Here is a 111,237-nt window from a genome sequence, read left to right as displayed (position 1 = left end):
AAAGGAATTTTGTGCGGATCATATAATTCTGGCCGGAATTATGAATTATCAGAGCCGGTTCAAGTCGATTCGGTTTGACTCGTTCCGGTTCGTGAAACCGAAACCGAACCGATAGAGTCGTCCCATCCCTAAATGCAGTGCAGTAAAGCTAACACTCCGGACAATCATGTCAGTGCATAATTTATTTTTATTTTAATAAATAAATATAAAGCGGAAGGTCGAATAACACGTGATCTGTAATTCCGGCCAGAACTTTCGTAATGTCGGCCTGTATCACATGCGGAGTTGGTTAAACCCGCACTATGCTTTGACTCGAGTCCTGACTCGAGTCCTGGCTCGGGTTACTCTGAGTTCTCGAATTTACTCGTTCTGATTCGAGACCAACCGGCCAAGTTCTACAAAAAACGACGCTTGTAAAAACAATTAATTATCCTTTAATATCCTCACAAGTAATTACAGTATGTACTTGTTCGTAGAATCATTTAAGAAATTATTATGTTAACACAGAGAATTAATTTGTCCAGTTTATTCTTAATGTCTACAACGAGACTCCATGGGAATTTGAAAATTCCGTGATTTACTCTGCTTCTCGTGTTTAATAATGTGCGTCATCGGAAATACTCGATTTGTTTAGTACAATATCGAAAAGTTTCGTTTCTATGTAGTAAAATTTGAAAAGTAATTTTATTATGTATAAAAATAAATAAATATTCTATATTGAATTTCTTACCAATAATATCGTTTTAAAAATAACTTTGGAAGAAACTTTTAAATTAATTAATTACGTAATTTAAATCTACTCGATTGGATTAATATGACTTTAAAGATTTTCCTTTTTTGATATTAGGCGAAATAAATAAGTATTGATAAACAAAGAATTTTTAGTGCCAAGAAATCGAATAAAGAAATCTTGTTGCCACATTTATTTTGATTTACCAAATTCGGTTCATTTACATTATGATCAACGAGTTTATAAATAGGTTAATTAATTTTTATTTGTTTATTTAAAATACGGGTATGGCGCCAAAAGTGTGAAAAATGTGAAAAAATAATAATGCGTTTTTAATTTCAGTCAGACAATTTTTTTTTCTTATAAATTTCTTTTTTGAAAAAAAAATTTTTTTAGATTAAGTTTTGTCTGAATTTAATGATTCTTTTTTTTTTTAAATAAAGCAAAACTTTCTTTTTTTTTAAAAAAAAAACTAAAGTATTTTGATAATATTTTTTTTTTTTTTTTTACGACTTTATACAAAAACATATAAAAAAAAGAGAACGCAACGAACATAATTTTATTATGAACGACACAATTACTTTACGTCGTTGGAGAATATTCCAACTTATATTGTCAACCATCATGTTATCCCTTGGTATATATATTTATATATATATTTATAGATATAATAATATTTTTACCTCAAACTTAAAAAATGAAAATTAATTAAAATTATTAATTATTAGAAATATCGAACATCATATTATACGATTCTTTTAATCCTACTACTGATATTAAATTGAATAATGAATTTCAATTACTTCGAGATAAGTAAGTATTGGATGAAATTTTTCCAATTTTTTTATTATGTTAAATATTTAAAACATTAACCAAAAATTATTTATTATTTATTATTTGAATAATTTCAGAAATAGATTTATCATCTCAATCGTATGCCTGCCGACGATATTAATATCAATTGCCCTATTAGGTATAATATACATTATTTAAAAAAGAATTCAAAATACGCAGATTGTTTCGTAACGATTTATACAAATTTCTCTAATATATTTTTTTTTTAATAGTATATGTTACTATTAAAGGTGAAAAGATTGTTAAAAGAGTTAAACTTATACAGAAAGCTGATAAGCTCAAGAATATCGAAATAGAAGTAAAGCAATCTAACGGATTATTGTATAAAATAATTAGCCGAAATATTAACTCGTATGTAAAAAATTTATTTAAGAATACATAATATATTTATTATAAATATTTAACTCTGAATTTTTTATTTTTCTTCTTTATTTAGGATATTATTGTTTACGTGGTCTTTAACAGGTGATTTTTATGATTTTTATTTTTTTTTAAAAGTCGGATTTTTTTTTTGCGTTAAAATATTAATAAAAAATCTTTTTTATTAATCGAATTATTTATTTATTTTTTAGTTATCTTAAACACGATATTATTCCATAAAAATAGGGATTTGTTGTGCAATAGGTTGGAAGAGAAAGAACGTAATTCAATTCTCTGCAATGATTTTATAGCTAGTCTTGTGTTAAGCATTCTAATGTTTTTGTCATGTATTTATATAACATTTATGAAACTTTATTATTCATCTCATGATAACAAACCAGGTGAAATAAATTTAAAGGAATAAGATTTACGAATAGAATTAATAGAATTGACGCAACAACTTCTGAGATGAATAGAGAAAAATTAAGGATATATTCAGTACATGTTACGTGATTTAAACAATTATGTACTTTTATACTGTATAACAAATCAAAATATCATTTATATCAATAAAAATATCTATATTATCTTCGATGATGTAAAATATCTGATCAAGATAACTAGGATAACGCCCGCTTTGGGTAATGGAGAAAAGCAAAAGTCCCATGATCGTTGATTAACATTGGTATGGTTTTTGTGATGAATTATTTCATATGTTCTTTTTTTTTTAACAAAGTCGTTATTGAATAATAATAAGACACGAAAGAATATCAACTAGTGTTCGTTTGATTTTTTAAATTTTTTACAATCGTTATTTAAGAATTTAGTGCAGGGATCCTTTTGGTAATTAATGTGATCATTTGTAATCACGTTTATTTCTTAAAATACACATGGCGTGGACTTTATGTGCGGCCTTAAAGAATTTTTCGTATTTTTTTCTTAGTCAACAAGTTTTACTTAAGAGTGAAAAGAAGGTTTGAAAGTTCATTTGATTTTTATTTGATAGAAACCCATTTATTTTCGCTTTATTTAATAATTTGAAAACCATTGTGTTTATATATATACATTCAGATAATTGCACTGTACCGATGAATTTTCATGACCCATTCACAATTAATAAAAAACCTCATTGTACCGATATTATATAATCTCGCGATGTAGTATGTACCCGATATTTTAAGTTACACTAGCATTATTTGTTAACGATTTGGCTGAAATTAACTGAAATTACAAAATTAATTTTTTTTTTTTTTTGGAATTTTGAACCATCTTAATTCCGGTCAGAATTAGACTAGCACAAATTATAATCTACCGATAATTTATATTTTTCCCTAAAGCAACAGTATCGGTGCATCAAAGTTTGAATTATGTTAAATCTTGTTATTGTAAAATTGATTGATTTCTTTTAATTATTAGCAGAATTATTTTCTGAAATTATCGTGCTAGGTTTATAAATTTTTTATTTGGCGCCAGTAGCTCCATATTTTAATACATACTAGGAAAATGGAAACCGTTCAAGTCCTTCGCGTTGCATTGTGGCATATTTCAGGGGTCAAATAGGTAATGTTACATAAATCGTGATACATATTCAAAAAAAAAGGAAATAAAATTGTCGATTGTGACAGGGACAAAAACAGGGGTTAAATATGTTAAATAGTTCTTCGCTACGCTTCGGACAATTAATAATACAAATTGACAAATATACGCTATTGGGCATAATTGCTGATTGATAAAACGATACATAACACACGAGAATTGCGGATTGACTAATTCAGATAAAAAGGATCAATTTCTTGATTATCTCTTTGTAAGTAAAATATCATGGCAAAACATAAATGATCTTCGCCGAACGAAAAAATTCTGAGTACAAAAATTAAGAAAACAAAATAAATATATTTTTATTATCATTATAAATATATTATGAATAATAAATTTCACTTATAAAATGTAATAATAATTATAAGATTTAGGTTAGTTCATAATCTATTAATAAGAAAAATGTATCTTTTCAAAAAAAATAAAAATTAAATTAATTTACTAATTCACCTACTATTGCTTCATTAGTAGGGTTTGATATTTTATATACAAATATATCTTTGATTGCCTTTTCTATTCCTAATAGAATAGGACTAAATAAATAATACATTAAATCTTATAAATTCCATGAGTCCCTTTTCCAAATTCTGGTCAGAGTCCATACGGTATAGTATGTTTAACGCAATCTCGCTCATGATTTTACAATATTAGAAGAAGACAGTGTTAGAACATGGGCGGGTCATTTTAAATTCTTTAAAATGACGCCGGTGATTATGAATATGTTCTATGATTCTTTGGTCGTTACGAAGGAGTCCGAGGAGAATGCGTGTATGGTTTCTCAAGATTTTAAAGAAATTATGACTTAGAGTAATACCATCCGGCACTTGAGATACTAATAATATGATCAGCGAAATCAAAAAAGTAAAAGCAATTTCTTGCAATAAAATTAGGTACCTGCTTGTCCAGATGATCCAAAATTCTGAATTATATGAATAAAATTAAAATTCTGTAAGATATTTCTACTAAAAATCATCACGAGACCGAATCTTAATCATGTAAATCATATACTGTAATTTAGCGATATTAATATAAAATATTAATAATATTTAAAAGAATAAAATTTATGATTAAAAGACTTCACCTTCAAGGCTACAGATATCATGGGATTGAAAGGGATGTTTTTTCATCCAACTGGTTAGCTTAGAAGTTTTACCTTTTAAGGTCTCAATCAAATAAGGGAGGAAGGAGAGCTAGGGAGCAGGTTACTCTGGATTATAAAATCTTTTTTAGTTTTTAAAATTCAACCTTGTTTTAGAAAAATTTAATTAAATAAAAAGTATTTTCAGCGTTAATTAACATTAAAAAATACTTCATTCAAAAATACCTTACAAAGCAATATTAGATTTCAACATGATTATATTATCCTTATTTATCCCTTATTGCAGATACATTTTTCACCGATCTTAATTTTTGTAAAAAAATACTCATTTTAAGAAAATCATTTTATAAGCTCATGATTTTTACCGGTTAATCCTTTCTGTTTTTCAAAAATTCTTAAAGTTGACTAAATTCAGATATTATTATGTCATTATCACCCCATTATAATTTTATTACTAAAAAAAGATTCTCGGCTAAATCATTAACGGCATCTTACAATATATTGAATCGGTTGTTCTAAAGGAATATTTTAACCAAAAATAGATTAGCAGGAAGTAGATCATACAAAGTATTCTAAATTGGTTTTCCTTAGTAATTTTTTATTCACGTGTCTCATAAAAAGATAATTATTCTATAATAACCATTTGTCGTAAATATTATGTAATAAACACGATATTTGCCAATCTGTGAGATCAATGACTTTATGAATATGGTTTTTGTAATGTATTTGTTGCCAGAGTACAACATACCGATAAAATTTGCGACCAAAAAATGCTGTTATAACATTTGTTTATCGTTCTTTTATTCAAAGACTAGATGGATTTTTTAAAAAAAGTGCGAAAAATCATTATGGCTAATATTTATTGTTGTTGAGATTGAACTCCTACTCGTAAATCAAGACTCGGATCACGTGATTAATATTGCAAACTAATACGAGTTCAGAATGTCATTTGATAGTCGCGCAGGTGGCTTTATATTAATGGATAATTCTAGCTAGTTTATTTTCATTTTATGCAATTAAATATACGTAATACGCACAATTGTATGAGTATTAGACGAAAATCGATAATCGATATGCAACACGATTATAGATCTTAGAACAATTCTTGCGTATAAGAGGTTCATAATTCGAAAAAAATGATGGTAATGTCGAATGATCAAGACATAACAATATAACATAAAAAAAAAATTACATTATCACTGAAAGTTCTTCCTTAAAAATTATTCCACATCCTTTATAAAAATTCGCGTATATAGTCGTAAATAATCCAAATTCATTGAAATTGGGTACGACAGCATTCAGTTTGCTGGAAAAGTTCAAAGTTAATATGATTCGAAAAATTGTTTCAAGACTTATTAGTGAAATGATATTATTGTCCATACACAAATTATCATTAAACGTTATCATAGTGAAAGCATCATTTATAGCGATACTGCGGGCTGCGGTTGGTCTTTTTTTATGAGATCGTCAGTTAAAAAAACCGAATTGGTAACCGGTCAATCTACCGAATTACTAATTAGATATTAACACAAAATTACTGTACGTTTTTGCTTTGAAATCCAAATTTAAGCTTTGTACACTTGTACCGGCTAATTTTAAACCCATCAATTTTTTTTTTAAAAAAAAATTTGCACTTATGCATATATATACTGTAGTTTACTCATTATAAAAAATTTTCATATGTGCGATTTTCTTTTTAATATTTGGAATTTTTTATATTAAACAAAACGAATTTCTATATATATAAAGATATACTTAGAAAAAACATGAAAAACAGAAATATTACGCCATCGCGTCATCAAATTTAATTGAAACAATATCAACAATATCAACCAAACGTTATTGAAGATCATTATTACAAACGGCAAGATCATCGATATACAACTGAATTGTTTGTCGTACAAGTACAGTGTGTCCTAAAGTATAAAAATAACTCATTAATTTTCGAAAAAAAAATTTTTCCCTCCCTTACATTTGTTTTTTTTTTAATAAAAAAGAAAGAAAGAAAAAAAATAAAAAAAATCAAATGTCGAAACTCAATAATGACGTACTTTTCTTGATATTAGAAGAATTAAATGATGATGTAAAAGCTCTTTACTCATGTCTATTAGTTAACAAAACTTGGTGTCAAAATACGGTTCCAATTTTATGGAAAAATGCTTTGAAATATTTTAAAACAGAATCAATAAATTTAATTATTATGCATTTATCAAATGAAACGAAAGAATATTTAAAATGTCAACGCATTTTATCGCCAGTTGAATTTCAGGAAAAACCTTTATTTAATTATATTGGATATATTAGATATTTAAATTTAACACGCTTAGAACAGTTACTTTTTAGGATAAGAAATGTTGAAGAATATAAAATCTCTAATATTATAGATGAAATATTAGAATTATTTATTAATAGAAATACAAAAGTTACTCATCTTTATATACCATCAGATTTTAATCATCAAATTCACCTTATTCCAGGAGCAGAACATTGCTTCTCAGGACTTAAGTTTCTTTATTGTAGTACTGATGATACAAATCAAAATCTTTTAGAAGGATTGTCTAAAATAAGTAGATTAATTAGAAAAATGGAGTTATTTGTTTTAACAAGTAATTTTTCTGGAATTATTAAATTAATTGAATCTCAAAAACATTTAAATGAAGTTTGGTTTTACTGTCAAAATAAATCAATTCGTGAATCTCTTGAAGAATCATTAAATTGTCGTACAGAAATTGTTAAACATGTAAAATTATTTTTTAATTAGTTTTATTTAATAATTTAGAAAACATTTTACATCACATATAAAATTTATTTTTTTTATGGAGGACAATATTATTAGGTTTTTTTTTTATTTAGGTTAGTTTAAATCATAAAACGTTTGGTTTTTCTATTAAATTTTGAATTTCGAACCTTTTTTTTAAAAAATTATTTGTAGTTTTAAACAAATTCTCACATAAATTAAAATACCTATTATTATTGTAATCTTCTTTTCTATTTATTTTAAATAAACAATTTTATTATAAAATATTTCTTCTAAAACAAAAAAAAAGTAAAAAGTAAAATAACCGGAAATTATCCGAAATCCTCCCTTGTATTTTCGGAATATGTTTTTGAAAACGTGAAAGATCTTGTTTCGGAGGAATGACTATTTCGGTCTTTAACCGATATTAGCCCCTTTATCTATGTCGATCATAATAAAATCTAATTATATATATTCATGTACTTTATTTCTTAAAAGAATTGTTGGGTAAAAGTGGTATTACTGGTATAGCGGTTTTTAATTTATAAATTTATAGTAAAATTTAATAAAAATTGAATACATCGTTCATTCTCAAAGAAAATAAAATAAAATAAATAAATAAATAAAATTCATATTTAAATTTATTAAACATTCTATACTATAATAATTAATTATTATTTTATTCTATCCCTGATTCGTATTTGATAAAAAAAAATCGATAAAAATCCAGAACCTTAAAAAGTTTTCATATTTTTTTCAAAAATCGGAATTTTCACGAGCCAATCATCAATCATGTATAATGACGTAAATCAATCGGGTTTTTTCAGTTAGTCCAAAACAGTTTTTATTTAATGAATCACAATTTAATATCCAGTAAAATTTCTCAGATCAATTTATCCATCCCAATAACGGTAATGTGAATTTACGATATTCGAATTAGTTTGAAATAGTTGTATTCTTTAATGTAAATGAGTCGACAAAGTGAATTAATTTTGAAAAAAAGAACGATAAAAATATTATTTATCATAAAATATTTATAAAAAAAAAAAGAAGAAATGAGAATAAAAAAAGTAATTTGATTTTGTACAACTTTTGGAAGAAAAAAGTATTTTCCAATAAAACGAATGCATCTAATCAAAGACTATTGTTTTTTACTTATGGCTTAGCTTGATTTATTGCGCCTCTCCAATAATTCCTTTACGTGCATATTTCTCGTTTTCATACTAGTATTTATTAAAAAAAATGTTGAGCGAGATATGAGCCATTCCCAATATCAACTTGATGAGGCTATAAAATGACTAATGAAATTACGAAATTTAATATTTCTATAAATTACTTTTTAACGTCGTTATACATTATTGTGATCTTAAAATTCCCAAAACCATGTCAATCTCATGGCCAATAAAAATTTTTTAGAAACACAAAAACGTAATTCTAATTTATTTTGTATAAGACCTTTTTAAACATAGCATTTAACAATTTCTTTTTTTATCCATCGGACTTATGTCCGATGTACTATTACGTTAACCTAAAATTTCATGGTCGATCATATCGTCACAATACCTATTACTGCATCAAGTAAACATTCAACCCAAATATTTGTTATAAATATTTCCAAGTGGTACCACTATTATTTAAACACACAAACGCCATTCTTCAACTAATATTTTTAAGACAATATTTATTATAATCTTTTATAAAATTATGTATTAGCTGTTGGTTCATCATTATCTATCTATCATCTTAAAATTTTTTTTTTTCAAAGAAATTTAAATTATTGAAATGTATAATTAATATTTTTTTTTTTAATGAAAGATGATATTGTTTAGGTTGAATATAACTCAATATAACTCAATCTGGGTCACAATATTGTGGGATGAACCAAAAGGCGTTTTTCAGATTTCCAAATAGAACTCTCACTTTGTGGTAGGTGCCTCAAGGAATATCAATATATGTAATTTAATGCTGCTTATGGAAAAATTTATTTTTAACCATATTTAGGATGGGATTCTATTACGTGAATTATTCTAGAAGTAATCCATGACTTCTCGTGGAATATTAATTGTATTAGAATATTCATCCTTCAACAGAGTTTTTTTTTACTACTTGTATTTATCCATAAGACCGTAACGGCAGTTATGGCAGTAATGGCACTATTATACGATTATATTCTGATATAACTCTTAAATCTTTCAATCGTAAGTCATCTTATATATTTTATCATTTTTTGTGGTGATTTGTAATTAATTCTAAGCCATTTACCGATTCAGTAGTATTAGGAAAATTTCCTGAGTTTGAAATCAGTTACTACAGGATACGTTCAAAGGACAACGTAAATTGATAAAATTAACTACAAAGAGTGGAATCAAAGAAGCAAGAAATAAGTTAATCAGGTATTTATTAAGAATTAATTATATGTTATAATATTTAGAATAATGAATTTAACGTTAAACTATCTGTATTACAATTACAATATTTCTAATATAATAAACCATTTTATTTTTATAAGCCATAACAAAATAAATCATAATAAAAGCGTAAACAATATGGGTATGAGCGTGTGATGTCACAATGATGTAATCATATATTTCAAATATTAATTGGTTAAAATCAATTACACGTTCGCCTTTAACACCTTTAACACTCTCAATGTGAGAAAAAAAAATTAAATTTTTATTACGACGACGACAGGACTTGAACCTGTGCGGGCAGAGCCCATGTGATTTCTAGTCACACTCCTTAACCACTCGGACACGTCGTCAATACATACATAAAGTAGACCTATTGACACGAATTTTGTCTAATTAATAGATTGATAGTATAATCAGATGCTTGCACTTTTTTTCGTAAGTATCTAAAAAGAAGTGCAGGGTTTGGATCGTTATGGTTAGAATTAGGGTTGATTAGGATCAGGTAAAGAAGGTTGAATGGCGAATGAGGTGTTAAAGGAGATTACAATAGTGAGATTTTCTTGAATACTATTTAACATAATCAACCACTCTAAATATAATGATAAAAATTGAGAAAAAAAAAATTAGGTCAGGAGAACGAGCGAGGGGCACAATCCCAAAGAAATAATAAATGTTCGATATTTTTCTTTACGATTGAATAAATAACCAAATAAAAGACTAGACTTGCAAATTTATCGTTAGGCCGTTTCAACTTGATTGTTTGTTTAACGTCCAGATTTTCTGAAAAGTTTGAGGGGAGGAAGGTTACCGTTACTAAATGAAATACATAATAAAACTTGGAAATTCCGGGAAATTTCAGAAAAATTCAGAAACCCATATTTTAAATTTAAAGAGGACATATGTTGTTATATGTGTATCAAAATTTAGATTTTTTAAAAAAATAGGGTGGGTACGTTAAACAAACAATCATGTTGGAACTCTATAATTTACGAATTTGGGAACGACTAATACGCTTTATAATTCACATTATAAAATTTAACACTCCTTTACAAAATTATCCAGATCGTAAAAATAAGACGCCGTTATTTTCTTAGTATTTGTCGTTATCAACTTTTTATATTGATACTACGAATTCAGGAACGATTAATACGCTTTATATATACTGTTTCTCAACTAATTCATCGTAAAAATAAGACGCCGTTATTTTTTTAATATTTATCATTATCAACTTTTTACGAATCATAAGAATTTTAGAAGATAGAAAATATATACTTACTGTATACTACGACTTTATCGTTATCAATAACCATAATTAAAATATACATTGATAAAATAAAACTAACCAAACATATCTAAAATCCACATATATATATATATATTTACTTAAAAAAGATTAACAATATAGTACAATATATCATATTATTGAAAAATTATATAATGATAATAATAATAATAAAATAACTTTTTCTTTCATTTAATCAAGCCATTCAAAATTTTCAAAAGTACTCTCAGATAAATTATGATAATATTTCTTAATTATTCCTTCTGCTTTATATTTTTCAGTAAGATTAAAATATTTCAAAGTACTATAACTTGTTTGTAATAACATAGGATTTCTATTTTTACCTTTCCAATTTTCAAAGAATAATTCTAAAGATTCTACTTTAGGTCCTTTATAACAAGTAAAAAAGATTTTAAATTTATATAAATTAATTGGTGATGAATCAGTTAATATTTTAAATAAATTATTCCAATCAAGTTCATTTCCTAATATAATAATTAATCCACTTAAATCTTGACAATTAATTAATAAATTTTTCAATTCTAAAATATTATAATTATTAAATATTAATTTAAGATATTTAAGTTTTGGACAATTTTCATATATCGCTTGTATAAGATCTTTATTATTATCACCTTCACGATCTATACAAATTTCCGTAAGTAATCCTCTCGTATTTTCAATTAAATTTACTAAAATTTTAGAAGAGATTCTTTTGACTTTTAAAAATTTTAAGGAAGGTAAAGATAAATTTTCTAAATAACTACAATTTGTCCAATTTGAATAATAAAATGAATCTATTTCTAAACTTTTTAAATTTACAAGATATAAAATACTTCTCGTGACAGGCATCCAATTTATTTTTAAATATTTAATAGTATCTACATGTTTAATTAATAATTCTTCAAATACTTTACAAAATGATTCATCATTTGTCATTAAACGATTAAAAATAACATCACATAAATTTCTTTGCGTATCAATTAATTTAATCGCTCCAGAATTATTATTACTAAATTCCAATATTAATTTTTTAATGGATTTACTTATTCTAGCCAATCCTTTTAAAGTATCTTTTTTAATATTACCATAACAATGAAGAAATTTAAGTTCAGAAAAACAATATTTAGCATCTGGAATCAAATGTATTGGTAAATTACATTGTTGTGATATAAATAAATAAGTATACATAGTATTTCTATTAATAAATAATTTTAATATTTCATTCTTTATAATAGAAATTTTTGTTTCTTCAATATTATTTATTTTAGAAAATATATTTTCTAAACGAAATAAATCAAAATATTTACAAAAACTAATATAATCAAATAAAGGTATTTGTCTTAATATTATTGAATTTAAATTAATACCTTGATCTTTTAAATTTTCTTTAACTTCATTTGATAAATGTGAAAGGATAATATTTATTGATTTTTCTTCCTCTTTTAAATTTTTTAAGAAATTTTTCCATAATATTGGAACGATAATTTTACACCAAGTTTTATTAACTAATAAACATGAGTAAAGAGATTTTATATCATCTTCCAACTCTTCTAATATCAAAATGAGTACATCTTTATTGAGCTTTGACATTTTGTTTATTTTATTTTAAAAAAGAAAAAATCGGAGAATGAAAGGAATGAAAGGAGTAAGTGCGGAGAAATTTGTCATTGATATCACTTTATAGCGTAAATGTACGACATGGAAGATAATTTTCCGGTTGATTGCTGCGTCAATTTGAGCGCTGCGCTATCGTATCTGCGCCATGAAATTGGTCCATTATATGAGTATTATATGCAATTGGTCAAAAATAAAACGTTTTACCATTCATCCCAATTAACATTCTTTCGTTTTATAGCGTAAATGTACGACATGAAAGATAATTTTCCAGTTGATTGCTGCGTCAATTTAATGAGCGCTGCGCTATCGTATCTGCGCCATGAAATTGGTCCATTATATGAGTATTATATACAATTGGTCAAAAATAAAACGTTTTGCAATTAACATTATAGCGAAAGTGTACGACACTACGACATGGAAGATAATTTTCCGGTTGATTGTTGCGTCAATTTTAATGAGCGTTGCGCTTTTATGTCTGCGCCATGGGCGATTAATTTAAATTGGACCATTATATGAGTATTATATACAATTGGTCAAAAATAAATCGTTTTACTATTCATTCCAACTAACATTCTTTCGCTTTATAGCGTAAGTGTACGACATGGAAGATAATTTTCCGGTTGATTGTTGCGTCAATTTTAATGAGCGCTGCACTGTCGTGTCTGCGCCACGGGTGAGCGGTTAATTAAAATTGGTACCAATATATGAGTATTATATGCAATTGGTCAAAAATAAAACGTTTTACCATTCATCCCACTCAATTAACATTCTTTCGCTTTATAGCATAAGTGTACGACATGGAAGATAATTTTCCGGTTGATTGCTGCGTCAATTTTAATGAGCGCTGCGCTATCGTATCTGCGCCATGAAATTGGACCATTATATGAGTATTATATGCAATTGATAAAAAATAAAACGTTTTACCATCATCCCAATTAACATTCTTTCGTTTTATAGCGTAAATTTGCGACATGGAAGATAATTTTCTGGTTGATTGTTGCGTCAATTTTAATGAACGCTGCGATATCAGCGCTATTAAATTTCTGCGTGTCCTGCGCCATGAGTGCCATTATATGTAATTGATCAAAAAATCAAACGTTTCGCCATTCATCCCAATAAACATTCTTTCGCTTTATAGCGTAAGTGAACAACATGGAAGATAATTGATTGCTGCGTCAATTTTAATGAACGTTGCACCATCAAATTTCTGCGTGTCTGTGCCATGGACGCGCGATTCTCACCATTATATACAATTGATCAAAAAGTAAAACGTTTTGGCAAAACGTTCATTCATCCCAATCCCAATTAACATTCTACTACAATAAAACATGTCGTATATTACAGCTCAATGAGGTTAAAAATTCAAGTTTATTTAAAAATAATATATTATATAAAGTCCCACCACACTCCCACTTTAGATTTTTACTAATTCGACACCATAATGTTTAGTTAAATTAATATAATCTTGATCAAAACCATTAGAATCATTAAATTCTAAATATTTTAAATTACAACCACTATTTAATATTGATTCAAATAAAAAATAATTTAAAGAATTAATAGATATAATAGAACAATTAGTTTCCCTAAATCTAATTCTTTTTAAAGTTTTAGGTAAAAAATTAGCCAAATTTTTTAAATTTTCTTCAAATAAATCATCATTTGATAATATTATACTAAGAAAATTAAGTTTAATACAAGATTTAAGTATAAAAATCAATTCATTTAAAAAAATTTTTGGTAATTCTAAATATTTTAAAGAAATTAAAAAAGTAGGAAAATTTTGAAATAATCTAATACCTTGTTTTTCAACTCTTTCATAATTTATAACTAATTTAATTAAAGTATTTGAAGAAGAATGAATTAATTGAATTAAAAAATCTTCAGAAATATTTGTATAATACCTTTCAACAAGTTCAAAAATTTCAAGTTTTGATAAATTTTTTGCCCAAGAATGTAAATTATCATTTATCTTTCTACATTTATATAATTTTAAAATTCTTATATTTTTAAGTAAACTTAAAGATTTTATAACATTTGTATTAATATCACCAAAATATAAATTCTTAAATTCTAATATTTGTAAACTTTCACTTTGAGTTGATAAAGAACTTAAAACTATATTATATTTATTATCAGAATTACTATAAAATAATCTATCCAAACTATAAAATAATAAATCATAACGATTTTCTGATAATATAATATGTTTTAAATTTTTTTGTATAGAAATGAATTGAGATAAATAATTTGCTTCTTCAATAGTTTTAATCCTTTTGTTATAAAGTAAATTTAAATTACAAATTGTATTTGTAAGTGTAAAATAAAGACTTTTTGGTAATAATATTTCATTATTCAAATTATTATTATTATTATTATTATTATTATTATTATTATTAATATTATTATTACTATCTCTACTTATATAACTATTAATATAATATAATTCTTTTAAATCACTTAATTTACTTTTTCCATTACAATCTTTAATTGTTAATAATTCAATTATATCATTATTTTTCATAGTAAAAGGAAATTCTAATATTGTTAAATTATTCAAATTTTTACATAAAAATTTTACGAAATAATTCATAATTTTAATTATTAAATCCGTTGACATCATTCTTGGATTATATGATGATAACCATATTTCTTTATATATAATTAAATACTGTGATTTAAACATTAATTCATCAACTATTAATCCACGTATTAAAGAAATATAATTAAAAACTGTATTATTAGATTTAATTTTATAAAATTGATTATTATTATTATTGTTGTTGTTGTTGTTGTTGTTGTTGTTGTTGTTGTTGTTGTTGTTATTTTTTAATAGTTGTATTATTTCGGTTTGTGGAACACAACATAATAATGTACGAATCAATTTATAAAATGAATTATAAGAAGTTTTATGACGAAAATGATGAAATGGATAAGAATATAAAAGTGGTGTTGATATTCTACACCAATGTCTTGATACTAAAGTACATGAAAATAATTCTTTTGATGGTATATTTGAACCGATATCATTAAAAGAATGTTCTTTAATAAAATTTAAAAAAATCTTTTCTAAACATTCTGAAAGTAAAAATGATGCCATCATATATTTTTTTGAGGGAAACAAGGAAAAAAAATTTTTTTTTTTTTTTAGGGAAAAATTACAAATATTAATAATGCGCAAATTTCGGATGTAGCCAAATTTGGTAAAATTAGATAGCTTTTAAGTTAATAGTTAAGTGGGATGTAGATCTCAATTATGTGAACTTGACGATTTTTTTTTTTTTAAACTGAAAAATAAATAATTAATAATAAATCACATGATCTCACACGTATTCTTATTTATATTTGGAATGGTTCCTTTATTTATTATTATTTTTTTTTTAAAAGTTCTTTTTTTTAGACGAGGTATCATACAAACGGTTTAATTGAAAAAATTATATTAATTGTAACATTAATAAATTCGATAAAATGACCGTTGAGATTTAAACATTAATTAAAATAACTGAAGATAATGTCGAGTTTATATAATATAGTACGATTCAATTATATAGTACGATTCAATATAATAGTATTGTTCAAAGATTTTCATATTTATATTATGTCAGCCAGTCATTATCGACCATGCGGAATATCTGATATTTTTTTGATATTTTGAAATATCTTTAATAATATGATAATATGATAATCATACCCAAATTGTTAAAAATAATCTTAGGATCATTAAAAATATGCAACTTAAAAATAATCGTCTGTCGATTATCTGGGGGAAATTTGTTTCCGAATATATTATGATATTTTATGATGTCCAAATTTGGAAATGTCTCCGAATGTGAGTGATCTTTAATTTACGTTTATTCCATTTAAAATAATTATAATTACCAAAAAAAGGTTCTTTTTTTATTAATAAAAATTATAAGGAAATTTTATAAAATATTATTATTGTTTTAATAAGGACCAAAGAATATCAATCCTATCATATCGAGTATTTAGATTAATATAAAATTACATAACACAAATTTTTCATAACTTTGATACAGATTGACAGTATATTATTCAGAAGTAACTAGTGAGGTAATTATCGTACCGTCCCCTTGCAATTTCTAGTATCGGAGTACCCGGTGGCCGGTGCTAATTTTGGAAAAAGGTAATTTCAAGTTGCACATACTATACCCGGGCCGGGGTACTACTTGGAGTCTTGGATTTGCATTAAAAAGTTTTCATCGAAATTAACGACGCTTAATAAAAATGTAAAGTATTTGCCGAAGTTATATTGAAGTGATAAAATTTTTTTCGTTTTTTTTTTAAGTATTGTACTTGATACATTAAATATTGAAGATATGAGAAATCATTCAATTATATATATAAATCTTGACAATTACCATTTTATATGTTTATATTCAAAGTTTTATTGAAAATCTTAAAAAAAAAAAATTTAATAAATTAATTTATATTAAAAAAATCCATATTTTAAGAACAAATATACAGGAGGCATGTGGAAATAAACGAATAAAAAATAATTTAAATAAAAAAAAAAAATTGCCACTTTAGTTTATGAATTAAAAATCGTTAGACTTTTTTTTAAAAAATGTCTCTAATGTCTCTTTATTGAAAATAAATAATTGTTCCGTTTATATATCCTAAATATTTTATATGTATATGTATATGTGTTTGTCTATTTATAATGATTTTTTTATACATGTGTATATGATTTAAATTAATTTTTAAAAATTAAGCTATCCGCAAAATTATAAAAGTTTATCATTACGTTCATAACCTTCAAAATACTATCTCTAATAAAAACTCCAAAAGGCCCAATTGGCGTGGAACTTTTAAACGTGACAGTTCTAGATTTTAATACATCAGCGGATGTTCGTTTTAACATTTCTTTTTCATATTCTTTAATAAAAGAAATATTATTGTCCGTATATTTAAGTAATGCTTGAGAAAGTTTATCGGCATCTTGAATTGCATTATTTGCTCCTAATCCTAATACAGGACTCATAGCATGAGCTGCATCCCCTAATAATACAACTCGACTACTTGTCCATGATTTGATAGACATTGGATCAATATCTTGCATCATTCTTCGTTGTACAGGATTATAAGTTTTAAATGGAAACTTTATTGGACCATTTGGAATTGTTTTAGGTGCCAAGTCCCATAATTCCAACAATAAATCAGTTAATTCACAATCTGGTCTTAATGTTCGAATTAATCGCTTAACATGTTCAATAACTGATGCGGGATCATTATCATCAACTTTAACTTTATCAGATTCAACATCAACGTTATTCAATTCGGAGGGATACGAATATACTAATGTAACTCTATAATGAGGTTCATCCTTCTTGTCATTTTGTTCTTGTTCGATTGGTATAAAGCGTGAAATCATAAATGATGAATCTCCTTTTGTTCCAAGAGTTTTACAGGCTAAAATATTTCCATTGATTTTATTTATCTTGTTTATAAGATGTTTAGGTACGGAAATATCTGCACAAACATGGGTTATTCCATAATTAAAGATTTGTAATTCAGGTAATTTCTGTTTTCGTACTAATAAATAAAAAAAAATGTTAGTTATTTAATATTAAATGATTTATATTAATTATTAAATAATTAGTCAACTTACTTGGAGAATTGATTCCATCCGCACCAACTAAAATATTACAAAATTCTTGTGAACCATCTTCAAAAGATACCCAAACTCCTTCTTGAGTTTCTACGTATTTAACACATTTTTTATTCCATTGAACTGGTACACCTTCTAATAAAACATCTCGAAGTCTATCACGATAAGTGACAATGGTTGATAGACCACGAGAAATTTTTGCGAGTTCATAGACATCTTTATATGGTTTAATTGGAGGGGCCAATAGAACATTTCCTACTTGATCAGTGATATTTATTCCATGAGTTTCTACACCAGGAATTGGACTTGGCATTGCTTTTGGAAGGTTTGAAGCGATTGAGGACGGAATACAATTTAAAAGAGATTGAGTTCCATAATTGGTCAAACCGATATGATATCCTTGCCATCGATCTAATATGTAAAAGTACGAGTTAGTTATAACGTCGTTAACGTTAATATTCAATTAAAAATTCGAAATTTTTTATACCTGTAGGACTAGATTCACGTTCAAAGATTTTTACGTTGAATTCTTTTTTATCCTTGTTCTTGATCAAAGCATGATAAAGAGAAAGTCCTCCTAATCCTGCACCGACAATAAATATCGTTGGAATTTTTTCTTGTTGCATTCTTAATGAAATTATGATTTACAGTATATAAAAGTTTCAAAAAAAAAAGAAGCAGGTAAAAAAGTGTTATAATGTTTAAATTGTTTAAATGATTTTCTAATTGAATATATTTTAATGAATTTCTTGAAAACATTTTTCTAACGGATTTATTTATAAAAAAAAAAAGACTGTGCCAAGTAACAAGATTTTATTACTGCGCAATACTATATACTTTTTTAGGATGTACATGTCGAATTTTGTCAAACAAGCAAAATGCCGATATTCAACCGACATTTTAATCGATATTTAACCTATATTAGTATATTTAACCGATATTTAACCGATATTTATCCGATATTAACTGATTATTTCTATTATTTCTGTTTCACGAACGGAATCTCGAATACCGTGAAATTACTATATATACGTCACAAGCCACAATTAAAAAAAGGTTATTCATTTTTTCAATGAGTTCCGTCAATAATATCAATAAATAGTAATATAAGAAAGATTTAAATTATTTTTCTAAAAATATGATATATTTTAATAATGATAATAATAAGAAAATGCGATGAATTATGCTGAACAACATTCTGAACATTTTTCTATTCGAAATTTAACCGAATTTTTACCGAAATTTAATTTTCCGGAAAATTATTTACCGAAAATTTTTTTTTTTTTTTTTTTTTTTTTAACCAAGAATTATTTATTTTTATTTTTTTTTCCCAAGAAATTTCTCTGTGGCGTAATGTGACTCAACGTGATAAATCATGAACTTTCAAATGATTCTTCTTATTATTTATTTAATTGGTTATTTACGAAAAAAATGTGACTAATTTATTAATGTTTTTATTGTTTTTTGCTTGTGTAATACTTGTGAGAAAATCATTAAAACTTTTTTCCGAATTTACCCATTATAATGATATTTTTGAACTAACCCGTCCCGTTTACCGGTTTTTTTTGCTATACAGTATCTATTATATTTTACTGTACATATAATATAATATTTTTTTTTTATATTTATGATTTCATGACCCACATTCTAAAAATTTCTAAACTAGTTTTTACTTCTTCAAATTCTTTTTGTACTTCCTTCCAATCTCGTTTTAATTCATCCATAGTAATATTATTTAATTCAGCTATCGCTTCACCAATTATGTCCACGAAAAACATTGTAGTATGATCTTCTAATAATACTCCTGATTCACCACCATTTTTACCAATATAAATTTCTTTTTGGTCAGAATAAAAATAAGAATTGGTTGATAAAATTGATTTTATGTGATGACGTGAACCCATTCCTACACCATTAGCTGAAAATAACATGGCGACTTTTTTATAATTAAAAAAAAAATGGAGAAAAAGATTATTAAATTATTAAATTATTAAATGATTAAATTATTAAAATTATTAAATGATTAAATTATTAAAATTATTTAATATTACGAATTAATTAATTAATTTTAATTTTTTTACGAATTTTGTAACTTACATCTTTGTATGAATTTTAAAAATTTTGGACCAATTGTTCCTGCAAAAGAATCAAACCCCTGAATCTTTATATAAAATAAAAAATTAACAATTTTAACCATCAACCATAATATTTCAGTAAAAGTATTATACTTACTTCTATATAACCACCTGGTTTCGTTACCCTTATTAATTCACTCATAATAAAAGCCCATTGATCTTTAGTATGACGTGGTTCAACTATGTTTAAATAAACAAAATCAAAATGATTTTGTTGAAAAGGTAAACCTTCCAATATATTAGCATGGATAAAATTTAAATTACTAGGTTTAATTAATGAGGGAAATAATTTTGTCTTTTCAATTCCAGTAAATTCTGAAAGTGAATATTCATTTGATAATTCTAAGAGAAATGTTCCGGCTCCACATCTTACATCTAAAACTTTAGCCCCATCATTTAAAGTATCTTCAATTGGAGAAGAAAAATTTGTGGACCAAATTGATTTAACGAGGAAATGATGTTGATGTAAATAATCTATATGTTCATTCACACTTGGAAACTTTGGAATTGATGATACCGGTTCTTGTTTCAATGAATTTTGAACTGTAATGTTTTCATTGCTTGATTGTTTTTTTCTTCTAAATGAATGATATCGTTTAGGAAATTTTGATTGTCCCGCTCCCATTTTATTATAAAGAAAGAAATAAATAAATTAAACATTTAAGGAATACGCCTCGAATTTATTCAAAAAAAAAAACAAAAAATAATCTTAAAAAAGTTACATTTTATGATTGGTTCATAATTGATAAAGATAAACTGATATAAACTGGTTACATATATTTATTATTATTGTGTTTCGTTTCTTTATTTATATTAATAATTACTGTTAAACGTCCAATTTCTATTTCTGGAAAATCAAAAACAATTCATTGAATTCGTACATACTACATAACTGCATGCGCGTCCCGACGTCCCGTGTGTGCCACAATCCCAGGGTTTTTGAATTACTTTATGACATAATTCAATAATTAACGTATAAAATTACCGTATTTTTTAATTTTTTTTATCCAAAGATGCAGGTAAGAATTTGAATGCTTCTAATGATTTTCGCGTTACAGTTACTCTACTTTTTTTGTTTTTTATTTTTATTTTCTTCATTTAAAGAAAAAAAAAATATTTATTTATTTAATATGCAATCATCAAAAATGAACCTGATTGGAATATACAATAATCTAGCTTCGAAAATAATAATAATTGGAGTAAACAATTCTTATCATTAATTATATGAATTAAAGTTTTGCGTACCATACACAAATAATAAGTAAATTGAAAATCGTATCTAATATATCTTAAACATTATTTTTATTTTTTAAAAAAAGTAAATAAAATGATTTAAAGTTTCGCAGTATTTTTTTTTTTTTTTTTTCGGCATCATAATAAAAATGACCAATTATAAACAACAGAAAGATTCTTATTTTTAGTATATAGTCTTAAATCGACGACTTTCGATCGATTCAGAGACTTCATTATGTTTTACTGCATTCAGAAATATTGGTAACTCCGACAAAAATAAATTCTACCATTAAAAGTTGGTGTATAATTTATTTATTTGAAATGTATTATGACATTTCACATCAACTGTTTTTTATTGTTTTTATTAAAATTTAAAAGTCTTACTTTATTAATTTATTTAAACGTTAGTACTTTTTTTTTGTACGATTACTTGTTTTAGTCATAAAATGATTTTGTTTCTTTGTATATACTGTATATGGTATATATTATTTATTTATTTATTATACTGCATTATTGAAAAAATTATTTCTATTCTATTTTGAGTCATTCAAATAGCAATAAATTTTATACTGCATAATAACTAATGCTTCTAGAAGCATTCGATAATATGATAATATATAAATAATTACTACAGTATGTAAATTCAACAGATTTTCAGAATACATATTATCAGCGTAATGTAATGTTATGATGAATTTGTTTAAAGGAGTGTTTATAAATACAGTATAATATTATTATATATATTAGTACATACAGTACGATACAATTACGGTACATAATGTGGTGCAACCTAGGGGGTTTTTCACCATTTTAAACGCCTTTTCATTATTGTTCTTTCCTTCTTAGTAATTTAAATAAGTAAATATTAGAAAATCTTTTTCTTTTGGAATGTTCTCTTTTTTTTTGTACGTAATCAAGAAAAATACGAATCGAAATAAAATACTGTATATAATACATTCCATGATTCTAGACCCTTTTTTTTTAATGGAAAATTGTGTGATTGAAAGTGTAAAAATATAAACTCCCGTCGATTTTTTAAATAACGACACGGAATCATACGAAGTTCTTTAAAAATAAATAAATAAATAAATAAAAATAACAATATTAAAAAAAAAGTTTAAAATAATATTTACAGAATTAAAACAAATATACAAAAAAAATAAAAATAAAAATAAAAATAGAAAATTTTTTTACGTCAAAAAAAAAAAAAGTACAAAGTACTGTAAAATTATTTATTGGCTATTTTAAATTAATAATTTTATTAAAATGAAACGTTTTTTATGATAAGGTTTTTTAAACCAATAAACAAATTCTTTGACTTTTAAAACATCAAAGACCGGACATCGGGACATTTCGTGTTACCTTTGTGTAGAAATATATAATATAGTCTTTCGTTACACTTCATATATATATAAATAGGATGGGAGGATACTGAGAATTAATCTGAAGTCCCCCCAGATCAGTAACGCTTGATCTTCGCCGGTAAACAATTGGAAGATGGCCGTACTTTATTAAACTCTTAGTAAATAAAGAAGTAAATCATGGTTTGTACATTGCACCGTTCATAATAACTACATTTTATTATATAACGCCCATTATACTATTCTGAAGAAAGAAAAAAACGAAAATGTCAAATTGGCCGACATACAACGTTAAGGATCATTTGCTCTACAAAAGCATAAATACTGTATGTTGTTATGACCGATCGTATAATTATATAAATTGATTTCAAAAATTACGTGTTTGCTTGAAAAAGATTTACATAAAAGATTTACACACATGTACCCGCCATTATTAAATTTATTAAAAAATGCTTTTGATTATAAAAATTGAGTGACCAGAGTTAATAACGATCTTACTTCCGTGCCTTCGATAAATCCAAAGGATTTTATCTATACTTTTAATATAACACGAATTTTAACGACATTTATTAATTGTATTAAAAATTCTCAGATGATTAAAAAAAAATTGTTAATTTAAATTAAATCCTTTTGAAAACCCTTTTGAAAATTTGAACAACTTTCTCTATAAGGACTAACATCGTTTAATCGTTTATGTATATTTGTGGATATTTCAGATTATAAAATACGCTGAAATATCATCGAAATATATTTTATAATATACGTAAAATGTCCTGAAATCGATCATGTTTCGGGATATTTTGAGTAAATTCATGATATTTTAATAATATTTTCAGAGGAATTTTCCGAAATTCTTTTTTTATGAGTTATAAAACTTAAATTAGATCACATAAAATTGAAAATAATTTTTGGCTACTCGTGATCCATATTAAATAGTTATTGGATTGGAAAGACCGATATCCCTCATCAAATAACTGTCAGTCACTAGGAATGCTGCGGTGACCAATAGGAATTAATGTTACTAATAACGTTTTCAATATTGGATGTCTCATAAAAATATCGGTCATTAAAATCTTGCATATTCTTAATCAACTAAACAATAACTGATAACTTATATTAGTAAATTTATCGATAAAATAAAATTTCCCTTAATTTTTTTTTTACGTTTAATATAACAGAATCTATAGAAAAAATACTTTGATAATATGTAACCTTACATGAGAAAGGTTCCGTCTCAACATTCGTGACGTTTGATAACGTCCCGAATTCATGCATATTATGCACTTCTTTTTAAGTTCCGAAATACGACTATGGTTTATATACATACAACAAATCGGGATTGTTGATCTGGGATTTTGTGTAAGAATGAATGAATGAAAAGATCGGCTGACATCGGACATTAACGGACATTTAATAATAGTTTGTGGTGCAACTAGTTACGTAATTTTCCATATATCCGTATGGACAGTTTTTCATTTTTGTGTCACTTCTATTAAAGAAATTTCGAAAAGAAAAAAAAAATAAAATCAATGATAGATAAAAGGACTTGTTTCATCTGTATCTTATTGTATTGTCACGGGATATATTTTTTTTATTTTTATTTTTTATTTTTATTATTTTTATTTTTATTTTATTCTATTTTTATCTTTTTGCTATTTTTAGTTATTTTTAGTAATACTAGTGTTCACCTGTTGTCTACGACAACAGTTAATATGTAATTCCGGCCAGAATTAAAAGATCTGCAAAGAATTTCCTTTTTTGGAAATTTGAGCAACACAATTTTTTTAATTTCTCTGAAAAGTAACAGAAGACAAAATTTCCTTTTTTGGAAATTTGCGTAACCGACAATTTCCTTTTATGGAATCCCGTGTAACCCAAAATTTCAGTTTTTCGCCAGAAATAAAATTTCCTTTTTGGTCTTGTGTAACATTGGCGACGAATAGGAGTAGGGTTACACAATTCAAATGACTTATTTATATGGTTAATCTAAACATAACGCCCACGTGATTGCAGTGTTTTTAAATATATAGATTACTTGTAGTCGTTTATGGATTAGATAAAAAGCGGAAGCTTAGCGATGTAAGGTGGCTGAATATAAGTGGCTGTATAGACAAATGTGCCCAGATCACCACAATTGGCCGGGAGACGATATTGGCCGGGAGACAATTATGTCCGAAGGACAGAATCGTCCTAAAAATTTAATGTTATATAAAGGACGGTGTTGAAGGATAGAAGTGATAGTTCAGTTTAGAATTCGTTTAGTTTTATTGTTATAAGATAGATATCGGGATATTACAGAGCGCCGATTGAGGCAGTAATATCGTATTCTTTTTATTAACGAATAAACCTGTTGATTTGCTTCCGAATTATTTATACACGTTTTATCACGTATTGTTATTGTTTATCATTGTTTAATATCGTTCACTATTATTATCATTTATTAATATTTGTTGATTTTTACTATACATCATTGATTTTCATATACATCGCATAAAATTGTTTTTATATACACATCACCTGATCTACCTTTAATTTATCCCATCACTTATTATCGCCTATAATCTGTAATCGTTCATTATCGACTATTAATATATTTCATTATCGACTATTAATATACAGTCAAACTTTGATGTACTGATACTGTCAGGACAGGAAAAAAATATCGGTAGATCGGAATATCGGTATATTATAAAGAATTTTATGTAACGATATTATTATAGTATGTTGATCTATATCGTTATAAAAAAAAATTTTTCCAATTATTTTAAAATAAAATATTATTTATTATTAATAAATTGTATTTGAGATTAGTATTTTATTAATGCATGATATATAACGTTATATTACAAGATTTGAACAAAATTATCTAATGTAATTTGTTTTGAATTATTGACATATGATTTTAATACTTGACGCCTTAATTTTTGCAACATAATTAATTCATTAGAATCAATAGGAACATCAGATGAATGCTCAAAAAACACAATAAGTTCATCCAAATATTCTAAAGCTCCTTTTTTTGAAATTATTTCTAAAGGTTCCTCATTTAGATTTTCTTTTGATTCATCATTATTTGATTTTACCATAGAGATAATTTCATCATCAGTCAACCCTTCGTCACCTTTTAAACAATCATCTATATGAAGAAATTCATTTACGTCCACATATGGGCTGATTGGAAAAGTCCCCAATTTTTTTGGGGGTCACTTTTAATTCATATTCCGATCAACAATTTTATATACGATCATATTAGTAATATGATCGTTATTGTTAACTTCATCATAAAAAAATCAAAATCTTGTTAAGGAGATATTAATAAAAAATGGAATTTAATGAAACTCCTTTACCATCTCAACAAGTTATAAAAAAGAATTTTGTTGAAATCCATAATTATCCTGAGAAACCTATTATTGAGTATTCTGAAACTGGACGAAGTTACACCTATAACATTATTGAAGAAGGAAATTATCCGCCCGTTGCTTATCTTAAATACACAAAACGTCAGAATGGATTTCGAATTCCTGACAACTATGAAGTTGAAATGAGCTGGGGAAAGCCTAAAAAAAGGCATTTGGTCAGGTGTATAATTAAATATGTAGATAATAATTATAAATTATAGTGCTTGTAGCGATTAATATTACAATTATTAACCAATGCTAGCAGATGATTGGTAAGGATTTGGCCACGTAGTGGCCAAATCTGTCCAATCAGAATGCAGCATTGGTTAATAATTGTATATTTATCAACGCAAGCACAATAATGATATTATCGTGTGACATTATGATGTTTTATTTAAACTTTTATTAAACTCGAATTAAACTCATAAATTAAGCTTTTATCATTTTTTTTCTTTATCCAATTTCATTTCTCTCCATTTCTGACTCTCTTTTTTACACAAAACCTTTCTATTAATATTTTAAAGATGCAAGATAACAAAGATAAACGACCTTGTAAGAAATTAAAGGTGAACTTTACTTATAAAAAGCCTACTGATGATGAGCTTCGCAATCTTATTGATAGTAGCCGATGTAAAAATACTGATTATTCAACTTCAAATTGGATACGAGCTTTGGAAAAATTTAGAACAGATGTTAATTATCAAGGATTGATTGAGGAAGTTGATACAAAAGAAGAATTAGAGGATCAGCTTTGTAGATTTGTTCATGCAATGAGAAAAAAAGATGGTTCTGAATATCATGTTTCTTCAGTTAATAGTTGCATGTTTGCAATAAATAGACATTTGAATAATAAGTCTGTCCTTTCAAAACCTATCAACATTATGGATAAAGATCAATATTACAAATTATGGCAGATTTTGAATGGTAAAGTTAAGAGTCTTGTGAGTCAAGGTCGTGGGGAGCGTAACGGTGCTGATGGATTTACTGAAGATGATCTTCTTCAGATTCTTGATCATCCAGCAATGTCTGGCAATGATCCTGCCAGTTTATTATATAGGATCTTTTTTTTTTAATGCTATTTTTTTAGGGTTAAGGGGAGGAGAACATTTCAATTTGCAGCTTCAAAATTTTATACGAAGAAAAGACAAATATGGTGGATTTGATGTTATCATTTACAAATCAAAAACTAATCAACGCGGTGCCAATAATATTGAATCTCAAGGTGATAAGTTATACATTCCCGAAATACCTAGTATCATTGAAATGTATGAAAATTATTTTACCAAACGTCCAACCCAAGCTGATCCACATTTTTATTTAAAGCCATGCAATATTAGTGAAGGTAAATATTAAAATTTTTTTTTTTTTTTGACAAATCTAATGTCAAAATTTTTATTATTTTTTATTTCATATTATACAGTTGAATTTAATGGACAATGGTTTCATAAGCAACATGTGTCTGAAAAAGAAATTAAATCCTTTATGAAAAAAATTGTTACCTTAACCGGAATTAACGTGGATGATCGCAAAATTAGTAACCATTCAGGTCGGAAAACGCTAGTACAAATATTAAAGCGACGAGGATTTTCAAATTCTGAATGTATGGCAAGTACACGACATAAGTCTGAGCAAGGGCTTGCTAGATATGAGCGTCCAGAAACTGAAATTCAACGAAATAATGCTTTTAACCTTGTTGAAGCATTTGGTTTTAATAAAAATAATATTCGATCAGGTAAAAATTTGAAATTTTTAATCATTAATAAATGACCTGCATTCTAATTTTCTTCTATAGAAGAATCAATGGAACAATCAACTTTATCAACAGACAATTTCGTTGTTGCAAAATCATTGCTTAATGGTAATATTCTAAAATTTTATTCTATTTTTTGATAATCAATTTAACAAAATTGAACTTTTTCTAGATAATCGTGAAGTTATTAATTCGGCAAACAGTAATATTAAAGTTACAAGAAGGCCATTAAAAGATTTAAATGAAATTCAAGAAAATAAAAGTCAAAATTTGGAAGAATTAGTTTCGAAATTAACAGCTGATAAAGTTTTTATCAATTCTGTTATTATTTTCAATAATAATCCTAATAGCCATAATTAATAATTATAACATATGTATTGTTTATAGCTTAAATATAGTTTATTGTAATTATTAAACTTACGCATAAAAAATAATTAAATTACAAATCATCAACATCATACAGCGGAGCACGATAATCCAATTTATTGGGTGTGTTATGGAAATAATTATCAACACCAAATAAAATCAGAAAAGTCCTGTTCCGATGCAGCAAGTTTATATGCCAAAGTATGAGTATTATTTTATTATATTAACTAGAGGCAATAGTTTATATTTTAAAATTATTAATATAAAAATTTATTTTTATTTGTAATAGGCTTTAGATCCAGAAACTAAGACACGCCACTCAGGACCATATGTATTTGGTCTTCAATTAGAAATCCTTCAGCAGGCAAGAAATGCCAAGAGGCATGCAGCAACCTTAAAACCATTTGACAATTTAACTTTAACTGGACAAAATAACCGCGCCAAAAAAATTGCAAAATCTGTTCATGCAATATTTGACCAAACAGCAATCAAAAGTTGTCATTTGGAAGATAAACCTATTTTAAAATCAATTGAATTTGATATTAAAGACCAACCTTTTCATATTAATATGGGGGAGGAAAATGTTGAAGACATGAAACATAAAGTAAGAGCTACTGTTCAAGCGTGTGATAGAGGGCAAATAGCACGTGATGGATATCGAACGTTAGCATTGGTTAATCATAATTTGCCACGTGAATGGAGAGTGTCATCAGAAAGAAAAGAAATTACATGTGAAATAAATAAACTTATACCAATTTCACTTGTTAATTTAACATCACTATTGTCTAATAATGATTATATAAATTCAGAAGTACATATTGATGATGCTGAAATTATTGATAACATGCAACAATCAATTGGAAAAAGTGGAAGGCAAAGTATTATTGATATTTTAAAATATCTCATACCAAATCTTGTTAAAAGAGAAGTGTTATGTATGACTCATCCAGAAATTTATTTACAAATTTCTGGTGATGGAAGGAATGTTGGGAAAAATGTTAAGCATGTAATGATTACTTTCTCAATTCTTAATGATAAAAATAAACTACATCAAACAGAAAATCATTATACTACAACCTTATATCCTGGTATTGAAAAATATGAAATATTGAATATTGTATTGGAACATTTAATTGTAGAATTGAGAAAGTTAAAAGAAGAAGGATTGGAAGATAATAATGGTGTGAAATGGAAAATTAATCTTTATTTTTCATCTGATTGGAAATTTCTCGTGATCTGTTTGGGAATGAATGCTGCAAACAGTAAATATTTTTGCCCATGGTGTGAAGTATCCAAAGAACAACAGGGAGATTTTTCATATAATTGGACAATAAGTAAAACTATAGATCAATTTGCGAAAATTATAAAATTTATAAAGGTCATATTCAACCACTGCTTTTTGATATGATTCCATTGCAAAGTTGGGTTCCAGACGAACTCCATATGATGTTACGCATTACAGATGTTCTTTGGCGATTGGTACTTGATGAAATCAGATCTAGAAATACTTGGGGAGATAAAGCAAGAAATGTAATAATTGAAGAAATGGAACGTATTGGTGTTAAGTTTTACTTTAGGCTTGAAGTAGGATCAACTAATTGGCAATTTACTTCTTTGATGGGACAGGATAAATTAACTGTACTTCAACATTTTGATCTTAATAAACTTTTTCCACGTTCCCGAGCAGCTCAAATTCGAAATTTATGGAATAATTTTTATTTACTTCACAAAGCAGTGAAAGATTCCAAAACTGATGTGGTACAATTCTCCAATGATGCACGTGAATGGCTACACCAATTTTTAGATTCTAGCTTTTATCAAGCAAGTGATATCACGCCATACATGCATGTACTAATGTATCATATTCCAGAAATGATGCATATTCATCGTCAATTTGGTTTGGCTGCATTTTCTTGTTCAGCTGTAGAAAAAAAGAATCACCAACAAGTTTCTCATTTCTTTAGAAAAACAACAAAAGATGGTGGTGGGAGAAAAGGAAGAAAGTCTGCAATTATAGATATTCTTGAATATGAAAATAGAACTTTATATTTTAATAACTGCGATGAAATTGATTTAGTTCCAAAACCAAAACGTCTTTGTATATAAAGGCACGAAAAAAATCATCAATTTAAAACTTAATGTTTATTTAAATAATTATGTAAAATTAAAATTTGTAGAAAAAGTATTTATATGAAAAATAATTTTTTAAAAAGCAAAGCCGTAAAAACTTAATTTTTAATATAATTTTATTTATATATGTACAATAATATTATGTTTACAAAATAAATTTAATTTTTTTTCTATTTATTTTATCTTATAAATTTTTATTATCATCACCCTTTCCCATGTTCATCTAACAATTCTCATACGTGAAACTGTAAAATTTATGAAAATAAATCCTGATGAATAATTAATATTATGCACGTCTGATTTTATTTTTTTTCTCCATCCAATAATAATTTGTACAGGTTTTGGTTTGTGAATCCGTCTTTTTTTAGTTTGATCTTAAAGAGGATCGAGTTCTTGAAGAGGATCTGGCTCTTGAAGAGGATCGAATTCTTGAAGAGGATCTGGTTCTCGAAGAGGATCAGGATCATTTGGATTTGATGGTAGTTGGTATGATAAAACAAATGTTTTCTGATGCTGTGAAAAATATTTAGCACCCCAATTGTCATCTCTCAATATAAGTGATAAAGTAGAGTAAGTATCAACGCCTTTAAATATACATTTATAATTTCCCGTTCTTGGATAATAATTATGTATATACCCCTTGAAAACACCAAAAAACTGACTCTCCGTGCAATTAACCATAATGTGAACATTTCCAGCATGTCTTGAATGCTGTTTCAGTCTTTCTTTTATATGATAAACTATCATTTTTCGCGTCTCTTCAATTGCTCCTTCAGGCAAATCATATATTGTTGGCTTTATAGTATTAGCATCTTTAATGAATTTTTCATGTTTAGCTAAGCTTGAATGTCATTTATAAATCTGTTCACACATTTTACATTCCAACATGTTGCAAGGCGTATTATTTAGAGTCAACATTGTTAACATATTTTTATTTTTTTTTAAAAAAAGAAATAATTAACCCAAAAAAATTAGTTAACGTAGTTTATAATAAAAAAAAGGTCTTTTTTAGGCTAAAGTAACATGATATTAAACTCAGTTGCTTACTATAAAATTTACTGATGGGTTCCTTATATAGTTGATGGGTTGCTTAGTATCGTTAATATTCAAAATCGTTTTTAAAGTCCCGAAAACACCCTATTTTGTGATTTACAATAATTCGCTAAGCCACCAGATCCTATGATCTATGTTACACACAAAAGAATATGGTGACATAAAATTAGGCCCAATTTTTCTCATCCGCCCATATGATAAGATCATTAAACGGGAGCTCATAAATTAGATCTTGCAATGCCAATTTATCACGAATTACTTGTTCATCATAACCACCAATTTCGTTATCTGTTTCATCCAAATCACCCAGTGGAAGAATTTTTGTATGCTGCCAACAGTGAAAAATTGTCTGTTGACTTACAGCATTCCATGCATCTTTACTAAAATTAATAGCATCATAGATGTTTAAAAGAATGACTGCCTTATTTAATTCTTGTGAAATTTCATATGCTTCAACTCTGTTTCTAACAAGTAATTTTCGATACTGCGTCTAAATTATTAAAAAATTGATAAAATTAGAATTTACTTTGCAAAATATATTTTATTTGCAAATTAATAAGAAGTATTATTTACCTTAAATGAATTAATTATTCCTGCATCGCAAGGCTGTAAATGAGCTGTAGTATTTGGTGGCAAATAATGCACAGCCACATTTGTTAAATTTGTATTTTCATTTATTATATGTACTGGAGCATTGTCAACAAGTAAAAGAATGTTGCGATGCTGCAACCGCATTTGTGTATCCAACTTCATAAGATAATCATTCCATATTGAAACTTGCATCCAGGCGGTTGAGTTCCAATAATAATTAACTGGTAATTCCTCCTTTTTTTTCCATTTAATATTCGTGGATTTTGATATGCATGTATAAAGAGTGGCTTTAATTTTTCAGTTCCAGTTGCATTGCATGTAAGGAGGAGAGTTACCCGCTTTTTGGATTTTTTTTTTCCAGAAAGTGGACCTTTTGCTAACGTTTTTGAAGGTTCAAGGTCCCAGTATAATCCTATAATAAATAAAATAAAATATTAGATATTATTTTGTTATTTTTTGGCGAAATTTATAATGATTACCTGTTTCATCACAATTAAAAACATCATTCAAATCATAATTTTTAATAATTTCGCGTAATTTTCTTCTTTCTTCTTCTAACGTTTCTAGCGGTGCACTTTTTGCTTCACCCCATTTAACATATTCCTTTAAATGGTGACGCTGTTTAAATTTATCTATCCATCCAGTAGAAGCCACAAAATTATCAATTTCAAACCCCCTTGCAAAAATTTTTGCTTTTTCACGTAAAATATCACCATTAATTACAATCTCTGCAGAAAGTGCATTAGTTACCCATAACGCAAGAGCCTCTTCTACTTGAGGAAAGCAAGGTGGTCTTTCTCTCTGTTTGTTTGCTTCTTCTGAATCAGGATCTACAAGCAACCACTTGTCTTTTTTTTTTAAAATATCTGAGACGGTGTTTTGCTTAATTTTATATATAACAGCAAGTTCTTCTTGAGTAGGTCGTGGTGTTTGTTCATAGTCCAAACAGAGTTGATGTTTCTGTGCATGTGTTAACACAACTCTTTTCTTTGTCTGAGAAAAATCTTGAACATCTTTTCTTCTTTTTTGTTGAGGCATGATTTGTGTAAAACGCGAAAAGTATCTTTTTGATTAATCAATTCTTTAATTAAATACATCTTTTAAAAATGGCACATGCTTCAAAAAAGTGTTTAAAAAGCAAAAAAGTTTAGTCACATGCTGGTGTAACTTAGATTATCGGTACATATTATTATACAATTACTATAAAGGGACAAAGAAAAAGTATCGTTACATGTTACATCGTGAAACTCTATATAATATCGGTATAACAAGATTTTTTTATTAATTATGAAACGGGATAATTGAAATTTATCGGTACAGACCATTTATCGGTATATAGAATATCGGTACATCGAAGTTTGACTGTATACACTTTTACCGTTATATATCGTTATATTACTTCATCACTAATCAACCGATCCTCATTTTTCTTTCTGTTACTACCTAGATCCATGCAGATCATAACTGGTTGGTAATTAAAAATCATCCTTTTTTAAGGTGGTATAGCTGCATGTAATAATTGTTATTGTTAACGTTAATGACATCGAATATTCCGTCTTTACCTTTAATATATAGAAAATAAATTATGAGAAAAAGAATGAAACGGGATAGTGTAATTACATAATTACATAATTACATTTTAGTCATTGCATAAAAAAAATCACGAATATTTAGATTAAATCGCGAAATGATCGTCTCAAACAACGACACTTGTTTGTTTCTATAAGTTTCGTCATAATTTGTGCTTATTGCCTCATCCTAATAACATCCAAATACTATTCCTTTTAATATATATATGTATGGTATAAGTACGATATAATTCATAATAAATAATAAATTTTAAACGAAAAATAATTCTCAATCAAGATTGTCTTACTTTAACAATTGAAAAATTATATGAGAATAAACATAATTCTTTATTCTCATGTTTATTAGTTAATAGAATATGGTGTAGAATAGTAATACCAATAATTTGGAAAGATCCTTGGTTTATATTATCAAAAATAAATAATGAAGAAATTTTTTTTAAAAATTCAAAATTACTTTTAAATATTATTTTATTACATTTATCAAAAGAATCAAGAAATTATTATTATCGCTGTTTTCAATTTAGTGCGACACCCCTAATTTTCATCATGTTATCATAGGAAATCGGGTTTTCAGATTTTTCACGTGATGATCAACATTAAAAGCAAATAAAATTATTGTTACGACGCGTGAGAAATTATTGATGGCCAATAAAATTAACTGTATCACGTGATTAATTTCGAACGAAAAAAAAAAAGAAAAAAAGTACAATTTTAAAAATTAATAACTATGTTTCCTGTGATTTAATTTAAATAATTTTTAATATTCTGAAAGAACAAACAAAGCTTGTCCTAATACTTTAAAATTATCTTAATCTGACATGACTATACATGGTTATAACCATTTAAATATACATAATACTAATTAAAGCATAAATTATGTGAAATATATAGTTTGTTCAATAAAACTTAAACCTATTAAAATATAAATGAAAAAAACACTTAATTAGCATTTGTTTAGCTTTATATAATTAAATAAAAGTAATATTTTTGTTCGAAAGTATAACTTTTAAGACAACTTTTTGCATAAAAAGAAAATCGATGGAAATCTGTAAAACTTCATAACTTGAAAACCAACTCTTACCTGGTAAATATAATACTTATAACTTTGCAAGTGTATAGTTTGTCATAAAAAGTTTATGAAATCATGGGAAATTTACAATGAAATAAATTTAACAAAAAACTTTTATTAGAAGCAATTGAAAAAAAATAGAGGAAATCGGGGAAATCAAATTAGATTTACATCTGGTTATACAATTAGGGGCAATAAACATAGAATTTATTTTAAAAATGGAAGTAATATTTATGATGAAATTTTTCATTTTTATAATGATTTTCATTATTAAATGTTCAAATATTAAATTTTTGGATATTATTGGAATTTTACAACCATTTTATAAATATCCAGAAGCAGAAATCAGGATTTCAAGAATTACAATGTAAAAGTAATGATAATCCATTACTTTTTAATAAATTGGCTCAGATATGTAAATTTATTCAAAAATTTATCATCATATATACAAATTCAAATATTGAACTCTCAAAATTAATTGTCACAATTAAAAGTGAAATATATAAAAATTTTTTATATGATAGAAGATGATGATATATTAATTTATCAAGCAATTATGAAACATTCAACAACTATTAATTATTTAGATTTAACAATTGAAAATAATATAAATTTGATAAATATTTTATTACCAAAATTAATTATTAAAATTATTCAAAATACTGAAGGAAATTTACAAATAATTTGGTTGGGTGAAATCTTGCGCATGATGTTGTATGATGATTCGGTATGATTTCAGTACATTTGTGATAATCATGTATTCTTCCGAAGAAATTTTCCTAATTCTTCGGAATTCTACACAATCCGAAGAAAAAATATTTTACCCCTGAGAATCACCATTTTTGGATTGAACCCGTGACTTAATAACTAATAAACACTATCATTTTTCAAAATTGAATAAATTTTTCGCATTAAACCTTTTGTTAGTTATTAAATTTATTATTTTATATCCTGCATAAAAAGGAACTACAAGAAAAAACTGTGAAATTCGGAACTAGAATTTCCAAAATTCGAAACTCTTTCAGTTCGCCCCACACGATACAAATTTGTTAACATGTTATAGAATATTGTCATTTCGTTATTATGACGGAATTGTGAGAATTTTTGTAAGAAACGGGTTGAAAATTTGTCATTTTAACGTGTTATAAATGCTAAAAAAGGGACATTTTTCGGTTATTAGCTATTAGGAATTTTGTAAAATAGAACTTTAAAAGAAAATCAGATAAATCTTTAATGTTAGATTTATCGTTGTTTTATTTTTTATACTATATACTGAAATCTGATAGATTTATTATAATGCAGGTACTTAGTTTTCTACATATGCATCACGAACTTAATCCAAAAATGGTGATTCTCAGGGGTAAAAATTTTTTCTTCGGATTGTGTAGAATTCCGAAGAATTAGGAAAATTTCTTTGGAAGAATACATGATTATACATTTGTTTGCCGATGTTGCGTGCCGATTTATGCCGATATACAACCACTGATTTGTGTACATCAGTTTAACTTAATAGAAGATATTGATTATATTTACATATGAAGTATTATTATATCTATTTATTTTATTATTGTTTATATTTTTATATATTATTTATTTTCTTTATTTGTATTGTTTATATGTATACGATTTTTATTAAGAGTTATTGTGGGGAAATTGATTCAATAGTATTAATCATTCAAATTCATAAATTGTGTTCTATTAAAAAGTGGCTTACAATAAAAATTATCACTATTGAAATTATATTAAAATATTACGATGAAATATTAACAATCAGATATCAATAGGATATCAATAGATTAGATTCCGCCCTTGATGTCAGAAAAAGGAGATGGCAGTAAGATAAAAATTAGATATACAGTAAATACACCTTCTGCCAACTCGCCGATAGAAGTAGTTACCTTGTAGTTATCTTTGAGATATTTTTCCCTATCACCTCTTAGGTTAACCTTACACGTTATTTCTGCATACTCATATAAGATTTGTCTTATATAAATTTCCAAAAATATTAATAATAAAGTTTTTTTTGTTTAACCAGTAAAAAAAAAAAAAAAATTGCTATAGCTATTACAATATTGCTTCTTTGATATCATTAGAATAAAATTACAAAATATTCATTTTTGTGCCACTTTTACTACATATTAACTTGCGGCATCAAACAATAAGTTTTATATTTGTATTTAATTTTGTTGATCATTATTGATTTTCAAAGAAATAAATAAAGTTTCAAATATATTTCTTTTTCGTTAAAAAAATTAAAAACGTGTAGATGATCATGCAGATCTTGTGATAATCAATTAAAAAAGTGTTAGACGAAATTTTTTTTCAAAAATTTAAAATTTTTTCTTTTTTTATAAAACATCATAAATTTTTTTTACAATTTTTTCTATTTGTAAGATTAAATATTTGGATATTACATAATTACAAATTAAATTTATAAGTGTATTTCTTTTAGAAAATAATGTGATATTTCATAAAAAATATTTTTTCTTACTATTTTTATTTTTAAACTACTTGACTTATAATTAATGAAGGAATTAATTTACAATTCATGTTATTTCAAATTTTTGTCAACTCAGTTCTTAATTTTTATATTACATTTTTTTTATATAAAACTTTTTAAATTAAACTTCTTTTCCAAATACACTATAATCTCCACTTTGGACAAATGAAATCAACTTTATTTATTAATTGAAAGTTGTTTAGGCGGGTTGATTCTACTTGAATATTAATTTTCATGAATGTAGGTGTAGTGCTTGGAGAAGATTGCATTTTTCTTGATGATATTAACTCTCTTTCTATTTTTTTAATTTAGAGCGTAATATCTCCACTTTGGACAAATGAAATCAACTTTATTTATCAATTGAAAGTTGTTCAGGCAGGTTAAAAGCACTTGAATATTAATTTTCATGAATGTAGGTGTAGTGCTTAAAGAAAATTGCATTTTTCTTGATGATATTAACTCTCTTTTCTGTTTTTTTTAATTTAGAGCGTAATATCTTCACTTTGGACAAATGAAATCAACTTCATTTATTAATTGAAAATTGTTCAGGTGAGTTGAAACCACTTGAATATTAATTTTCATGAATGTAGGTGTAGTGCTTAAAGAAAATTGCATTTTTCTTGATTATATTAACTCTCTTTTATGTTTTTATAATTTAGAGTGTAATATCTCCACTTTGGACAAATGAAATCAACTTCATTTATTAATTGAAAGTTGTTCAGGCGGGTTGAAACTACTTGAATATTAATTTTCATAAGATTTCATTTTTTTGTAGCTGTATTAACTTTAAAACACTTATTACAACTTATGTCACTATTTTAAATCATAAGAATTAATTTATATCATTGGCTAATTATAATCACATGATACTAGGGATTTTTTTTTATTTTTATATTTGATTTAATAATTTAATAAAATATTATTAAAATCAAATTCATATAATGCAACTAATATTAATAATTGTAATTTAAGCAGTAAATTCATTAACCAAATCGTGTAAATTCTATGCTTAAATTACATAATTTCTGTGATCAAATCAATATAAATTTAGCATAAATTATGGTCAAATCATGCAAATGATGCATTTTTGTGATATGGAATTGTGCATTTTTTCGTATCCCTATATAGATTAGAAACATTATTTTTAAAAAAAAATTGGATAAAACATTATTAAAAACATGATTTTTTATAGGGTCTAATTATAATAAAATTTTATTATTCAGTAATATTTTACACACAATTCAATTTATTTATATCAAAGAATTTTTTTAATTATAAATGCTATATTTGGGGGATGAAGTCCCCCGGCAAATCACATATTCTAGTTTTAATATAAAAATTAAAAATCAGAACAAAATTCTTGTGACAAAAATGCAAATAACTTAACGTATATATAAGCTAGACGAATGGATTTATATCTATTTGAAAGAGGATGTCAAGATCTATCTAATGAACCCAAAATCGTAAAATTCGAATCACTAGTTGCCGAATAAATACATCCAATACACTTATTTCCAATTTTTGAATTTAATTGTTAATATTTCCATATGTAATGATCCAATCTGAATAATCTTTGATTATAAGATAAAGCAAGTTCCGACCTTTTAAATAAATATAAAATCATTCGTTTAGCATGCATGTATACTGAGTAATTAACGATTAAGTCACTGGCATAAAATTCGTCATAAAAATTTTCAAAAATTGTATTTCTTACCAAATAATGTTTTATAAAAGAGTCTTGAATTCCTTTCACTTTATTTAAAAGATTTTACTTGCTATTTAAGACATCAATGGAATAAAACTAATAAAAAAATCTTAAAAAAGATGAAAGATAAGTAGTATAAAATTAGCTTATTTAAAAAAAGAAAAACTCTTCAAAAATCCTATATCTAAACTTACACTTATATTTATACATATTTCTACAAAGAAAAAAAAAGAACTAAAGTTAAAAATAAAAAAAAAATAATTTATTCCTATGAATAGAAAGTATTAATTTTTTTCTTTTATTGCTGGTTAAGAAATAACCACTGTATATGCTTACAAACTTTTTTAGTTTATTTAACGAAAAAGTGATTGAAAAGTAATTGAAAAGTAATTGAGAAAAGAAGTAGTTATTATTGTTGGTTTTGAATATAGTTTAAAATTTTTTTTTTATTTTCTGATAAAACTGGATCATATGAACATGTTTGTGAAACATAATTCCTGTCAAATAGCTAAATTTTTATGAAAATTTTAAATTTGGCCAATTTCATGAATTGGCGCATATGTTCTGTTTCCTAGTTGGTTTTACTAATATACATATGTAAATATTCACATACTATACAAGAAATTTAATTGTTTAAATATTATTGTTTAGTATAAAAAAAACTATTATTTATTGCATTTGTAATGTAAACAACAAACAAAACAAATAAAAAATGATAATCACATGAAATTGGCAATAGTTACTGTTGATAAAGTTATTTTTCATCTGCAAATTAATTAGTTTTGCCAATATTATTGGTCATATGTATGTGAATATTCACATATACAAGGAATTTGATTGTTTTGATCATTATTGTTTAGAATGATAAAAAAATATTAGCATTAGTAATCAATTATCAGGGATTCACAGCCTCTAGCATTATTTCTTATCCCACAATTTTCACCCAAAAAAAAATATAAATATAAGTACCAGTTGATCGTATGGGGTATGACCCCAGCATTACCCAAAAATTTTCACCTATATGACTTAATTTTAGCCTGAATTGTCAAGCATTTATTAATTAAAATTTTGAAAAATATAACAATTCATAATTTTAACGTAAAATGATAAGTGTAATGTAGGACAAAATTTGAAAATTGCAAAAATTTAGCCATTAGGAAACACGATTTTATATTTGTAAAAAGGAGGTGGCTGAAATTCAAATATAACACCATAACCACGCACTTTAACTGGAGTGCTTTTTTTTTATAACTTTATATTTTATTTCAAAAATTTTATAGTGGGAAACATCAGATTGTTGTTTTATTACATAGATGCATCTTAAGGTTAACAAATCATAAATTAAATTTTTTATTTTAATATCTAACATTATAAACTATTTATAATTTATTTTTTTTTGTTTTGGTGCTATAATAAAATAATACAATAAAAATAAAAATAAAAATAAGCAAACTATATAAAAATGAATGATAATCATTTCATTGGTGCTTAATAGCTACCTAAGATGAAATGATTAACCAGTTACATTTGTTTGTCATATACGCAATGATGCAATGCTTGTACTTGTGATCACCGTTTTTGCACATAATGTATTTTGCATAAATATTGTTACCATATTTATTTATACTAATAAAGGCGCTCAATAATAAAAAAAAAGAAAAAAAAATATTTACTTTATCTTTTCCAATTAGATATAATTTTGATATAGTAATGGACCAACAAATGGACCAAAATATTGAAGGTATATCAAACAAGCTGAAATATTAAGTTTTTATTTATAAACAATTCATATTTAATATTTTATATAATTCAACTAATTATATTCTTAATTTAAATAACTAGATTGTAAGTAATATATATATAATTTACAATAATTACTTTTATATTATCTTTATATTTAACTAATTAATAATTAATAATACTACAGGGTGTAAGTTATATGATATCTATATTTATATTATTTGTACAGTTCAATCCAACTAATTTCTTTATTTGTTTGAAAAATTATTTCATAGATGGTAAGTTATTTATTTAATTCTATTATTACTTATTGTTATAATATTTACATATAATTTAAACTATCTAATTTCTTTAATAGATCGTAAGTTATAAGTTATTTATTTAATTCTATTATTTCTTATTGTTATAATATTTACATATAATTTAACCATCTAATTTCTTTATTTATTTAATAGTTTGTAAGTTATTTATTTAATTCTATTATTACTTATTGTTATAATATTTACATATAATTTAACCATCTAATTTCTTTATTTATTTAATAGTTTGTAAGTTATTTATTTAATTCTATTATTACTTATTGTTATAATATTTACATATAATTTAAACTATCTAATTTCTTTATTTAAAAAATTATTTCATAGATGGTAAGTTATTTATTTAATTCTATTATTACTTATTGTTATAATATTTACATATAATTTAAACTATCTAATTTCTTTATTTATTTAATAGATTGTAGGTTATTTATTTAATTCTATTATTACTTATTGTTATAATATTTACATATAATTTAAACTATCTAATTTCTTTATTTATTTAATAGATCGTAAGTTATAAGTTATTTATTTAATTCTATTATTACTTATTGTTATAATATTTACATATAATTTAAACTATCTAATTTCTTTATTTATTCAATAGTTGGTAAGTTATTTATTTAATTCTATTATTACTTATTGTTATAATATTTACATATAATTTAAACTATCTAATTTCTTAATTTATTTAATAGTTGGTAAGTTATTTATTTAATTCTATTATTACTTATTGTTATAATATTTACATATAATTTAAACTATCTAATTTCTTTATTTAGGGAGTAAGTTATTTATTTAATTCTATTATTACTTATTGTTATAATATTTACATATAATTTAAACTATCTAATTTCTTTATTTAGGGCGTAAGTTATTTATTTAATTCTATTATTACTTATTGTTGTAATATTTACATATAATTTAAACTATCTAATTTCTTTATTTAGGGCGTAAGTTATTTATTTAATTCTATTATTACTTATTGTTATAATATTTACATATAATTTAAACTATCTAATTTCTTTATTTAGGGCGTAAGTTATTTATTTAATTCTATTATTACTTATTGTTATAATATTTACATATAATTTAAACTATCTAATTTCTTTATTTATTTAATAGATCGTAAGTTATAAGTTATTTATTTAATTCTATTATTACTTATTGTTATAATATTTACATATAATTTAAACTATCTAATTTCTTTATTTATTCAATAGTTGGTAAGTTATTTATTTAATTCTATTATTACTTATTGTTATAATATTTACATATAATTTAAACTATCTAATTTCTTTATTTAGGGCGTAAGTTATTTATTTAATTCTATTATTACTTATTGTTATAATATTTACATATAATTTAAACTATCTAATTTCTTTATTTATTTAATAGATCGTAAGTTATAAGTTATTTATTTAATTCTATTATTACTTATTGTTATAATATTTACATATAATTTAAACTATCTAATTTCTTTATTTATTCAATAGTTGGTAAGTTATTTATTTAATTCTATTATTACTTATTGTTATAATATTTACATATAATTTAAACTATCTAATTTCTTTATTTAGGGCGTAAGTTATTTATTTAATTCTATTATTACTTATTGTTATAATATTTACATATAATTTAAACTATCTAATTTCTTTATTTAGGGCGTAAGTTATTTATTTAATTCTATTATTACTTATTGTTATAATATTTACATATAATTTAAACTATCTAATTTCTTTATTTAAAAAATTATTTCATAGATGGTAAGTTATTTATTTAATTCTATTATTACTTATGGTTATAATATTTACATATAATTTAAACTATCTAATTTCTTAATTTATTTAATAGTTGGTAAGTTATTTATTTAATTCTATTATTACTTATTGTTATAATATTTACATATAATTTAAACTATCTAATTTCTTTATTTAAAAAATTATTAAATAATATAGCGAGTAAGTTATTTATTTAATTCTATTATTACTTATTGTTATAATATTTACATATAATTTAAACTATCTAATTTCTTTATTTAGGGCGTAAGTTATTTATTTAATTCTATTATTACTTATTGTTATAATATTTACATATAATTTAAACTATCTAATTTCTTTATTTAGGGCGTAAGTTATTTATTTAATTCTATTATTACTTATTGTTATAATATTTACATATAATTTAAACTATCTAATTTCTTTATTTAGGGCGTAAGTTATTTATTTAATTCTATTATTACTTATTGTTATAATATTTACATATAATTTAAACTATCTAATTTCTTTATTTAGGGCGTAAGTTATTTATTTAATTCTATTATTTCTTATTGTTATAATATTTACATATAATTTAAACTATCTAATTTCTTAATTTATTTCATAGATGGTAAGTTATTTATTTAATTCTATTATTACTTATTGTTATAATATTTACATATAATTTAAACTATCTAATTTCTTTATTTAAAAAATTATTTATGATCTAGCTTGTAAGTATCTCTATTGTTATATATTTTATATAATATTTATTTTTTAATTTAATTCTTTCATTTAAAATATCTGTTACTTTAGTTGGTAAGTTGTAAATTATAGATTATTATATATTTTTATCCAAAAACTAAGAATTATATTACATTAAATTCTTATTTGAATTTTAGAGTAAGTAATAATTATTTTAGTGTAAATTATAATACAAGTTATAATATAATTTTAACTGTTAAATTTTTAGATTTGGAAAAAGTGAAAATGCAATTATAGATGATTTTATTCTTAAAAATGTATTAAAATGGATTCCTTATAACAAATTTAAAAATGTTGAATATCTTAATGAAGGAGGATTTGGTACTATATACAGAGCTATTTGGTTAAAGAATAATGGAGATAAAGAAGATGAAGAGGTTGAAGAAAATGAAGAGGATGAAGATGATGAGGATGATGAAGAAGGTGAAGTAGTAATTCTTAAATGTCCCAAGAATTTAAATGAAAATTTAAATGAATTTTTAGAAGAAGTATGATAGTATATTATTTTCTATTTTAATTTAAATTAAAATTTATTTATATTAATAATAATTATTATTTTTATAGTGGGAATATCATGCAAGTGTTTTAGCTTCAAGTGATATTATAGAATTTTATGGATTCACAAAAGATCCAAATACTTCGAAATATATGGTAGTAATAAAGTATGCAAATAAAGGTAATTTAAGAGAAAATTTAGCAAGAATAGTCAAAAATAATTGGAATCAAAAATTATATATGTTGTACGAAATTATTTCTGGACTTAGTAATATACATGGAAAAAATCTTATTCATTGTGATTTTCATGATGGTAATATTTTAAATCGTAATAAGTATGGTAAAGATAAAATTTATATTAGTGATTTAGGATTATGTCAACCTGTAAAATCGTTTTTGAAAAAGTATGATATTTATGGTGTTATGCCATTTATGGCTCCTGAAGTTTTAAGAGGCAAATCTTATACTCCAGCTAGTGATATATATAGTTTTTCTATGATTATGTGGGAACTTACATCCGGAGCACCACCATTTAATGATAGAGCACATGATATTCAACTTAGTTTAGGTATTTGTAAAGGTGAACGACCTGAAATTATTGAAAATACTCCACAATGTTATGTAGATTTAATGAAAAAATGTTGGAATGAAGATCCATTAAACAGGCCATCTGCATCAGAAGTGAAAGTTGTTATTGAGAATTGGATTTACTATCCTGGTAGTAATAAATTCAGTGATGAATTAAAAAGCAACATTATGGAATTTATAAATGCACCAATTGGGCATAACAATCTTGCTACTAAATCTCACCCTAAAGCATGTTATACAAGTCGCTTACTTGATTTTACTAGTAAAAAATTGAATGAAATTCTTGAAAGTGAAAATTCACAAGCATATCGTGCAAGTCATTCAGATTTGAATTATTGTGTGATTAATGATTTGAGGTCATTAGGTATATACTATAATATATAAAAATTAATCTTGCAAATTATTTATATGAAATTAATTAATTCATTTAATTATTAAAACAGATGAGAATACTAGTAAAAAATTGAATGAAATTCTTGAAAGTGATTCACAAGCTAGTGTAAATGCAAATGAAATGCTAGTAAGTGAAGATTTGAATGATTATATAATTAAGGATTTGGGGTCATTAGGTATGTATTATAATATATAAAAAATTAATCTTGCAAATTATTTATATGAAATTAATTAATTTATTTAATTATTAAAACAGATGAGAATACTAGTAAAAAGTTGAATGAAATTCTTGAAAGTGAAGATTCACAAGCTACTAGTGTAAAAGCAAATGAAATGCTTTTAAGTGAAGATTTGAGTGATTATATAATTAAGGATTTGAGGTCATTAGGTATGTACAGTACTATGATATATAAAAGAGTTAATCTTGCAAATTATTTATGTAAAATTAATTTTATTTAATATTTAATTATTTAGATATTAAAACAGATGAAAATTAACTAATTATTGTTTGTTCTTAAAAAAAAATTATAGTTTTTTTTAAGTGATATGTGATATTACGATTTCTGATTTCAACAGAAATTGTTCTTTATTTTATTCTTTTTAGATTTATTTAAACACTAAGGCTAGAGTAGTAAATTGTTTTACAAGTTTCTTAGTTTGTAATTTAAATAATTCCATTTTTTTTTTTATCTTTTCACTTTTTTTATTAGAATTATTTAAACACTAAGACTAGAGTAGTAAATATTTTACAAGTTTCTTAGTTTGTAATTTAAATAAATCTTTTTATAACTTTTCCAATTATGAGATATAAATTATCAAAATAATAAGTATAAGGCTATTATTATTTGGCGACCCTGACCCACCTCATATCATGTGATTTTTAATTTTTCCGATACTTTATTTTTTCAATATTTATTTTTTTAATTAGTATTCTTAATACTATTTTTTTTACGTGTAAAAAATTAAAAAAATTTTAATAATAAACAAAACAAATTAATGAATAAATAAATAAATAAATAAATGAGCAAACAATAAACAAATGAATAAATAAATGAATAAAAGCATGAATAAAACAAACAAAACTATTAAAATATAAGAAATGATCATGATGTCTATATACAATTTGTATACATCTTACTGAAAATTAACGTGTATATGTTATAATTGATGTCATATATTGTATGAAGTAACATATGGGCTTATCGGACTCATTTCACTAAGTAATGATTAGGTGATTTATTTATTTATTTATTTATTTTATGTGAAGCCAGACAGCCAAATAAGCAGGATAAACTCCCATTGGAGACGATCCTAATTCTTGTCATCATCCCGCCAGGAACCAATAAAAGCTCAAGGAAGGACCCTAACTTCTAATTATATAAAAGGGCCATAGCTTATCCTACCGCTACGACCAACGTAAGGATAAAGGACATCCAGAATAGTAAAACAAAACTATAACAATCTATATAAAAAAAGATCTGTATTTTTCTTTTAGCCAAAAGGCCACCAACCGTAAATACTGTCATGGTTGGAATGATTCACACTATTCTATATTGTTTTTCAAAAAGAAAAGAAAAAACTAAAAGCATGATAGCTATACATAAACTAAAGAAAAGAAACTATATGTAATAATGAAAATAATTGACTCTAAACTAATATAAAATTAAATGTTAGTATGGGAACCTGAAGGACCTGCTTCTGAAGAGTCATCAGCGATAGCAGGGGTATGTCGCCTTCATTTCAATCGATCATCAGACGTAATAGTCGAAGTGGTAGTAAGATGTTTATGCGGACGTCTTTCGATTTCCTTGGTATCATCGGAGGTAATGGCCCTGGAATCCTCATACGAAGGATTCTCGATAAATTCATTTCCATATTTATATGGAACGTACTTTTCCTCGTTTGTCGTACGGGTAGCGATACGTATCTTCTTGCCAAGTATAAAGGCATCACTAAAATCAGTCATCTCTTTGTGAAGTCGCAGTTGAAAGGCAATGTCATTTTGTGACACAATCTTATCTTTTGTCTTGTCAAAATATTGTTCGAACTTTGACATATTTTGGTGATAATAATCATTTCTTAATGTGTGCCATTTTTTGGCTCGATCACGGCGATAGAGATGCTTGACAGTCGTGCCATGTAAAAGAGATTCCGCTTTTCTTTTTTCCGTTATTTGGTTCGCAATACGTGCCTCTTCTTGAAGAAGTAATTGTCGATGGTCTTCAAGGGTTAATTTTGGAGGTTGTGCAGCCTTTCGTGCAAGATCCAACTGGTACATTCGCGTAAACCATTGATGAGATCCAGGAATTATAAAGTCACCTGCGCTCGTATATAGAGGCTCCTTAGGAATAATGTCCTTATATTTCAAGGGGAAAAATCCAGCAGGAACGGGGTTATATTGTTCAACTGTGTGAACCACAATATCCTTCTGGGAGGTTATATCCTGATTAATTGGAATCTTAAAGCCATAGTCGGGGTAATCAAGACCATGGGTGTAATGTAGATGTTTAATCGGCTTGTAGATATATTGCGAAGGTAAAAATAAAAACCAGTAGCGTTGAGCGGGTCGTCGGTCTGGATGTGTGTCTCGCTACCGCTCCACCCACCTCGGCCAGGGCCTCGCAGTACCTATATCTCGCTATCGCTCCACCTATATCGCCCCTACGGGGGATCAGGAATCCCCCATATATACTACTATCATGGCCACAGTGGCCATGGCTGGTCACACTACTTTCCAACTCCTTTTTTTTTATCCATTTTTTCTTATATATAAAACTACTATGACCACTATGACCACTATGACCAGACTACTAAAAAGTGGATAAAAACACGAATAAAGCCGAAATCAGACAGAATATCCGGTCATAGTACTGGCCACAGTTCGAAAAACTTATGATAATACTATGGCCACCTTAGTTAGCCCCTCAGGCTCCAAAACCCGATTTAAGCTATGACCACCCTTTATCTACTTACCTGAGACACCGAACTATGCCACCGAACTATGACCGCCGAACTATGACCACCGAACTATGACCACCGAACTATGACCACCGAACTATGACCGCCGAACTATAACCACTTTCCCCGTCAGAAAAAATAAGTAATTGAACAATGGGTATACCATAAGTAATATACAATGATGAACTTACACGCAGCCACTTCTCTTGCCGAAGACCTCGGACTTGATCTTGTAGACATCTATGGAATCCGTAAATGGATCCAAATGCGGGCATCGCCCCTCAACGACCCGGATATAGTAGCAAAAATAGTCAGAAACCTTCCGGCCAAAGAATTCGGAAAGCATCTCAAGATAAACAGACTCTGGTATAACTGTTGTAAAGCCGAGTTGTGGAAGCGATATGAGAAAGCCGAGGAGGCATACGACAGGGCAGTAGAAAAGAAGGAAAAAGCGGGGGATGCTCTTGGTCAATCATTTGAGGAGGAGGGTATTGGAAATCGTGAACTTCATGAGCTTAATTGGAAGGAGTATCAAAAGGCTTGTAAAGAGTTAACGGACGCTAGAAAAGAGCAAATGATGGTAAGGTGGGCTCTTGAGCGGTGTGGATTTCACTAGATATACGTGGATTGAAAAGGGGGAAGGAAAGATTTAGAGCAGTCGTAAAGGTTTGTGGTTTATAGTTTTTTTTTTTACCCCTAGAAGATAACCAGATATAACCGGAGGACCGCAGAACCGCAGGACCACAGGACTACAGGAGGGTAACCAGGTAGGAGTGCAGATCTTTGGAAAAAATATATTCGGCAATTGAAGATTAGGTAACTATAAATTAGTACTCGATTTGATAGAACAAAAAATGGCCGCTCAAGTTCCAGCAATCTTTAACCCCAACAACCGTTTCTTCTACGATGACCTTCTTAAAAAATGTGTAGGTACACACACGAAAGAAAGCGTCAATTCAGCAATCTTGGCTTCTGTGGCTTTCATCACCACAAAATCTGGCATGTGGATTAGAAAAAAGAAGGCTTACAATGGAAGCATATACTTCGAGTTTGCCGCAGATCTCAAGGGGATTTCTACTAAGCACAAGGTAATTATTCGGTCAAATACCGGAGAAGACAGTGACGCGACTACATCCACCAAATTAAAGGATCTTCTTCTCCAAGCCTCAATTGCAAAGATCTGTTATACAGATGTAAACTTCATGCCTTATCCCCCAAATGCGCCAAAGTATAATCCTGAATTCTTCAATCTCTTCCTAGGTTTCAGGGCCCAACCCGCTGAGCGCATTAAACCAAACCTAGTTAATCCAATCATCCGACACGTTCATGAGGTATGGTGTGCAGAGGACAAGCAATTAACCATATACATCCTCAACTGGCTCGCATTTCTAATTCAAAATCCAGACAAAAAACCCGGTACAGCAATTATTATGCGCAGTCCCCCCAGATGTGGTAAGAATATCTTAACCGATTTTATCGGAGAACGTATTCTCGGCCGTGAAAATTTCCTCTCCACTACCCGTCTTGAAGATGTAATGGGAAGGTTCAATGCGGCTGTTCGTGCCAAAAAACTTATCATCCTCAATGAATGCGATATGTCAGGCAAGGAATGGCACGGGGCAAACAACCGACTCAAGAGTTTAATCACCGAGCCTTACATCTCTATTGAGGAAAAGGGGATAGATGTGAAGGTTATTGATGACTTTGCTGGCTACATGATCCTCAGTAATCATGCTATGCCAATCCGCATAGAAATGGGAGATGAAAGATTTGTAGCTCTCAACGTCTCAGCCAAATATAAAGGCAATAGAGAATACTTCGGTTCTCTCGTAAAAGTATTAGAAAATCCGGATACGGCCAGTTCCTTCATGTCCTACCTACTTAGCCGAGACTTAACTAGCTTCAATCCCCGATCTATTCCTGATACTCAAATGAAACGGGAGTTAATTGAAGCAAGTATCCCGAATCCCCAGCGTTTTATACAATATTACCTTGAAATGATGTGGCCCGACAATTGCGACACACTTGAAATCCCGTGTACAAATTTTTATAGCACTTACCAGAATTGGTGCAGTGAGAAGGGCGAAAACAAAACACTTAGTGATAATAAGTTTGGCATGGAGATTAAACAATTCATTCCTAAAACCCGCCCAAGACGTTCAGGTGCCCGAATAAACTATTACATACTAGATAAAGCAAAAATCGTGGAGAATTTTAGTAAAGTAATCCAAGATGTACAAGACATACAGGAAACACCAGTAGAGGAAGTGGAGCCAGTTGTTGAGAAACCCGCTGAGGAAGAGAAACCAGTTTCCAAAAAGACTCCACCACCAGTACCACTTAAGCCCGATTGCTTGAAGGTAAAACCCGCACCTGTCATCAATGAGGATCCTATTTCTGAGGAATCTCCAGCTCCTATAGAATCAGATACTGATGAACCTATAGATAGCTTCTCGGACTGTTATCTATCTGATGAGGAACCTGATCAAGAAAATGAGCCGCCTGCTAAAGAACCTGCATTTAAAGCTGATGATGACTACGACGTTTTAGATGACTTGCTATCTGACTCAGATTTTACAACTGTGAACCCAGCTCCTGAACAACAACCCGAATCTCCCGCAGAATTTTCTGCATCCGTCACTAAGCCTGACCCAGAACCGGCTCCTGAACAACAACCCGAGTCTCCCGCAGAATTTTCTGCATCCGTCACTAAGCCTGACCCAGAACCGGCTCCTGAACAACAACCCGAGTCTCCCGCAGAATTTTCTGCATCCGTCACTAAGCCTGACCCAGAACCGGCTCCTGAAGAGCAACCTATCCCAGAACCTGACACAGAACTAGAAGTTGACTGGGACCCTGAACCAAAGGAAGGTACTCGAGCACACTGGGCTTGGCATGAAAGGCACCGATGGGATCGTAAGCCATGGGTCAAGAATTCAAAGGACCAGGTCTTCAATGATCTCTACAATACAGGTAAGGATTTATGGGCTAAGTACCAAGACGTGTCAGACGACTATGACTGGGAAATACTCGCATTTGAAGTAGAGGAATGTCCCACAACACGTATTGAGGACGAGTATCAGTACTACCTTAGGGAGGTAGTAGACCGCTTCAAGGACTGGATAGAATATAATGGGTACTTACCTAAAACACCTAGCCGTAAAGAACTCGCAGATCTAATAAGAGCATATAAGGAGGATCATGATGCCGAGATTATCCCTACCACCTCCGGTTATGAAACTATGAAGATGAATAAGGGTAAAGCACGAGAGATCCCCGAGGAATGTCCAAAAACTGATATGGAACGTGAATGGGAAGCCGCCAATGGAATTGTTGACGACTGGGATGAAGAGGATCTTGATCGTGTATGCAGCAAGATTGACTCCTTTTAATAAGATAAGCACTTCTTAGTTATCTTATATTTTTTGTATAAAAAACCTATATTACAACTGAACACAATTCATAAATACATTAAATGGTTTATTCAGAGATTGTCCGTGCTTTACCTACAAGACCGGATATCAAAGAATTACAGTATTCAGGCGCAAGATTTTCCAGAGGAGCAATAGCAAGACTTGGACAGCGACTCCAATCCCGGTATCCGACACATAAATTTCAGATTCTGCTCCCCTATGAAAACTGGAAACCCGGTGGATGGACATCAGGAAACCAACCAGCCAGCCTCTTCTCACTCTTGGACCACTACGACGAAGCACAACTACCGGATGACGCAGACCCTGATTATTTTGAACGATTCATAATTTATGTGAGAGATGCCCCACCGGTTGCAGGGGGTTGCAACGGGGAGCTAAATGATTGCCTGTATAAATGCCTGAAATATATCTACGGCACATTCTCTAAAATGCCAAAGTCAATCGAAAAGCCTGAGTATATCAAAAAGGCATTAGGTCTCAATCGTGATGCTCCAGTTCCAGTCTCATATATGGATAAGGTTGAACAACTTGCAGGAAGCCTTGCACTTAATATTGTAGGGGATTCCACTCGAATTTCTAAGAGCAAATCTGACAGACGTGCAACACTTATTTTGTCTGAAGGCCACTACTCTCTTGCACTGAATCCCGGAAGACTCCACCCTAGCAAATTAGATAGAAAACAAAAGTCTCCCTTTGTTTATCGTGAAGATGGGGTTAATAATGTAGTAAAAATATACAATGGTAAGACAGTTAAGTCTCTTACAGTTGGACAGTTTCAGAAAGGTAAGAACTCTGATAGTTACTCCTTCATCCCTATCGAGAAGAATTGTAAAACTGGAATATATGAAACACTTGAGGAAACATACCAGAGGATCCATGAAGAGCGGGATTCCTTCCTACAGGCTACAAAGAAGTTCGGTCTAGGAATCGACTTATCTTACCACAACTGGTCGTACAAGAGAACTGCACTCTGGCTTTTTGAACGGTTTAGTGTAGGGGTTCCAGCCAATGATCCTCTTGACCCAGTCGAAGCAGAGTGGATAAGTGATGCAATGATGGGAGGTCTTATCTGGGCAGACAATGAATGGAAGGGTTATGGAAGGCAATACGACGTGACAAGTTTATATCCAAGTATTCAGCAATCAAATGCAAACTTTCCAATCCGACAAGGTAAGTTTCAAATACTCAAAGACTTTGTAGACCATAGAGGTTATGCCTTGTATGGATTATTTCGTGCTAGCTCCCAGGGAGCGCCCAAGGGCAAGGTAAGTGGTAATGACATTCTCTTCCGACAGAATAAGAGGGGAGTCTATACATTTATTGACTTACAACGAGCAAAGAAACTTGGACTCGATATACAGTTAATCCAGGATGGAAAGCCAAATGCCTTGATATATGACAGAGAAGCAAGAATTCCTGGGACTGTAATATTTGGTGAGTATGTCCACTTTCTCTTCAATATAAAGAACCAGGGTGGCGTAGCCGGTCGTGTTGCAAAGAGAGTTCTCAATACACTATGGGGAGCACTCTGCCAGAGGAAACGCAATTACAAGACACTCACCACAGATCAAACAGATCCATTCAAGTTTCCAGAAGGCCACACACTTGACTCCATCGTACCAGTAGGATCTGACCAGTGGCGATTCCAGTTCACAAACCCAGGTAGTCCCTTCAAGGGTGAGTATCCTAGGATCGCTCCATTCTTATTAGCACATGGACGGAAGACGACTTCAGAGTTATTAGAACCATATAAGGATAAAGTACGACGCATCCATACAGATGGATTTATTCTAGAGGAACAGCCGAGTAGTCCTACACTTATCACTTGTCCAAAAAATGCATCCAAAGCATTGAAAGCTCTCAAGTTTGAAACTGCAGGATACTGCCATGTGAAAAATGCAAACAAGGTTATCTGGACATGATTGCCAAGAATGTGGTTGGGTTTACAGTAGGTATATATATTTTTTCTTGCTTGAATGTAAAGTCAATTTGAAGATTCCTATTTATTACAAAGTACAAAAAAGTATAAGGAATCATGTCAACATATACCGAATTAGCAAGCATTATTAACAGCACTGACAGCATTAGTGATAAAGTTATTTATGATGCATCACACAATCAGTTCACCATTGTCTCTGATGAAACTGTCCTCAAGATTATCCGTGCATTAAAAGACACTATAGTAGTCGCATTAGTATCTGGGTTTAGCAAAACCAGCTACCTTGTCCAGGACCACGTGAAGTATATCAAGCGAATCCAGACGGCAAATTCTCCTGTATCATATGTGAAGTTCGTGGCCAGAAAACTCTTCCCAGATAATGCGGCATATACTGCTAAGATAGCAAAAATTCGCGAATCATACAAGAATAAACAAGCTCTCCTAGATAAGCTTGAGGCCCTCTTTGAATTGTATTATAATGCGACTAAGGACTTATCAACCGGTCCCCCAAAGCGAGCTATTACTAAAAACGAGGCTGAGAAAACCTTAGCAGAACTTCTTGCATAAGCGGCTCCTGTACGAATTTAGTTTATATTTTTTATCCATTTGTAATGGGCATACAGTAATTGAAGATGGCTATAGTATAAGTAACATAACATCATGTTGGACCGATTACCAGTAGAAATAGTCGAACGCATTGTTGCAAAGATCCCAGATACTGACCTTATTGCAGCGAGTAAAGTAGATAGTGTGTGGTGGCAGGAGGTTCGTCAAGAAGCATATAAGAGATGGAAAAATTACGCTACTACAATTGGGCATGTCCAAGCTCTTGGAAAGCCGTTTGAAAAAGGGAATATTGACTGGATATCATTTGAAGATGTAAACGACTTCTATAAAAGATGGATAGACCGCCTCACCGAGGATCAGCTTTATATTATGGAGAAAATGCTTAGGAATGGGATGGTCGTGGACCCCCAAGAGAGGGAAACCATAGAGCATGCATTAAGTGAACAAAGATGGGGAGGCGACCCTTGGGGACTGAACTGGGAGTGGAATGAATGGACTCAACAGGAGTAGCTTATTTATCGGGTATCCTCATATTTCTTGACAAGGACTGATGACCATGTAACCTTATCATCAGGTATCCTTGCATTTTTTCGACAAGGATTGATGACCATGTAACCTTATCATCAGGTATCCTTGCATTTTTTAATAAGGATTGATGACCATGTAACCTTGTCATCAGGTATTCTTGTATTTTTTGATAAGGACTGATGACCGTGTCACTTGGTTATTGTAAATTGAAGAAAACTATTAGGTATGTAGACACGTACAGAAAAAAGACATGTCTTACCCTTATATAGCTAACCCTATAACTGGACGTCCAATTATTATCGGTGGAGATACCTTTAATCGAATAGTTATGGAATCCCATGATTATATTGATGGAAGGCTTGTCCGTAGACAAACTGCACCTCCACCTGAAGAGCAACCTGTATATTTAAATACAGATACAGGACGTTATGTTCGACGTGGTACTAGAACATATTATAGACTGATTGAGAGTGACTATGAGGTAGTTGAGGATTACTACCTTGTCCATTATGAAGAAGAGGCGCTCATAGAGGAAATCATTAATGAAACACGCTATAATGAGGAAAATCTTGATGGGCAGCGGTTAACTTTCAATGATATACAACAAATCAGGACTGCTATTCAGGCTGACCAAGATGAATATGATGATTTTATCTTACAGCAAGATACGACTAACGGAACACCTTCCTCCGGTCCTTCCAGTCGTCCACGAACTTTGGAGGACCATACCCCGAGACTTGCAGAGCTTAATATTGAGTTGTGTAGGGAATGTCTCATGCCTGTAAGCCCAAGTGACTTAACGGACAAGTTGTGCAAGGACTGCTCCGAATAGTTACTTAATTTTGAATAATTCTTTTTTACATAAAGAAAGATAGCCATGTCAACATCAATCGTAATAAACCAGTGCCAAAACTGTGGAGTAGTCACTCCAAAAACAGCACATAGAGGATTATCCAGCGTGTTATACAGACAGATTATAAAGAAGATTAGTGATGAGAATGAACCTTTACAAGCCTTGGGACTTGCCAGGGATAAGTTGGTCCAGATTATCCGTCGGGCAAGTAATGTGGACTTTACACAATTGTTTACACAAAGACTGGATATGAAAATTATGGATGGAGAGCCATATGAAGATATTAGGAAGTGGCTTCTCGAACAGCTTATAGCCATAGGTTGTGACAGTGGAGAAATTGCTTTATATCAATTTCTAAGAGATACATATCCAGATGGTATTGACGAGCCTTTCACTACATTCTATGAGAACTATGTAAATCATATAAGTAATCCAATGACTAAGAACTTTGCTTCTCGTGCTTTAGGAGCAATAGGGTTGAAGGCTAAGATGTTAAGAATTGACTTTGAAGGCCGTAAAAAAAGTGCTATGATTCTTAGAGCTTCTGCAGACAAATTACTTGATATTCTCACAATATACTATTAATCCCTACTTGTAATGCTCGACGGTCCATGTGGTTCTTAGAAAAGATCTGTAGAAGGACTTCAATACCTTCTATTATTTGTTTATTATCCAGAGGGCGACTAGACTTCAGGGCTTCATATCGGGAGAATAACTCCTTCACATTCTCAGTTTTCAGAGTTTCAGTCTTTGCAGTCCTACCCTGTACTTTTGCTAAGAAATCCTGAAAGTCAGCTCCTAGGGTCTTACCAGAGAGTCCATAAGCTTCCCGAAAGACATATTTAATCCAGGTATCTGCATTCTTGGCTAAGACACCAGGTACAAGTAAATGTTGACGTTCTTTAGGGGATGGAAATACCCGAGCAAATTCAATCAAGTGTCCACCTTTTTTTGCTTCAAATACAGCTTTCTGACCATAGGGACTAAACTTGGATCGAACTGTGATTGAACTGGGTTCAGACTGAGATCGAACTGGGTTCAAACTTGGATCAAACTGAGATTGAACTGAGATCGAACTAGGATTGAACTGAGATTGCTCTGTGATCGAACTGAGACTAGTATCCCATCTTACTCGAATGGACAGTGGATCACTTTTGGACCGTCTAAGATCAAACACTACAAATTCACGTTGCAGAGTAAGATCATCAATTACTGGTGCTAATGACTCTGATTCTTCTGTATATAGGCGGATGATTCTCTTGGTATCTGTAAGGCTCCCATGACCTCCATGCAGTGAGATGTAGTTAACATTTTCTCGAATAGCCTTAGGAATGGCAAAGAATCTTTGGGCTACATAAATACATGAAATATTTTTGTGTCGTCCATGTGTAAAGTAACCAGTGATGAGATCCTGGATTTTTTTAGGTGCATCCATCAGATCCTCGAAGATTACCACAGTAGCTTGAGTAGGGTCGAAAGAGTCAATCTCTGGAATTTCACTATGAGTTACTGCAGTGAATGGGATCTTCTCCTCTTCGAAAAAATCATGTACAACTGCCCACTTCGGCTCGTCAAGATATCTGCCAACTAAAAGTACTGCATCACATAGTACATACCGATTACCATCCTCCTTTGCTTTCTTGTTACCCATTAACAAATTAATGATCATAGTTGTCTTACCTGAGTCTGAGCTACCTGCTACGGCTAATCGAAAGGGCCATGATGGAGCAAACTCATTGCCTTGTCTTGAGTCGGTCGTGTACTCGTCCAAATTGTATACATAAAGATCCATTTGAATTTTATTCTAACTTAGTTTAAATACTATGTCGACATCAACACCAATTCCAGTTTATACTCCTTCAGAACCTACTGGACCGCCTCCTGCACACTTGGTCAATGAAAAAGACGATGATGAATTAGTTAGAATACTAAAGGCTCATGCAAATTTATTGACTACCAGGGGTCGTTTAACTGTTGATTCAGAGATACAGGAGGCAAATAATCAAATCAAACATATTATTAATATATTAATGTATCGCTGTAAAGCAAAACATGAAGAACTTGGTATTACAAAAGATTTGTTAGTTTTTGCACAAGGTAAGATAAATGCATTTGATGAAACGTTTACTAATTTAGAACGTCAATTAGTTATTATACGTGCTGCCAATGATAATTTCATAGAAGAAAACCATAACCTGCAAAGAGATTATGATACTATGGTAGAGCTTCGTCGATGGGCTATAGGTGAACGTAATCAGGCACGACATGAACGTAATGTATTACAAGCAGATTATACTCAAGCAGTAAGGGATCGTAATGAGGCTCAAAATGCTGTGAATCGTGGTAATATCCTTTTAAATCATTGGCGGCTGAGGGCTACTCGGACTGGAGGACAACTTGTATTGGTTAATGCGCAACTTGGACAGGTTAATGCACAGCTAGCACATGCTAATAATAGGGTGCGTTTTGGGATTCAGACATTAGGGAGACTTAGAAATAGACTTTTCCAACAGATAGCTGCTCTTAGAATTCAGGTACAATGGTTTCGAATTAGACAATTGAACCCTCCTCCACCTATATTAAACAATCCACTAGAGACGATATGGCTACCACTGCGATAGGATTGCCGATTTTTGAGGGTAAAGCTACTGATGATATTGATACATTTGTTAGGCTTTATATGGGTTATCTTGATACTATTAATCTTAACCCATATGCTGCTGGAGGGCCACCAGAGTCTTGGAAAAGAGCTATGGGTATACTTAGAAGCTGCATGGCCGGTGAAGCAGCTGAATGGTTTGATCGAGAAATTACAGGAAAAAATTGGGAACTTTCTGGTATCACTTCAGCTGGTGGAGCTAATTTAGCTGCTTTTGTAGCATTAGTGATACCAGAAGGTGCAGGAGGACCGAATGTAGGTACCTATGTAAATGGGTCTGAAGCACATGTTTATGCTACAGATGGAGCTAATGCATTAGTAACTATTAGAGCAGCATTTATTCCTACCCATGATTTAATAGGTGGAGATAAAGCTTGGGGAAGAGCTGGTGCTCGTCCGACAGATAGAGTTGCTCCAGCTACTGCAGATGCTGGTGTTGCTGCTAATAATAATCGTTCTATAGTTTTTCCAGGTATTAAACCTAATCAGGCACTTTATTGGCTTAGAACACAATTCCCAACTATTTTAGATGAAAAGAAACGTATCCGTTTTAACAGTCTTTATCAGGAAAATGAGCCAGTCGATGCATTTTATAGAACTGTAAAGAGGGCTGGAAAATTACTAAAACTAACTGATGATCTTATTATTGACCAGTTCTTTAGAGGTCTTTCGGCTGATAATATTTTTGAAGCAGAAAGGTTTAGTAATCTTAATCCTGATGACTTGGTTAAACATCTGAGAAATTTAGAACGGAGAAGGGCTGAAATGCGCTTGGGGTTACAAGATAGAAATCGACGACTTCAAGCAGATTACAGTGATGTAACTCAACCTCCGTTAGGAAAACAGGAACCTGTCGTACTGACATCAAAGTCATCTGGGGTTACTCAAGAACAATTACAAGAGTTACTTAAGGCTCAAGCTGAGGAACTTACCAAGAATTTTCAGGTGCAATTTAAACAATTACAAGCTCGGCCAGTTCGTAATCCACCAGTCTATAGACAGCAGATTAAACCTGTTCGACCAAAACCACAGAGACGTGTTGTTCAGGATCCTCAGGATCCTGATTGGGATGATGGTTATGTAGATCATGATGTTGGTGATGACCCTGATGCTCCTGAGTGGACTTTGGATGATCATCAAAATGCTATTGATCTTATTATGGGATATAAACGTGGGACGTCTAAAATACTTACAAAACAACTTCAGAAGGCTAAAGATAAACGTGATGATCTGGATTTGGCCCGAGCAATGAGAAACCTCGATCTTAATGATGATACTATGGACATTGATACTGCGAGTTTTGGTGAAAAGGTAGAATTGAGAGAAAAAGATGGTGATGTCTATATGGTTCGTGTTGGGTCAAAAAAAAAGTAGGTTCGAGTATCTCAAAACTTCTTAAGTCGTCCCCAAATAAGACAGCAGTTAGCTCTTCTAGTGTGCCATTGAAAGGCAAAGCAACCCCTGTTAAGATTCCTGTGAAAGTTACTGGTAGTAAGTTTACACCTGCAAAAGCTGTTACTAAGAATGACTTATTAAGCCTGTTAAGGTCTGCAGACTTTAGGAAATTACTCCGTGAGATTCTTCAGGAGGAGTTATTGTCTGCTAGAAAAGTCACAGAGATTCCGGAGGACCTAGTTGAGGAGGAACAAGAAGAGGATATCAGGGTAGATGATCCTATGGATATTGACATAGCTCGTTTAGAGAATACTAAAGATCTTTTAGCACTGGATGGGGAGGTTAATGGAATAGCAATTCAGTGTTTAGCAGACACTTGTGCTAATGCGTCTTTTATTCAGAGAGAAGCTGCTGAGGAATTAGGGTTGGATATTGACAAGAGTATTACATATAACATATCTGGTGCTTCAGGAACAGGTAGGACATTCGGCATGGTAAAGGGAGTGACAATCAAACTTACCCCTGATTATGCTATCACTGAGGACCTTGCAGTCTTAAGTGGTTACAAGCATAGGGAAATTGGGTTAAGCCGAACGTGTCTGAAACGTTACAATTATGATGTCCATGAATCACGTGAACATATAGCCTTTACCTGTGATGGGAAGAATGTTTTTATCCCGATAGTTCCTGATGCTAATCGAGGGGATAAAAAATAAGACCCTTTAATTCTTCTATTTTTTTTTATTCCCAAAATTTGCGAATTAAGTCAGGAACATCCTCCTTCAACTGGTCAGCAGGTTCCCAAGTAGCCTCAGTGTCTGGATAGCGCTCCCACTTAACCAAATACTGGTCTTGACCTTTTCTAATGCGATGCCGAAGTATCTGCTCAGGAACAAATCTTTCAGGTTGTCCTCTTATTATAGAGTCAGGTGGAGGCTTTTCATTAATAGGAACTACTTGCAATTCCTTTCGGGTATATGCACATCTGGATACACCTAATCGACCATGTGGTCCGTTAAGGAGATATGTAGGAGGCTGTTCGGGTGAGAGTATCATTTTTTTGATTACACGAATGTTTGGGTTCCATCTTATGTCTCCTGTACGGAATTTTCCGTGAAGTTTATTACCGAGTACTGAGATAGGTTCATCTAACTTGACTCTGACACGTGCTCCTTCAGAGAGGAGATCCGTCTTTTTTGACACTTTGGGTGATCCTGTCAGAATGTCTGGGGGATTTCTCTGCCAGAGTTCATTTACTTTACTCACTATATTATGGAAATCTTCTGACCATTCCACGGATGTCACCCCGGTTTTCAACTCCTGTGCTACCATTCGTTTAAGAAGGGGTTCTTGGATGGCTTGGATAGCTCTTTCAGCATAAGATTGCTGTTTATGCCTTCCTGGCTCTCCGAACCTCATCATTACCCCTAGGCTGTTCAGGAAAAAATCACGTACCTGGTCGTTAGTGAATTCTGATCCGGAGTCTGTCTCCAGTCTGTGTGTTGGTGGCTTAATACGATTTCTTCTGTAGATTTTGACAAACCCGTTTAGAACTCTATTTGCAGTCTTATCCTTTAGGGGTTCTGCATCAACTCTCTTTCCTGCAACTTCCACCACTACGAGAAAATAGTGGAATCCTTTGGGGTCAACTGGCATTTCTGCAAGATCTGCCTGATGTGTTGCATTTGGTTTCCATACAATTACCTTTGGGCGTTCTGTTGACTTTTCCTTTAGGGGCTTTTTGTATAGGTTGTAGTGCTCTTCACCTTTTAGAATTCGTGCTGGTACTCCGGAGAGATTGTAGTACTTATAGTAATTCTCTAAGTGTGACATATTACAACAAATTAAAGGAATGGTTTTAGATTTCAAATCTTAAAATGACACGTTTTTACTGCCTAAAGTGCAAGAAGGAAACTGAGACGGCTAGTGAAATACAAGATATGACTACAAATGGGCGTTACCGGCTGCATGGTGACTGCACAATTTGTGGTATGCATAAGAATACTTTTACTGGAATAGACTGGATGATCAAGAAGAAGACTAAGGAGAAAAGAAAAGAAACCGCTGCTAAGAGACAGCAGACGGCTTACAATCGGCAATGCAAAAAACTTGGACAGAAAATCTTAGATTCTGATGACGCGTGTAAACAGTGTATTGATAAATGCCTTAAGGAGGCAAAAAAGAGGAAGACGGATTAGTACTGTCTTCTAAACTTATCTTGATATGCTCTATTCTCAATACCCATTGTTCAATTACTTATTTTTTCTGACGGGGAAAGTGGCCATAGTTCGGTGGTCATAGTTCGGTGGTCATAGTTTGGTGTCCCAGGTATGTAGATAAAGGGTGGTCATAGTTCGGCGGTCATAGTTCGGTGGTCATAGTTCGGCGGTCATAGTTCGGTGGCATAGTTCGGTGTCTCAGGTAAGTAGATAAAGGGTGGTCATAGCTTAAATCGGGTTTTGGAGCCTGAGGGGCTAACTAAGGTGGCCATAGTATTATCATAAGTTTTTCGAACTGTGGCCAGTACTATGACCGGATATTCTGTCTGATTTCGGCTTTATTCGTGTTTTTATCCACTTTTTAGTAGTCTGGTCATAGTGGTCATAGTGGTCATAGTAGTTTTATATATAAGAAAAAATGGATAAAAAAAAAGGAGTTGGAAAGTAGTGTGACCAGCCATGGCCACTGTGGCCATGGTAGTAGTATATATGGGGGATTCCTGATCCCCCGTAGGGGCGATATAGGTGGAGCGATAGCGAGATATAGGTACTGCGAGGCCCTGGCCGAGGTGGGTGGAGCGGTAGCGAGACACACATCCAGACCGACGACAGCGGTGATAAGTCTGTGCCTCATCGTATCGAGGTTATTATGTTCTTTGGCATGAAAAGTTCGTCTACATGCCCTACGGAAACGGATTTCCTGTGCTTTCGCTGTTTTAACATTTTTACTTCGTTGGATTGAAAAGGTGTCCAGCCATTTACGGTACATATGCTTATTTGCATGATGTATTACTGATCCTTTAGAGCGAGCCAGATAAGATTCCTTATAACTAATACCCAATCGATGGGATATAACATCTTTTTTCCATCTACAGTTCCATCTGTCATGTAGTAGGTTAGCATGTGAGCGTTTGTCGTTGACCATACTAGTAGCAGGTAGTGTAGGGTTCTGACGTCCATATTTTCGGACATTGTTTAAATTAGGTGATTATAAAACATGTAGTGTATGCTTAACGTTGTATGTATTGTATGCTTATGTATGCTTTGATTGTGCCCATACATGTATGGATATTAAAAATGATGTATGGCATACTTATTTTCGCCATACATAATATTAGAATTTACAAAAAAAAATTTAAGTATTTTTTATTATAAATAAAATAAATGTTCCTTATATTCATAGATGACTCAAGGAATTAAATTTCATTTTCAGATATAGTTTCGTCATCAGATATAGTAAAGAATAACAGGATTTACTTTAGACATAGTAATAAACACAATAGAAATATTTTAAATAAAAGAAAGAGAAGATTGCAGTAATAAAAACGCGTAAAAATATTTATATATTTTTTTTAAATGAAAAAGTAGTAATAAACAGGGTAAAAATATTTATTTTTAAATAAAAAGAAAAGATTATAATAATACGCGTTGAATTGTTTTAGCCAGTACATGAAAAATGTGTAAATAATTAAATTTGGTAATAAAAAGTGTGGCAAGAAGTTATCCTTAAATCAAATAATACATGAAACTACCACATTTATCATACAATACATACATAATTGATACATTACATACATTAAAAAGTTTTAATAATACAATACATACAAAGCTAACCATACAATACATGTTTGCTATATACCCGTTTAAATTTTCGTTATGAAAAAAAATTGATTGGTGCATAACACATGCACGTCTACATTGAGACATGACGAATGGACTAGGAACCTGACAGTGTTCACGGGAATCATAAAAGGTTGAATGTGGATGTTGTTGAGAACAAGGGATATATATTCCAAAATGAAAACGATATTTTTTATATGTAAAATTAAAAAAGGTCCTGGTCGTAGTATTACGTTCACGTGAATTGTTAGCACGTGATGAAATCATATTTTTTCGAGCCAATAATCTATCTCGTATAAAAGAAAAAAATTTTTGTTGTATTTTGCGAGGTAAAACTCTTTGTGAAGAAAAAAAGTGTGTAAGCATACAACTAATTCTATATTTGTCATTCGGCGTAGAACTCGTGTTGCGATAAGAGATAGGGGTATTTTTCATATGATAATCATTTGTGTAAATTTTAAGATGAATATCATTGGTGTTTGCAGGTAGATCATTTAACTCAAAAAAGTAACTTCTTGATCGTCTGATTTCATAAATCTTGTTGTATCCAGCCCGATTTGGACGAGTCACGTGAAATTTGGAAAAAGAAACTTTCAACGGAAATTTTCCCACCGGCGAAGAAAAAGAAGAAGGTTTATTGAAAGGTTTTGTACTAGGAGAAGTGTGAAAAGTAGTTAAAGGAGCGTTAGATGTAATATCTTTCCAAGTAGAAACTTTGTCGGAAACTCTTTTATTAGAGTGTTGGTTGAGACCAGTAAAACCATTATTCGGTATATCGTAATTTTCATAATCGTCTATGCGAATAAAAGAAGACATTTTCCCTTGGGTTTGGGTATAAAAAGAATACTGAAACCTCGCCTTATGCCCGAGGCGCCCTTCCGGGCCTCTTCCCCTTAAAAGTGTTTATAAAATAAAACTTAAAACGAAACCTACACTAATTACTGCGGAAAACTAACAAAAATAAAAAAAGGGGAAAGATTTTTTTCTAATGATTAGGTGATAAAATTGAGGGATATTATCGGGAAATATCTTACTAATATCACGTGATTCAATCGTTTTTAGCCAAGAATATCATCATGTGAAATATAAAAAATTTGTCTCTAAACAATACAGCAAGCATTTTTATTCATTATCAAAGGAAAAAAAAAATCAAAATTAAATTGATGTTTGTACTTCGGGAGAAAAATTTCTTGGCATAATTTTTCAGTATAATTTTTAATTTCAGTTATGAATTAATTTTCTTGACATACAGAAGTGTTTTTTTCTCGTAAATTTGATTTCACCAAATTTTTTAACTTTATTATTAAAGTTTATACAAAATGCATTCACAAAAGAAACGCGAATGAACAGTTATCATTCAACTAGAAATCTAGAATGTCTCACTTTAATTATTGTCTAACAAAATTTAAAAAACAGCAATTTATGCAAAATATTGGAATTCGAGAAATTGGATGTTTCAGGAAATGTCCAGTTCGATGTGACCAGTATAATTGTAATAACAAGACGAATGAAATACAACTAATATGTGAGTATAATATTATTTGCAAGTTGCAACTAAAAAAAAAAAATTTAATATTAACTGATTAAGATTTTTTTGAAAAGTTCCAACTTCGAAAATGTAGTAGATAAAGGTAGACACACGATCAAAACACATTTTCTTCAAAATCTATTAAAACAAAAGTTTTTGAGTACGAATACATATTAATCTTATAAAAAAAAAATTATTTTAAAATAACAGCTACAAGAAAGGAACGCATTTAACTCACCAACAATCATATCATCGATAGCCGTTTCACCGATAAGCATTTGCCGACGGAAATCTCATTGACATATAATTTATAAATATTATGAAATTAAATATAAATTAAAATATAGAATTTTTCTAACTATCACCGGGGGTGATGATCACCGGTAACTGAAATTATGACGATCGACTAGCATTAAAAAAATATAGTGCCGGTAAAAATTGATAATTCTGGCCAACGGTGATGATCACCCCGGTGACTTGAAGTAAAAAACTAAAATATATATACAGTATATGACTTTCGTATAAAAATACAAAAATTGTTCTTTATTTTTTAACATGGTTCTAATTTAGTGATTATTATAGTTTCAAATTTTTATTATTATTTATCATTTATATTAATTTTAACTGGCAAAAACAAAAAAAAAGGTAATTTAATTTTCTTTAAAATGAGCAAAATGAACTGTCAATAAAAAGATAGTCGATGAAACGTTTATCGCGAAATGAACTGTCAATAAAAAGACAGTCGATGAAATGTTTATCGCGAAATGAACTGTCAATAAAATGATAGTTGATGAAACATTTATTGCGAAATGACCACCCTATCGGTGAAACGTTTGTCGTTGAAGTGATTTTTGGTAAAGTAATTAACGGTAAAATTAACCAGGCTCAATAGAAATAGGATACGGAGAATTAAAAGGACCAAACTAATAAGCTATTATTTTTGATAGTACTGTATCGTACTATACTTTGCAAGTATCGGCACCATCAAAGTGGTATTTCGAGTATCTAATATTTTTAACGTGACATGAAAATGTGAATGTTATCATGGTGATCAGTTCTTAGTAAATAAACAAATTGTAAATTATTTAAATGACTTGCGTTACGGTGTGCTGTATATAAGGTTGTGCATGTTATGTTAGTACGGTATATCTGATGATCTGAAACGAGGTTAATTATTGTGGTGCAACATTAGAATTTGAAAATCCAAAGATTTATTTGGCTATGATAATCGAATAAAGTTTTAAAGTTTCCATTTTTGGATCTTCTTTATATGAGAAGCTTTTTATTAAGATGACGATCATTAGGTATTAGTAATAATATTGAAATCGATATAAAAAAATCTAAATAAAATCTAATTAAAATAGTCTAGATTAACAAAAGGTTTTATTGTTTTATTAACTTGATAACATGAAATTATTAATTTTATATATGGAACATGTTTTCAAGATTAAATCTAATGACAAAATTATTGTTCAAATTAAATTAATTAAAATATCTAATTATATAACTATACAAATTAACTATTAAAATTCTATATTAGATAGTGTAATTAATAATAATGTTCAAAATTAATTAATTAAGTATATAATAACTTAGGTATTGTGTTAAATAGGATTTAAGATTTTCTTTGTGATAAGGTGTAAATATAGCAAGCTCTTCTTGTATCTGTTCAACTTCGATACCATAAATATTTTTATTCAAATAATTATTAATCGAAGAAGGAGTAAACATTTCGCATGTTATCTGATAAGATTGATAGTCACTTAATTGTAAATAAAAGAACGTATATTCATTTTCTTTTAATTGTTTATTAATTGACTTATTTAATGATTGGTTAGAAACTTTTTCACATTTAATGTGATAATTGAAAGGATCATTTGGTGGCTGATAAAAAAATTTGGTTGGATGAATCGGTATACTTTGAAGTAAATGTTGATTGATTGAATATTGTTGATTTGATAAATCGTTTTGATTCATAAAATAAGATTGTTCAGAATATAATTGAGATGGGATGGTAATAGAATCTGTTTGTTGAGAATAATCGTAATTTATATTATCATGGAAAATACTCTGCGATGCAGAATTAATATGAGAAGATTGAAAGTTGTTTGAATCAGTAAGAATTTCTAAATGTGCTACGCTCATGATGAATTAATAAATTGGTGAAGAATAAAAAAAATTTAAAATATGAGGATTTTATTATTTTATTTTTAATTTAATATGAGAAAATTATGAGAATTTAATTTAATTTTTTTTATCTTTTGCTTAGGAAATTATCAAGTTGATTTTTGTTATTTCTTTGCAAAAGATTTTTTTCGAAAGAAGGAGGTTTTAGATGCAATATTTATACGTAAAAAAAACAATAAAACAACTAACTATAAAATTATTTTTTTTTTCCTGTGCGCAGGTGCCACACGAAAATTACGGTGTCACGCGAAAATTATGATTTTCAAATCTTCCGTCAGATTCTTCTATTAAGTATAAAGTTGAACGTTTATCATTTTAGGTGTGACGATAATTTGTATTTTGTATCACACGTCTTTATTTTCTTTATAGAATCATTTTAAGATATGCAAAATTACGTTATAAATATTAACTTTTTTTATCTTTATAATATATGAATAAATTATTAAGCCCATTTATCCATTTATAACAATGCAGTATATTAAATGTATTTATAATATTTAAAATTTTGTATCGTCTTTAATCTTATAATTATATTTTTTCTTAGGTATATATCGGCTTAGAGTATATCCGAATTTATAAAAAAATTTGTCACGAGGGAAATACTGATCATCTTATTACAGCTGTATATGTAACGTCTTACAGTAATATCATAACCGCTTTAGTAAAATTTACGATCTACTTTGAATAAAATTGCGAAACCAACATGAAAGTATTCTTTGTTGGAACTTTTCTATTTTGGAATTTGTTGTAACCAAGGAGGTTCGAAGCGTTTCAATTTAAAATCGTTTAAGAATATCGTTACAAGAGATTTTACATTGCAGACCGTGAATTCTGGAATTAAAAAATTTTAACAATAACCGGAAATTATTATGATAACATAAGAAATATTAGATGCAGAAATATTAATACATAAAAAGTTAGATTAGGGTTGTTTATTTTTTCCTATATAAAATTGTACTTTCTAATTGTGTTAACAGCCCGTTCTAAAAAAGTCAAGGCCGATTATCGGTTTATTCGACTCGAATGAGATAAAAGTACCTAATTGGTTGCTATTTTTATGACATTGTAATTTTTTTTTTTAAATTTCGGATGAAACATTCAAGAAGTGATAATTAGGTACGAGGATATTCTCCGATATGTTTCTTAGAATCTCATCTTTTATATTTCTTGTAGATTTACAGAAACTTAATTTCCTTAATGTGCAGTAAACTATATATTTACCATTTTTTCGCTATATGATTATTATTATATTATAATTACTATACAACCTACAATGCACGATATGTTTTTTATAATGTCTTTCAAGCAAAAACTTATAAAAATATAATGAATTTATATTTGACCGAATTAATTTTACTAGTACGTAAATGGAAAATCTCCTAATAACCACAATTTTAGCCACATTTTTGATTCCAGCTGCCCGAAGAAAATCAAATAGCAATCTTTACTTTGTACCTAAATTAAAGATTTTTAACTTTCACGGTAAAGGCGGAATGGCGCAAGAAGTTTTGATCCTCAAGCATATTTATTTTGATTATCAATTAATAAGGTAACGTTTATTCTGAATTAATATTATGCTAAAAAATTTAATAAAAAAAAAAAAATTAAATGCATGTAATATTTTAATATTGTTCATATGAATTCTAATAAAAAAGAAATTATCATATTATAATTTATTAAGATTAAATTTTATTATGTCTTTCTTTCTAACTAAGTTAATGTTAAAGTTTTTTAACCATAATAAAATTCGGTCCGATAAGATAAAAGATAAGATCTACGTTATGGTAACACGTTGAGTATTAGATGTAACGTTTTTGTATTATATTTTTTTTTGAATTAAGAATTAGGTATAATTACCGTTGAACTCCCCGTTATATAGTTTTAGAACGTCGTGTCGTGTATTGGTATTAGTTACATTTGATTTTTTCTTGAATGAGAGCGCTAAGAAACTTAAATATTACTTTTAATTTTATTATTATTATTTTTTTTATTATACGGGCGTGATTATTATTAAGATATTACAATATTTTGCATGAATCCGTACTACATTATTAATCCGTGTTTCATCATACTAATACGTAAATAGAAGTTCATCTATCGTACTTTTGTGTCACAATGTGCATTCCTTTTTTGATAATTACAGCCGACATTATGTAATTCCGGCTAGAGGAAGAAAATTTAAGCATTTTTTGAATTTGAACGCCATTTTTTTTACATATAATTTTTTTTTTTACATATGAATTATATAAATTTAATCGTAATATTCAAAATGTATTGGCTGATTATTAGATGGTATATAAGGTATATGCTTAAATTAGTTTAATTGATAACATAAACTAATTTCGCCTCATTTTATTAATTTATTGATATTTTTAACCCAATATAACCTAACATAATAAGTATTCTTATTAAATTTTGAAAAAAATCTTGATTACTAATAAATTAGTTTAATTAACGATAGAGAAAGTATGTCTTGAACAGCAATACCTTCAAAAAAATTTTTATACGCATAAAATATAGACCGTACTGTACATTCATATGCGCACTATTTGACGTTGTTGACAATATGACCTTGTCCTTTACATTTTATGTAGACACGTTATAATCGTTATGTAGTATGTACAGCATAGTTAGTCATATGACGATATGACGTGACCTAGCATAAATTGTATATATATAATGGCCAATTAAAATTAACCAAGTTAAAATGATCAAATGATTTTCTAGGGGGGTAAAATAATAATAAGTACTGCGCCTAACTTAAAAATGATTTTCGCCTTATTACGTTTCCCAATTTATATCACTGAATTATTCATATCAAGCATGAAAGAAAAAAATTTTCGGATGGCTAATTTTGTGAAATAATTTGCATCCGCAATTTTAAAAATGTTTGTTAATGAATAATGATATAGATATATTAGTAATTTTTAAAGTTGAAATAGGTTACGAATTACGATTTAATTCGTGTGACGTATTTGTTCATTCAAAAAGATCGCGGATTTATTTAATAAAAAATGATTTGAATTTAAAATAATAATAAAATAAATGTTAGTTAGATATTTTTACTTAAAATAATTTAGGAATTTAATAATTAATCATAATTATTTTTTTTCATTCTAAAAAAAATAATTTAATATATTTTTTTTTGATTTTTTTTTTTCATAAATAAATTCATTAATTTTTTTTTTTTGTAACATATTCAATAATGATCATCTTGATACGATTATAATTAATAATCTAATAACCCCCACAAACGCGTTCAGGATTTACAGCTAAATCAACCATTTTTTAACATAGTTTTTGCGATTTAATTTTTTTTTAAAATATAAAAATTAAAAAGTACAGTATTAACATAAGTTTTTTTTAAAAAAAAATAAATGAATAAATGAATTTTATTAAAATATAGCGTTAAATTTATAAAGTAAAAGTTAAACAGATATATATATATTTTTATTTTATTAAAAAAAAAAAAATTTATTAAAATGTAGCATTAAATTAAAAATCATCACAATCTTTTTTAAATAATATATTATTATTATTATTATTATTAAAAAAATAAATACTTTTTTTTTAAAAAAAGATTTTTTTTTTGTACATGATAAAAGCGCGCAAAACAGAAATGTTACATCAATAAAGTTGTAACAACTGTGGCACCAATGTGGCGATTTACCTCTACCATAATGAGTTTATCAATAATGATCATCTTAATGGGTAATAGCGTGGAAAAGGGTTGTCTAACATCACCGATCACGTAATTTGCAACTCTTTTTTTTTTTTGAACGGTCTGATGTTTGATGTTCAAATATGACGAATATGACAAATATGACGTGAAATTTTTATTTCCTAGATGTTTCAAAAAAATTTATCGAGGTATCAATTATATTATATCGAGAAATAAAATTTAAGATAATTATAATTATTTTCAAATTATTAAAATACTAAATCCTTAAATGTAGTAAATGATTAAACATTTCTTCTGTATTTTTTCTGCAATTCTAATATAAAATATAAACTTAAAATTTCTAATTTGTTTTTTTTTTTCTTTTAATTAACGTTAATATTAAAAATTCTATAACAGATAAAACCTTGGGGACTTTAAATTATTGACGATCTCAATTTCTAATCATCATCATCATATTAATATTTATAAAAAGTTGAATGATTCTTTTTTAGTAAAGTGGCATTTTTTAAAAAAAAAAATTCACAGTGCGTTCATTAAAGAAATCATGATGATCTATTTATGAAAGGAATCAGCATAATATGCTGTCAAATCATTTCTTTTTAAATTTATAGAACCAATAAAAGGGTACATTCAATTCATAGACAATTACTTACACCGAATATCATTTCATCAACATACAGTAATATGTATGTATATGGTAATTTTTGAATGTTATAATAAAAATTAAATATAAATCTTTTCCTTTTTAAAAAAATAACCATATTATTATGTCTTATCGTATATCTTTTTAGTATTGTTCCTAATTTAGTGATTATTATTAATACTTAACCCCCAAATTTTTTAAATCTTTTATTACAAATCAGTCATTTTAGCTGTGATGAACAAAACTGGAAAAAGAAGAATAATTTAATTTTTTTGTTGAAATGACACTTTTTTTGGTGAAATTGTCAATAAAACATTTGTCAGTAAAACAGGCCAGAAATGAATATGTAAAAAATTATTGAACATTATTGTTTGAATGAAACCGATTATTCAAAATTCAACACGTTCCATCAAAAGTGAAGTAAGTAATGATTTCCTCCTTTAAATTTATCCCGCAGAAAAACCTTTGCTAATGAGACATCCAACGAAGATGTTATAGTAGTATTCATATCCAAATTCTTAATAGGTTTTTACTTGTACTTGCGTCATATAACAACGATATATTCGCAATTTTTTTATGTATTAGTTGTTAGTTCTAGCAACCATCTTGTTTTATTAAATAAAGTATTATTATAGTATTGGGATGAGTCCGTTACTCAGCCATTCTTTTGCTTGTATCTAACGGGCTTTTTTTTATTTTTATTTTTATTTTTAACATGACGACAGAACGAAGGTACAACACCATGTAGCAATCACTCTAAATTAAAACTAAACATTCTAATAGTTGAAACCTAATCCCACGAGTAAGGCGTACCGCCTAAAAAAAACAAACCTCGAACTATTTAGGCATGATCAGTTCTATCAGGGATATTAAAAGAAAAAAATAACAAAGGGTAACAAAAAATCCTGTAAAAATAATTTCACGATAATTTATACTATTGATCTTTCATTTTGAAAAATGCCGTCTGTAAATACTGTCATAGACGGAATGATACTTTTTGTAGAAGACTATGGTATTGTCCTAATGAAAGTTGGACTATTTATAAAGGGGAGAAGGGAGCTGGTAACCACTCGTCCTCTTGGACCCAGAGGTTGTAACGGGCTTTGTTATATAAAATTCGTTAAATTCGGATATACTTTCTTGTCACGTGCATGATGATGTAATATGGACAATCACGACGGCGAGAGAGTCGAGAGACCTTTAACCTAAACTGGGGTGTACGATAAGATTTGGTATATATAATAAGATGATATTTCACTTTCTTTTTTAATTTATTATTTATTAATTTATTATTGTTTACATTTTTATTTTTATTTCACGGTTGAAGTAATTTTTTAAATATAAAATTTACTGAAATATTTTTTATTGAAAACTTAGGATAAAAAAGTAAAAATATATTATTAGTGTTAAGCTCAAAGGTCCCAAAAGCTTTCATAGAAGTTTTACAAAAAATTCTTTAGTCATGTTTTATTAGTAAAAGACCTAAAATATATAAATTTTTGTATATTTAGTTCAAAAATATGGTCTATTTATCTTTTTTTTAAAAAAAAAAAAATATTAAATAATGTATTTACAACAAATTTTATAAATGAAATAAAAATTGTAAGAATTATGAAAGTTATTTTAGATAAATATTTCTTTGCTCTTTTTCTTAAAAACACTATATTACAAGAATTTTTTATATAAGATAAATATTTCTTCGCGCGAAAAAACATCACGAAAATTTTTTTAAGATAAACACAAAACGAAACTTGACCAATGAAATTCATCAAATTTAATCGTACACCTCAGTTTAGGTTAAAGGTCTACACCCCCACCTTAGGTTAAGGACACTCCACGACGTCATGTCTTAATATTGGAAAATTTGGGCGTGGGCTGTCAGTGAACTTTGGGAAAAATCTTTAGAAATTTCAAACATTGCTACTATGGAATTAAATAAATTACAAAATGATATAGCTCGGTTATATATACTTTTGGACGGATAATTAAATTAAAGTGTTCTTAAATCATCATCATTTGAGCGCAGCTTTCATCAACATATACTGCGCCTTCAGCATCGAATTTGCCGAAGAATTTTTGGATGAGAGCTCCGAAAAATACCAAACATTACGAAAGTGTGTGAGGAAGGTTCTTGGTATAATCGTTGGGTTGTTAAAGAATAGGACATGCGTGGATGATGAGTCAGACCCTATAAAAAAATTGGATACGTTTTTTTATAAAGTTTTCATACGATTTTTTTCCTTAGAAATAACGTATCATAATAGGATACGGAAAAATGCACAATTCCGTATCACTAAAAAATATGGTTTGGATACGGAATTTACACGGGATTCATATGGAATTTACATGATTTGATCACTGATTTTATCACGAAATTTATACGATTTGGTCACTGAATTTACTATTTGTATTATTTGTATTACAGTTTACTATAATTGTATTTTCATAAATCTAATTTTACTTTATTAAATTAAATAAAAAATAAAAAATAAACAAAATACAAATATATTATGAAAATTCCCTGCTTATTAAAACCACCTATTGCAACCAAAATTATCTACAAGTTCAGGTTCATTTGGAGTCAAATAACCTAAAAAAAACAAAAAAAAAAAGAAACATAAGAACGTCTAACTTAATTGGAACAAAACCCCCTCCTCATATAGTATCTGCAATCATCCAAGTCACCAAAGGTTAGCATTCCTACAAAAAAAGAAAGAGAACTCCAGAATGTCTGACCTACATAAAGGAAAAGAATTATGAAGTGTCTGATGAAAAAGAAACCAAAACAACAAAATAAATCCAAAACTGACCTACAAAAAAAGAAGACTCCGAAGCAACAAAACTGTAATAACCTATAAAAGAAAAGAATCTGAACCCAACTTACAAAAAAAAAAAGAAATTTGAACTGACCTAAAAAAAGAAAAAATCCTGAACCATCCTACAAAAAGGAAAGGACTCCCAAACTAATCTACAAAAAAGAAAAAAGAAAACTGAATCTTCTCACAAAAAAAAATCTGCTGGCCTATGAAATAAAAAAAGGAATAAATATAAATAAAATCAAAAAAAATATTTTTTTAAAAAGAGGGGTAACAAAGTTAGGAAAGTTAAAAAAAATTTTTTTTTAAAGGGGAGGACGTCAAAGTTAGAAAAATAAAAAATTTTTTATAAAGAGGAAATAGAAATAGAAAGAAGAAAATTTTTTTTTAAAAAAAAAGAAGAGTGGGAATAAAAGAATAAAATCAAAAAATTTTTTTTTTAAGGGAGAGTGATGAAAAAAAAACTTTTTTAAAGTGAGGTACGAAAAAAAAATTTTTTTTTAAAAGGGGGGTGATGAAGAAAGAAGAAAATTTTAGAAAAAATAACAAAAATAAGACGAGAAAAGAGAAAGGAAAGGAAAGACAGAAAGGAAGATCGGAAGATCAAAAAAAACGTATCATAACAAATCAATAAACAATCACGTGATCTCGTGTTATGATACGGGATTCTTGTAAAATTATCTTCTAAAAATATTAAGTTTAAAAATTCCGTATACATTCCGCATGATTAATTTTTTCCGTATACATTAGTTTTTTTAAAAAATGTTCAAAAATGAATTGCTTATTAAATATACGGAATTTGTATACGGAATCTATAGAAACGTACATAAAATGTATACAAAACATATCCTTTCCGTGTACATATTTCTTATAGGGAGAGGAGAGGAGGACTATGATAGAGGGTTATCGTTCGAAAAAATAATCGTGTATGATAGCCTGTGAACGTTAGCATATTGCATTCCGAACCATTATATTTATTTTTTTGCGTGTATCAATAAAAATTTTTCGCACAATAATTCAGAGTCTTCACATTTATCACATGTAACAGTGTAGACTGGTCTATTTGTTCTGGAAAGTTCTATGAATTAATGAAAAATATAATGCCTGATATTCTTAATATTCACCGAAAAATCAAGTCCGGACACCTAGAAGAATCTCCGGACAAATGTAAAGCGCATGAAGTTTTAAAGTTAGATCATGTGATTAAACTAAATCATGTGAACCAATCACCTGAAATATACACATTGTTTAGAGCAAAGGTGGTTTACAGAATTAGTTTCGCAAACTATTTTAAGAATTTCGAAACTTAATTTGCAACATAAAATCTCCGCTACCGATATAATAACTAATTTATATTTATAATGACTAATTTATATTAAGCTCTTTTTTTAATTTCATTGGTTCTATCCTTTCGCGCTCAAGTTTTACTTCGCGTTCTTCAATTGATAACCGGCGTTCCCTTAATAACAATCTTTGACCTTCATCTTGCGTTAAACTACAAGCTTTTTTGGATTTATTTTGTAATATTTGTGCCAACAATTTAGCTAGATAGTTCAACAACCAAAGAAAATATTTTTTATTAGTTAAATAAAGATTAATAAAGCCTTGTATAAAATTTTTCGTACCAATGGTTCCTTCATCGGGTTTTGTAGATTCCTGCAATACAATATCATTAAATTATTGTTAGTATATTACAATGATTGAAATCATATCATGAAGAATTTATAATGCTTACATCATCTTGCTCAGAACATTTAGCAGGGTTGACAATTTCAAGAATATTCATCTAGAAGGTTTGTGTAAACCATGCCAGGTTATACAGCTTTAATATATTGATCAAGCTCGTTAGTAGCTTGAATAGTCTGCAATGTCCGTGCTAATTCCAGTACACTGTAATGTCAGAATCATCTAGTACATTTAATAATTATGTGGCGCAGTGTTATATTTAGTTTATGTGTATAAAATTTTTAAAGTATTTTTATTTACTGCGGTCCGGAATGACGTTAAACTATCAAATATGTTCGATTAAGGGATTACTTTGATTTCATAAACTGATTCATATGTAATGTTTAGTATTACATAGTTCTTTTTGGGTTTAGTTTATTTTTATTTTTATATTTGTTAAAGTGTCCAGAAGAAAAGGTCACAACCAGAAAAGATTTTATTTCAAAAATTGAGGTTTGAAAACACTTAAAAAATATCTTTATAAAATCATTTTCTTATAAACAGGGTAAAAATTTAGCACAACGCAAAAAGGAATTATGAAGATCTTAGAACTTATTAAAATTATAACTTAGAAATTGACTTATTGGGGAATAATATTAAACCAAGCATTATATTAATTTGTATTACTATATTTATGTAATTTTTTTAATATTAATAAAACATCATTTTTTCAATGCTCAAGGACATTATCCTGACGATAAATATCCCAAAAGACAAAATCCTGACATAACATTTTCCGAATTCAATTTGTGAAAATGTAACTTTGGTTGGGTATATAAGTTTTTAACAATAATAGCAAATTTTAAATTTTTTAAAATTAACAAATGCTTTACAGATAGATATACAAAATAAACTGGGTAAAAATAATCTTCTATCTAGAAAGTAATTGTTAAAAAATTCATGTGTTATAGAGTTCCAATCCGTCATCCGACGGATGATCAATCTCTTCTCATTTATTTTTGGAAAGAGACATTTATGTTTCATAATTTATAATTTAGGAACTGCATTCGATGTAAGGTGATCAGACTATGCATTATTTAATTAATTGAACATAAAATAAATGGGGTGAAATCTTAGTCGGATTGAAATTTTCATCCGTCGGATGATATTTTAATCCGTTCCTAATTTCTCCTCACTTTCATTTTTGAAAAAAAAGTTTATTTATTAAATTATATACTGTATTATGCTCTTAGGATATCCTTAAAAAAAAAATGCTCTTTTATATTAATTAAATGAGCGTACAACTGTCAAAATGTGATTATCCGTCGGATGACGGATTGGAACTCTAATGTGTTACCGTTACGTTTGACCTGTATAAATAATTTTGAATTGCGCAGTTGTCGGGTCACGTTTACGTTCATGGCCAATTTGAGCGCTAATACAGTTCCGGTTAATGAAATTTTAATTGGATTTTTTTTTCTAATTAAACAAAAAAAAAGCTTACTAATCATGTTTCATTTTCGGCCATTCATGATGATACAATGATTGCAATCTGCAATCTGCAATCTGCCACAGAAGATCAATTACCAATTGTTGATTTAACATCTTTTTCAATCTCTTTTTTAGTTCAGATCTTTTTAATTTAATATAAATAAAAAAATAAATTACGTAATTTTAATTTAATATGTTTAATGTGAAATTGTAATTGTATTCAAAAAAACAATTGTCTCAATTAAGATAAATTACGTGATAAATGTAATTGTAAAATAATAAATTCATTTTTCATTTAATAAAAAAGAATTAAGAAAATATTATACAAAAAGTAAATTAGGTAAATATAATAAAAAATTTTATTTTTATATTTTTTTTTTGCAGTTAAATTAAGTATTTTTGTGAATCATTTTTCGTAAATTGATTTCGGGAAAATATCATGTCAGGATTTTGTCTTTCAGGATAATGTTGGGAAATCATTGTCGGGAAAAGGTTACGTCAGGAAAACGGATGTTGGGAAATCGTTCCGTAACTGCTTTATCACGGGCTTGAATGTTACAACACCTAACGCTTCAATCTGCGAGTTGAATATGAATATAAACTATAAAAAGTTACTAATAAATATAACCTGATTCAATTTGTATAATTCAAAGTACAAACCTTTTTATAATGAAGTTAAGCTTCAGATGACTTGCGATTTTTTTTCCATTTTTAGCTTTTTCCAAATACTTGCATTGGTTGCGGTTAATTTCTTAGTCAAAAAAAGGTCTATTAGCAATTCTTATTTATTATAGAATTCCTAGAATTTTTTTTTCTTTTGTTGCACTAGGAACGACACCCCCAGGAGTCCAAAGAAGAATGACACCCCCATAGGACTGTTTGCAAAAACAAAGGACGACACCCCCCTAGGTTTGTGCAACGCGCGAGGAACGACACACCATACACAGTTTTAGGAGAAATGATATCTCCAAGCTCTTGCAAGCTAGAGGAACGACACCCCCCTGTGTTGTGCTTAAGAAAAGATTATGAAATACCTGTTTACTTAAAAGGTCTGCAATATATCGCACTTGTTCATCTTTTGTATCATCATCAGTTATTTCCTTCAGTGCTGTCAAAAATCTTTTTCGCCAAACTGATGGAAGTTCAGCATCTTCGTCTTCCATAATTAATGGCTTCATTTTCGAGGAAGCTATCATACGACCATAAGGTGGTTTATCTTCGAAATAAGAGGAGATTGCTTTATCTACAATTTAGTATATATGAATATCATAATTCTTTTACTACATAAAAGATAACCTAACAAGAAAAGGAATTTCCGAAGTAGACATTACAACGGGTGAAAACTTGTCAAGAGAAAAGAAATGATCAACAGTTTAAGAAAGTTTAAGTCTAAGGTACGGTATATACATATCTTTCCGGATACATTAGCTTGTTGTGACGCAATAATACACTACTACAAAGCTTGGTTTCTCATATTTAGCCAAATATGGAAATATAAGTGTTGGTGATTACGAGTTATCTAATCAGAAGTTTTTCCCATGGCGTAGTTACCATAATTACTGTATAATTATATTACTTTGTTCTTTTATAATTGTCTTAAAAAAAAAATAAATCCCCTTTTTTTCTAAGTTGTTATAAAAACTTCCTTTTTTTTCTAAGTTGTTACAAAAAAAAAAACTTTATTTATTTTTTTTATTTTTCTAATTTTTCTAAGTGTTATGGTTACGTTACGCACAATGTGATGATAAAATGTGATGTGACAGAGAAAAAATCACGTGATCGCTAAATTTTGTTGGGTAGCCTCTCCCCGGCGTGTAGTTAGTGTTTTGTTAAAAAATTTTTTACTGCGGAATTTTAATAAAAAAAAATGAGTTTTTTTTAAAAAATTTATTAAAATAACACAAATAATTTTTTTTTCATTCTGATTGATTAAACAAATGACTATATTATTTGTCAATTAGCCTTACATGGCTAATGTCCTGAGTCATTTGATTTATCACTGTTTAAGAGTTAAACAAGGGCTATATAACAACATGAATCAAACATACTAACTGATAATAACAAATATATAAATTTGCATTATAATAAACAAACCAGTTAATGACTAACTTTTGGCATCTATAGTCTGAGCTAGAATATCAGGTAAAAATTTATTAGTTACTACTACCAATACATTTATATTAGCAGTAAAAAAAACATGAACGTAAGTTTACTTTAAAGAACTAAAAAAATATTTGTTGAAGTAAAGAAAAGAAAAAAAAATGATTTGTACATGTGTAATAAAAAGCATAAATAAATTATAGTTATTGGTTAGGTAAAATATCGGTCACCCTAGCAGGAATGACACATCAATAACTAGGGACTTCCCTAGCGTAACCTGAAAAAAATGTCACGAAATGGCCGGCATTACGCAACTTGACTAAAATTAAGTGTGGCGCACATGTGACGAATAATGTGTGACGAATAAGTTTTTACCTACTCGAAAAAAACCGAGTCCCTCAGATACTTATAGAAAATGGAAGCGCAGTGGGGTGTGACGGTTGTGACAAAAAAATGTCACGTGATTTTTCGTGACATTTTTTTCAGGTTACGCTGGGAAAGTCATAACTAGGTTACTGCGCCAGTCAAACAAAAGGGTATATTAAGACCGATGAAAATAAAAATGTCTATCCGTCAAAATCAGCATGATTCCCGACCAATAATAACAGATAATGATTGTACACGTGATATAATAGTAATGACAGTAATTTTACGGGAGCGAACACTACTTATATATATGTCATTATTATAGCATATTTAATTATTTATGACAAATATTACAGCACATTTCGTACCAATGTTTTATTGTTTATTAGTGCTAAATCATACAAGCCCACAATGTGATTAACATAAATAAATAGTCCAAGAGGTAAATTTTATTAGCCTATAAAGATAATTTAAAAAGAAAATTAGAATTTAGAAAATCACTTTTCGGCTTAAAAAATAAAAAATTCAAAAATTCAAAAAAAAGTGAAAAAAAAATTTCATTGTTCTTTAATATACGCCAATGCGGTAACATAAAAAAGGAATAAGAAATATATTTCTGTAAAGATACAGTAAAGCTCCATGTGCAAGGGTTAGTAGGAAAATAGCTATGAGTTTCTAGACACCCCACTTCTTAGTATAAATTGGGTTCTAAAGGTAAATCTAAGATAGGCTTAGGATTTATAAACTTTATAAAATTATTCATTCCCCTGTTCCTTAATTTCTTTCCCTAATCTCGTGGTGAGAATGTGCGACAATGATGGAAGAGGGAGGTAGTGAACGGGAGGGCGATATGATTCTATGCGCGAGATGCTTATGTTTAGTAAACTCGTGGGCACATCCTTGTGATGGTTGTGTATGGTATGATATTACGCGTAAGTAGGGCTATAGTACTTAATCATTAATACAAATGACGAGTAAGCACAATATTTCCGAAAAGCACTATTATGTAAGGGGAACGAGAATGAATTAGTTAATAAGAGAAAAATAAAATATTAGAGGACATGATAACGAACCAAGCTAAACGTTATGACATTGCAAAATTTTGTTAATGTGTGATGCAAAAAATTTTTATAAAAGAATTATTTTAAACAGATGCCTAAATTTAAGGAAATTAATAAATGTTAGAGTTTAAATTTATCACACGTCATGCACAAAGATGAAAAAAAATATTAATTTGTGAAAAATACCTCACTGACTATGAAAATTCCGTCAGTTGAAATCAGAACCCTGCCTTAATCGAGGTTCATTAAAAAAAATTCAAATTTCAGATAACATTACGCCAATTGAGTTCATCTAAAAAAAAAACTGTAATTAAAGAAATATTAGGTATTATTGGCTCAAAATGATCAGAATTTGTGACAACGACAACGGTTCCGATCCAATCGTAATTTGTTAAATATAAAAAAAGTTGTTCGCTCACGTACAATAACCTATCTTATCACGAAAAAAAGAGAAACTTTTATTGATTAAAAAAAATAAATATATGGTCGCACAAAAAAAATCTCAAGTATATGACTGATAAACTGATAAACATCTAACCAACCTCTACCTAACCTAACGTAAAACTAGACGCCGTGGATAAATAAATATCAATTTTCAAAAAAAAAAAAATAATATTTGAGAGCTATTTGCGAATATTTAAAAGTACATCGTTAATTAATACTACTCTTATAATCACTTAATTACTTATTTAATATGATTATAAAACATTCCTATTCACCCGCCTCTGCTCCTGTTTCAACGATGAGAGTTATTATATGTTGAACCATATTTTTTTAATATGTTATAAATTCTGTATAATCATTAATAAAATTTAAATAATCATCAGATTCATACTTCTTAATAACTTCCTCACTCTCATATTTTTTGATCAAATCTTTAAATTCAATCTTATAATCTTCATCCAATTTTACGTTATTTAAATATAACCATAAAGATTTTCGTTTTTCCCATTTATTAAAAAATGATTCAAAATTTTTCGTTTTGAATTCGAAAAAATTAAGTTGTAATTTAAAAAGACTATTTGGAGCAAATTTAATTAATATATCTAATAATTCATCCCCATTAAGATAATTATTAATTTGATTATCCACGTCAATATATAAACCTTCTAAAAATTTACAATTTATTAAAAGTTGTTTAATTTCTTCAAAATATTGACCTTTTAATGAAAATTTAACATATTTAAGATAAGGACAATTTTGATAGATTATCTGAATAAAATTTCTTGATTGATCTACTAACTCTACCGTACTGTAACAAATATTATTCGTCCAAATTATTTGAAGATTACGTTCAGTATTTTGTATTATTCTTTTCGCCGTAGAAAATGATACACAATCTAAATGAATTACTTGTAATTTTGTATATGATGAAAAAACTAATTGATCTTCTAATCCTGTATCAAATAACATATTACCATCTAATATAAATGTTCGTAAATTGATTAATTTTGGAAAAAAATTAATATAAAAGGATAAACTTATACTTTCAATCGGAATATCTAAATATATAAGTTTATTAGAATGCTTAATTATAGCTTGGTCAATCATTTGACATTTGTCTTCCCACTTCATCATCATGTTAAAATTTCTATTAACCGAAATTTTTATGTATTTTAAATTTTTCTGTATTTCTATTAATTTAGCAAGGCCAGGATTCGAACTTGTATATAAAATACAAAGCTTTTCTATTAAATTACACATCTTAGTTAATCCATAGAAGAATTCTTCATCATCACAACTTTTACATTGTAATTCTTTAATACGTGAAAGATTAGCCGCGGCTCCGGGATACTCGTATATCGGACACTTAATATCAGTGATGTCTAAAAATTTAAGGGAAGTGCATTTATCGATAAAAAGTTTATAAACTTCTTGTTCCAATATACATTTATCATAAAAGGGTTGATAACAAATATTTTTGACATTCAAACATTGGTATTTTTTTCTAATATATTTAATTAAGTGAATGTAATTAAATAATGGAGTTTGTTGTTGTTGAGGTATGTTTATATATTTATTAATGCTATCCTGATTTCTTAAATAATTTTTTGATTCTTCTGATAAATGTAAAAGAATAGTATTGAGAAATAGCTTATCTCTATTAAAATCCTTGAGATTATTTAAGAACTTCCATGGATCCTTCCATAAAATTGGAACGACAGTTTTACACCAAAGTCTATTAACTAATAGACAAGAATACAGGGAACGTCTATCATCATGAAGTTCTTCAAATATAAGTGGAAGACAGTCTTTATCAGTTACTACCATCTTTGTTAAAAAAGTTAAAAAGGTTATAATATATCTTTTGGGAACGAAAAGAACCATTAGGATATTAAGAACTTGTGAATATATATATAGTTAGTAAATATGTAATCTCGTGACAGTTTCAGTAACACGGAGAAAGTGGCGTTTGAAAAAAATATACCATACAAGTCAAAGAAACGTGTAATAAAATTATTGAAAAATACCAATGCAATGATTTGTGTGAATAAAACGGAATTCATTTTCCAGTCATATATTAAAATAAATAAATAATTTTTGAATTCAATTAGCTTTGCATATAATCATATAATCATAAGATTCATAACCTTAATAGATTTTTTGAAAGATTATGAAAAAAGATCATTCAATTTACTTAATTTAGTAATCCAAAAAGTCAGATAATTTTACTATCACACAAACTTTGATAATCAGAAAATTTGATATTATTATGTAGTAGTGATGTCATAATGATCATATTAATCCCTTAAAGGAAATTAAATCAATGTACTGGTTAATTTAACCGACAGTTATTCAAGTATAAGGATCTATATGGAGAAGAAATTCCTGAGCCATTGTACTCAATAAATCAATAAACCAAAACCATGAACTTTTAAAATATCTTCATATGACCATATCAATTTCTATAAATGGATACACTTTTAACTATTTCGTTATAATTAGGATATTCTAATAAAATTCCTATATATATAAGTTTTTTTTTTTTGAAAAATTTAAGATTTTCATCATCATCAAAATTATGATACATGAAAAGGTAAAAGTAAAATAAAAGCCATGAAATAAATCAGGTTAAGGAAGAAAGTCCGACAAAAAAATGATACGTATGAAGAGTAAGCAGTTTTTATTAATTTATATGAATTTTTTTTTTTCTCAATTACCAAACGCTTATTCTCTTTCTAATCCTTCATAGAAGTTTACAATGTACTGATATATGGTATTTTTGCTATCAGAATTTATATTGGAAATTGTAATTACGGCATGAATATGTATTTTTTTAGTTCTTTATATCGTATAGGGTATTTAATAACAACTTATTTCAATCAATAAAAATTTATAAATTAGATAAAAGAAAGAAATAATTTTACGAAAAAATTACAATTATTTATATCATAATAGATTCAGTTAGATTCAGTTATAAAGAGGCGAAATAAATATTTCTAAAAATTATAGATATTATATTAGAATACTAAACAAAATTTAACCAAAACTAGAAAACGATTCTTGAGACCGTTGTTAAGTTTGGAGCGGAAGATCTTTTATTACGAGAATTTACATGTAACCAATCACGCGTGACTGAGTGGACAAACAGAACAACATTTTGTATCACCCCTCTCTAGATAATTTATTTTCGCTTCGCTCCGGACAAATTCTATTAAATTATTAGACATTTTAAAAAGATTTATAAATATTTGTATGATGACGTAAATTAAAATTAAGTTTGCCAACATAAATGCATAGTATAATGTAGTTTACCTTGGTGAAATTAAAATATAATTATTTAATCCGAAAAATCATAATATCCAGAATCAACCATTAACTTTCCGTAATTCGTAATTCATGATGAAAAGTATTATTATTATATTATTTTTTTTATTGAACTTAAAATGCCTTGTCATGACATTTTTAAATTAACCAAATTAACAATGCATTTTGGAATAAAGAATTTAAGTAAATGAGAATTATCTAAAATAATTATTAATAGTGTTAATAAATATGGACCTCCACAGGAAAAGCCGGGGCTCGGCCGATTACGTATTTTCGAGAAAATCGAGGTTTACAGTTGATTTCATAACGGGGCACTTGGCCGAGACTTGTCAGGTTGTCGGATTGTAGGTAGCCAATCAGCTCAAAAACAGGTATCACGTGATATTGGCTAAATCATGTGTTCGTTATTTTTTCAATTTGCCGACAGCCGGCAAAGTGTCCTGAAATCAGCTGTAAACTACGCAATCGATTTTGACGATCATTTGCGATTTCTCAAAAACGGTCTTTATAACTTGGGACGAAAATTTGCAAGCATTTATTTTCTTTTTATTAAAATCATGAAATTTATATATTTGTTATTTTTAATAAAATTATTGTAATATCTTGTAAAAAAAATCAATTCGCCGAAAAAACTTATCAGTTATACGGTTAGATTTATAAGCACATGATCATTGCAAAATTTCAAAATCATGTGATTGGGCCGAGTCCCAGCTTTTCCTGTGGAGGTCCCCAAATATCAAACTACAAAACAATCTATTCGGTTTGCTATCGAACTTAATTGTGTTTCATATTCTCAGTCTTGTAGTAGAAAAAAATCAAATAACAATTTTTTTTATTTATGTTTTTGCGGTTTCCACCGATATGACGTAAATTATCATGTGAATTTTTCGTGACTTATCGTGTGGGCGATTTTGAAAATTAAAACGGATTGAAATCTTGCTGATTGATGACTAATTTAATCCGCTTATAGTTCTCCTTTTTGAAAGAGTTTAAATATGCTAAAAATGTGCAGTACATTAAGATGTCCCAAAAAAGATTTAAAAGTTTCTAGCCTTTAAATAAAAACGTTATAATTACCGGAAAATCATCGTATAAATAAATATTGAGCACGCAATCGCATAACGTAATTGTACAATGTGTCACAGACATACAGTATAAAATGGTCACAAAAATGTCCCAAGTTAAACAATGATATTCTTTATTTGATATTCAGAGAATTGCGTTTTAATATTAGCACCCTTTATTCATCTCTTTTAGTTAATAAAACATGGTGTCAAATAATTATTCCAATTTTACGGGAAAACCCTTGGGAACACATAATAAAGATTGAGATGATAGATAAATTGATTAATTTCACATTTATCCAATGAATCAAGGAATATCTTAAATAGTCATGGAATTCATTTAACATATTTAGTATATGAAAAGCTTTTATTTAATTATATTAGTTTTTTGTAGATATTTTTATTCGAATACGTTTGAAATTATAATTTTTAACTTAATTAATAATTATGAAAAACATGAAATCTTACAAAATGAACTTCTCAGAATTTATATCAATGAAAATACAAAATTCACATATTTTGGTGTTTCGACAATTTGATTATCAAATACTTGATATTCCTGGAGCAAAACAATGTTTTTCTGAATTGAGAAGCATTTATTGTGGTGTCTTTATGGATAATAACGTTATAACTGAGTTGTTAGGGTGTGCAAATCAGTTAGTGAATTGGAACTTTTGGTTAATGATGCATATAACACCAATTATGAATTAATTAATATGTCTGAAAATTTAACTAAAGTCATATTAAGCGATAATTATAATCGAGATTATTCTGCTGAAATATTATTTCACAAAAATCTTTTGAAACTTCGTTAATCAAACATGCAAATACTATGCGATATTTTAAGATGACCAGACAACCAATCACGAATATACTTTCATCTTTTATAAATTTAAAAGAATTGGAATTGGATTGTGGTCGTTATTGTTCATGGAATTGTTTAGAGAATTTATGTTTACCTTTTTTACAAATTTTAAAAGCTAAAACTATACCAGGTGAAAAATTAGCAAGTTTAATTGAAAATACAGGTGGTTATCTTAACGAAATAAGTATTGAATTCAGTTTACCGGAAGAGATTAATAATAAAAAAATCATTCAGGCTATATATAAAAAATGTCCAAAACTTAAGTATCTTAAATCAATCTTTTTGGGTGAAAATATCACAGAATTTGAAAAAATATTGATTAATTGTCAATATTTGGATGAATTATTTATTTCAGTTGATAATTTGTTTGAACCGGATAAATTATTTGAAATATTAACTAAATCATCACCAACTAGTTTATATAAGTTTAGAATTTGGAATTTATCTAAACCAGAATCTTTAAAGTTATTTTTCGATAATTGGAAAGGTAGACATCCGATGTCTTTTTTGGAATTTGATTTTAAAAATGGAAGGGATTTTACTTCTGATTTATTAGATTTAATAAAAAAATATAAGGGAGAAAGAGTTATAGCAAATTATTCGTTCAGAAGATGATTTTAGTTTATTTGATTGTTTGATTACTTACTTTTTTACTCCTTTTATTCATAATCTCACCGTATAAATTAAATTTTATGTTGATAAAAATGAATTTTTTAAATTACCTACATAAATATTGAAATTTTTTTTTAATAAAATACGTATATTTGTTATCAAATTCTTATTTGTGCGACGTGCGTGTAAAAAATTGAAAATTTAGATCATTTATTTTCAAAAAAGAGTTTTAATATCTTCATAAATGACAAATAACGTACATTGAGTAAATGATTTTTAGTATGATTTTGGCTAACATGATGAAACGTCACAATGTTGAACGCCTTGTACATCACTTGCACCTTATATTTAACATTTTGCGCTTTTTTTTTTCTATTTTATTAAAAATGTTCAAGTTAACAAATGATATTTTTATGAAATATATTATAATAAAAAGGCACTTTTTGCTAATAGATCTTTGTGCGTAATTATTGTTCTAACATTATAGGAAAATCTTGCTTGGAATTCCTTAAAGAACCATAAAAAGTTAATTCGCAATTCGTGAGAGATTGATCGGCGGAGCAATTTTATATTAGTATCCATAATCTAGAGCCGAAATGCAATTATTGGTAAAGTTTTATTGTAATTTCAAACGTTTAAAAGTACCAAACAATTCTTGACTTTCTGGCTATCTCTCATTAAATAAATCATGAGGATAATCTTCAAAATTGCAAATTCCAAATGAGATCTGAAATTACAAAATTAGACATTTTCGTTAGAATTTACTATTAAAATCGTCGAGCTGGAGATTATAGGTATATTTAGGCATATTGTATTTTTCAACGATTAAGAACTCTCATAGTGCTGGCCAAATTTTATATTATAGCAATTAAAATTATTATAATATGGGCTGCTTTGCTTAATTATAAATAAAACGTACAAAAATTAATATGTAAAATGCTCCACCGATTATTATCGAATTGCGAATTAAATTTTTAAACGTAATTTTTGACGAATCAAGAAACAAATTAAAAAAAATTTGATTTTTAAACAAACTCGCATAAAAAAGAACTTTATTTAATTAGTAGAAATTTAGATTTAAATAATTAAATAAAATTGTTATTAATAAAGATTTTAAAATTAAAAGTGAGATATACAATAATCTTTTTATTAATGAAAAATACAAAAATCAACGCATCTTTACATATCTCAATAATTTGGAATCCAAATACAACTTATTCCTGATTTAGAAATATACTTTTCTGATAATAAATTCCTTAGTTGCAATACTTGTTAAGTACTGTAATAATGTTTTTAGATTAGTTGACAGAAATATGCAAAATCAATTAGTGAATTAGAATTTATTGTTGATATGTTCAAAAATAATTATGGTCATATTGATAATTCCCATAAAAACTTGGGTAAGATTTGTTATGTAAAACAATTATAATAACTTTTTTATGATAATCCATCATTTTACAAAATCTTCGTTTAAACGTATTAAATTTCAGAAAATATTTTTCAGATGATTTTTAAAATTTCCGATCCATGTGATTTACGTTTATATAAATTTTTTTTTTACTTTGAAAATTAAACTATGTCAATACCAAAACATACACGTTCAAATAAATTGTAAAATTTTTGAAATTCAAAAAAACTTTTGTTTCTGGAAACGGAATTTTACAAATAATAATTATACAGTATATAAATTTTAAACATACATAAGTTTGTTAAAAGTTTTAAGTTACTTAATTTATCATAAGCTTACATGATTATAAAGTCAATTAAGCTACCAATTATACTATAGCTTATAAATAAATTATATTCAATTCAATTGATTTCATCGTCGGTATCTAAATATCAGCAATATAAATAATATAAATAATATAAATATTATTAGTATATTTAAATGTATAAAAATAAGTGGTAAATTATGTTTAATGTACCTCTTAATTGTATTGAATTAGATATTTCCAAGTCGATTAATTGAGAGTCACAAACTATTAAAGCAATAAAAAGTTAATGATTATCAATTATTAAAAAAATAAAAATGTTTAAAAACAGAAAATACCTTCATTATTAACATATGAAGTAATAATGGATGAATTAACGGGTTTTGGTAATAAATTACTAAATGTAAACGCCCTACTAGTATATACAGCATCTGAATTCTTTTTATATGAAGTTAAGATATTTGGTATTTCCTTATCAGCTTCTTCAAATGCCGCTTTAATTTCTTTTCCTTTATAACCGAATCTGTCATTATTTATGCCTTTAATAGAATTATCCCAAAAATTAAATATATTCCTTAATTCTTCGGCTGTTGGTCTTTCATTTGGATTGGCATTCATGCATTTATAAGCTAATTTCTTATAAAATTCAGGAGTTCCTTTTCCAAATTCTGGTCTGAGTCCATTACATATAGCTAATGCTAAATTTAAATCATGTTTTTTATTGTAAAAAGGTGGTCTTCCTGATGATAATTCGGCCATAATTACACCTACACTATAAATATCGGATGATGATGTATATGGTTCTCCGTTTAAGACTTCTGGTGCAATATATGGCATTACTCCATATACTACTTTATCATCTGATTTTTGTTCATTTGCTGGTCCTGATAATCCAAAGTCCGAAATTTGATTAAAATTGTCATAAATTTGTAAAATATTCCCACTATGAAAATCTTTATGACAATATCCTAATTCATGTAATGAATCTAATCCAAATAATATATGAAATAAACAATTAATTTTATTTCCCCACGTAGTGTTGTTAAAGTTATTTGAAAGATTACTTCTCAAACTTCCTTTATTAGCAAATTCCATAATCATCATAAATTCTTTAGTTTTTGGGCATTTAGTTAATCCATAAAATTTTAATCCATTTTTATTAGAAATTTCCCAATGTATTTTAAGCTATATTTTAATAAAGTTAAAATAAAATAATTTAAAGGATTCTTAATATTAAACACCTAAATGAAATAAATACAATATATATAAAAACGTACTTCATTTAAATATTTATCTGAGATATTCTGTGATCCATTTAATCTTTTCAAAGCAACTTTCGTAGGTTTAGGTTCTCTTTTTTTCCAAATTCCATGAACATATTCATATGCTGATTTACCATTATACCAACTTGCAGAATATACTTTGGCAAATCCACCTTCACCAATTGCTTCTATATTTAAAAAGTTATAAAGTGGTACCCATTCAAGAAAATTATAACCATTATAACCATTATAACTATCATTCCTTGCATTATACATTGTATCTTTTATAAACTTATCAATACCAGAATTTCCACTGGTCCATCCTTCCATTATTCTAAATGGGTCACATTCTTTACACCATAATTCTTCAGTAAAGGGTTTATTACAATACGAACAATTTTTATGATTATCTGAGATTTTTAATTTACTAAGTTCGGTTTCCATTAGGTTATTTTCGTAATATACAGTATTCAAAAAAAGAAAAATAAAATTACCTTTTTTTTATGGACGAAATATATATTTATAATGAGTTACTAAAAAAGGCTACTTTAAATCAAAAGCGGAAATTACTCCGATTATTGTACAATTCAAATGATCATTTAATTTTTTTTTCGGGCCGTATTTTCGGTATCACGAAAATTTTTAAATTAGATTATTGCATAACTATTTATTATAGTTTATATTAATTATTGATGAAAGTAACAGGCGTTTGTAAAATTAGAAATAAAAGTTCCAGAAATAATCTTCCGTTGCATTTCTGAATTAAACCCTAATTAATGAGTGATATTTTTATTTTATTTTTTTTATAATCTTGAGCATAAATATTGTTTAAATATGAGTATAAAATTGAAATAAAAATATTCATTATGTTAACATAGTATTTTATGAAAGAAAATAAAAAATTATATAATTAAAAATAAATTACTAAATATGCATAAGCCAAGTATTAAAAATCTTATTATATACGGCTGTATCATAAACAATTATGATTGTTACATTCAAGTCTGCGTAATAATTCTTTCACTCTTTTATTAATAAAACTTTGTACTCTTAATCCCTATAACAAGATATCTAATGATGTTTCTTCCTTAAAAGATATATTGTCAACACATGAATTATAACAATTACAGATTATGTCAATAAATTAATTTCAAAAAATAATGAAAATTTGATATTAAGTTACTAGAAATTACAAGCAATAAACTTTGATGATTGTTTGTTATTGTAACGGGCGGGTATGATGTGGCGCTTCGCTCTACATCAGATCATTATTAAGCACGCCCGTACAATAACATACAAATATTTACTGAAATTGAATAATATCTTTAATAAAACAAAATATAAGAAATACCTCATATTAAAGTTTAAAAAGTCTTAATAGAAATGGTAAATATAGTTTCTTAATAATTGTTTATGAACCCAACTTTTTGATATTTTATGAGGACCCCGAGAACACCCGAGAACGAGAGCATAGTAAACATGGTTGGCTATTTATGTAGAGTATGGTTAAACATCACATATAAAAGGATCACGTGACCATACGTGGTACAGAATAGAACGGTCTAGGCCTTTCCTTATTTGGTAATAAACAATGTAGATCTGTATGGAACGCGTGTGAAATTTTGCATACCCATGCTACATGAGTGATACGGAAAGTTGTAGAGTCGGATCAACCAACTGAGTACTGTATGATATTAAATTGATGATGTGTATGATCACTTGACAACTTTCGAAATTAGTTTATACAGCATGATTTGTGAAACTAATACTAGTATATATATAGTATAAAATCATCTTATGATCTGATAATCTGGTCAGTTATACACGATATAAAATAAAGAAAGAGAAAAATTTTTTTTCACGCGTTTAAATACCATTTATTGTTTTCGTGTTAAACAGATGACTTTTCACTGTGAAATAAACATGTCTTATACTAATTTTGTTAATAAAGAAGATATCATCTATGAAGAAGATCTTGTTTCGGAGGTAAACTTGCTTTTTACGTGTATATTCATAAAGTAAATATATTATAATAATAAAAAATTTCAATTATATAAATATATTCTTAATTAAACAGGAAGATAATACAGAAATATATATTACAAAAAATATCACAGTTAAAACGATAATTCACTCATTAACTCCATTAGAATACCCACCAACTAGTGAAGAAGGAACTGCAATAATTTATCATGTTGAAGGGTGGCAAAATATAGAAATGGCATTTGAAGATGTAATATCAGTTAATTTTAAATTATATATTATATTAAAAATACTAATTATTTCATTATTTTTGAAGGTTCAGTATTCTATGGGTTTGCCTTGTGGCCAAAATAAAACAACTTGTACATATCTTGGTGATATTGCTGTAATTAAAAAAGATAGAACATGCCACGGAGTAAAGATTTGTGAATTTGCAGATCCAGAACTTCGGGAAATGGAACACAAGTCGGTAGATCCTAACTCAGATTTACGTTTAAGAATGAGTAAAGAGTTATCAACTGATAATGTGAATTATAACACTTTTGCGTAAGTATTTGGAAACTTAAGGTCTTTTATACTATTTTTAGTTGTACAATAATCCTTGTCATGCATAATAGCGATCATTTGCTTATTATTTTTATTTTAGTAAATATTTAGCTGCATACAAAACTGAATGTCGATATATGCGTGATGGAGTTCAATGTAATGGAAAACCTATATTAAAATGTTTACGACGTCATGATGAAACTGTACCTCCATCATATTTTATTGGTTGTACTGGTTGGAGAATGAATGAAAAATTTCATCGGTTTATTAGTATTAAAGAAAATGTAGACCTTAACTTACTTCAACAACTTTTAAATGGATTATATGAGGTTAGATATAAATATTTTGAATATTAAATTAAATATTTTATTTGCTTATTTAATTTATTTAATATATACTCTAGGGAGAAACGGATGAACCAGTAAATAATTGTTATTCAGTATTCAGCAATAGTACGAAAAGAATATATTGTCATAAGTCATTAAATTTTAATATAATTTTTAACTTTTACTGCTAAATTACTTCAGTTTATTCACATAATTATGTATACTATCAGCACATCCACATCGTTCAGAAAATACCATTACGCAAGGAAAGCTTATGAAAAAATTATGTGAAGTTAGATTTTCTAAACTAATTCCTGTTGATATTAAAAGCTGTCCATTTGTGATCCTTACATCAAAAGGAATTCATACTCATCCTCCACCACCTCCAAACCAAGTACCTGTTACTATTCGTACACGTCTACAAGAATTAATTCACCAAGCAAATAATGATAATACTGATGTTACTCCAACTCATATTATAACAGGTAAATAATAAAAAAATAAAATATATAAATATTTATTTATATTTATTTATATTTATTATACAAGATTTTTTTTTATTTTTATAAAAATTTTTTAAATTCATACTAATTGTATGTATTTTATTTGATAGGAAATTTAATTAAAACTTATTTTGGCGTTGAATATCTTTCTGATATACATGCATCATTAAATAATACTGATCGTCTTCGGTATTATATTGATAAGATTCAGAAAGAAATTCATCCACAAGGGCAAGGATTGCTAGGAGTTGTTTACAATTATTCACGTAATATTAATAATTTTCGTGATTATGTAAAACGTTTAGGTAAAAATTAAAAGTAAATTTTACTTTTTGTATTTAATTTATTTAATGACAGTTTTAAGGAAATAATATATTATTTTTATTATTAGAATTCTTTGAAGATGAACATGTAATAATTGTTTGTACAACTTCTGAACAATTAAATGAATGGATAAAGTGCAAACATTTTCAAATCGATTTGTCTTTCAAGCGTGTAATGGGTGAAATAAATGAATTTGAGATTAATTATTATAGTAATGAACATAACTTGAGTAAGTTTCTTACTATATGATAATTTAATATATTTTATTGTTTTTAATACTATAAATTTTGAAATTACTATATATATTAATTGATAATTGATATTTATTTTTAGTTCTTACATTTGCCCGAGTGTTTACTAATCGTGCAACAACTATTGCGTATCAAAGAATTTTTCGCGTTTTATTTGATCTTGTATTACAATTAACGGGTTCACCCCTCAGTTTAAACATATTCATGGATCTGGTTGGAATTGCATCATTGCAGATCTTGATTATGCCCAAGCAAAAGGACTTGGATTGGCTCTAAATGAAATTGATAATACAAAGGACTGGGAGGAACATTTGGTTCATATTTTTAGATCTTGTTTAGTCCATTATAAAAGGTAATTATTTGTTTTTTTTTAAGTCTAAAGAAAAACTATTAAAAAAAGATATTATATTTATAAATAAACTTTATTTAAACAAAAAAACTAATTTATTTAATTATTAATATTTAGAAAAATTCGGGAAAAGGGTTACAATGATATTGTAAAGAACAAAATGATTGCACTTCTTACAGCTGAATCAGAAAGTGCAATTAATCAAGTATTTGATGATATTCAAGCAATTGAAGAGAATGCTGCAGGTTAGTAAAACTTAATAAATGAATTTTTATTGTAATATATATTACTAAATGGTATTATTTTTAGATTGGATTACGTTCTATCGTCAAAAATGGGTTATTGCGTCACTTAATAAATCCATGTCAAAAATTGCTAATGATGTTTGGATAACATCACCTGATAATACAAATGTAGCAGAATCGGCTCATGCGCTAAGCAATCGACGTGGAAGAGATCTTAAATTGTTAACGGCTATTTTACAGTATGTAGATATATAATTTGTTCTTTAAAAAATTATTATTTATTTATTAAGTTAATTTATTACAGTGGTCAAAAATTAGATAAAGAAAGATTTACTACCATTTATGTTCACCAAAAATATAATATACCAAATAAAGGACGTGATAAAGGTCTGATTTCACGTAATGTTATGTCCAATAAACGTAATGGTAAGTATATTTTTAAAATTTCAGTTGTAATGCTAAATAAAAATATTGTAATTAACATTAAATTGTTTTAATTTATAATTTATTTATATAGCTAAGAAGTTGACGAAAGTAGTTCCTACCAAACGTAAACAAAATGAACATACAGGTTCTAATAAGAAAACTAAAACAAATATTATTGAAATTGAAGAGAATGATAAAGAGAATATATGTACACTCCCGCGCAATAAGTTTAGGACCACCTTATTTTTGTTTATATAAATAATGTTTTATTCTTATTTATATAAGTTTTTTTTTAAAAAAAATTCTTTACATTGTAATTTCTTGAATAAATATAAAAAATTATCATATTGATCTTTATAAATCATATAATACAAGGTTTTTTTCTCAATGACAAATTTTTAACTTTTCAACCAGAGTGATTACAACAAAAATAAGTACAAAATTTAAATAGTTAGGTAAACATAAGATTATATTTCAAATTTCGTAAAGATCGAATCAGTAGTTATTGAGAAATTAACAATTAAGAATCGACAATTTATATATTTGACCTAATAAATAAATGATTTTCATATATAAATTGTCGATCTTTAATTATTAATTTCTCGATAACTACTGACTCAATTTTCATGAAATTTGGAATATAATTTTATTGTTAGCTAAACTATTAGAATTTTGTATTCATTTTACTGTAACTGCTTTAGTTAAAGAGTTAAAATTTTACTATTAAAAAAAAACTTTATTTTACATGATTTATAAATGCAAATATGGTAATTTTTTATGTTTATTCAAAAAATTATAACACAAATTTTTTTTTAAAAAAAATAAATTATATAAATAAGAATAAAACTTTATTAATATAAACAAAAATAAGGTGGTCCTAAACTTATTGCGCGGGAGTGTACGATTTCTAGCAGAAAGATTAAAACAAGAAATGGTACTGAAGGGGATGATAAAGAAAGTGAATTTACTTTAAAATTAAGTGAGCTTGAATTTCAAGAACGAGCTTTAGCTTTAAGGGAACGTGAACTTATTTTAAGAGAAAAAGAAGCAAAAATTCGTGAAATGGAATTATCACTTGCCGAAAAAGAACATGTGTTAAATTCTACTAAATAGTCTAGGTAACAGCAATCTTTTTTTTTTACAAATTAAACGAAGTAATTAGCAGATCATTTCTATTTTGACCGCTATTATATCGGTATATAGAATTTTATAAATAAATCAAAAATACCACTAAAATTTGATAATTTATTAAGTTTTTACATATATTTATTCTTTAATAAATAGATTTCAGTAAAATTATAACATAAATTAAATAAAAAGCAATTGAGTATGAAATTGAAATTTAAAAAGTTATACATCACACATTTCAAATGTTAATAAGTATATCAACTAACATGTAATGTATTGTATAATTAATGTATTGTATGATTATACATACCATACTCAATACAATTTTAACGTCATACAATACTCAGTTGGTTGATCCGACTCTACAACTTTTCGTATTACCGATGCTACATACATAGGTATCCATACACTACATGTTATCGTAACACCCAGTTCTAAATAAAATTCTCTTATCATCCATTTAAAGAAAAAATAAAGAACCAATAAAAATCATAATTTCCTAATCTAAATATAACCAATTAAAAATGATTTCTTCCCAGAATTTCTAAGTTCTAAAATTATTAATTAATATAAAATTTTTCCACGCACACGATTTAATATGAAATTACTGGTTGATCCTTGTAATACTGATGATCTGAATCGCATTATACGAATTACCCTATCAAATCAATTAATCAAATTCTCCATATCAACCACCCTGTAGAACATATTAATCACGTCATCTCGGACGTTATAAATTTAAAACACTTCAAATTTATACACTTAAATTGAATATAATACTGCGGACTAAAATTAATAATTTCACTAGATAAATTCAGCCCTTACAATCTACAATTACGGATATCCAAGTTAATCATATTTTATTTTTATTTTTATAAACCATGTGAACAAGATTACAGAAAGATAGACAAGAACAACTAATAAAGAAGCCAAACGCTATCTAAACTACACTATAATCAAAACCTCCCGTAGGCGGCGCCACCCTGGTGTGAAGAAAAAAAAAACTATGGAGGAACTACCGAAGCATTTCCTACCAAAGAACACGAGAGAAGGGCTAAAAAGGAATTATAAAATATAATATGGACTATGGGGATCTAAGGAAAAGTAAAATCGGGTAAATAATTGTTATCAGAATAAAGTAGAGTGTCTCTATAAGATTCCCAAGTTCCACTATGTAAAAAGTTACAGGTAGACTCCAAGTTAATCATTTTTTTATTTTTATTTTTATTTTTATTTTTAAAACCACGTGAACAAGATTACAGAAAGATAGACAAGAACAAAAGATAAAACAAAAGTCGAACGCTATCTAATACTAAGCTATAATCAAACCGCCCGAGGACAGCGCCACTCTGGTACTTTCAACGAACTTGGAGGAGTCCCTAACACGACATCACATCCCAATAAACCAAAGTAAAGGCAATCTAAACATAGACCCGTATTTTTCTTTCGGTCGAAAAGACCGCCACCTGTTAATACTGTAAGAGGTGGAATGGTTCACACTATTCTTATTGTTGTACGTTGTTAAAAAGGTGTACGTGGGGGTTACCCAAAAAAAAAAAAGATGTAATAAAATACTAGTCAAAAAAAGTAAAAAAAAAAGTGGCTAGGTATAACGTAAACTATGACTATCAGCGTGCCACTAAAAATAAAAGATAAGCTGATAGGTGATCTAAAAATTGTTAAAGTGAGGCGGAGACTTTAAAGTCTGCTGAAGAGAGAATATCTAGTCTCAATTTCTTGATGTGGGTGGTGTGCCTGTCTGCATTTATAGTCGAGACAGGAGGACGTTTATGTGGTCTGATTTCAAGTTGTTTCGCATCATCGGATGTGTGTCCTTTATAACGATAATGGGAGTCATCAATGTTCATGACTGAGAAATAGTCGATATTAAAACGACCAAGCTCCTGTTCTAACTGGAGTAATTGTTTGTTAGTTTTGAAAATGTTTTTTCCCTGTTTAAGCCTGTTCTCTAGAGCAGCACGACGCTCAATCAGAGGTGAGATTTTCTTGTGATAATGATCCTGGAAATTGGTGAGGTCTTTCGTCATATCTTCACGATATTCTATACGGTTGATAGAGGTACCCCAGAGTTGAGCTCTGGCAGAAAGTTCTTTTTCAAGAGTGAGGCGAGCATTATCATATGCTTCTTGATCTTTTTGTTGACGTAAAGCTAATTCATGAGCTTTTTTACGTTTTTTAATACCATCTAACCAATACGCACAGCCTGGCGTAAAATGTTGACCTTTGAGTTTGGCCTGTCTTTTAGAAATATAAACAGGTTCGTCGGTTACGTAAGGAAGGAGACTGTTAGGAATCCAAATACCCAGCTTGTCGTGCCAAATGTTCTCATCTTCGACGGGAACGGGTTGTGAATTGGTGGCAGGCGAGCTAGTACTTGTCGTACTAATTGAATCGTCCCTTGGATAACGTGGAGCGGGTCGGCGGAACGGGTTATGGTAATTCACATGTTGTATAGGTCTGTTAATATGCTGTGAAGGTAAAAATAGAAAACGGTGTTGTCTAGCACGCTGAAGTTTTTCTTCAAGACTATCCACACGTCTCTGTGACTTTTTGTTATTACCACGATTGTAGAAAACCGATCTACATGCCCGCTGAAAGCGGGATTTTTGTTTGTTACTCCTTTTACTATTGTCGGAATGGTGTGAACGGAAATTATCTAACCATTTACGGTACATAAGGTGTTTCTTCTGCGTGTTGAAATGTTTATATTCGTTCGCTAAGTACGAGACATCATACGAAATGCCTAAGCGATTTGAGTAAACGTGTTTTTTCGTGCCATGTTTCCAGTTGAAATAAGTGCGCAATGCGTGAGCTTCTTTGTGGTTAATAGTGTCATTATGGGTCAATAACGGGGTGTGTTTCTTGACATTATGAAAAATGTCTAAATTTTTATGATGAGAAATGCAGGCTCGTCTATTATGAGACATAATGAAGGGAGAGGGGACACTACACAACTGTGTGTGTTCACTTCCAAAATTGTGAGTAATGGAGAAGTTACATGGTGTGAAAATACCAAAGTAAAAACGATAACGTTTATAAGAAAAATTAAAGAAAGTTTTTGTGCGGGAATTTCTTTGTGTGACTGTGTCAGCACGTGATTTGATAAGAAAATATCTATCAAGTAATTTGGAACGAATAAGATTAAAATATTTCTTTTGAATAGATCGGGGGATGACTTTTTGATGGGAAAAAAAATGTTGTAACATCTTACTAATCTGGTATTTCAGATTAGGAAAGCTACAGGTGGAAGAGTAGCTAATAGGGGTCGATTTCATGTGATAATCATTTGTGTGTATTTTAAGATGAATATCATTGGTGTTTGTTGAGGGATCGACTAGCTCAAAAAAGAAACTTTTTGATCTCCTGATTTCATAAATCTTGTTACATCCAGCCCGTTTGGGTCTAGTCACGTGAAATTTGTGGAATGAGACATCGAAAGAAAATTTTCCCAAGGAAATATGTTTAGGAAAAAAAGAAGCCATATTTTTCAATATGTTGTATGGGTGTGAGATAAAAAAATATTTTATTATAAAAACTTCTTTCAGAGGTCGGGTAATAAGGAGAAGAACCTTTCCATAAGAGGCCACCCAGTGGTCCTCTTTCTTCTCGAGCGTTAACAAACGTAAAAAAGGGTAAGTAAAAAAAACAGTATTTAACTGCGGATTTCTATGTGAAAAAATGGAAAGGGGAAAGAGTTTTTTTTTTATGTCACTCCAAGTTAATCATATTATTGGCAGGTTTGTAGTTCTGACTGGTATTACCATCACGTGACTCCGCCATTGCGATTTTTTTAAACAGTTTGTTTTTTTACTATATACCAACAGATAACGGATTGTCTGATGAGTTAGTCTAAATTTATCCGTACCGGATGATGCATCCAGAAAATTATCTGTTATCCGAGTTCAGGATTGGATTAAGGTGAATTATCCGGATAGACGGATTTCGGGATTGCATCTTATATAACAAATCATGTCTCATCTGCGACTGTAAAGAAACAAAATCAAGCATTTTCAATTTTTCAGTACGTAATAAATGTAAAAAGTTATAATAACTCATACCTCTCTCCATCCCTATAAGAAATATGTATACGGAAAGGATACGTTTGTATACATTTTATGTACATTTCTATAGATTCCGTATACAAATTCCGTATGTTTAATAAGCAATTCATTTTTGAACATTTTTTAAAAAAACTAATGTATACGAAATGTATATGGAAAAAATTAATCATACGGAATGTATACGGAATTTTTAAACTTAATATTTTTAGAAAATAATTTTACAAAAATCTTGTATCATAACACGAGATCACGTGATTAGGGTTCTGATCAGTTTTGGTAATTATTGAACCGAACCGATCGGTTTTCAGTTTTTGGTCGGTAATTACATCAAAAATTACCGACCTAACACTTCGGTAATTTACCGATCGGTTTGGTAATTTCAGTTTTCGGTATCGGTTTTATCATTTCTCGAACCGATTTACCGATCTGACTTTTTATTTTGTGATTTGGAAAACTGATAATCTTTTTTAGTCCATATATATAGTTTTTATTTTTTAATATTTTTTTTTTCACGTTTATTATTAATTGTATTAATTGATAACAATCATACAATGGATTACAATTTTATATAAATACCTAGAGTATATTAAAATAAATTTAGTATCCCCTATAACTAAGTTCAATCTATAACTAAATAAATAAAAACTGATAAATTCAAAAGACGATTTTTTACTATATTTTCTAAATTTTTTCAAGATTTCTAATTTTTCTAACTAATTAATGACATCCTATAATATCTACATTGCAAAAAAAAAAAATAAATAAAAATTAATCAAAATAATATTGAAATAATACATTAAGAATCTAAATTGCTGAATCTAAACTTTTTATGAAAATATCTCCAATAAACGTCCGTATTCTCCAACGTCTGTGCTATATCTTCGATAAATTCCAGTTTAAATCCAAGGATCTCAATCGTAAATTTGCTTATTTATTTTTTAATATAGTTTTTGTAATAAATACATCGAGGAGTAGTAAATTTCGGTAAATCAGTATCGGTAATCGGTAATTACCGGCCGATTTCAGTTATACAGTTTACCGATATTGAAAATTCGGTAAATTACCGATTACCGATACCGAAATTCGGTTTCAGTTTCGGTATGACTCAAACTGAAACCGAACCGTACCGATCAGAACCCTACACGTGATTGTTTATTGTTTTGTTATAATACGTTTTTTGTTTTTTATATAAACCCTTACTTTGATTTCCTGTTCTTCTTTCGGTAGTGGAGGGGGATCAGGCTGGTTCCAACGTCTTTAAAGAAGTTCGAGTCCATCCTGGTGATGGATGATAGCTAGAAGTAGGATAACTCACCCTTTTGAGGGTATATGTTCTGTTGAATAGTCTGTTTGGCTTCACATAAAATAAATAAATATAAACCCTGCTTACTTTGATGAGTTTGATCTTCCGATCTTCCTTTCTGTCTTTCCCTTCCTTCTCTTTTCTCTTGTTTTATTTTTGTTATTTTTTTTAAATTTTTCTTCTTTTTTCGTCACCCCCTTTTAAAAAAAATTTTTTTTTTCGTACCTCACTTTAAAAATTTTTTTTTGATTTTATTCTTTATTCCCACTCTTCTTTTTTTAAAAAAAATTTTCTTCTTTCTATTTCTATTTCCTCTTTATAAAAAATTTTTTTATTTTTCTAACTTTGACGTCCTCCCTTTAAAAAAAAATTTTTTTTAACTTTCCTAACTTCATTACCTTCTTTTTAAAAAAATATTTTTTTTTGATTTATTCTTTATTTCCCTTTCTTTTTTATTTATATTTATCCCTTTTTTAATTTCATAGGCCAGCAGATTTTTTTTTGTGAGAAGATTCAGTTTCTTTTTTATTTTTTGTAGATCAGTTTGGGAGTCCTTTCCTTTTTTGTAGGATTGTTCAGGATTTTTTTTCTTTTTTAGGTCAGTACAAATTTTCTTTCTTTCTTTTTTTTTTTTTGTAAGTTGGGTTCAGATTCTTTTTTTTGTAGGTTGTTTCAGTTTTGTTGCTTCAGAGTCTTCTTTTTTTGTAGGTCAGTTTTGGATTTATTTTGTTGTTTTGGTTTCTTTTTTCATCAGATGCTTCATAATTCTTTTCATTTATGTAGGTCAGACATTCTGGAGTTCTCTTTCTTTTTTTGTAGGAATGTTGACCTTTGGTGACTTGGACGATTGCAGATACTATATGAAGGGAGTTTTTGTTTCCAATTAAGTTAGACGTTCTTATGTTTCTTTTTTTGTTTTTTTTAGGTTGTTTGACTCCAAATGAACCTGAACTTATAGATAATTTTGGTTGCAATAGGTGGTTTTAACAAGGAGGGAATTTTCATAATGTATTTGTATTTTGTTTATTTTTATTTTTTATTTAATTTAATAAAGTAAAATTAGATTTATGTAAATATAATTATAGTAAACTGTAATATAAACAGTAAATTCAGTGACCAAATCGTAATACAAATTTCGTGATAAAATCAGTGATCAAATCATGTAAATTCCATATGAATTCCGTGCAAATTCCGTATCCAAACCATATTTTTAGTGATACGGAATTGTGCATTTTTCCGTATCCTATTATGATACGTTATTTCTAAGGAAAAAAATCGTATAAAAACTTTATAAAAAACGTATCCAATTTTTTTATAGGGCGTCCCTACAGCTTAAGTGTTTTTATAGCAACACTACTATACTTCTGATTGCTACGCCACTAATCAACTAGTTAAATGAATTGCTTTCGTTGACAATTTTATTAATACATATTAATACATTAAATCATGGATATCATAGATAAAGATAGTATCTTCCTCATACTAAGGTTCCACCAAAACCGACAATTAACATGTTTCTCTTATACAATTTTGGATTGACCAATTCCGATGTCATACGTATCACAATATTTTACACAATATGAAAGTATGCTGCTATCATAAGAGATAAAATTTCTTTCTTTCTCAAAGTGAAATAATCAATATTTACAACGATGTTTGGAAAGATGGTATATTTCAAATTTATTAATACGCTTGCTTATTGCAATTACTATAATAAATAATAACATATTTGTTTTATTAAAAGAATTATAGATTCTTATATATGTCAGCTTTTTTATTTCGTAATAATTATAACATGGGACAACCAATTTTCATTGCAAACTTCGGAAAAATAATGGTATATATATAATATTTTTATTTATTATCTGGTTTAATTGAAAACATTTTATTTTAATAAACTTTTCGGAAAGAAGAGAAGTGTATCTCTTTCTCACCGTTCCTATATTGCGAATAATATATCGACTTCCCATTGGAAGCATCATCATGAGGAGCAAGTAGGTTATATTAATACCGTACTTCACTTTTAATAAAATACATAAATAAAAAAAATTATTTTTTTGACAGATTACCAGAATCATCCGTCAGTTGGTTCAAAGCAAAAAAAGATATAAAATATACGGGTATAGTAAGCGGTCATGTCAAGAGTGTCAAAGTGAGTGGAAAAGTAAAAGTCCTTATACTAAGGAATCACTCGAAGACTATCTAAAAGAATCTTCAAATGAATTACTCAACGAACTTTGCGAAAAATGCAATGAAATGAAGCCGATCTCGAGTTTTCTTCTGTACAAGAAGTCACCATTAGAAGATCATATAGACGTAAGTCATTTTTCAAAATGAAACACAAATTTCTTTTATCTAAAATTTTTTTTTTTTAAAAGATAAAACCTACTATCGAGATCAAATTGAGCAAAGAATGGAATAATTATTACAGAGTGTTTGGTACTTGGAAATGTCAACGTTGCTCAAATAGGTGGAAAAGCGCTCATACTTACATATCACTCCAAAAGTTTATAGAAAAGTCCCGTTTAGATAAGGATGATTTTTACATGCAAAAATGTAAAAACTGTGAAGAAGAGAACAATGATAATTGTGTCATCTCGAGTTACAAACCTCTTAATAAATCTGACCGAGTTCGGGACACCCCTCATGAAGCTGGATTATGTGCCAAGTGTTTGAGTGGCGCTTACTGTGTTCATGACACATTCGTTCCTGGTAAACTTGCAAATGATTTTTTTTTTTAAAAAAAAAGAAAAGTTTTCTATGAATTAGCATAAAATAAATGAAATATTAACGTTTATAGTATTAATTATTAACTATGTTGCAACTGATTAGAGCCCTAAAGTTCAATATATTTTATTGCGATTATATTTAGACATACAGTACATATACAGTATATAATAAAGAAAAAAAAGAATAGTAAAAATAAAAATCAATAAAAACTAAAATAAAATAAAATCAATTCGATAAAGAGAAAAAAAAAGGAATACAATTGTAATGGCGCACGAACTTTTTCTGTGCGTTCCATATGAAATTGTTCCTCTAATAAAATTTGTATTTTGGAATAATTATCAATTATCCTAATTATTACAGAATAACTCAGTAGTAAATTCTTATAGAATAAATATATCTGTTTATACAGTATTTTGCCATTACAATATTTATTGTTGCAATAATTTCATCTCATGAACAACTCATTTAAGTCGATCATAAATTTCTCTGCCTTACGTTTGAATTATTTCTGATTTCCATAGTAGGTGCCACTTTCCAAACAGATCTCACCATTCTGACACTTTGCACATAAATCACATCTGTGCTTTATATTATCCTCCGATTTTACTAGAGGTTCATAACTCAAAATAATGCCATCACCACCACATTCCTCTTTCTTGCACTTCTGTATGATATAATCGTCATTAAAACGATTTAAACGCTTTCCTGGAATTTTCTCTATAAACTTTTGAAGTGATATCCAAGTATAAGCGCTTCTCCATCTCTTTTGGCAATTCGAACATTTCCAATTGCCGAATACTCTATATTTATTTTTCCATACTAGATGACGAATTATTTCCATGTCAGGCTTTCCCTATCGAGAGGCAAACTTTAGTAGAAAATTCGTTGAATTTCAAAAACGACATATTTATATTCATGACTTACATTTGAATTTTTTGGGTTATACAATAAGAAACTCGAAATCAAGTTTCCCCTATCGTCCCCATGTTCATCGCAAATCCGAATGAATAAACCCAACCAATAGAACCTTTTTGGAATTTCTTCTAAATATTGTTTGAATAATTCCTGGTCATACTGTTTTCGCCATTCGCGTTGACATAAGTTTTCGTGTTGCCATTGCCTTACGTAGTATTTTTTTCGACATTCGATTTCATCTTGGCATTGTGGGTTGTGTTTGCACCCATTCCTATAGAATTGCAATTTATGTATATCTTCACATTGTCTTATCGATCGACATTTCTGTGGTCTGTGTCCACATTGCCATTGATGACATATCCAATAACCATGCACTCTATAACTATTGTTATAGGCTAGGAGACGGATGATATCGATAATCTAAGAAGTGAATATCAACGAGATGTAGAAAAATCCTTTTTTTTCGTATTTAAAGCAACCTACCTGATTTTCTTCCGATTTGTACACTTCATTCCATCTATATATTAATCTGTTCCCAAATCTGTATTTATCGGAAACACTTCTTATTCTATAATTATTATACGCTTCCAATCCTATAGGACCACTCATTATGACTTTGGTACTGCTTTCTTCCAATTTTCTCACTGTGGCGTTGCTATCATCCCAACTACCTGATGTGAGCGTAGTAGTGTCTTCTTCCAACTTGCTTTCTTCCAACTTTCTTACTATAATATAAATATCACTATCCCCATTATTTATTTCGATATTACCACAACTATTTTCTCCTCGATTATTTACTACGTTATGACTATTAATATCCAAGTTATTTATTCTGGTATTATTATCACAATCTAATACCGTGATATTACCTATTTCATTTTTTGCGGTATCTTTGTCATTAGAGTTAATTACTTCTTTTGACATGATTGTATCCGTTAAAATTTTTGAATATTAATTCGAGTGTGAGAACGACCATAATGGCGTTTTTTGGCGAATCCTGAAAATAACACTGAAATTTAATATTGGTCACGTGAAAAATCTCGCCATTAATTGTGTGACAGCCACAAAACTTGAAAAGGCTAATCCTCATATGCATGATCAAATTAAATTTATAATAAAGAAGTTATCGTTGTTACCAGTTAACGAAAAAAGAAAAATTAAATTCCTAATTAAGTATAGCCATTAAAAAAAATCAGAATAAAAAAAAAATAATATATATTCGGTTAAGATTAAAAATCCTCCTTATACGCCATTTCAAAATCTGTGATGTAAAGCAATTGTCATATGCCAAAGAGAAACGTGATATTAGCAGTATCTTAGATGTGATCATCAAATTGCTTTGATCACGTTACTTAACGTGTAGTCATGTAGTTAATCAATGCTCAAATTTATTTTACCCTTATTCATTTTCATCATTTTCATCACAGTAGATGGTTGTTGTTCTAGGGCGACTTGTGGTTAATTTCATCTATATACTACCTTAGAAATTTTATTTCATATTTCATGTGGTTTGCTTCCCCAGTTTTTACTGTTATAATAAAATAAAAATAAAATATCGTCTTGATCGATTACATTAATCGTTAAGAATATTTGGTCATGCACAACAAATTTATATATAGAAGGATTATTAATGGAAACATTAATTGAGTTGAAGAAGAGATATAGTGGTGATCCCAATTCCTTGGGAAAATATAAAATTATTAGATTAATTGGAAGAGAATTGGTTTTGTTCTTAAAAGAGCCATCGAAAGTGTTTATTACAGCAAAGTGTACTAATATATATATATATATAGAAAATTAAAAAAATATAAATGTAAAAATTTAAAAAAAAATTTAAATATTTAATAATATTTTGAAAAAAAATGAAACATCGTAAAATTAGCGAAAGCAAGATAAACTAGAACTTGCGGTGTTAGACAAAATTTGGGAAAAAGACGTATCTTAAAATACGTGAAAAGATATGGTTATCTCGATGTAATGAGGTATTGGAGTTAGGGAAAAATATGAGAATAACGGCTAAAAATAAGAAAAGAAAAATCCTTTTTGTAATATATAATTGAATCAAATAATTTCAGAATTATAAGACAGAGGAGCTAACGGGAAAAAAAAATAATAAAATCAGAAAAAAAAGATGAAAAGACAAAATTTTAAATAATATATAACGTTAATAATATTGTTAGTATAGTATTTTGATCAGGAAACTAGGGATATATAATAACTCTTTTAGAGGATAGATTAATATTAGATAGGGTCGTCCTTTTTTAAAAAACGTAGTTATATATATACACTGCTATGTATTTCTAATTATATGTTATCGTAATCTACTTTTACTTTAATATTTATTAATAAAAAATGCGATACTAACAATAAAAAACGAATTACATAAATCTTGACTTATAGGTCTAGTCAGTTAGGTTTTTCACAACTATTGCGCGCAACATATCATAAATTGATAAATTGATTTTATTCACCAATTTATTAATAATACTTGATAATTATTGATACTACATAAATAATGATTTCAATTCATAATTCCAAGCATGATACCAAAGATGTTGTTCTGGTTCAATTGGAATAGCTCCTTCACTTTTCAATTCATTGACCCAATGTTTAAGTGGTGTCTCTCCATTATTTGTTAAAGTTGGATTCAAAAAATCCAACACATATTTAAATAATAAATCACCAGTAAGGCCAGGGATTTCAAGTATACTAGCGACATCATCAGCTGATTTAGCTTTAATATATATTGGTTTCCAAATATCTTCTCCTACTCCCCAACTAGAACCACTAGTATTTGCTTTAATTCTTAGTGAAAATATATACTTAGAGGTAAGATCTGAAAATAGTTAATTATGATTATAATAGTAAGTATGAATGACCAGTGGATCTTTAAATCCATATTCTGAACTTTCGTAATTTCTGAAATGAATTAAAATAAAAATTTGTGATTAAATAAATTGTAAAAAAAAAAAATAATTGTAGAAAGCATACCTGTCTTCATTTTTATTATTTTTACTTAAATTAAATAATTGTTTAGTAACAAGTATAAATAAATAAAAGAAAATAAAAATATAATATTACTAATGAAATCTACCTTAAGAATGTTTTCAAGTCTTTACTAGGTAAAATGACAACAGATGCTGACCAACTAGCAGATGGATTGCAACTAAAATTATATTCACACAGAGTTGTAATAATAGCCGTTACTGATATGTTATTATTTACAGGAGAAGTAATCTTGACTCCAGTTATATTAAAATCAGGATCATAACCAAGAAATTTATTAGAGAAAGAAAGTGTTTCAGTGTATGGACGAATAGAATCAAAAATTGCTTGAGTTTCTGGATCAAGTATTAATAAAACTGGCTTTTTTAGTTTTATAGGAAATTTTTTAATTACATTACGAGCAATTGATAATAAATCTTTATCAAGATTTATAAGTTGAGGATAATTATCTATTGCAAATTGACGAAACCAACCCTTAGTTAACGTAGTGCAAATCCTAATAAGTGCCAAATTGTAAGAAGTTTCTTGATTTTCTGAGATCATTGGAATAAGATATCTTTCAAGTGCAATAACCATTGCTTCTTCTTTTACACAATTAAGTTTTGTTTGATAGTCAAGTTTTTCAAAAAGGGATTTTTTTATCCATGCTTTAGACTATATTATAATAATTATTTAAACAATTAATATTAAAATAAAATTTCAATAAAATAAATAACCTTTATAAGATCTTTAAATTAAATTTCTATACCTGATCATCCTTTAGACCTTGATAAATTGGATGATCACCATACTTAACAAGTTCATGTAAATCATCATGAGGAACACGCTTTTGTACAAAAAGATTATCTTCATTTTCTAAGAAATCTTCATTAGACATGTTTAAGTTGATATGTGCACCTGGTTTTCCTTGTATAATTTCAGTTTCTTTAATACGAGTCTTTAACATAAGTTCAATTGGTTCATCACGTTGTGGACTACATAATGGTTGAATAGTTGACACTTTATTATAATCCAATAAAATTCTCAAAAGATGCAAATCTGCAATATTTTTATGAAAATCGGCTGGCCAATTAATATGAGATGTTTTCAAAGCTTCAAGAATTTTCAATGGAGCAACAATACATAAAAAATTTGACATTAATGGAAACATTATTTTATCTTTTATATTTTGACACATTTCTAAAATCATCAAAGAACTTATTTTTGGCCGAATATCATTAAACTTTTCAAATTCAATTTTATTAATATCATCTTGAATATTATCTTTAGAATTGTTGACATCTTCCTTAACATTCTCTTCTTTATTCAAATTTACATTTGACTTCATGTTTCTGAGATCTACTTTATCAGAGACAAGCTCAATATCAAAGCTGATAGGTTTCTCACTTGTTGATAGTTCAATACATTCTCCAACAAGTTTTAGTCCACCTCCCGGATAATGAATTAAGTTGATATTATTAAAAATTGCTCTAGATTCTTTAACTTTATTAATAAATAAAGTTGTTTGTAAAGGAGTTGCTATTAAATCCCAATCATTAGGTTCACGAAAAGAAGAAACATGCCATTTTGCAGCACGTGAACCAATAAGAACAGGACCTACAAGAGGAGTATTAATTTTGTTCTTGTTAATATTGTTTAAAATGATTGATATTTTCTTATAATTATTAGCAAGAATTCGAGGTTTAATCATTTTTTTTTTTTTTTGAAAAAAAAGTAAAATTTAAGGTGGGTTCAGATAAGTTGATAATCGAGTTAGATATGATGTTAGATCTGAAAAAAGAGATAATCTAGATTGCTTTATACTGATATAGTTAGTATAATGTACAAAAAAAAGTGAATGTGACCAAATCAAGTAAATCGAATCAAAATTATAATAATGTTTCAAGTTACAATTAAATTACAAAAAAAACCGACAATAAAATTTTTATGAGACGTATAATATTATTAATAATATAATGAAAACATTACTAGTCTACCGTATGTAGATTTTGACCGGTACTGTAAATCATGAATTGCAATTAAAATTTTAAAAATTTGTTTTTGTAACATAGTTATTATGCAGCAGATTTTTTTTATTAAGAAAATCGGTAAAATTAATTTTCTTAGTAAAAGTAAAAGTGATTTGTAACCAAAGAAAATTAATTACTGTATTAACATTAATAAATATTTGAGATAATATTCAAAGGAAATTAAAATAATTTTCGTAGTAAAAAAATATTAACAATATCATTATTATATCAAAATATGATTCTTAATTTATTAAATATGTATTGTTATAATATGTATGCTATGATAATTTGTTTCTTACAAAGTATCTTATTCATAGATATTATATTCCATATTCTTTAAGTTACTTATAAATTGTTACACCACGACACCACCTTTAATTTAAAAATTTTACTCCAGTATATAGAATTTATAATAATAATTTTAATAGGAAATATGAAGTCAGTATTTAATATTAATTTAAAAATTACTTGATTTGATTTTATTTTTTCATAGTGATAATATGATAACCAATTTAAATTATTCATAGTTTATATTATTATTGAAAATAAGATTTTATGAGACTGGCATAATATATCATATTATTTCTTTAATCAATACATAAAGGAATTTGTAAATTTATTAAGTAGCAATTTATAATACAATAGAATAATAAAATATAAGTAAAAAAATATTTACATGAAAATAATATAAGTCGTCATTTTAAGATCCCAATTGATGAATAATCAAAAAGATTTCTTTGTTAAAAACTTTAATTACTGATGATAACTTCATTTAACTGATATACAACGATAAAATTTTACTTTTCCACTATATATAAGAGAACATATAAATATCAGTATAATTTGATATAATGATATTTTTC

At 28.1% G+C, this 111,237-nt stretch overlaps 29 protein-coding genes across 30 annotated transcripts; 13 read left to right on the top strand and 16 right to left on the bottom strand.

Annotated features, from left to right (window-relative positions):
* Positions 1 to 1,040: 1,040 nt before the first annotated feature.
* Positions 1,041 to 2,595, top strand: OCT59_016202 (uncharacterized protein). Its single transcript, XM_025322348.2, has 6 exons — positions 1,041 to 1,367; positions 1,459 to 1,543; positions 1,642 to 1,703; positions 1,798 to 1,936; positions 2,022 to 2,050; positions 2,158 to 2,595. The coding sequence occupies exons 1-6, from the start codon at positions 1,295 to 1,297 to the stop codon at positions 2,367 to 2,369; spliced, it is 600 nt and encodes a 199-aa protein (XP_025166492.1). The 5' UTR covers positions 1,041 to 1,294; the 3' UTR covers positions 2,370 to 2,595.
* Positions 2,596 to 6,610: 4,015 nt separating this feature from the next.
* Positions 6,611 to 7,676, top strand: OCT59_016201 (uncharacterized protein). Its single transcript, XM_025328474.2, has one exon. It carries the CDS (start codon positions 6,667 to 6,669, stop codon positions 7,399 to 7,401), a length of 735 nt encoding a protein of 244 aa, XP_025166494.1. The 5' UTR covers positions 6,611 to 6,666; the 3' UTR covers positions 7,402 to 7,676.
* Positions 7,677 to 9,253: 1,577 nt separating this feature from the next.
* On the top strand, positions 9,254 to 9,718 carry OCT59_016200 (uncharacterized protein; the record flags this gene model as incomplete). The annotated part of the gene is made up of 4 exons (XM_066132313.1): positions 9,254 to 9,303; positions 9,379 to 9,410; positions 9,501 to 9,575; positions 9,651 to 9,718. 4 exons carry the CDS (start codon positions 9,254 to 9,256, stop codon positions 9,716 to 9,718), a joined length of 225 nt encoding a protein of 74 aa, XP_066003309.1.
* Positions 9,719 to 11,262: 1,544 nt separating this feature from the next.
* OCT59_016199 (uncharacterized protein) lies at positions 11,263 to 12,663 on the bottom strand (the record flags this gene model as incomplete). The annotated part of the gene is made up of 1 exon (XM_025328475.1): positions 11,263 to 12,663. One exon carries the CDS (start codon positions 12,661 to 12,663, stop codon positions 11,263 to 11,265), a length of 1,401 nt encoding a protein of 466 aa, XP_025166495.1.
* A 1,441-nt stretch (positions 12,664 to 14,104) lies between these two features.
* Positions 14,105 to 15,790, bottom strand: OCT59_016198 (uncharacterized protein; the record flags this gene model as incomplete). Its single annotated transcript, XM_025332840.2, has 1 exon — positions 14,105 to 15,790. The coding sequence occupies one exon, from the start codon at positions 15,788 to 15,790 to the stop codon at positions 14,105 to 14,107; it is 1,686 nt and encodes a 561-aa protein (XP_025166496.1).
* A 1,614-nt stretch (positions 15,791 to 17,404) lies between these two features.
* Positions 17,405 to 18,945, bottom strand: OCT59_016197 (uncharacterized protein; the record flags this gene model as incomplete). The annotated part of the gene is made up of 3 exons (XM_025322350.2): positions 17,405 to 18,243; positions 18,320 to 18,730; positions 18,807 to 18,945. The coding sequence occupies 3 exons, from the start codon at positions 18,943 to 18,945 to the stop codon at positions 17,405 to 17,407; spliced, it is 1,389 nt and encodes a 462-aa protein (XP_025166497.1).
* Positions 18,946 to 19,944: 999 nt separating this feature from the next.
* Positions 19,945 to 21,079, bottom strand: OCT59_016196 (uncharacterized protein; the record flags this gene model as incomplete). The annotated part of the gene is made up of 3 exons (XM_025330906.2): positions 19,945 to 20,255; positions 20,417 to 20,480; positions 20,552 to 21,079. 3 exons carry the CDS (start codon positions 21,077 to 21,079, stop codon positions 19,945 to 19,947), a joined length of 903 nt encoding a protein of 300 aa, XP_025166498.1.
* A 4,812-nt stretch (positions 21,080 to 25,891) lies between these two features.
* On the bottom strand, positions 25,892 to 26,134 carry OCT59_016195 (uncharacterized protein; the record flags this gene model as incomplete). The annotated part of the gene is made up of 1 exon (XM_066132312.1): positions 25,892 to 26,134. The coding sequence occupies one exon, from the start codon at positions 26,132 to 26,134 to the stop codon at positions 25,892 to 25,894; it is 243 nt and encodes an 80-aa protein (XP_066003308.1).
* Positions 26,135 to 26,370: 236 nt separating this feature from the next.
* On the top strand, positions 26,371 to 26,667 carry OCT59_016194 (uncharacterized protein; the record flags this gene model as incomplete). The annotated part of the gene is made up of 1 exon (XM_025311975.2): positions 26,371 to 26,667. The coding sequence occupies one exon, from the start codon at positions 26,371 to 26,373 to the stop codon at positions 26,665 to 26,667; it is 297 nt and encodes a 98-aa protein (XP_025166499.2).
* Positions 26,668 to 31,067: 4,400 nt separating this feature from the next.
* OCT59_016193 (uncharacterized protein) lies at positions 31,068 to 31,619 on the bottom strand (the record flags this gene model as incomplete). The annotated part of the gene is made up of 2 exons (XM_066132311.1): positions 31,068 to 31,504; positions 31,571 to 31,619. 2 exons carry the CDS (start codon positions 31,617 to 31,619, stop codon positions 31,068 to 31,070), a joined length of 486 nt encoding a protein of 161 aa, XP_066003307.1.
* A 292-nt stretch (positions 31,620 to 31,911) lies between these two features.
* Positions 31,912 to 33,374, bottom strand: OCT59_016192 (uncharacterized protein; the record flags this gene model as incomplete). The annotated part of the gene is made up of 3 exons (XM_066132310.1): positions 31,912 to 32,235; positions 32,672 to 32,748; positions 32,816 to 33,374. The coding sequence occupies 3 exons, from the start codon at positions 33,372 to 33,374 to the stop codon at positions 31,912 to 31,914; spliced, it is 960 nt and encodes a 319-aa protein (XP_066003306.1).
* Positions 33,375 to 43,641: 10,267 nt separating this feature from the next.
* On the top strand, positions 43,642 to 45,751 carry OCT59_016191 (uncharacterized protein; the record flags this gene model as incomplete). Its single annotated transcript, XM_066132309.1, has 9 exons — positions 43,642 to 43,644; positions 43,881 to 43,916; positions 43,987 to 43,997; positions 44,113 to 44,266; positions 44,343 to 44,454; positions 44,899 to 45,225; positions 45,305 to 45,430; positions 45,511 to 45,642; positions 45,729 to 45,751. The coding sequence occupies 9 exons, from the start codon at positions 43,642 to 43,644 to the stop codon at positions 45,749 to 45,751; spliced, it is 924 nt and encodes a 307-aa protein (XP_066003305.1).
* A 1,238-nt stretch (positions 45,752 to 46,989) lies between these two features.
* Positions 46,990 to 48,011, bottom strand: OCT59_016190 (uncharacterized protein; the record flags this gene model as incomplete). The annotated part of the gene is made up of 3 exons (XM_025328478.1): positions 46,990 to 47,769; positions 47,861 to 47,915; positions 47,986 to 48,011. The coding sequence occupies 3 exons, from the start codon at positions 48,009 to 48,011 to the stop codon at positions 46,990 to 46,992; spliced, it is 861 nt and encodes a 286-aa protein (XP_025166503.1).
* A 382-nt stretch (positions 48,012 to 48,393) lies between these two features.
* On the top strand, positions 48,394 to 48,828 carry OCT59_016189 (uncharacterized protein; the record flags this gene model as incomplete). Its single annotated transcript, XM_066132308.1, has 1 exon — positions 48,394 to 48,828. The coding sequence occupies one exon, from the start codon at positions 48,394 to 48,396 to the stop codon at positions 48,826 to 48,828; it is 435 nt and encodes a 144-aa protein (XP_066003304.1).
* Positions 48,829 to 51,687: 2,859 nt separating this feature from the next.
* On the top strand, positions 51,688 to 53,568 carry OCT59_016188 (uncharacterized protein; the record flags this gene model as incomplete). The annotated part of the gene is made up of 1 exon (XM_066132307.1): positions 51,688 to 53,568. One exon carries the CDS (start codon positions 51,688 to 51,690, stop codon positions 53,566 to 53,568), a length of 1,881 nt encoding a protein of 626 aa, XP_066003303.1.
* Positions 53,569 to 53,681: 113 nt separating this feature from the next.
* OCT59_016187 (uncharacterized protein) lies at positions 53,682 to 54,152 on the top strand (the record flags this gene model as incomplete). Its single annotated transcript, XM_066132306.1, has 1 exon — positions 53,682 to 54,152. One exon carries the CDS (start codon positions 53,682 to 53,684, stop codon positions 54,150 to 54,152), a length of 471 nt encoding a protein of 156 aa, XP_066003302.1.
* Positions 54,153 to 54,245: 93 nt separating this feature from the next.
* OCT59_016186 (uncharacterized protein) lies at positions 54,246 to 54,662 on the top strand (the record flags this gene model as incomplete). Its single annotated transcript, XM_066132305.1, has 1 exon — positions 54,246 to 54,662. The coding sequence occupies one exon, from the start codon at positions 54,246 to 54,248 to the stop codon at positions 54,660 to 54,662; it is 417 nt and encodes a 138-aa protein (XP_066003301.1).
* Positions 54,663 to 66,234: 11,572 nt separating this feature from the next.
* OCT59_016185 (uncharacterized protein) lies at positions 66,235 to 67,271 on the bottom strand. The gene has a single exon (XM_025328918.2). It carries the CDS (start codon positions 67,097 to 67,099, stop codon positions 66,527 to 66,529), a length of 573 nt encoding a protein of 190 aa, XP_025164638.1. The 5' UTR covers positions 67,100 to 67,271; the 3' UTR covers positions 66,235 to 66,526.
* Positions 67,272 to 75,647: 8,376 nt separating this feature from the next.
* On the bottom strand, positions 75,648 to 76,068 carry OCT59_016184 (uncharacterized protein; the record flags this gene model as incomplete). Its single annotated transcript, XM_025330988.2, has 3 exons — positions 75,648 to 75,826; positions 75,908 to 75,938; positions 76,018 to 76,068. The coding sequence occupies 3 exons, from the start codon at positions 76,066 to 76,068 to the stop codon at positions 75,648 to 75,650; spliced, it is 261 nt and encodes an 86-aa protein (XP_025164639.2).
* A 2,275-nt stretch (positions 76,069 to 78,343) lies between these two features.
* On the bottom strand, positions 78,344 to 78,601 carry OCT59_016183 (uncharacterized protein; the record flags this gene model as incomplete). Its single annotated transcript, XM_066132304.1, has 1 exon — positions 78,344 to 78,601. One exon carries the CDS (start codon positions 78,599 to 78,601, stop codon positions 78,344 to 78,346), a length of 258 nt encoding a protein of 85 aa, XP_066003300.1.
* Positions 78,602 to 81,739: 3,138 nt separating this feature from the next.
* On the bottom strand, positions 81,740 to 83,236 carry OCT59_016182 (uncharacterized protein; the record flags this gene model as incomplete). The annotated part of the gene is made up of 1 exon (XM_025328919.1): positions 81,740 to 83,236. The coding sequence occupies one exon, from the start codon at positions 83,234 to 83,236 to the stop codon at positions 81,740 to 81,742; it is 1,497 nt and encodes a 498-aa protein (XP_025164640.1).
* Positions 83,237 to 86,268: 3,032 nt separating this feature from the next.
* On the top strand, positions 86,269 to 86,508 carry OCT59_016181 (uncharacterized protein; the record flags this gene model as incomplete). Its single annotated transcript, XM_066132303.1, has 1 exon — positions 86,269 to 86,508. One exon carries the CDS (start codon positions 86,269 to 86,271, stop codon positions 86,506 to 86,508), a length of 240 nt encoding a protein of 79 aa, XP_066003299.1.
* A 136-nt stretch (positions 86,509 to 86,644) lies between these two features.
* OCT59_016180 (uncharacterized protein) lies at positions 86,645 to 87,277 on the top strand (the record flags this gene model as incomplete). Its single annotated transcript, XM_025334390.2, has 1 exon — positions 86,645 to 87,277. The coding sequence occupies one exon, from the start codon at positions 86,645 to 86,647 to the stop codon at positions 87,275 to 87,277; it is 633 nt and encodes a 210-aa protein (XP_025164641.2).
* A 1,806-nt stretch (positions 87,278 to 89,083) lies between these two features.
* OCT59_016179 (uncharacterized protein) lies at positions 89,084 to 90,692 on the bottom strand (the record flags this gene model as incomplete). Its single annotated transcript, XM_066132300.1, has 4 exons — positions 89,084 to 89,106; positions 89,200 to 89,253; positions 89,325 to 90,171; positions 90,264 to 90,692. 4 exons carry the CDS (start codon positions 90,690 to 90,692, stop codon positions 89,084 to 89,086), a joined length of 1,353 nt encoding a protein of 450 aa, XP_066003298.1.
* Positions 90,693 to 92,171: 1,479 nt separating this feature from the next.
* OCT59_016178 (uncharacterized protein) lies at positions 92,172 to 96,314 on the top strand (the record flags this gene model as incomplete). The annotated part of the gene is made up of 14 exons (XM_066132299.1): positions 92,172 to 92,234; positions 92,326 to 92,481; positions 92,548 to 92,777; positions 92,878 to 93,106; positions 93,181 to 93,229; positions 93,334 to 93,588; positions 93,717 to 93,911; positions 93,998 to 94,159; positions 94,416 to 94,533; positions 94,648 to 94,775; positions 94,840 to 95,014; positions 95,080 to 95,201; positions 95,293 to 95,409; positions 96,073 to 96,314. 14 exons carry the CDS (start codon positions 92,172 to 92,174, stop codon positions 96,312 to 96,314), a joined length of 2,241 nt encoding a protein of 746 aa, XP_066003297.1.
* Positions 96,315 to 98,008: 1,694 nt separating this feature from the next.
* On the bottom strand, positions 98,009 to 99,277 carry OCT59_016177 (uncharacterized protein; the record flags this gene model as incomplete). Its single annotated transcript, XM_066132298.1, has 1 exon — positions 98,009 to 99,277. The coding sequence occupies one exon, from the start codon at positions 99,275 to 99,277 to the stop codon at positions 98,009 to 98,011; it is 1,269 nt and encodes a 422-aa protein (XP_066003296.1).
* Positions 99,278 to 103,366: 4,089 nt separating this feature from the next.
* Positions 103,367 to 104,455, top strand: OCT59_016176 (uncharacterized protein; the record flags this gene model as incomplete). Its single annotated transcript, XM_025319449.2, has 5 exons — positions 103,367 to 103,381; positions 103,459 to 103,551; positions 103,628 to 103,708; positions 103,779 to 104,030; positions 104,093 to 104,455. The coding sequence occupies 5 exons, from the start codon at positions 103,367 to 103,369 to the stop codon at positions 104,453 to 104,455; spliced, it is 804 nt and encodes a 267-aa protein (XP_025173839.2).
* Positions 104,456 to 104,946: 491 nt separating this feature from the next.
* On the bottom strand, positions 104,947 to 106,283 carry OCT59_016175 (uncharacterized protein; the record flags this gene model as incomplete). Its single annotated transcript, XM_025319448.2, has 4 exons — positions 104,947 to 105,297; positions 105,369 to 105,779; positions 105,843 to 106,156; positions 106,229 to 106,283. 4 exons carry the CDS (start codon positions 106,281 to 106,283, stop codon positions 104,947 to 104,949), a joined length of 1,131 nt encoding a protein of 376 aa, XP_025173838.2.
* Positions 106,284 to 107,863: 1,580 nt separating this feature from the next.
* OCT59_016174 (uncharacterized protein) lies at positions 107,864 to 110,055 on the bottom strand (the record flags this gene model as incomplete). Of its 2 annotated transcripts, none has more annotated exons than XM_066132296.1 (5): positions 107,864 to 108,181; positions 108,239 to 108,278; positions 108,351 to 108,374; positions 108,454 to 109,019; positions 109,114 to 110,055. In XM_066132296.1, the coding sequence occupies 5 exons, from the start codon at positions 110,053 to 110,055 to the stop codon at positions 107,864 to 107,866; spliced, it is 1,890 nt and encodes a 629-aa protein (XP_066003294.1). The 2 variants fall into 2 exon arrangements, with proteins under 2 accessions (XP_066003294.1, XP_066003295.1); XM_066132297.1 differs by having other exon boundaries at positions 109,114 to 109,503.
* Positions 110,056 to 111,237: the final 1,182 nt, after the last annotated feature.

The sequence above is a fragment of the Rhizophagus irregularis genome, chromosome 24 (genome assembly GCF_026210795.1).
Source record: "Rhizophagus irregularis chromosome 24, complete sequence".
NCBI classification, from domain to species: Eukaryota; Fungi; Glomeromycota; class Glomeromycetes; order Glomerales; family Glomeraceae; genus Rhizophagus; species Rhizophagus irregularis.
The sequence above is the reverse complement of the archived record's forward strand: the minus strand, read 5'-3'. Positions and strand labels throughout refer to the sequence as shown.

Coding starts and splice junctions, on each gene's coding strand:
- OCT59_016202 (XM_025322348.2), top strand. CDS start 1,295: ATGAACGACACAATTACTTTACGTCGTTGGAGAATATTCCAACTTATA. Junction 1,544..1,641: donor TTTCAATTACTTCGAGATAA/GTAAGTATTGGA, acceptor GAATAATTTCAG/AAATAGATTTATCATCTCAA. Junction 1,704..1,797: donor AATATCAATTGCCCTATTAG/GTATAATATACA, acceptor TTTTTTTAATAG/TATATGTTACTATTAAAGGT.
- OCT59_016185 (XM_025328918.2), bottom strand. CDS start 67,099: ATGAGCGTAGCACATTTAGAAATTCTTACTGATTCAAACAACTTTCAA.
- OCT59_016201 (XM_025328474.2), top strand. CDS start 6,667: ATGTCGAAACTCAATAATGACGTACTTTTCTTGATATTAGAAGAATTA.